This window comes from Puntigrus tetrazona, chromosome 10 (assembly GCF_018831695.1).
Source record: "Puntigrus tetrazona isolate hp1 chromosome 10, ASM1883169v1, whole genome shotgun sequence".
In the NCBI taxonomy this organism is placed as follows: domain Eukaryota; kingdom Metazoa; phylum Chordata; class Actinopteri; order Cypriniformes; family Cyprinidae; genus Puntigrus; species Puntigrus tetrazona.
This window is the reverse complement of record NC_056708.1, coordinates 7,830,507-7,967,543: the sequence shown is the minus strand read 5'-3', so window position 1 is coordinate 7,967,543 and position 137,037 is coordinate 7,830,507. Positions and strand designations below refer to the sequence as shown.

Sequence of the window (137,037 nt, the reverse complement as noted above, 5' to 3'; positions counted from 1 at the left end):
GTACAATAAGGACTAGAAAAAAAAGTTATGTAAAGCAGGCAATTCTGGTAGTGTAGATATAAAAAAAATAATAATAATAATAGCTAAACCACAAACTAAACTTAAAGTTTTTTTATTAAGGTGACTCACCAGGGATTTTAATAAGCAGTGGGAGCAAAAGGTTGTGAATTCCCTCCAAAAAGAACTCCTTCCACTCAGAGTTCAGCTCGGGAGGAAGCTGTTCCTCCACGCCAGCAGGGGGCGATGTGAAAAACTCGCTCAGCCTAACAATCAGCTCACAGTTTGCACACACAAACAGCTGCACCCAAGGATTCCAGAACATGCTGCTGTTCTCACTGGCGGTCTGTGAAAAACACAATTACATGTTGCGCTGATTAAAAATGACATTCGCTTAGATCGTCGTCAGTATGCAGCGCGCTTCTCAGCGTACGCGTCATTATTTATAAGATCAGCCATATGTGTAAAGCATCTCATATCTCATTTACACTTGGTGTTAAAATAAGATCTATTCAAAATGCAGATTTGATTGTGCGCTGGGGTGGAAATTTCTGGAAAGGACGGGGAAAGTGTCGCTGTGAGCCTGTCTGCTGCATGCAAACAGTGTGAATGAAGATGGAGAGAGAAATCTCACCTCAAGCCATGCCAGCATCGAGCAGAGCAGGAGATCCCAATGAGTGTTTCCCAGGACTGTGGGAGAATGATCCACCATCCAGCACAGGAAACGGATCATTTCCACTGCCAATAAGAGCCCTGCGGCGGAGACTTTTCCAAGGTCTCTGCAAATTGACACACAGCAAAAAAAAAAAAAAAAAAAAAAAACAATATATATTTAATTTAATTAAATTTCATTTAATTAAATAATAAGCCCCTGGTTTCACAGACGAGGCTTGGGCCTAGTCCTAGAATAAAATGTAAATTGGAGCTGTTTCAACTGAAAGAAACTTGCACTGACTGACCTTAAAACATATCAGTGCCTTTGTTTTGTCTTAATATGCACACCAGTAATGTTTTTTTTCTTTTTTTCTAAGGCATCTTTATATAAATTCATTAAATGCCCTAATTGAACTATGCCCTAATCCTGGCTTAGGCCAAGAACTTTTTAAATATATTATTATTATTATTATTAGGCATAATTTGTTTTATGATAGCTATTCTTTTTTATTATTACTTGTTATTAATTTCATATGGAAAAGTTCTTTTTATTTGTTGATTTTTCTCTCTACCGCATTAATGTTTGAATATTGTTATGCATCACATTACATTTAACATTGTTCTGCTAGTCATAATTAGTTTGTATTGCTTACTGAATTTATATTTTATATATTTTCTTCCAAAATACTAAACCTTTTTTTTTTTTTTTTTTTTTTTTCAGTTTTTCTGCATTAATTAAATTTTGATATAATGTTATGTATTATTTCAAGTTGCTACACATTCTTCATGCATTTAGCATTGTTATACTAGCTATTGTTTTAAATCAAAAATATAATAATGGGATGGGAAATATTTTAGTTGATCTTTTCGATATTTGGTATATTATATTATATTATTCTTTGAAATATTTTAAATATTTAATGTGTTTTTACAATGAAGAGGGCAAACAAACACCTGCATCACCCACTTGAGCATCACGGCCACAGCTCTGGCATAAATACGACTGCCTCTGCCGCCTTCCTCATTACAGAGATACACATAGCTGAGGCACAATCTCACCTGCTGAAGAGGAACCACTCCTCTCTACTGTTCCTCCATTCGGCAATCGTGGCTACGACAGCCAACAAGATCTCATCCTCCACAGCCGTGTTGGCCTGAAGACAGCAGAGCAGCACGGCCAGACAGCCCCGCACACCTACACACACGCAACATTATACGTTTCGCATCACCTAAGTGAGGGAGATTGGTGCTGCTCGGCCTATATGACTCATCATGTGCAGTGCGTGTGTGTATATGATTTGAATCTCACTGTCGATGCAGTCCTGCTCTCCGTCCTGCCAGTTAAGGAGCTCAGCGACACACAAGGCGATGAGGGATTCTCTCTCTTCGCTGGCTAGAAATGGACACAAGACCTGCACCGTGCTCACGCTGTGTTCTGACAGGGGGAAGAAACTGACAAACACACAAAAAAGCAACAGAATCAGCAGGAACGTCAAAAGCACCTTGCGGGCTTGGCTGACATTTCTATCAGAGATTTCTATTTCAGGTAAATAAAAGAAACCTGGAAAACTAAAATATTAATCAGCAAACACTTAATCTCAACGAATCACATCCAAAGTTTTTTTGTTAAATAAATACACATATATTATGCATTTGTTTTGTGTGTTTTGGTGCGCTTTGATCAATATCTTACCTTTCTACGTTGCCATACAAGTTCTTAATGTGGCTTGGTTCCATTTTGCTGTTCTGCATGTATTTTGCCAGAGCCAGCGACCAAAGGGAGCCCTCTTCTTGTGACCTGTGATTAAAAGTAATGAAAGGGTCAACGAGATGTCTTTATTTGTAAATAAGCATATTTACACACATGCTAGGCCATTTCTAGTGAAATTGCTGAGAATAAATAGATGTCACGTGAATGAGCTGACCTTGTGAAAAGTGTGTGTGACAGAGTAGTTTGGATCAGGCTGTTGCTGTGGATTCTCTGCTCTAAGTTCCAGGACTGCAACAGCTTGTGATATTCAGACACCAAGGATGGTGAAAGCTCCATTTCTTCACACCACTGAAGTCCATAGAAAATCTCTGAAACTACATTAAAACAATTATTGATGACAATTTATTTTAACTCTATAAAGCTTGCTGTATCATATTTGATTAGGGTCCCTAAACCAACATAAAAAAAATATATTTTGCATCTTGAGATCGTCTTCAAGTCTCGAAACATTATATTTCATTGCATTATATGTTTGCCCCCGCAATAAAAACTACAGAGCTCCAATAATAAAACTAGCATTTAAATATCACTATAATAAGATTATAAGATATGGAGATATAAAGTGGCAACTGATAATTGTATGCATTTCATGAAAATACTACTGTTATTAAGACTGATTCACGATATATCATCCTCTAGTGTTTTATTATCCTTTCAGAACATGTAATGCATGAGCAAAAAATTGTGCAAGTCTCACCTATGTGTTTGAGATCAGGAATTTCAGAGAAGTCTGCCTCCACCTGCTGGTCGTCAGGTGAAGCTGCAGTGAAGATGATTCTGCCCAGTAATGCACTTACACACAGGTGTGCGGGCAGCTGGTTAGTCGAAAAAAAGCCCATGCAGGGGTATTCACCGGTGACTCTGAGACGACCGCACAGTAGAGGGCGTTTCACCCACTGCAGAGATGCACAAAGGTAATTAATTAAAATGAAATGATATTTTTGCCATATTAAATCGCCATGGCCAAGAAAGGCAGTAAAGACATCAATAAATTAGTCCATGTGACATCAGTGCAATTAATGACAGAATTTTCATTTTTGGGTGAACTATTTCTTTAAGGAAGTACCTTCTTTTTACCACTGTATAAACACATTAAGCCAGTATTTAGCCATTTTGTCAGCTTGTTTTGCTTTTATGAATGTCATTTGTGACTGGCTGAGTACCTGAGGGGGCAGGGCCCGCCTAATGCAACTCCATTCCTCTTCAGTAGGAGTAAGACAGCAGATAAACTGAGACAGGAGACAGCTGGTGTTCTGGGCTGAGGCGATGGTCTGAGCCAGACTTTCGACAGCCTGCACCAGAACCTGCAGACTGACATTAATAACAGAGGAGATTGAGACAAGTTCCCAAACAATACTTTTAGCTATCCAAACTTTACAAAAACAACAGTATTCAGAGAAAGCAGATGAGAGATGAGTCCTTCTGAGACCTTTTGACTGTCAGTGGCATGGTGAGTAGCTGACTTTTAACCCAGAGTGCAATGTTGTGGAGGAGAGTGCCCTTTGTGAACCCTGCACCCAGGTGAGTGATCAGTGATTGAACGCCAGCAGTGTAGGCCTGCTGCAGCTTTAGGAGAAGAGCATCTGCAGGGAAAAAACAGACACGCATGTAAAACCGATACACGCAATTGTGCAATATTGAAAGAAACAACTATTTAAAAGTCTAGTTCTTGAGTCTATACCTGAGAGGTGAGCGGAGATTTGGTCCTGTGCGCAAAGTTGAAAAACGGTCATAAGCAGGTCCTCGGCAGACGCAAGCAGCAGGCAGCCTTTCACCGAAGAAAAGAAGGTCGCAGCCACATCAGAGATGAAAGTGACCAGAGGCTCAATGTTCCCGGCGTCTGACATGCCCTTTGCTTCTGACAAGGTGGCGTGAAGCTTGTCAATGATCTGCTTGACATAGGCCTTGCCAATGAGAGGCGCTGCAGAAAGAAGAAAGAGCAAAACAGCATTATTTCCTTTAAGCCAACCATCAAGTCATTTGCAACACATAAAAATAGTCCCATAACGAGACATTGAGTGTCATACAAAAGTATAGGGTCAGTAAGATTTTATTTATTTTGTTTTGTTGGAATAAATTCATACTTTTTCAGCAAAAACGCATTAAACTGATATACAGTAGATTTAAAATAAATGCTGTTCTTTTGAACTTTCTGCTAATTAAAATCATTTCTAATGGGTCATGTGTCACTGAAGACTGGAGATATATATATAAAAATAAAATAAAACTTATTTTAAATTGCAATAGCATTTCACAATATTACTGCATTAAATAAATACAGCCTTGGTAAAAGTTTTTTGGAAGAAGTCAAGCATTTCATTGGATTCTTCACTGTAAAATTTGTTGGCTAAGCCATTAATGCCGTCACTCATTTTTGCGCACAATGTTTCTACCAACGACTTCTTGCCAGGAAATTCTGGTATTTAATTCCTTCAAATGCGTTATCCAAGAGCTTGTATTATAAAAGTAAAAAAAGTGAGTTTTAACTGCAATATGCAAGACATCAGGTGGTAGTTTTTGGGTAGCGATGAGATGTAGACTTACCATTATTGTGCTGCTGTGACAGAGCCAGGCTGATGAGAGGCCAGCCGTGTACATGATGATGGGATGATGAAGAAGGTGATCCTCGCAGACCCATCACACACAGCTCTCCAGCCAGACCCACCAACCTCTCTCCCAACACTGGACCCCTCAGCCAGCCGACACACACCTCCAAACGGACAGGATCTGAACACGCCTGTCATGAACGGGAACAAAAGATTTAGTTATCCCTATGTTTCTTCAATACAAAACATTGAGAAAAAGCTAAATGTAATGGAAGTGATAAGGTTAATTAAAACAGATACCTTTTCGATAAGCTGAAGAGTCACACTCCAATTCAAATCCCTCTGTGTTAAAAAAGACAAACAACTGATTATTGATATTACATGCTTGTATATTAGAGGAAATATTTTTTAATAAACAAATGTGATGTAAAAAAAGTTGAAAAATGTAAACCTTTTATACTGGAAATATAAAGACTCTTTAATGAATATGTTTACATTTATCTTTATTTTCACGTTTATTTACTTATGTTTATACTTAAAAGTATATTTCGATTTGTAAAGACATTTATAATGTTACAAAAAGGGTTTTTTTTAGTTTTGGTCAATATAGCATCGTTGGTGAATAAAAGTATTAATTTCTACCTCAAAAGTATTAATAATCCTACCATTCCCAAAAATAATAATAATAATAATAATAATAATAATAATAATAATATTAAAATAGTTGGCAAAGAAAGAAAATTTTAATACTGAGAGCCCTTTCTATAAATATTTTATTGTATAAATTATTAAATATATTATATTATATTATCGTATTAACAAATTATCATTATATTATCAAGGCGTTTGCAAAAATGTCAGAAAAAAAATCTAATTACTATAATAACTTTATTGTTTTTTAATAAATATAATTCTTTTCTGAAGACCGGTGTCTGTTATTACGCTGGTGCTGTTACTTTGTGCCATGTCTAATGATACCCTTTAAAAGGTTAGAGCATTAATATATCCCTGTAGCATCCCAATCTCCCGAGCCATGTGGGTCTCTTACACTGATGTGGTTGAGGATCAGCGTCTTGTCATCACTGGAGCTGCAGCACTGCAGCGAACTGAAAACCATGTCTACCAGGAAGTCAGTGTCCTTCCTGTTGTCTTGTTTTAACCACACAGTCACTCTTTGTAGAAGAAAGTGGACAGCTGCGTTCTCAGCGAGCGGCCTGAGCTCCGGCCCCATTTCAGGCTTCATTTCCTCCGGCCTCAGCAGCACCTGGAACACCTGAGGACTCGGGAACACCCCAAGCAGCTGAGACAAAAAGCGCAGGTGCCTTTCCGACTCCCGTTCACTCACGTACACCATGTTGAGCTCCGCCAGCTGGCACACCAAATCCAGCAGGTGTCCGTTTCTCAAGGGACAGTGCTGCTCCTCGACCGCTGGAGCTTCCCTGGGAGGTTCCTCTCCTTGGCCTCTTTCTTCCATGTCCGTGAAGCAAATTTTCACAGTTTTCTTCTTCTTAGCCTTTTTACTGGCACTGTTCGGGTTATGCATAATCTGCAGGAGCGAGGCAATGCCCTCCAGGGCTGTTTGCTTGGCTTCTTCACAGTCTACGTATGCTGTGCACAGACGACCCAGACCCTCCCAGAAGTCTGACAGCAGTCTTTGAAAGGTGGGAGCCTCTTTCCCAGCCACCCGCTTTTCCCAGGACAGCAGCATATCAGAGACCTGAGGGAACAGAGGACCCGTCTGCAGCGATGGGTGTCCCAGAGCTCTGTCAATCAACGGCAGGAGCTGTGAAGAGAGAGTTTAATCTATGAGATATTAGCAGACTTCGAGGGAGACCTTTTCATTGTAACCCACAGACCTGTTCTGAGATCAGCATGTTCTGGATGTTTCTTTGCTCCTGCTCGTCTCCAGCATTCTGTAGGATGATGAACCGAAGGCACTCCATTGTGGCAAAAATAATGGCTGCACTCTCTGAGGGACTGGACGTGGCACGATCGCTCGACAGCCTGGACCAAACAGAACAGTCTCATATGCTCACCAAATATATTATTACAATATACAATAACAATTTTCTATCGTAATAAATTCTGAAATGTAATTATATACAGTTGTACTGTATCATCACTGGTGTATAGATAGTATAGATCACTGAATCTGATTAGACCATTAGCATCACTTTTCAACTGGCAAAAAGTTTCTATATTTTTCCTATTTAAAACTTGACTCTTCTGTAGTTACATTGTGTACTAAGGCACAATGTACATATAGTTTCTAAACCGATATGGCTAGAAATTATACTCTCATTCCGGTGTAATAATCAAGAAAGTTTGCATGGCTGCAGCAGGGGCAAGGATATTACTCAGCGCCTGAAAATAGTCCCCATCATTTTCAGGTGCTGCGCAAGAAATTTAGATCAGACCAGAGATCAGAGATCGACTGAATGTATTCAAAAATGGCAAAACTGTAGGGAAGTTGAAAATTTGCCTATTTTATGAAACGCATGAAAACAGAATGATGACTATATGAATAATGACAGGACATCATTTACCCCTCTATGACAGATGTGAGGAATGCCCTGGAGAACTCCAAGTTGGGCTGTGTGATCTCAGCCGGCAGTTTGCTTATAAACGGAAGCAGGTTTGGATGCAGAGATGTTGCAAGACCACGACCTCCTTCTTTAAGAAGCACCCAGAGCTTCGGCATCACACCTTTCCTGGCATTGACATGCGCCCAGCAGTTCTGCACACGACAGCGGTTCACACGATAACTGATTCTGAATTAGCGGCGACAACATACAGCTATAAGGCGCAACAACATTTCTAGAATGGATACGGGTTACGACAGGTTAACTACTTTTTAAAAGGTTGGGCTTAGTAGTATTTACTGAACTATTAAACAGTAAGGTATTTTTCTGCGTAAAAAAAAAACATCAGTCTCACATCAACGCAGGACAGAATATGGAGGACCGCCTCCCACAGAGGGGGCAGCACCACCGGGTCTGTGTCATCGATTGACAGCAGCACAGAAGAACACGCTCGGGCCGCTTCTGCCTGGATCAGCTGGGGTGTGTGCGCACACATGGTAGCAATCAGCTCAAAGAACGCCCCTCGAATCTAAAAAAATAAAAATCTTCAAATAAACAGCTAACAAACAGTACAGTACAAAACACAGTGTGAATAATTCAACGGCACCTTTACATGTAACATTTTTTTTAATAACACTGCATATCTCAGTGACATCTTACACAAAACCTAGTCATTTTTCTGGTTGTAAATTATCTTAAGAGCTAGAAAGGTTAGGATACAGGTTAGGCTCACCTGTGGGGTCTTGTGTTTGCTGTACTTCCAGAATTTTCCCTGTGCGAGGAGTTGGGTCAGTCGCTCCTTCAGCAGCTCTCTGTCCTGCTCGGGTAAAACGCTCAGCAGTCTCTTTAGAGCCAGCAAAGAGCAGGTCAACAGACGGATGTACTTCGCCTCTCGCTCCTCCTCTGGAACACTCCTGTACAAAAATAAAACTAAATAAAAATATTCTATACATAAACGACATATATCATCAACATGACCAACAAATCAAAACCAATATCACTATCAGGTTATTCTTGCGCATATCCTACACTCACTGAGGATCACTGAGAGTGTCAGCCGTTTCTTTCAGCAAGTTGTCTTGGAGAACCTGAGAATCACAGAAAATGTTTTTTGAACTTTCGCTGAGCGATGTCAACCCGCATCAAACATTCTGCAGTGTGTCATTTTTCCTCAATGCGAGCTTAAGATAAGCTTTTTCTTACATTCACAACCTCATCTTTACAGAAGCTGATGGCCTCTGCTTGTTTATTCAGGGGAAATGCGGCCTGGAAAGCAGAGCTGGCAGCCGAGGCAGCAGGAGAGTACGTGTCACACTGAGAGATGAGCCAGTGCCCCATGATGCTCTTCAGGTAGGGGGCCAAATTCCTCTTCACTTTTAAAACCAGCTGCTCAAAGGCCAGCTGCGTGGCCTCTCGCACGCGGCGGTCGTGGTCCTGATGAAAACATATTATGCATTAAGCTAACCTTTTATTTACACAAATAGACTATTAAATGATATGTTTAAATCTGACATAATTAAACAACTTGCTGCTTCAATAGAAACTGGGGTTCACATATCTGAGACCACCCAGTTTTGCCCAATTCTTATTTAACACAAAATCTTTAAAATGAAAAAATGAAATAAAACTACATACAAGATAAAATTATAAATATCAATAAATAATATACAAATAATGCTAGGGTTGTCGTTCTTCCTTACCACTGATATTCGGCAGTATATCCGAGGCCAGTATGGGAGAACACCTTTTACAACATCAGGCTCTCGCTCTTGACACATTGCTCCAAACTCTTGCACTGCCTGAAATACACATTAACCAGGATTTATGTGTCATTCAATTACTGAGTCAGTTAAATGAAGTGTTTTATGAATTGAATGGTTTATATATAAGTAATGGGATTAGATTACGCAGTTTATTTACTGACATTGCAGTTCAAATAAATGGTTAAATTTTCAATATACCCTATATAGTTTTTGGATTTTAGATCTAGATTTTAACCACACTATTACATGCTGTATCGTGTTAGATGTTAAGAACTAATATTTCCAATATATTAAATGGCAAATTTGTGTTTAGTTTACTTTTGTGCTTTTTAAAAAAATGTATAACCTACATGAATGTACCTTTTTTTTCTTACATCTATTTACATGTAAGAATCACTTACACTTACACACACATATCTGGTACTTGGAATATCAACAGAAGCAAGAAGAAAATAGAAAATACTAGCATTCAGGAACTCCATGTAGTCCTACCTCTACAACAATTACAGTCTTCAACACTTAAGAAAATAAGCGTGGAGATCAAGAATGACCTTGATGTTGCTTAGTGATCGACATTTTAATACTTCAATACTCATCTCTTTTCAAACATTTGCCTGGTAGGCAACGCAGAACTCCTAACAATCACAACAAATAATACCTTCAATTTTGTGACTGCATCTCTCTTGGAAAGCTTCCGCAGAACCATGCGGAAGTCTGCATCCACTAGGTTGTCTATCTCCTCTGCTCCCTGTACTGCAGGTACGTATCCTGGGTCACTGGAGGTGGAAACACCAAATCCCACAAACCCCGGGACAATGCCACTTTCCCTGGCCAACAGATCAGCGGCTCTGCCACTGCTGGATGGCTGAAAGACAGAAATGACAGGGCTGTCATTACACATTCATCACCATTTCCTGTCTAGATGATCACGGTCTTATGGTATAGTCAGTTTAGCCCACTATCATAAATGGTTGCTCAACTTATGCACTTTTTATCTGATTACACTACAAACACGTGACGTCAGGACCCTAAGAACACAGGTTTATATAACAGACACGATTATGAATGTCACATCAAACGTTTCATAAATCACTTTACTTTAATAAAAGACAGACGTGAACAAGAAGTACACAATATCAACAATGTGTTGTAGTGAGCTATCCATGTGTGCTGTCATAGTTTACAACACTGACCAGTTGTAGATTCTTTTGCCATTATTTTACCGCTTTAGATTGTAGGGAGAAAATGTTAATAATATAACAGCTCTTGCTTTTCTTACCCGAACATTTCCTTTCGTTCTCTGTTTATTTTTGCCACCCATTCTCTCGTCGGCTGAGCTTCTGCTTCTTTTCCGACTTGAGTCACACTAGGCGCGCGGTTATGATGTCACGCACACGTACTTTGCGCGCGCCCAAAACACATAAAGTTGCACGCGTGGAGTGTGCCGTTATCAACAACCACAGGTATTTCTGTTTTTACTATCCGGATACTGGCGTATTCTGTATACCCATGGAATTCTTGTTTATCTTTTTACATGTATAATAGCTTACTGACAATAAGCTTGATTTAAAAAAGGCTGTTCTGCCATTTGCTGGCTCACGTGCTGGTAGTGAATAACTATTTCAGCGTGTTTCTCGTCGGAAGAGAAAGATGAGCGTGGACGGGGAGCGTGTGTTGATCCAGCTCCAGAATGAGAGCGGTGAGGTACTAGGATCCCCCTTCGATGTGCCGCTGGACATCAGTCCGGAAAAACTGCAGCTGGTCTGCAACGCGCTGTTACAGAAGGTAGGGATGAAGGACTGAAGTATGTACTTCCTCCAGTTGTCAGAGCCCATGATGTATTGGAGTATAGTGCGTATGATCTATTCTTTTAGAACCATACTGTCTTCAGTGTCACATGATCTTTTAAAAATCATTCTCATATTTTGATTTTGTGCTCAAGAAACCTTTCGTATTTTATCAATGATGGAAACAGTTGTTATATTTTGCAACAATGAAAATGTCTCAACTGTCAGTTTTGATGTACGTAATGCACCTGTTATAAATAAAGTAATACATTCTCAAAGTATCTCAGTGACCCCAAACAGTAACGTATACATAGTTTATTGCGATCTATAAAGTACAAAATCGTGTGTTGTTTATATATATGGGTACTTGACATGATGTGACAGCAGTGTGACATACTATATAAAAAAACACCAAATATTACAATAAAAAAATATAATATATAAAAATAATAATAATTCTGTGGTTATTAATACAATGCTTTGTAAATAATGAAGTAAAAATAATGTAATTGAGCTTTTATTACGTGCTACATTATTACTTGGAGTTTAGTTTCTTAGAACTGAGTAAATGGCAAAAAATATAAATAATTTAGTGGTTGAAAACTTAACCTTCCGTCTGGATTAATTCTATCTTGAAGTTTCTTGTATTGTAATTCATCCTGTTGTGTAATGATTTGCTTTTGTGAAGCTGCTTTGGAACAATAGCCATTGTAAAAAGCGCTATACAAATAAACTTGAATTGAATTGAATTGAATTGAAACCCACAAAAGAAATGATGACCATGTTTTTCTGTTTCCATATTTACACCAATAGTCTTTATGTTGAAAAAAAAGCTAACAACATCAGCAAGCCTTGTTCAATAACAGCTTTGCTTAAAACATGTATTACCTTTCCTTTATGATTTTCTACAGATCGTATAGTTTCATAACCATGATCTTTTCTGTCTGTGTGCAGGAGGAGCCTGTGCCGTTCCTGTTCTTTGTGAAGGATGCCGAGGTGGTGTCAAACCTGGGTTCCTGTGTGCAGACGCTGGGCCTGGAGACTGAGCAGGTGCTGCCGGTTGTTTACCAGCCGCAGGCCGTGTTTCGCGTGCGGGCCGTGGCTCGGTGCACCAGCTCTTTGGAGGGCCACACGGAGGCCGTCATCTCTGTGGCCTTCAGCCCTACAGGAAAGTAAGTGGATTAAACAGTGACGTTACATATTCAGTTATATAAATACAGAAAAAACATGTAACAAATCAGGCTGCATGCATTCTAATAAAGCTTTTGGGGATGTTCCTCAGATATCTTGCCAGCGGATCAGGGGACACGACAGTGAGGTTTTGGGATCTGAGCACAGAAACGCCTCACCACACTGCTAGGGGTCAGCTTTTTTGCTCAAAGATATAAAAAACAGGGTGTATGTACGTTTAACCGTGCGTCTGACATTTTTCCATCATGTTTTCTAAGGACACACACATTGGGTTTTATCCATTGCCTGGTCTCCAGATGGCAAGAAACTAGCATCAGGGTGCAAAAACAGTCAGGTCAGCATGTCGCTCTTATTACAAGTCACCGATATTCCAGTGTACTAGACGTTCTTAAGGTGTAACATGTTGTTTTATATCTCCTGGGATCTTTGCAGATCTTTTTGTGGGATCCAATCACAGGAAGTCAGATTGGAAAGCCTTTGACGGGACATACGAAGTGGATCACCTGGCTGTGCTGGGAACCTCTTCACCTGTGAGTTTGGAACAATCTATCTGGCCTTGTATTTAAATTATGTTTTATATCTGCTAATTTTCATGAGCTCATTTAAATTTACAATGAATTGACTATCGAATTTATCATAAATTATAATAATTAGATTATTTTTTTAGTTTTGTATTTAACATTAATATACTTTTTATAATAATTTAATATAATTTAGTAATATTAAAATGTTATTATTTAATAATTGTTTAATTATGTAACACAAAGTTATTTAGTTATTGTTAGTTAATGCGTTAACTAAAATTAACTTACCATCAGCAGTGCATTTATTACAGTATTAATCTTTTGTAATGAATTTTTAATAAATGCTTTTTAATTTATTTTTTAATTGTTAGTTTAACTGATAGAACCTTGTTAAAAAGTATAAACTTTAATACAATTATAATTCTGAACATTTTAAAATAATAAATAACATAATTAATCAGCAATTTTTATTCCATCACAGGAACCCAGAGTGTCGATATTTGGCTAGCACCAGTAAAGACTGTTCGATTCGGATCTGGGATACGGTTTTGGGCCGCTATGATAAGATCCTGACCGGACACACGCAGTCTGTGACGTGTGTAAAATGGGGAGGTGATGGTCTCCTGTACACCTCATCTCAGGACAGGACCATTAAAGTCTGGAGAGCCAAAGATGTAAGAGGTGCCCACTCTTAATGGATTAAATATTGCTATATTTACTAGGGTTTGACTGAAAGATCTGTTCTGGTCTGTCCTGAAGGGGGTTCAGTGTCGTACACTGCAGGGTCACGCTCACTGGGTCAACACGCTGGCCCTCAGCACTGACTACGTTCTGCGCACAGGAGCGTTTGAGCCTGCTACCGCAACCATTAACCCTCAGGACCTCTCTGGATCATGTATGTTTCAACACCTGAGCTTGATTCATTATTATACACTACTGTTTTAAGGTTTGCGGTTAACAAGGCTGCATTTATTTGATCAAAAATACAGTAATATTGTGAAATATAATTGCAATCTAATATAATCATTTAACTTAATGAAATGAAGATATAATATAAAAAAAAATATTAGTGTGGCTTGAGCACTGACCCCAAAACTTACGTGATAACTTAAGTAATATGAATCTTTTATAGATTATAAATGTATTTATAACTACTTTCCACAGTGGAAGAGATCAAGGAAAAGGCTTTGAAGCGCTACAACAGCGTCAGAGTGAGTGAGACCAGTCCATATACAGTACTGACCTGTAAGAGAAAGAGTTTATGTATAAACCTGAACATTTGGTCTTTTTTAAGGGTGACAGTCATGAGAGGCTGGTATCAGGATCAGATGATTTCACAATGTTTTTATGGAACCCAGCGGAGGAGAAGAAGCCAGTGGCCCGTTTGACAGGTCACCAGGCGCTGGTCAATGAGGTGCTGTTCTCACCGGACACACGGCTGATCGCCAGCGCTTCCTTCGATAAGTCTATAAAGATCTGGGACGGAAAGACGGGAAAGTAAGCATGACAGTCACGAATCCTGCATTGATTTGGTTATCTTCAGAATAGCATATTATTTCTATAATATGTGTGTGGTGCTGTATTAATATTAGCATATAGTACGTATGTGCATGTATGAAAATACGCTATGAATACGCAGATTCTACATTTAATTCTACATTAATGTTCATAGCGACAGGCCCATAGTGTACTTCATGCAGTGTACACTAGAGGGCGCTCAAATCACATTAGCTCCGGCATATTTTGCTCGTCTGCTCATGGCAACAACCCAGGGAGTTTCTTGAAATATAATGTTAAAAACAGCATGTTTTCTCCGGCTTTGTGTAAGTGTTTTTATAGAACTCTGTTTTGTGTTTCAGGTACCTGACCTCACTCCGTGGTCATGTGGGGCCAGTGTACCAGGTGGCGTGGTCTGCAGACAGCCGTCTGTTGGTCAGTGGCAGTAGTGACAGCACTCTGAAGGTGTGGGACATCAAGAAGGGCAAACTGAGCGCAGATCTGCCTGGCCACGCTGATGAGGTGAGAGACACACACATATATATACACACACAAAAATATAAAATATATATATATATATATATATATATATATGTGTGTGTGTGTGTGTGTGTGTGTGAAGAGTTATACATATGTTCACCATGTCTTTATAAAATGACTTTTGATGGGCCAAACTAGAAACTAATAAAATGCTAAAAAAAAAAAAATACATTCCAGAAACATTAACAACAGCATAGCAGTGATTTTAGCCTGATCGAACACCGCCAATCGAATTTTCTTTCATTGCTCAGGTTTTTGCAGTTGACTGGAGTCCCGACGGACAGAGAGTGGCCAGCGGTGGAAAAGACAAGTGTTTAAGAATGTAAGTGACCCTACACCCTGTGCAAATTTATTTCCACACGCGCGCAACGCAGTGCGCCACACCACCCAGCAGGAACACCTGGCACCTTATCTTCTGTTTCCTTTTTAGATGGAGGAAGTAACCCGGAGAAACCAGCAGCCCTCGGCTCCGCACCCAACAGCCAATCGGACGTCTCGAAGCGTCGCCCCACAGCATGGTGGACAGCAGTGTCGGAGCATTAAGCCTTAGCCTGTTCAACGAAACCGCTTCGACAGCATCACAATAGCTGACATATAATGCTCTCAGATGGTGTCGGGCCAGATAGCGGGAAGATAAAACGCTGCCGCCTTTTTTTCCTTTTTTTTTTGCCCCACTCAAATGAGCGATTGCCCTGTGGAAGTGCTGGGCGAACTGACCCAGCCTAATCTGTGTAATCTTTCTCACACAGTCTTTGTAATTAACTTAATCCCTAATGCTGCGATACCGGCGGAATTAACTGGGTCTGCTCCAGCGCAGAGAGATAACCAGCATCGTCACAGCGGACCGTACTACGTCAGCAGAGACGTTTTCTCATTTAACAATCAGTAAAAGGATTTTTATGGAACCCGTATCGTGTGGCTTTCTTATCTTGAACGAACAACTGTAGAGCATCAAAAGCGGTTTGTTGTTATCGCACGGCACATATAATACGTGAAGTCTTAAGATGGAATTCAAAGAGTTGGGATCGATATTTGCCGCTCAATAAGGTCACGGAGACGGGAAACTGAACCTATTTGGTTTATTGAATGCGGGTTGAATTGTTAATGAAGAAGCACTACTATCAGACGCGAACACAAAAAGTAGCGTAGCTAGTACAGAATAAACAAGCTTTCGGGGAAATGCTTGTGTTAATGACAAAGAAGCTTATGAACAAATTGTGCAACTAAAAAAAAAAAAAAAAAAAAAAAGCTGCCGTTTACGTTGTATAAAAAAACATAAAACATCAAGCTGGTCTTCATGATTGCACTCGACATGCAAGCTATTTTTTATCGAGTAATGTCTGAGCCTCTACCGGTTTTGAGACTTAGGACAACATCACGATACATTTGACTTCTTAGAAAAGCGCATTTTCAGAGCTGTACATGTAAACTAGGACAAAAGAACATGTGCGTTACATTGATATTTCTGCGTACTTGGTTGTGCTATTACATTTCATGCCACATGTCTCACGACAACCTCTATAAAAGCATGGTGGTGAGAAGACACTTGCATGATTTTACCGAAGGGCAAACTGATGAAACGCTTGCTCATGTATCAATATTTTTTGTGCGGCAATAAATGTACCGTAAGCTACAGGTTCTTTCTCGCGGCTCAAGCTCCTGGCTTCAACTATACAGACACAGATGGATGGTTTAAATCCTCTAGGCCAGAGGTCACGGTTCAAGTCTGGATCTTTAGACTTGACTGACGTGGCCAACTGTGTTTGGATAGTTCAGTCTGTCTCGATCAGTTCGGCACTCTGGTTCGTCTTCAGTCTGTTCTCCAGACGTTGTTCAGTAGTTTTACAACCTCCTCGTAGAGAACAAAGACAATGGCCACGTCTAGACACACTCTGCCCAGTCGGGGGACTGTGCCTTTATAAAACCTGTGATCAAAAGTGAAAAAAGGAGAGATCATTTTTTGCCATTGTTCAGCTGATTTTCATCTCAATAAGAATTCATGTGATCAAGAAAATCATCATTTACTCACTTTTAAGTATTTTGAAGAATGTGGGTGACCAGACAGTCACTGGTCTCCATTAACTTGTGTATTTTTTATTTTTTTTTCCCCTAATACGCAAGTCAATGGAGACCAGAAACTCTTTAGTTAGAAATACAGATTTGGAACCGCTCAAGAGTGAATAAATGATAAAATCTTAATTTTTGGGTAACTATCCCTTTAAATGGTTACTCCACCCCAAAATGAAAATGTAATTAATGAATCACTTACATTTTTATCCAAAATATCTTTAACAAACGTAGCTTTTTCGAACGACATGTGGATAAGTGATTAAGTGTAGTAATCCTTTAAGGCATGCAAAAACAAAAGGATGTGAGGAAATAATGATTATGAAGAAAAACATACGCTTGAGGTCCTTCATTCTTCAAAATCTGGAATGCACAATCTAAAGTGCTCTTGTAGCGATGAGCCTCTAATCCCTAAAAAAAAAAAAAAAAATTTTTATATATATATATAAAATAAGTGGCATCTAATGACATTTTCTTTAAAAAAGTGAATGAATACATTCAGTTTAATCCATTATTTAATAAAAATAATTGACCTGCATTCGGGTCTTCACCACATCAAGCGGCGTGTTCCCAAAGACACTCGCCGCTCCGGCTGTTGCTCCGAACAACGCTGTAACCAGCGGGTGCATGTCGCGTCTGGGGTCATCGCCTGAAGGAAAAGCCAACATGATCATTTTACTTGAACAGCAATATTGAAATAAAATCATTTTAATGTATCACTGTTAAATGAAGGATAGTGGTCTCGTCCACACCTTTGTACCAGTTGCGCAACAAGTTCATTACATAAAAGCGTATCGCCTGGTTGCTACCCTGCTTCAGAAGTGTAGCAGTCAGTCCTTGATACGTCCCTCGGACACCTACAAACACAGAAGAAAGATAGTATTAGGCGCACTATAAATTTTTCACTTTTTATGACTTTTTTATATCAATTTTATGTTTTTAAAAACTTTTTTTTTTCTACCAATAAATCTTAGATTTTATTTTTCACAACTTTTTTTTGTATTTTCTTCATTTAGCTACCCACATGTTGATCGATGCTATTACTTCCATTACATTTTCTATGAGTGGTCCATGTCCTACCGTTTCTATGAATAAGTTGAAGTGATTTCCTTATAATACCTTGATCTCTAATTATTTCCCGTACACCGTGGAAGAACCCTCGATAGCGTGGCCTCAGAGAGCACTGGTCATGAATGAATTTCACCTTAAAACAGTGCAAACAGGACATATGTTGTGTGAGCATGTAAAAACACTAAAGAGATGGTTTAGCTTCAGTTGCTGATCCGCACTGACATCCATAAAATCAAGAATAAAAACACAATGCAATTCAATGGGGACCGACTTGTGGTGAGCTATACCTTTAAGGTGATGTGTTCTTTTGATGTACAAAAAAAAACGGTAATAGTCCTACCTTGACTGTCTCCATTGGACAGACCACCAACACCGCCTCTGCAATTCCCGCTCCGAGCCCACACAGCAAACTTCCTTTATTGTCAAGCCTCCCCGTGGCATCCCTCATCGGGTTACTAAGAACCTCAAATGTCCCGAACCTGCCATAATGTCAGGTCATGTGTCGGGTCAATGTCATGTGTCAGCAGTGGAGACACTATTTAAGCTTCAACGCATAAAGACCAGCGTTTCTCACCGTACTGCAGATTTCGGGATGGATCCATAAAGCAGTGAACTAAGTCCTCTGTATAGCCCTCTCAACCCATGATCCTGCACTGTCAGCTTAACACAGTCGCCTGCGCAAAAATCCATTTTCTCCATTTTCACATTTCAGAAATTATTCAATCAAAAATAACATTACTCCGAGATGCAGATGAGTTTGTTTCTTCGTCGGAACAGATTTGGAGAAATTTAGTATTACATCACTCGCTCGCCAATGAATCCTCTAAAGTGAATGGGTGCCGTCAGAATGAGAGTTTAAACAGCTGATAAAAACATAACAATAATCCAACACAGCCCATGATACAACTTCCTCCAATAAAATTGTCGTCTTCTCGCATCAAAATCCTCCAATGCATTGTTTGCACTTGTAAACAGTGCTTTATCTGTGCATGTTTCTCTCCTGATTCGCCCAAGATGAGTTTTTTTTACTGGACGAAGCAGTTATATACATTCAGAAGCCATATTTTAAGTTTACAACTTCTTAATAATTATTTACAATTCTGCTCTGACAAAGACATCGCCTCATCTATATCTCAGATCGTCTGAAGGCGAGTACATTTTCAGAATATCGTCATTTTAGGGCGAGGTATTAATTTCACAATGGTGGTCTTCCTCACCTATGCCTCGGTACCGTGGAGGATTTGCTCTTTCATCTAACTGTAGCTGAGTCTTCACATACTCTGTTGGAAATGTGATGCAGATCTCAATGCCCCCTGCAATGCCACCTGGGTAAAAAAAAAATATAATCAGTAAATAAAGCGAGTCTAAATTACATTCACTGTCATCAGAGGCAATCTCTGTTTCAGCTGTTTAACTTCAATCAAAGACAAGTCACTTTCATGCAAGGTCATTTTGTTTTTGTACCCACTCGTTGTTTAACACACAAATACTATGCAACGTTTGTAGTTAAAGTAACGATGTCGGAATACGATAAAGTAGTTATACTGACATTTATATTAGTTTGTGTTAGTATCGGAACGCTCTTTTAAGTGTCCAACCCTGTATAAACTGATATCAGCATGCACGAACTGCTATCAAGTCAATGCATGAGACTTCTGGAAGCTACTATTTAGTTGACCAAGCAAAGACAAGCGGGTCACGGACTGACAGTGAGTTTAACAGTAATGGCAGACCGGAGGGGTTATAAACGGGAGACATCTGATCCGTAATCACGCATGACTGTTGTTGTGGTCTCGCGCATAACAACGTTAGCGTGATCCACCAAAACATTGGCGCCTGTTTGCTTCTAACGCAAACACAACGCGCACTTACCCGCGAGAATAGCCTTCCACGGATGGGTGATTTTTCTCCCTCCGATCGCCGCGGCCGCTAGATTCCTCTGGCCTGGATAAACGTTAGGAATTGGGGTAAAAGTGCGCGTCGAGCCCCCGCCAGCGGAGGGAATCCGGGTCAGCCCCGAAGGATGCTGTAGCGGCGTGCATCCTCGTCTCAGTATCGCATCTTTGCACGGCCCGTCCGAAACAGAAAACGGTTTATACAAAGACGACATGTTGTAACAATATTTAACGCGTTAGGTGAAATTTGTAACGTGCGACGACGCGCAAGACGCGCCTGCCCAATAGGACGCAGACAACACAATCACAGGAAGACCACTGCGGGGCGTGGCGGCGAAGAGCTCATGAATATTAATATAAAGGTCACGCAGCGCGCTCAGCCATTGGTCTGTTTTAAATGTATGATTAATTTATTGCGTTACTCATCTTATGTAATATTAATAAGGCGCGTTCGCCGATCCAATTGGTCCAATGGTATTACCACACCCGGGTTTGTTTTAAAAACATAATTAATGTTTGATCAGAGAAGGCTTGAGTTTAATTTAGCAAATTTAATTTAATTTAATTTAATTTAGCAAATAGATTTGATGTAGAGATGTTTGATAAACTGTTTTCTAAGATTCTTGATTTTTCTAAATTTAAATTAAAATCGTACTGCGCAATACTATATAAATCACACACATTCACTGTATAAAATACTTTAAGGCGTTTTATAATTTAAGTACTAAAATTTACGTCAAGCTCGGCTATTCAGCTCTGTTATGCAAAGTATAGTTATTTTAAATATACCAAATAAATGTTTTCGCTGTTGTCGTTCATTTATTTCAAGTCTGTCTTTTAACTGAACATTTGATTTCAAGCTAGTCCCTACCTTATTTTCCTATTTAAGCTAAAACTGCAAACTTGTTGGTATTTTTATTACTTTATTTTTATTACTAACATTTTTAATTTCTATTTGAATTTCTGTTAATGTTTATAGTTTACGCAGTTGTTTGTTTATTTATTTATTTAGCTTGTTAGCTAGAAAAATTGCACATGGAAGGAAGCTTGTTTGTTGGGTAACAGCTAGGTGTACTGGTGTACTTTGTTTTTTTTTTACACACACACACACATGCAACTCTAACTCAGTTTAGTATTCAGATATAGACACTGTTTTTAAAAGGTACCCTACTAAGTTATCTGTGCTGCTCCCTGCAGGATTCCAAGAATGCTTTCGAGTTTGCACAGACCAGGGAATCTGAATATGGCTCCAGTGATGAAGCACAGATGTGTCCCACAATGCTGCCAACAGTTTCCCAGTTTCGCACCCCACCTCTTGGCCACACATTCCTATTGAGAGCCAAACCAGGACCGGCGATAAGAGCAGCAGCATGACAATGATTGCACCACACTCTAAGTGAAAAGACATTTTTCCACTAGTATATTTTAGCATCTGAAAAGAACCTTAAATCACCAAGAAGCAGGAGTGGGGCCTGAATTGTATTTGTCCAGTCAAGCATTTTACGGTTCCTAATTTAAAGGTGACTTTCTTCAAAGTGTTTGCATTAGGCTAATTAACAAAAGCCCTTTTGTAAAAAGCACATGTACGCAAACCCACCGAACAATTTGTTATCTTCAAAGGTTTCATTAACAAATCCATGCATTTTGAAATCCTTTTTGTCCTTCTCTAAGTGATAACCTTACCTATTTAGATAGTGATGTCCTTAGAATGGATAATTTAACATATGTGAGACATTGCTGTTGCACCCTTACTGTATTACTGGATCATTTGAACACAGTATTAGTCATTTAATCATACCTGCTGAGGACATCAGTGGTTCAACCATATTTAAAAAAAAAAAAAGCTATGCAAATACTTTTTGTGCTCAGAGAAAACAATAATAACATAATTTATTCTTATTCCTTAATCGCCAGAGTTACCATATTCCACCACTTTAGAGAGTGCACTGCAACGCAAGTAGCCTAATTAAGTAGCCAGAATATTCATTTTTGTGTGAAGTTGACTATTCTTTGAACAGTTCATATTGCAATATTGGTATGTAAATTTGAAGATACTTGCAGAATTGCTGATACCAGGAAAAAACATCAGGTGAGGGGCCAAGGTTGATGGCTGGACTTAACATGTATAGTCTAACTCATAGTGTAAATCAGTCTGATTGCTTTTAGATGGAAACCTGCCCATAACTGTCTAGTGTCTGTTTTCTTCGTAATAATAGCATAACGAAATAAATTCGGGCAACAACCCGGTGCTTCGAAAAGTGTCAAACGATTTTACCGTGCATTTTCACAGAAGGGAGCAAAGTAACCAATCACAGACATGTTTGTTGATTTTTAAAACGCGATGGCCAATCAGAGATGTTTAGGTTGGAATCCACTCACTCACCGTTTTTTTGTCAAGCGCTGAGGTCCATCGCTTTCGTAAATTAAAAAAAAAAAAAAAGTTTCATTTTGATGTCACATTCATTAGTTAAAACAGACCTAGATCGTGATGAACGAGATAGCTAGCCACTACACTATATAGATTAAGATAATAATTTGAAAATGTGATTCTGCAGCTGAGCCTGGTCCAAACGCAGGATTTAGGTAAGGAGATGGTTATTAAGTACTTGTGTTGGCTGCCATGCCAAATAATGCACCTGCTTGCTTTTCTGTTTTATTTAAGTGTTTTTGTAAACGTATATGTTCTAATAACAAATAATTGCATCATTTGACTATAAGGTTCCATTAATGTATTAAGTGTTTTAAAGTGTTAGCTAATTAAAGCGCTACCTAAATCGGGCCCCCCAAGAAGTATAAAAGCGTCTAAAAGGTTTTTTAAATGCTGTAAAGTGAGGATGCTGTTAAAAATAATGTCCTATTAACAGATTTAGGATATCAAGTCAACAGTTGGTGTGACCATCCTGGCTTTTGCTATATACACTTGCACATAGTTTTTCAGGTAGATATGCAGGTAGGTTATGTTTCATGTACATCCACAGAGACTGGGTGATGATCAGATCTCTGTGTGGAGCTCTGGCTGCTATCAGACTGCTTGTGCAAGCAAAAAATCTCTATGTATGTTATTACAGTTAATGGCAAAATGAATGTTTGAAAATGTGACACACTACATCAAAAGAGACTTAACTGACTTGGTGTGTGTGTGAGTGTGAGTGAGTGTGTGTGTGTGTGTGTGTGTGTGTGAAAAATACTAATGTATAATACTAAGAGTATAGCATAATTTGTACAGTTGTACAGTGCATTATGATATTAAACAATTACAAAATACATAATTCCTGTTCTGAAGTGGAAAACCAGTGAAGATCATTTTGGCATCCCGTCCTGCCTCATAAGCCAGTGGTGTACGGACACTTCCGGCTTTAGGATGTTGCTAGATTCAACCTTGTCGACCATTGATGTGTGAACTCTCAGCTTGAGGCACCTTTGAGTCACCCAGGTTTCGGCTGCCTCAGATAACACTCGAAACGTGAGGTTTGTGCTCGAGAAATGCAGCTTTTGGCCTCTGCTCATTCCTCCTTGCAACGCAGAAGTTGTCTACAGGAGATCAATGTAGCTAAACACCAGGCGGTATACATTTTTATTCGAAACCATTTTTAACGTACACGTGTACACAGTTTTAACATTCGCGTTTTTCATACTGCTAGCAAACTTTGGGCATTTCGATACATTTTTGACATTCCTGATTCATCCTTAGTAAAAGCTTTTTGACAACATTGCACATAATAAAGCATTAGCATCCCTTCCAGCGCATAATAGTACGAATAAAACAAGCACCAGAGTAGTAAAGACAAGAAATCCATAATTCTTGAAAGATTCAATTTCCTCACGGCTGACAAATGAAAAAGCATGTAATATAATGCCGAAAATAAATAATTGGATTTTTTGCTTGGAAACAGTGAAGCGGTTGAGTGCTGTTCTTGACCTCAAAGAACAGTAATACTGTATTATTGAAAAACAGACAAACAGTCAAGTCCTTAAATTGTTCACAATACATTACTGAACAAATATGTTAAAACTCGAGCGGGTAAAACGAGACAGAACAAAAATATGAACAATATCTTAGCTTATTTTAGGTAGCGATCGGAGCGACGGTTGCTGAGTTTTATCAAGACGAGCCGTTTCTCTGTCCATCAAACAACAGACACTTTGTCTGCACAAAGAAAAAACAACAGAAATCAGTAAAAGCTAATTCTGAGAAATGTACAATCCTTCAGTAAATCAATTTATTTTACACTATTTTTATGTTTTATGTCTTTAATAACCAACTGGGTGAGCGGTATGACTAAAATCTTACATCTAAATACGTTTCATTTTATTTCACAACTGATACATATCATAATAAATGCTGCATTGCATTGTAGCATTTAAATATTGAATGCATAAAATACATTTCGTATCGAAACGTATAAAAACACTGCATATTTTTCACAGTAAATGTAATATATATTTCTTCTTATTAAAGTCACAAAAGTGATTTAGTCAACAGCTATTTTTTTTGTTTGATTAAGGTGAATGACTTAATCAAATCACTTTTTGCCCGGACCAAATGTTAAACATGTTTTCTTTCTCAGCTGTTTGCTTTCACGTTGCTAAGTTTATGAGTGTGCTTGCAAAGAAAGGCATTCTGACACATACAAGTGCGTGCATTTAACTGGCAAAAATAACTTTATGTGCGCGCCTCTCAAACAGGATGCATAGCGAAATGAGTTCCTTTCACAGCTGGCGTAAAATCACTGTTTTTTAAACACATAACACAGCAATGTAACTGATAAAGAAGTTTGGTCCAAAATCTCTGCAGGATGACGCATTTCTAGTGGTTAATCTACGTGCATTTTATTAATTGCATTATTTATTATATTATAAAAACACTAAAATAAACTAAAAATGTAATTATTTTATGCTATAATTAGCCTGTACATTTATGATTATGATATACACGCACATACACACACTCACACATATACAACAAACACCTAAGTTTATTTTTGCGATATCCAGTGCAGAATACTAATATTGCATCTTGAAAATAACTCGTGTGGCGTGTCTACTTACCTCATGCCAGCGTAATGTATCACGTGGCAGCCAAAGGCGGCAGTGAGGACAACAGCTGTCAGATTCCACGGCCTCATCCTCCTCTTCCTCCTCTTCTCTCTTCATCTCCCTCGGCCTGTCGCTGTCCCACAGGGGGAAAGACACAGAACGAGAGGAGTGGGCTATTCCAAAATGAGGCCTGGGGTCTCGCTGGTAGTGCAGACGCTCGCCACTGGGGGGCAGTGTCAGATCCTCACTGTCCGCCTGCGACTGCAACGAAACATTTACTGAACTCCTCCATCTAGCGCACATGCACGGCAACGACACGTTATATTTTACAAAGCTAACTCAGCTACATAATTTACAAGCAGCTGAAATGGTCGCAACAAGATACTGAATGCACGCCAGGTCAATGAAAGCCGACCCCGGAGTCTATCTAGTGCTAAAAAGGCAGACAACCCAGATGTATTGATGTATCACAGCACGCCTTATGTTTGATGCAGTTGCACGTTAAACATGAGTTTCTCACTGTACCTTAGGTATGTTTTGTTCTTCGATCGGGAGGGATTTCAAGCAGTACCAACAGAGTTCAAGGGCGACTCCTATAGCTGTTGAAGCACACACTCATTATAAATTAATTACTTCACATGGCCTACTCCACTTTGTCAACAAGATCCGTCAGCACGCACCAGGCGCATTTCACTCTGTGCACACATGTTATTTCTACAGTGTTTTAGTTTTTTACCAGAGAACAAACAGCTCAAAATAGCCAAGAGCAAATTTAGGCCTGTGCGCCGGCCATTGTTTCCCATCATCCACCTGATTAAACAGCATTAGCATTTTCAGTGCTGAACGTTTGCACAAGGACGAACTGTTCAGCATTTTTAATGTACCTTATCCATATCATCAGTGTAAGCATTTATCAGCTGGCTAACAGTGACAGGTTTAGACGTACTCTGTGTGTCTACAGGAGCCGCCGCCAAGGCCTGAGCAATGTTTGGGATCTGGTCGGATTCAGATTTCTCTTGTGTAACACAACAGCTCCCCTCCTCGCACGAAACGGCCTGTTAAGCAGCCCATAATGAAATAGAAGAGAGTGAGTAACAGGGTTTAGGGACCGTGCAAACAGAGCACATTTTTGCTTGTGCTGTTTTATATGTAGATACGAGCGCTGCCTCGCGTTGCTCTTTCAGTCGTTTTTAATTATAAAAAGTATAAATTAATAAAGTTTAATAAAACTTTATAACATGTCTTAAGAGACTGCAATGTTCACCATTTTCTCTGTGCAGCGTTTCACTTTAATTTTTTAACGCAAACATTCAAAACGCAAGGTTAAAGTAAAAATAATTAATTACCTACATAGAAGCACACCTGCTTTAAAGAAACATTGCGTTGCTTGTAATTTAATACACCGATTCTTGAGTTTTCGCTACTTTTTTTAATCGCGTTTTGCTTTTGCTGTGCAGAATAAATAAATAAATAAATCAAAGTATAGCTTTTTGACAATGAGTCTGGAGACATTTCATTTAAACGTCTTTCGTATGATCCGTTTCTTCTGACCAATAAGAATCAAGTATTCTAGAGCGCCGTCTAATCACAAATCTCCACGTAGGAGCAATAATGTCAAATCTCATAGGCACGGTAGAATGACAAACAATGTAAGAGCAGTTATATATTATAGAACTTAACTGTGCTACAAAAAACAGCTTGTCCATTGAAATAAAAAGAAGAGCCCTGACCTCTTCCTCTTGGTCCAGTAGAGAGATTTCTTCCTTGTCGCTTTGGTCAGTCGTAATCATCCTGTATTTTTAAAAGAAAGAGTGACGTGTAAAAATGCATGTTTATATTTGTTTATTTGTTTCCACACGTGGCTCGGCTTTTCCTAAGACAGTGCCACGACAGTCCGTCTCAATTACTGCTGTTTACTCCTCAACGGGAGGTTATCAATTAATCCATCCGCCTACGAGTTACACTCAGAGCTAGAGTTTCCCCAGCCGAGACCTTTTAACTCACCCCGATGCTAGGAAAACATCAGCAGTTAAGCGTCGTACTCGTGGAGAGCTCACTTACCCCTCTTGGGCTGCTTGGCCGTCGTCAACCGTCCCCGCCATCTCACTGACCTCCCGTTTCCGTGGGAGCAACCTCTTTTTGTTTATCCGCTCTCTCGTTCTCTCTCTCCCTAACCCCTTCTTCTCACGGCACGGAAACTGTGGCCTTTCAATATTTGATGAATCTCAATGGCTCACAAGCAGATTTGCTGTAAAGAGTGACAGCAGCGGAGCTCAGGTGTCAGACCTCGTCTGCTTCAGTCAGTCAGCAGTCTGGACTCCCAGCTGAGGATAAACACCCCTGAGGGACATTTTACCCCATCTGCCACAATAGCACTTGATGTAAACATCAAATGGATTACGCCCTCGAGACAAGAGGGCTGTTTGCACACACAGTGTGGACCTAATATAGTACCAAAGAGTGAGTGTGAGTGCATGTGGAGCAATATCTATGAGTGTGTGTTCAAGTGTTGTCCCTGTGGGCTTTTAGAAAATAGACCCTCTTAAAACACACTTCTAACTCTCTCGTGTAATTTGTCTGTTGACGATTTCTAACAGTGTATACACGCACTTAATCAAAGTCCTTTTTTGTCTGCAGTGTTATTTTCCTCATATCCTACATGATTAAACATATTTTAATACAAACATTAGGCTATTTTACAGTGTCTTTGTACACGCACTTATTAATAACAGTAGATTTTGCAACTGTACATCACATGCAACAAAACCAAACCTTGATCCAATTAATATTATTCCGATACGAATACAATGTCCACCTTCGGACGTATTTAAATCATATTTAAGAACTTGGTGTTTAATAGCATTGTGTGACGGAAATTACATTTTAAATGTTTAATTAATAACTCATATGATTTATTAAAATTGCTTAACTGAAACAGGTTAACCAAAAACATTCAGCTCAGACATAACTTATGTCTTGTGTCATCACTTATGTCACATATTTCACCTCTGGCTTTTAACTTACACTGTTGAGTAAAAATATTAATTAAAAAATGTAATAATTTAAAAAGTATACTAAAAGGTTATATGTTACTCTTTGAAAACTGTAAAAATAGTATGTAAAAGGTAACGTAAAACATTTAAATTCATAATGAAGTGTGTGTTTGTGTATATATCAAGCATATTTTGTAAACTATATATATATATAGAGAGAGAGTAAATACAAATATAATGTAACAATAAGAAATTAAATAAACATTAAGGACTTATAAATAATTATGAAATTATATACACACACAAAATTTAATGACCACTTTTTGTAGCTATTTTAAGATTGAAAATCTGAGTCAATTAAGATTTATGTATAAATGGACCAAAAACATGATGAAGGTATGGCAAAACGCAAACAACAAAAAGAAAACCATTGAAATCTACAATCTTTAATAATAAAAAAATCAACCCCTGGAACAAAAAAGTGCCCACAGTTGCAGAAACACCCATATATATATATATATTTCTATATATATGAGAGTGTTCAGTGCTATAGAAGCCAGGCAATGAGCTTGTTACTCTGAAGGTGGTCGGCCACTTTACAGAGCTGCTGGATAAGTACTTATAGAGAGTGAGTCACTCAGACCTTCACCTTTATTCTCTCGGTTTCACTCGCTCCCTCCATTCTCTCTGAATCTATCAGCTCCTCAACCCTCTTCACCTCCTCCTTTTCTTTTTTTTAAATGCGGCACCGACCCAACCGGCGGATGAATGAAATGTTGATGTTGTTTTTCCACTCGCTGTTAACCTTCTGCAGGTGTTTCTGCAGCGCCAATCGTGATCAACGCTTTTTAGTTTGCGTGTCATAACACGCCGTCTCCATACTTCCATTTACACCAATACACCTCAGTAAAGATACCGAGCCGCATTAATCAGACGTTATAACGTGATAGACGGCGTTCCTCTTGTTTCACTGTCAGAGCGCACAAAGCTCTTTAATGGAAACATGACTGCCGGTGCATGCTGGGAACCTCCCCTGCCAGTGCTGTCAAAGATCATTCTCCCCCCGGCGGGTGAAATGGAACATTTCGAATTGATTCCGAAAAGAAAATCATTTCACACAGTCTTTAAAATGAAACCTCTAGAACGTGACATATTAAAGCTGTATATCCACCGGGCGTACGTTACAACATGGCAACGCAGGTACATCAGAAATCGACGGACGCTCGCGAAATGCACATCCTGTGAGACACAACGGCAATCAGCTCTTAACGGACACACTGACAGCTCTTACGGCGAGAGCAGAGGGTATAATTGAATGGTAATTACATGGTAATTATCATCATGCATAAAGGTTTGGCATACAGAAAAGGATCGGGGGGAAGAGGATTTTTATTTTATTTAATTTTTTTTTTTTATCATTTTTTTAACAACCTCTCCGAGATTTAAATGATTCTGTTCAATTATGGCTAATCACTGAAATCCAGGAAGGGCATAAATGGGGGCTGTCTATCTACAAAGGCAGCAGAGAGCTTCAAGGCACTTTGAAGCACCTTAGAGAAAGTTTTATCCGAGAGTGTTTTTTCCCGTGCTGTGTTGGTCGGTCGGCTCGGCAGAATGCATCATTAGAGCTGCTGTCTGAGTCACAGTCATTATCAGCCACTTTTTACCTCTGAAGTACTGGCGCCACTGTCATCAGGCTGTGTTTATGCCTGATTTTTTTTCGCGTGCGTACGTGCGATCACGTGCCCGAGCAACAGATGGAGCCCCGGCATACATTAATGACTCGTGCGCGAAGGTTTTGAAGAGTCAGGCGTCCATTTACAGTAATTACCGCCGTAACTTAACAGACTCTTTGCATAACGCGACGGATCTGTTCGAGGACGGAGGTTGAGGCAGAACGTAAGTGGCCGTGACTCACCAGCCTTCCGACAGCAGCGCCGCGAGACTTCGCCGCACTTATGCTCATTCCCGGCCCTCTGCGGCCCTCCACACAAAAGCTGAAAGAAAAGGAATGAGAGAAACACATCAGAGCCTCATAAACAACTGTCCCCCCACACCACCCCCCCGGTAGCAGCTGCACTCTGGTCACTAATGGAAAATTTTCTGCCGCCGCAATGGTTAATTTGCAGCGGGATCCTCCACTAAGGGCTCTTGGATGGGAAGCAGTGGATGTTTAGAGTGCTTCGGCACGGACGCGAGCGGTCTGTTTGGGGTTAAACCTCGCTATTATCCGTCTTGGTGGTGTTTTAACCAAACGCTGTGTAGTTCGAATTAAGGCCTTCTGGCGATAGGTGTGATTGCGTCTTGCCTAATGCAGGTGTTTTTGAGCATAATTGAGTTCTGCATTGTGTCCAAAGTCAGGGTGTGGGGGAGTGGGCTGGTGTTTGTGCCTCTGCGTGTGTGTGTGTGTGTGTGTGTATATGAGAAAGAGAGAGAGAGAGAGAGAGAGGGAGAGGGTATAAGTGCTTGAGGTTCTGCAGTGGTGCATGGCAGTAGATGACTCACCCGTCAATCATGTGACTCATTAATCACTGCAGCTTTCTCTCTCCCCACCCCTCTCTTTCATTTGGTCTCAGTGTGTCTCCATGTCTATTCCCTTCACATTACTCGCCTTTTATTATTCTAAGTTCTTTTTATTAGCGAATGACTTTCATCTAGTGGCGTCTCATTGAACGGCATCATCCTCAGGAGGTCGAAAACCCGGATTCGGCTTTTTGTTAGTTAAAGATGCTTGCGTTCAGATGCACTTACATCTTCTTTCACGTAATTCAGCACGTGTTTTGCTCTGATGTTTGGCAAACATGTTCCATCGTAATAATCACAACATGTTCCGATGGATGTTCGTCGAGGAACGGGATGCCACGAGTAATGCGGTCGTGACTCGTAAAGGTTTTTTTTTAAGAATCATAGAGCTGCATATCTAGCCGTTTCATTAGAGATCTTCGGGAGGTACGCGAGGAGCTGGAGAATAAATTGTCTCGGTAGTCAGTCGGTTTGTGTTTTCGGCGTTCTGCTGTAATATGGCATGAGAAAAAGCTTGTGGAAAATAGAGATAAAATTCAAAGATGTACTGGGCATGCTGGTTCAAACTCTCTGTGACGTCAAATGCAATTTCTGCTACAGGTGAGATAAGAACGGCATATATATCGTCCTGGCAAGAACCCTCTGCGGTACAGAAATTAATTAATTTCTGCTCAGGATCTGATCAAAGACGTTCCAATAAGACATTTGTTAAAAAAACTGACTTTAATAAAATAATTGCTTTTATTTTCGTCAAATAGCAAAACTAGTAATCAACATGCTGTTATTTACACATTGCACACACACTTGTTTATTTGACACTGTACAACTTACAATCGGGAAGTTGACAACAACAAATTCCTTTCACAAGACAGTTCACTGATGAAAACACTTGCTATAGTAATTAGAGTTGTCTTTCTTTGTGTTTTTTTTTTTTTCTTTTTATTAATTTTTAAAATAATCACAGTTTGATCAAGGAAATTTTCCCCAAATTTGTCTTTTTTTTTTTTTTTTTGTTTTTTTGTTCTTTTTTTTAAAGATGCAAATACAGATAGACGTGCAAACTGTTCACCCTTAGAGTATTCCTCACAAACTTCAGACATTTGAAAACTTTTTTTTAGGAACAAACATCACTATACAGCGTTCTGTTGGCTCTCGAGACAAAAAATCCTGTACCCAGTGGTTGAACATTGGAGGCAACCCATAGCAACAGGGGCATTTTTGAAATTTGTTCGAAATTTTGGCGAGATGTTAAGTTTACAGTAAATCACATGTGTACAGGTATTCCACCAAGCAGATTGACAGGGCACCGACCTAGCAAAGATGTTCATCGTTTTGCATTTCTGTGAATAAAATGGAAGATTTCGTTTCAAGCATTGTTTACAGCGTGCGTGACAGAATTTTTTTTTTTTTGTAGTGGTGCAAGACCTGCATGCACATGGATGAGCTAAAACAGTGATCAGTATTAAGGCAATAGGAACATTGATCAAAACAATCAAACAGACCCTCAGGAAAAGCCTGTAATAATTTGACAGTTACTTGGTTGTGTAACTAGTGCCATAGCAATTATTACTGTGCCCTGCAGTATCAAGAATTCAACCCCAAGCTTTGCTCTTCAATTAATCAAGTGTTTCCTAAAGAAAATAAATCTTTGTATAAACATGGGTCTCTTGCAATTGGCACCAAAATGTTTTTTTGTCTGCTCGTTTTTGGTTTCTTTTTGTTTCATCTTTTGTATTTTTTTTTTTCCACATGCAAGAGAATCAAAAACATACCTGAATGAAACCTTACAAATTCACCTGTGTATTCTCTCACCAAATTAAAATGTAAACTGCGAGAGAAACCAAATGAGAGCACGCAGAGAGGTTCTGATGTAGCAGCACCATCTCTTCCGTTCCTGATTTGGAATGTATCAAAACACAAAGAGTGGAGAAGAAACACCTAACTGTCTTTTCCCAGCCCTGTCGTTCAAACTCCCTGTCAGCTTTTTCTCCTCACTCTTTCATCGCTTGTTTCATCGCTTTAGAATATCCTGAACTCCCGGCTGACTAAAATAACCTACGGTTGTAATAAATCTTCTCAATGAAGTTCTCCAGTTCTTCGTCGCTCTCCTGTGGAGACTCCGGCTCATCGTACACATAGTCTGGTGGGTAGATGTAAGAAGGTGCTCTCCCGGTCTGAGGAGAACGTGGTTTGGGCATGGGGAGAGCCTGGTAAGTTCGGGGATGGGGGAGAATGTAATTAGATATGACAGTGTCCGGTTGTGGGTAGGGGCTCTGGGAGCGTTGCGGGGCTTGCGCCCATTTCCAGTCCCTGGGCTTGGGCCTGTCCCTGTACCTACGGCTCGGAGGCTTCAGACCATACCCCATGGAGCCCCCAAAGTTGTAGTCAAATGACAGAGCGGGATTTGTATAGAACCGCTGCTTGGGGGCCGGGAAGAAGACCGGGTAGTAGGCTCGATATGGCTTCTGATAATAGGGGAACGAGGGATAGGCCAGAAACTGCTTCTGCGGCTTAAACCAGTAGTCCTGCTTGCTGAGCTTGCCTTTGTTTTTCTCCTTGTACCATTTCTTATATGGATCGACTGTATAAGAGGATTTCTTAGGTGACTTAGGATATTGATAAGCCTGAGGCCTCGGCTTGGCTTTGAGAGGAACTAGGGGGCGGAAACGAGGGGTGTTGCTCTGGGGTAAATCCTTCCTTTTTTTCTTCTTCTCCTGAACGTCGCTGATGATTTCGACCACGTCGTCAGCAGGCAAGTGCAGCTTGCTGGAAATCTCGATCAACTTGTCGATGGTCTGGGGATCCATCTCATCGTCGTCGTCATTATCCTCCACCTCGTTTGAGCGCTTGTCCTCGGCCACATTGTTTAGAAGAGCCGCCGCCTTCATGTCTCGCATGTAGGACGATGCTTTCTGCTTTCTGCCCATGTACTCCAGAAGCATGTCTGAGGCGATGTCTGCCAATCTCTGCTCCTCTTCACGTGCCTCCTGTGCCTCGGCCTCCTGCCGCCTCACCTCCTCCTGCTCTGCCCGCGCCCGTGCCTCCTCCTCCTTGCGGGTCAGAATCTCCTCCTCCTCTTCTTCCACAAAATCAAAATCATCCATGAAGTTTCTCTCAAGCTGGGATGGGTTTCTCGTTCGCTCCTCCTGCCACTTAAGCTTCTTTGTCGCCTGGGCCAGTTGCTGGTTATAGGCTTTATAGCCTTTTAGAGGCGGGAGGATCTCATTGTCTTGCAGCCCGAGGTCAATGTTTTGGAAGTAGCCCCTGGTTTTGCGCTGGAGGGGGTTGGCCACGTTAGACAGACTGTGCCCGGCCGTATTCACTCCATCCTCCTTCGCACTCTCACTTTCATCTTTTGACTGTTCTTGTCCCCAATTTTCCTCCCCTTGCTGTACTACCTCTGCCGATTTCTCTGTGCCCTGCTCAAGGTCTCCCTGATTCCTCATTGCCTCTATCACTAGTCCTTCTTCAGAATCCCCCTGGGTCATCTTCTCTCTAACTGGGTGGTCCAGAGCCTCAAGCAGAACCGAGGCTAGAGAACTGGCAGAGTCCATATCTGAGACATGTTCCTGTCCCAAGGGATTCTGGAGCAGGCTGTCCACTTTCCTATGTGTCCGAGCAGCTTCTTCTGCTGCCCCCGGGTCCTCTTTTGCCAAGTTGAGAGCCTCATTGATGCTGCTGCTGACTGAAGATCTCTGCTGAAGTGCAGGGGCAGCCAGGGCCAGCAGGGGGGTGAGGCTGAGGAGGACTAACAGGAGAGCTGAGGTGCTGGAGGGGTAGCAACAGCAGAACATGACCATGCAGAGAGGACAGGATGGGGGAGAGGGGAGCACCTGACAAAGACAAAGAAAGAAAATGGTGATTAATGTGTGTTTTTTTTTTTCTGAGCAGTAACATTTTATTGGCATTACTATTTTAACATTTTGTCTCTAAGGCATTATAACGTGCTTGAGCTGAAATCTGTTTAACTAAATTAATATGATAGTATATTACAACGTGCGTTTGTTTTACAGCAGTACGTCAACACAGTACATTAGCACTTTTTAAATCTAATTTATTGTGCTGCTTTAATTAAAGGGAGTCCACACGGGAGACGTATAAAAGCAATATCGAGCGAATTCCCTGGTCGCCTCTTCACCTATCATTTCTCGAGTCGGATTAGCGAAACGCCAAAGCAAGGCGACATATGGTTAATGACTATTAAAGTGTAAATTGTCTTCCTCGACTTGCGAGGGAATCGAAAGCATGCCTGAATAAAAACCTTAGAAATCCACATGTGCTTTTTCCCACTCTCTCCTAAAATGCAAACTACGAGGAAAAACCCTTCTATGTCAGTCAACGTATTTTTCTTTTTATCCATTCATTCATTCATATAAAAGCAATTCGATCGTTCATTCATCAATTTCTTCTTTCGATTTTCAAAGAAAGAACACCCATCCAACCGGTCTTAAGATTTATTCAAATCCTCCATTCCTATGAACACGATCCCGAAATATTAGTGATATTTATTGCTTTCGCAAAGAAAAAACATAGACATCGCATATGAAGATTACCCTTGTCGGAAAGATACCGATGCGGATCGTGTAAAAAAAAAAAAAAAAAAAAAAAAAAGGCGTTGAGAAATTTATGAATGAAACGCTTGTTGATCGGTCGACCAGTATTTCTTTGAATGACTCGCACTGAGATTCAACATCATCTCAAGGTAGGTATCAGCGGAAAACTTATCTCTAGTCCTTCTCTTTGTTTTTATAGGGAACTATAAACTATTTATCGAGTGCGTGTAGGAATGGAAGTGCACTTACTCACCTGATTTCCCGAACAAATTAGCTGGAACTCAAAACCCGGTGCTTCTCGGATGAGGTTTGGAAACAACCGCTATCCTTAAGTTCATTTAAAACTTGAGTTAAAGTAAGTTTGCTTCCCGCAAGAATGATTTGAAACGCACTTCGATCTGTCTTGTTGAGAGATGAATGCGGAGCGTGATTTTTTTCAGGACCACGGACAGCGCAACTCCCATTTGTATAGACGCGTCTGGACACGTGACGCGCGAGTCATCGCGCCGCTGTTGACGTCAGAACTCTCCATTGATAAGAATTTCGTGTCTCGTTTGAACTCGGAGGGTACGCTACGGTGCTCTGATGAATGAACAGAGATTGCATGAATGAAACAGTCTCTCCATTAAGAACGGAGCACCGCGGTACGCGGTGAAAGCGCCGCTGCTAAATGAACTCGCACAGAAGCCGAATCTAATTGCAGCTGAGTTGGTTGAACACTGGCGATTTGCTGTTTTGAACACTGTGCATTTAAGTTGAAATGTCCGTTTATTCGCAAAGCGCGGGATGCGTTTAAAGGGCGCGCGTGAACCTGTAGCGTAATTTGACACTGTCGCTTACTTAGCAGACCCTTTTGGCCTGTTGATCGTTTGCGAGGTGGCCTTAATCAGAGCTGGAGAGAGACCGAACCGCTGCACCCACCGTGACGCAGGCGGTTCAGCTTCACTGCTCCACTTCCGCTCAATTTCCCGAGCTCGTTCAATTTTCCGCTCTTTGTCTCCTGCCGCCCCTGACTTTCATCCATCTGTCTCCAACGTCATTCTCATGTAATGTTTTCACATTAACGCGTATTTTCGTTTAATTACGTGCACGCACAGGTCGCTTCGGCCGGCTCGGCTGACCCGCAAAACGGTCCAGAAACGGTCAAGACGTTCCGCGGAAAGCGCGGCCGCGCTTTCGGCGTTCTTGCAATTACGCTTTTCGAGGGTTTAGAACCTCCACACGAGCACCGCAGGTTTTAGGAATAGGCCTAATTGGAAAACGCGCGCGCGGCATCGGAGCCAACAGCAATCCCGCCAATCACAGTTTATGATTCGTGTAATTGGATTAGTTGCAGCGCGGATATTGAAGTCCCACGAGCCACACTCGAAATGGCAGCATCAAAGCCGTCTCATTATAGAGTGGGAACCTTATTTCAATATTTTCAAAGGTTGCATCCAATAGACTCGTGTTCTTGAATTGGCATGAAACTTTGAGATCCGTCCTAACCCTATTATCGCGCGCGTTCGCTTTTTATTTGTCCTTTATTATTACTGTTATTTCCAGGTATAGCCTGCTTAATCAGATTGAACAAAACGGGTTCGAATACGGAAACGTGAAGTCAAAACATTTGCAAGAACCTTCGTAGCCTAATAGGTGTTTTAGAGAAGCCGTGACCAAAATGGTGATCTAACAAATCCATAACAACACATTGAAAAATAAAAATAAAAACACTTATCCTAATTAATACAAATAAATGGGCTAAATAAAAATATTTTTTAAAGAACCATATACAACCCAAATGAACAAAAACTAAAATGATGCAAAGATTAACTGCGATTCATTCATTTTAAGGCTTTTGTTAAAAAAAAAAAAAAAAAAAAAAAAAGCTCCAGGGATGTATACGTGCGAGGACGGGTTGTATCCATATTTTCCATCAGCTATACGGTGCCAAGAAATAAGTTATTTAAGTTGACGGGGAAATGACCTTTTATTCTGAAAAATGCGAGATGCAACAAAGGGGTTCACAGGAAAGCGCGTACAGCTGTGAGTGTGAACGCGTGTCCTTTTCTACCTTGGTGGCGAATAATTTAAGAGCTCCGGGGGCCAAGGGTCAGATTTTGATACGGCTTGGCATTATCGACTGCCACTCAGCATTAGCGCAGTCGCGACCCTTAACCAGCGCTCTCCATCCCCCGCGCTGACTCACCTCCTCCTAACTGCCCATGCACTTCACGCAGGACCCAAAATGCCCACTCAAGAAGAGAACGAATACATTACGCGTTAAAAAAACCGAGGCAAAACAAAGGGAACTGGGCAAAATAGCAGATAAAAGCGCTTTTGAAGTTCTTCCTGGGTACACGGGGATGATGAGAGTTATTGTTCACACCTACACAAGGAAAAGATTCGTCAAGTTTTTTGAGGGCTCTGCGGACACATCGGCCGCAATTATGAAAATGCATGTTCAGATACACTCAACAAAAAAAAAAAAAAACGTCCACCGCCTAATGGAAGTGACATAACACGCTCATGAATAAAAGAATTCGTACTCCCACGAGACTGGAAAAAAAAGCATCGTCCTGGGATCGATTAATTCTCCCATTTCACATTTTACTCAGCTGCAGCTCGAGCTTAATGGTGTGTAGCCCGAGCCTTGCGCCCACACACGAGCACCGCGTCTGTTTTGATGGCAAATTCTCGTGAGCGACCGCTCTCTTGAGGCGATAGGCTCTGATTTGTCGAAAATGTCTGACCGAAAGGTGCCTCGGTCCGGAACGAGCCCCGTGACACGTTTAGGCGCTCGAGGCTGACGATTCAAACCCGACTCGCGCGAGCTAATTTCCACGTGAATATTGACAAAGAAGGAGCAGACGCGAGACAGTTCATTGTGTGTCAGCACGCGCTCTTTGACCGTTGCCACTGGACTAACTTGCGGCTAGCGGCGATCTGTTTGTTTTATTTATCCCACGGCGTCGTCCCAATTTCAACGACGCCGAACCGGGGGAGCGTTTGACCTCGGAATATGTCAATATTTACAGTTTGAACAGTTCGTTACGCTGCGAATGAAGCGTGGTCGGTCCTCTCTCGCGCGCGCGTCGTCATCCGCACAGCTGTTCCGCGCGCCTCCCGTTCACCAAAAAGAGTTTACCTGTATCGTCGCGTTTTTAATTGACGACCTCCGTCAGCAAAAAAATATTTTATGCATAAACGGACCGACGGTCACAACGCCGACGTGATCTTTGCGTTCTGTCGCAGAAAGCGACATTTCGCGCTGTAATAAATAAGCCCGCAAGCAGTTGTTGCGGGGACAATAATGATCATTGTAAAATTAATTTCGTTTCCAAATATATTTGCGTTGAGCATTTCACGCGTTTTTGTTTGGGGAACAGAGCAAAGCGCCTTTTCGCCGAAATATGCGATGAAACCCTTCGGTCAGTGACATATTACGTCGGAGGTTGGCTTCGTATTTGGAGTTAATGAGCCGATTGATATCAGCGAGAGTCATCGGTTCCCTGCCATCAATCTCTCTTTCTTTCACGGGGAGAGAGGATGGATCAGCTCGCCCATAACATTTGGACTTGGTGCAAGCGATGTTAAAATAAAACACGCATTTAGGTTTGTTCAGATAATACGATTGTGAAAAATAAAAAAAAACAAAACAAAAACAAAACAGTGATGTCTCGGCATTTCAAGAGAGCAAAAAGACCAAGACAACGCTTTTTAAATATTGTCGTGTTTTGTGCAGTCACCCTTTTTACACGACATTGTAAATAAATAGCCTGTGCGCTGACCTGTGGTCAGCCTATTATTGATAATAGCCTATGTTGTAAATATTAATGCAGACTTGGATTTCGAAAGGAATGACAGAAAAAAATGGGCTAAGCTTATTATTGTGATACTTAAAGTTTTAATGTATTTCGCAATGGCTTTTAAATCCTGTAAACAAATCCCGTGATATGCAGGCTGGTGGATAATATGGAGCACACATCACCAATTAGTTCACACATGTGTGAAAATCAACTTTTAAATGAAGGCGAAAAAATGTGGAAATTATTTCTAAGCGTATATTGGCTAAAATCTCAAATGTGTTTTTTTTATAAATAATATTTATATATAAGTGGGCGCGTAAGTGGATCACATGAAGTCGGAAAGACAATAATGGCTATATAATGATTGTGTTTTGTCATAATGAATGCAAAACACGTGTTTAGACATGTGCAGTTTCGTCGTACATTTGTTTACAACCTAAATTCATTGCATTTTTTTCATTGTTTCTCTTTATTTTTTCGAGACAAAGGAATGCTGGCGTTTTAATGAAAGGTTACAAGAAAATGTACTAACGGAAGTGTACAGATTAAATTAATTTTACCTCTATTTTCACGTGGGTAGCTTTAAATACTACATTAAGACTTCAGTATGTTGTCAATACACAGTAAAGAGGATTTAATAAACTGCTTTGTCTGAATATATATATATATATATAGCTCCTGGAAATAAATCCAGGAGAGGGCGCTATCATTACGCGATTCCAAGCGTTGTGACTTATGGTTTCTCTGTGATGTTGCCCATTTCACATTTAAAGTTGGCATCAAGGCAAATATTAGGGAGAGAGAGAGAGAGAGAGAGAGGGGGGGCTATCAAACTGTTTTTATCGCTGACAGATTTTAAAAAGATATGGTAGGCTATGCGTCTTCTGAAAAGCCTTTTGAAGATTAAAGTCGACGAAATACACAAACGAGCGAATTAAGTGTCGTAAAAATAAAGATGAAACAAAAGAAGATAAACTGCAGAATAAAACGTAAACAAGAAAAAAAGTGAGGCCATTTAGGAGTTACAGCCTTAAAAAGTAAAAACGAATGATACAAAATATAATTTCTTTGTTTCGTCACATTCAATTATTATAGAGCCGACGGTGTCAAGTGGAGCAATCCATTTATGAACCTGCAGGGCAGGGTATCGTCTTCATCATCCTTGTTTTCATCCACATGTTCCGTGACTTTCTGTTTACGGAACACGCGACGCGCGCATGCGCACCTCAGCGGAACACACATACGCGGTTACGCGCCATAAACGCGCGCCCGACAACACCAGCACACAAGTGTCCTCCAAATCTCCTTGTAGGAACGAAAACTGTTATCGGTTATCAGCACGGAACCCGACTGGAAGGGAAGTAATTTGAAAGATGCTTTAAACTGGGTAAATTGCTGATATGACTCATCCAAGACACCCACAAGCCTCTGATCAATCGAATGGGAGGGAGGGGAACGAATTTGTGTGTGTGAGAGAGAGAGTGTGAGACAGGGAGGGAGAGGCAGATAGAAAACGCAAAAAGATGAATGGAAGCACACCATCAGTATGCGATACATTCCCCGAGCCAAAAAAGAGAAACAAATGTTTATAACTGCGTGAAATGTAGAGTCACGTTTTCTTAAAATGCCATGAGAGGAAAGAGGAGCTCTAGACAGACGGTCCCCCTCGGTTTTCGTCACATTGACACCTTCAACACCCGAGATGTCTGATAATCCAGATGTCAGGAGACCCTGGTGTGACATCAACGTGTGCACATGACCACTGGTTTCAATTAAAATACGTCAAACATCTCGCTACTTACGGTTAAGTATAAAAATGAGTATTGCAGCACTTTTTACTGAATGTTCTTATTCATCAAATATCTTCAAATATTGCAACCCCCCTTTATGCTATTCGTGCATGCTCTAAGTCATTATTTTGTGTAAACATTTATGTATACATGTACCCTATATATATTCCACAAAACCATATTTGAATGATGAAATATGTAGGATTAATGCAAGTGTTTTAAGTTTATTAAATTAACTGAATTGTTGTAGGTTGCATATGCATATGCATTTTAATATTTAACATCTATCTCAATTGTAATATCATAATCCACTGTTATATACCGGCAATGGCCCTGCCACCTGAAAATGTAGATGAGTTGGTTTCATCTGACCAGATTTGAGGAAATTTTACATTACATCACTTGCTTACAAATGTATCCTCTGCAGTGAATGGGTGTCGTCAGAGAAAGTTCAGACAGCTGAAATTTTTTAGCAGCTCCAAATCAGTTTCAGTGAAGAACCAAACACATTAATTTAACAGATGCTTTTATCCAAAGCAACTTAAAATTTGGGCAATTCATCAAGCAGTTCATCTTAAAGAGGCAAATAAACGAAGAAAGTGCTCATAATACCAAGTTCCAGGCATTGTTCAGATAAGTACAATCTAGACTGGGATTAAGTAAAGAGAAACATTTTTTTTCAGCTGTCACAAAATTGTCAGGGAATCAGCATTCAAGATAGGGCTGGGAAGATCAGTCCACCATCCAGGAACGGTAAACAAAACTGTTCTTGAAAGTGATTTTTTGCTTCTCTGTGATGGTACCACAAGGCGTCACTCGTAGATTTGTAATAGTGAGTGGACGTAGGCAGGTTCTGAGCCTGTGGCTTGTCTATGTAAGCATCAATGTCTTGAACTTGATAATGAGAGGTGTGACGTGTGCGTTTTTGGGCTTGTTGAAGACCAGTTTTGATACTGCATTCTGAATCATTTGTAGAGCTTTGATTGTGCATGACGTAAGTCCAGCCAGAAGAGCATTGCAGTAGTCCAGCCTAGAAATGACAAGGGCCTGGACAAAAAGTATGTCCTATTAGAAAGAGCCTGATCTTTCTGATCTTGTACACTGAAAATTTCGAGTTTGACCAGTTTTTGCGATGTAATCTTTGAAAGTCAGCTGGTCATCGAAGATTACAGCAAGATTTCTGACAGAACTTGATGTGAAATCATGCTAGAGTTGGAGCAGCAGAGGAGACCAGGTGCCCAGTCTTTGCCAGGTTGAGCTGTAGGTGATGTTCTTTCACCCATGCTGAGATGTCCACTAAACAGCCCGAGATCTTTGCAGCTACCATTGGATGATCTGGTTGAAATGAAAGGTAGAGCTGTTTGTCATCAGCATAGCAATTGTAAAAGAAGCCATGTGCCTGTATAATAGGTCCCAGTGACAATGTATGTGGAGAACAGGAGCGGTCTAAGAGCTGATCCCTGAAGAACCCCAGTGACCAGGTGATGCCTCAGGGTATTTAAACTTTCTGCTTTTCATGAGAACTGTTTAGGGACTGTTAAGAACCCCAAAATGGTTCTTCTGTCATTATTGATGAGAAAAAAAAAGTGTGGCTAAAAAACATTGATAAATCAATGTAAAAATGGACTGAAAGAACAGTATCTGTGGCTAAAAGCAGCTCTTTAAAGTCAAGATGAAACAGTATTCACAATCCATTTTACCTTCATAATCAAAACTATTTGGAAAAAAGAGCTGGAGCAAGTTATAATATTAATGAAAAGTGGCAAAGACATTCTTTTCTAAATGATAGTATATTAAATATACTAATCATTAACAAACAGATAACGGTGTAGCCTAAATAGAGTCAATGATTATGTCATAGTCCCGTACTGATTTGTAAATGAGTTGATTTGAAAATTGAAAGGGAGATGCATTTATGAATGGACGCTGATTTGTGAACAATACTGATATTTCCTAATGCCCCCCGGTTATGATGGTTACAATGAGCCAGTAGAGAATAGTGTGAGGAAAATGTTTGTTGCCTAACTTGCCTTTAGACTTTGTGAAACAGGAGATGACTTGATCAGATAATGAGGACAGCGCCGCATTAACATCACCATTATCTGTTTTTGTGTCATTTGACATTGGTATGGCGTACGAAGGTACGTGAGCGAGCCTCCGCACCAAACGCTGATTGCGTGTCTGTCTACAGGCGAGGAGAGCGATAACATCTGTGTAATTTCAACATGATGACGGGCCCCACGGGAGCCAGCGCAGGAGATGATCTGAGTTGAGCTAAGTACTATTAATCGTTTAATTACCACTGGCTGATTCAGTCCATCAAAGCCCTCTCCGCATCGCCTCATACAAATTCATCCATTATGAGGTCATTCATGGCCTCGTCAATCAAACCGCACCACCCCCAACCCCCAACCAGCCGTCGTACCAGCTTGTGTTTTTACAGTGTGCAATGACTAGGTGACATGAAAGGAACAGTAGCTCTTGTCCTATTCAGTGCTACACTCGGCGAGCCAGATGGCTGTGTTGGTTTACAGCAATATGTTTAATAATGAGGCCTATTATGACTGGAGATTAGCGCATAAGCCTCGGCACAAGGACGGAAGATTCATTGAGGATATTCGGATGAAACAGACGGAGGCCATCGTCTGCGAAGATGAAAGAATGTAGTTGCTGTCGCCTTTGTCTCTCATCTGTTGACTGAATATCACCCATCACTGTGCAAGAGCTGCATTACAAAACACGTCGTTCCATCTGCATTCATTGTAGCAATATCGCCTCTCAGTTCATAATGGCTTTCTTCTCCACACTCCAAAGGTATTATAACCGCTTTTATTTTATGCGAACAGGAGAGCGTTCGCTCTTTGGATTTGTAAACATGTGTCCAGAGAAATGCTCTCTACGCTTCGCTCACTGGCTTCTCTCGATTGATGTTAGTTTGCAGATCGCCGACTTCTTAACTTTCCTTGCAGGTTCCCCAGATGTGATTCATTGGTTTATGCAAATGCCGTCATAGAACGTAGGACTTTTGGGTAAGCAAATAAGAAATAGCAGACAGAATAACTGTGGCTCACATAAGCGATTTAACCGGTGCTTATCAATGAACCGTATCGTGGATGTCACATATGACTCAGACACAAAGCAAACTGTGAGGGACAGAATTCAGTGAGTTGGACTTAATGTAACTTGGTTTTTATCTTGCAGCCAACAAAAATGCTTCCAATACTCTTGTCAAAAAACTTTAAAAGCGTGGGTTGTGAAAATAGTATTTAGCGAATATATATTTATTATATTCCTTTATTTAGCAGAGATGCTTTAAACGGATGAAAAGTGACAGATGGGACATTTATGTTTCAAAAGATTTCTATTCTGTTTTTTTGAACTTTATGTTAATCAAAAATATCACTGTTTCTGCAAATACATTAAGCAGCACAACATCTTCAAAATAATAAGAAACTATCAGCATTTTAGAATAGTGCCACATGATCATTCAAAACCAAAGACTGAAAATATAGCTTTGCATGACGGAAATAAATTACATTTTAAAATATATTCAAATAAAAAACAGTTATTTTAAATTATAAAAGCAGTTTTTATTGTCTTTTTTTATCATGTTTGATAGTTACCACGTAATGCATTTGTGTTCTCTTACCCGAATTAACTAGGCTGTCGGATTATTTCTTTAAGCTGTATCTTAGTGGGTGGTTTTAACAGCGTTTTCTAAGTACAGAAAGGTGTCCTCTGGCAAGCAACGACCTTGTTGTCCCAGATAATGTTTTGATAAGGACATACCTGCTCCACTACATCCCACCATCGCCTCCACTAGCTCGCCCACACTACCTCTCCATTCTGAACCTCTATTGAGGATAAGGAGACCAGATTTCAAAACCACACAATATTTAAATTAAAATGTGCCTGTTTTCATCCAAAATATCTTAAATTGTGTTTCCGAGGACGAACAAAGCTTTTACGGGTTTGGTATGACATGGAGATAATTGATTAATGACAACATTTTCATTTTGGGGTGGAATAACCCTTTAAGTATTTTTTAAAATGAAAACTATTTTTAAACATTATTCATGGAAAAGGAGAGGAAAATATGTCTAGATTACTTTTACTTGACTACTTTACCACCAACTATTAAAACATTCAAAGCAAAAACAAAACACACAGTACGAATGGAACCAAAATATAACAACGTAGAGTTAATGCACGCATAAACTCATGTATGAAACAATCTGATATGCATTACTGAGAGTAGAGACAATCTGAGAAGTCAAAAGTTTTGTTGTGACTCTTTAGCTAGTCACGGCACAGCTGCAATGGCTGAGCAAACCGAATGAGTCAGAGCTGTAACCACTTTGAGAATTCGAAAAGTTACATTTCCGGTTTCTTTTTCATTTACATGGGTAGCCAGCTCCCCGCTCAGCCATTATTCTACAGCCACTTTCATTTTAATAAAAGAATAGATTCCATTTGATTGTGTTTCAGCAGAAGTCTTTGAGAGCGTTTAAATGGCGACATCAGTATGTTGCTCCCCATGCATATCCGCGTTTTAGATGACGCTAATTGGATAACCACGGCAAGTTAGGTGCTAAATTGCTTTTTTCAGGCGATGAACTTCTTTTTTTAGTCAAAGCCAACCAGGGCAGTGCTCACAATTACATGACTCACGGATGTGATCGGCCTTCTTCCCACTTCTTCCAAAAATTCTTGAAGGACAGAATAGTAGCATATGACCTCAAAATTCACACAATACTGTAATTTAAGCAGCGTCTAAGCATTGAAGCAACACTTCTGATCGATTCATAGCCGCCATGTGACCAGTTACTGTTTTTGCAATTACTCGTGCACTTTGTCAGCTTTGAACAACGTAGTGATTCAAAATTTGTCATATATTTCAGAGAATTAGTCAGTTATCTCTCTTACATACGTGCATAAGCCCGCTGATAAATCACTTCATGTAAGGTGTAACTTGTCAGCATACTTAATCACCTGTATAAAGTCTTTAGTTGTGATTGTGACGCATCTTTGACGTTTGACATACCAGACAAACATCCACTTTTGACTTCTTTTTCATTTTTATGTTACTTTTTATCTTTTTATCTAACGCATCCGTTTTTATTGATCCGAAATGAATGGAAAAAAGTTGAACAGAGACCGCGAGAATGATAAAGCGACGGAAGGATACTGAAAAAGTAGTCATATTTTGTGGGAGAGAGACAAAAAGACAAACGCAGAGAGACTTGTACTGGGGGATTCGGTCAATAAGTGAAAAACAACATGTGACTAGAAAAATCAGGGGGGACAGTGGGGAAAGGAGACGAGGGATGGAGTGGCAGGGACTGAATGGAGGAGGGTAAGAGAGAAAGAGGTACAAGGGGGGACTGGGGAAGAGGGGGATATAGAGATAGAGGGAGGGCTGGTGATCCTCAGGGCTGGATGACTCACTTTGCTGCAGCCGTTTGTGCGTCACTGGCGCAGGGCTGGAGGAGGAGATAGTAGAGAGGTCTGCACATTTAATTACAACCTGCCAATTTATATACAGTGTACACACACATATTCTCTCTCGCGTGTGCACGCGCTCTCTACCCTCGCCGTCCCCCCTATAATGCCAACATATGATAAGATGAACGTTCAAAGACCCCCACATCTATACACACGGCAGCATTTCAGGCCACAGAATCTCTACATTCAGGCCGACGTGCACGCAAAACCACTCATCAATGCAAATGTAGATTTCCGGCAGCTTGGCATTTTGTCAAAAGCGATGCAGATGCAGAGAGAGAGAGAGCGTTTACGAGGACGTAAACATTCACAATGCCAGGTGTCACACTATAAATTAAACGAAATGGATGGGGAAAAAGCCAGGCAAACACATCCCGGCTCTGGCTTCAAAGGCAAATGTATCTTGGCAGATAGCACAAAACAACATCTGACAAAAGTCGTACTTCAAGTGGAATGAAACCTCAAAGATCATCACCATCGCATTAACAGATAACGTCTTTTAAAAATCATGATGGCTCCGGGGCTCTGAGGGAGCAGACTGTTCTCCGAACATTTCCGTCTCGCTGACATCGCCTTCAAGCTAGGCGAAGACACATATCACGGTGAAAGATGGGACTTCAGGTTACAAGCTGCAGAGTTGTCTTGGCAGACAATAGACTGGTTGGTATAAAAGCCATTACAATTGTTTTTCCCCCATTTCCCACTCGCCCTTCACGAAGTACCCGGTGTCTTTGGTGAAACAATGGGAGCGTGTGTTAGTGCAGCTTAGTTTGAGAGTCCCTCTGGTTTTTTTTTTTTTTTTTTTTTTTACTAACCGGAGAGCGTTGTTGGTAAAATTATCATAAATTATCAATCGAAAACCTCCGTCCCCGTCCTCCTTGCGAACACACAACACACCGGCTCCCGCAAACATACGGTCTCTCCCTTTGGAGCACGCCTCAGCCTCCTTGAGCGGCAATTACCCCGTGAGTGCCCATGAGCCACACTCGCTAGACAATAGCCGCAATCAGCCGCCCTTTCTCGAGCCGCGCGCTGTGTTCCGGCTTTCTTGTGCAAGAAGAGAGCAATTTAAGCAAACAACAGCATTCCAAAGAAATCACAAAGACGGAAGAGACTGCACGCTGCGCCCATGATTGGCCAATGCGGCAGCGTGCTCTCAAAGAACACGAGAGCACAACATAAAACACCGCCATTACATTTCTGCTCTAATATGGCAGCTGCTGATTGGATTGAAGGGATCGTCGCGCGTTAGTATAAATACCCCAAAGGAGCAACCTCCGAAAGTGAGACTCCGGTCATTGTTCAGCGAGAAACCGGGTGAGCCGAGTGCGAAGCCATTGGCCCCGTCGCTCAAAACATGGCGAACAAATGTCAGCCAGATTTCGCTAGGAATTATGGGGGAGCTGGGGGGGGTAAGAAAACGACTTTTTAATTGCGAAAACAAGCTGGCTGCTATCTCCAAAGAGATCTGCGCTAGCGGGCCGATGTGCAATTTCAGAAAACACAGAATAGGAACCTACGGAGTGAGTCAGGGTTTAGGTGACATCATAAACAGCTTGCCATTTCCACGCTTGAGCTGCACTCATTTTCAGTCAAATGGCTTTGAAACGCTTCAGCAATCACCCCTGGCTGTGAAATAAAGGCATTTTCTGTCCTTTTAAAATAATTTTTGATAGACCACCGAAAGGACGAGCAGCACACAAGTATAATGAAGCTGATTACAGACCCGCACGCAGCAGCTCTGGCACACGCTCCGTACCCGTCTGACAGTTTAATTCCCGTGTACGGCGTTTATGATGTGTGTTCGGTTTTTTTTTTTTTGTGCACTTCCACGCCGTTTTAGGCACCGGCGTTTCGGTGAGACGAAACGGCACAGCAAGCTGTTTTGAGCCTGAGGTGTTTTAATACTGCCAGAGTGCAAATAACAATCATGTAGACGTGATAAATGGAAAATGGAGGACGAACAGACTGACGCGGCGAGAAGAAATCGCGACGGAGGAGACAGAGAGATGGATGAGGGGGGCAAGAGGAAAGTGATGATTGATGCCAATGTGACGTTAAATGGGAGGGGGTGTTGGGGGTGGAAGGGCGGAGTGGGAAAGAAAATCAAAAAAAAAAAAAAAAAAAAAAAAAAAAAAAGAGAGAACTGGGCGACACTCACAATAAATCTCAGATTTGAGCCGATGCTCCGCACTGCCGCGTGCCCACACTCGCTACGCAACACACTTACACGCTCTACACACCCCGTGACATCACGATGACAGAGCGAGGGGTGATGTGTATTGTCCAGTGATTGGATAGCGGGTTATTCAGATGCCAAACACGCATGTGAATTTGTGTCTTTTCACTTTAGTAAAGTGACCTGTCGGGGGCGGGCTCTCATTTTACATTTAGAGAGAGAAACAGACAGACAAAACAGATACAGAAAGAGAGAGACGGAGGGGGGGGGCACAAAGAGACAAAGAAATATGCATGAAGCAGGTGAGTCACCATCAAACATCGGTCAAAAGCAACAAAGTGGGGATTTGTTTTTTTGATGACAAACATTCGCTGTCGTCCTTCTGGTTGTTGTACGACAGTACTCAAGACACTTTGGGGCGGAGGCTAACGGATCTAACGAATTAATATTTCTTGCGGAGTTCAGAAAAAAACAACAACAACAAAAATGGTATGCACGCATGTTGATGAATAAAAATACACAGACGGACGTTTTTTTCCCTTTCGTCTGAGCCTCTTTGATCAATAATGGGGAGGTTAAATAGGTTCAGAGAATGAAAAGAGATGAAAAAGAGCAACGTCTTAGTCCCCCCCAACACACACATATATATATATATACACATGAACTGTTTATATAGATGGGCTATCATCCTAAGCTTTGAGGTATAGCATTAGAACGAGGATTAAAGCACACAAAACCATTACTATAGCACACACACACACACACACACACACACACACACACACACACACACACACACACACACACACACACACACACACAGGCTTCTGTGAGAATAACACACACAAATGGTCTCCTATCAGGCACAGCACATAAAAGGGACAGATGTCAAAGGAGCGTGATGGGAGAAAATTGTCTATCAGAAAAGACCACAATAAAGGAATAATTGTACCCGCCAATCTAACCGTCATGGGCCCAAAGATAATGTAACGCACACAAAAACATGACAAATAAAAGAGAGCAATTTATATTAGAGTTTAGATCAAAGTATAAACTAAGATGTACAGCCGTAAGCAGTCAGCCATTTGGTAAATCCTGGTATTCACAGAGGTTTTATTCTCTTCTCCTCTCCCCCTCGGTGAATGGCTAATGTGTGGTGTTCATGGTGGCGTGACACAGCTGCAGTGCGCTGGTCTGTCATCTCTGCTGGTTATTGTGTCTGAGATTAGCCTCTCCCATTCTCCCTAAAACCCTAAGGGCACTAGAGCCAAGACGATGGCCGTTATCACAGCGCGCACAGTCTTTATCTGGGAAGCCGAGATGACACATGCGTGTTTGGCTGCTCAGGTGCCCGTCTGTGACGAGTCCATGTAAGAAACGTGTGTTTGTATGTGAAAGTGTGCGGTTTGGATTTGAGCTTGAGGCTTGTATTCTTTTCTCTTTTATCATTTTAAGGTATAATATAACAATGTAATAATTAATTATATAATTATGCATGAGTTAATTTATGGAGTCATGACTTGTCATATTTTTATAAAAATAAATTATATATATATATATATATATATATATATATTATATTGTTCCTATTATGATATTATGTTATTATTAATAAAAATGTTAGAATAATTTAAATTTAAACTTAATATATAATATATATATATATATATATATATATATATATATATATATATATATATATATATAATTTATTGGTTAGTATTTTTATTTTATTATTTTGTTTACATTTAAGTATTATTATGATTACAAATAGAATTACAAATACAAAAATTTGAAACTTGAAAAATAATAATGCTAATGAATAAACAATATAAAAAAATTAAATTACACTTCATTTTATTAGCTTTTATTCATTATTCATTATTATATATTATATATATATATATATATATATATATATATATATATATATATATATATATATATATATATATATATATATATATAATAAGCATTGTAAGTAATATAATAACATATTATTTGATTATTTTGAAGTATTTAAAAAAGGCCATAAATCACTATAAATGACTTGGTTTTGAGTGTTTGTTGCAATAAAATGTTACTGTAATGTTCTGATAAAATTGTCTGTGGTTTTATTAGTGGAGCAGGGTGTACATAATCCTCCAGCATTTTCAAAAATAGCACAGGAAAGCAGTAATCCTTCAGAACAAAGGTGCATAAATTAGAATTGTCCCACTGAGCAGATGTTTATCATTAGACGGGACGATGTGACTCCGTCAAGACAGGCCTGTAATGAAACACTGGCACATGTTTAAAAGATGCTTAAAGGCAGCTGAAAGCAGAGCAGTCATGATAAACATCTTTAATTTACAGAACATCTAATTCCTAAATGTTTGACTCATACACTTAATTTGGCTGCGGATTCATTACTCACCGTTTCCAAACTGATGGAGCCCCCGGCCCCCATCCGAAGCCCATCTTTCTCTCCTACTCCCCCTTTCTCCGTCTTCCTTTTTCCCTCTCCATCACACACAGCCTTTACTGAAAATTAGCCCAATTTAGCCCATCACTAATGGCCCCGGTGCCCATCGCCCTACAACTAATGGCACTGGGTCTTTTCCTTCATTTATGACCAGTAATTAAGTCTCTGTTGTTTCAAGGCAAATTTGCACACTAAGAGCCCCAATTTTTAACAATTATTTCTGTCGTGCTCATACAACGTGGCTTTTAATTACTGTATAAAAAAAGCAAGCACCTGGGACTGCAGCCTCACGAGTGATTCATGATGATGTGGAGGCAGATTCAGAAATTCACAAATATTTCGCAATGCGCTTTGCGTCTTTTATCGGGACTCGAGATGATTTTCAATGTCACGTCTTAAAATAGGCATTCCGGGAATTAAATGAAAAATGCAAACAAACATCGTATGTGCTAAAATTAACCTTAGGAATTATTACTTGTCAGCTTTCATTGGAAGTGATTTAGTGTTGCAGCAGCAGTCCCCCTGGACTGAAGGAACCCGAGGTTAAATGCTTTTATGATACAATTATCCTCTTGAGACCCAGCTATTCATTTTTATGTCTAGAGCACTTTTATGTATCTTGAAATTGTTTTACATCCTATATAATATAATATAACAGTATGTAATATAATAGAATATAAAATCATATAATAAAAATCAATAATAAAAACATTTTGACTCCTTGAAATAAACTAAACCTTTACCAAAAGAAATACTTTTTTGCCAAGAGAATGTGATGCAAATGACTAAAACTAAAATAAAAATGAATACAAAAGACGTAGAAAAGTTAAAACTACATGAAACGGTAAAGCTAAAACCCAACTGGCTCAAAATAGCAATAAAAGATTAATCTTGATCATACTAAAAATAACATGCAATTCTAATTACATAAACATTGTAGAATAATTTGGGTGTACATTTTATTTTGTGAAATATAAAAACGCGGGGTGACATGAAGCAGGAGCCTTGCGCAATTATTGAAATTAGTGAATATGATATACTGATTTGAATGATGTAAAAATAGCGTAAAATGTAAATAAGTGTAAAGAAAAAATCTAATAAGTATAAAAACAAAAATCACTTTGAAGTGTCACTTTCTGTTTCACTGTGAAATTAACAGACTTCTGAGTGAAAGTTGTTTCTATGCTGAAAAATATGCAAAAAAATATATAACGCACACAATATGATACAACAACTGTGTATATATATATTGCTTTTAATTTTATATGAACATCATAAAAGCAAATAACCTTAAAACTAAACACTTTATGTATACCCAAATGCTGAAACCTTTTTTTTTTTGTTGGGCCTCAGAGAGGGTTATAATGGAGCTGGATTGAGATCAAATTAACTCTCCGATTTCTGGATTACACCTGTTTGCGAATCTTGGCAGCTACCTACCAAGTAAAAGTAACATCTGCTTATTTACATATCCAAAGACGGCTAATTACGAAAGCAACAGCCATCCTCAATACGAAATGCCAACGAGCGACTTGCGTTCGCGTGTCGTTTCGCCGGCAACATTTTTAGACACTATTCTTAGAATTCAATAGAAGCTTAACTTCCAGCTAATTGACTTAATTGCTTATCCTCGTACCTCAAAATTAGTACGATCTCAGACCAGAAGTCCTTTCTGTGCATTTGTGCGAGTACAAATCGAGCGTGTCATTTTTAGTTACTGAGTCAGAGCGTCATAGTCATCAGCATATGAGACATGACAGGAATACCTGAAAATGTGTAGCGAGGCAAAAGTGTATCCATGAGTCAGACTCTAAACACGGATGCTACGACACCAACAGTTCTCTAACAAGCGTTATATTATAAAATTACATTTAAGATAAAGCTGCAATGCTTTCACCACAATGCACACTCTTAAAAATGGTTCTTTTTCAGCAATGTTGTCGTAAACAGTCAACCGGGTGAGACGCGGGGCCCAAGACTGAGCTGAATTATCCAGAAGGAAACCCGTTCTCAATTGAGAAGTGCCCGAGCAACATTGCTCAAAAAAAAAAAGGTTTTTCCGCGAAATTGCTCAAAACGGTGTATCGTCAGCATGTTGCTTTGCTAAAACATCTGCATTTACGATGGTATCGTAGACGTGGGTTAGCAATATAAAACGGCAAACTATGAAACGTCTGTCCTACACGTCCTTTAGATACGCGTGTCTAATAGAGGGGGGGGGGTGGAAAGGGCGAGTGGGTAACCGTCCACTCCTGAGCGCCATCAGAACAGGACTTACAGCTGAATGGGCCACCAGCCTCAGGCGAGAGTGTAATCTGCAGGAAATAAAGGCAAGAGGGACAGATTTGAGGGCATCGCCACGTAAACACACACGTGCAGGCACGCGCATATGCACAAATGCACACCGAAAAGCGCACGCGTTCGCGCGCCCCGGGGTACCGCAGCGTCTCCACTGCAGTGTGTCAGAGCGGCTGATAATCCTAACACGTAAGCAGCTGGCAGGACGAGAGCGACATGGGAAGTTGGTTATTACTGTTATCATCATAACTATTATCATTATCAGCCCGAGCAGCAGCAGGTCCCCTTCATCTGGGAGCGGTGCGTCATACGGCTGGGTCGAAACCATGAAGTGCCAGGAAGCAACCTGCGCTGAATGTAAAATACAAAGACTGGGGGAAAATAGGGTTGATTCACTCCATTCTTTCGATTTCTCTGCCTCTCCCTATTTCCCCCTCCTCCTCTCGTCGCTCTTGCCCTTCTTCTCAATTTTATGTTTTTCTTGAACTAGCGCAGATCCATTTCTCTGCTTTTTAAGGATTTGCACTACTCCGTTGGGGACACTGTGACATAATGAAAGCACCTACATGTCTTCTCATGCATCGATTTTCTTTGCCGCTCACACGCTCGCGCCCCCTCGCCATGTATACCGCGGTAAGGCCGTGCCACTGTACACTGGTGGGCTGAATGCTCATGCCTGTCACAGACAAAGAACCACCAGCTGTCTTGTCTCTCTCAAACACTGTCTTTCTCCGTTCCTCCCCCACTGGACGACATTCGAACCCCCGCAAGAGTTTATTCGCGTTCTTCGGAGACTAGCATCTCTTCTCTTATCTCCGATTGGCACGTATCGGAGGGCGAAAGGAATCGTCATATTTCGTTTTTTTTGGACGTCACCCACTCCGACAACCCACAGCTTGCCGCTGCAAACACAGCACACAATGCCCGCCATCACGCTTAAGGCCGCCGAACCGAGAGGGTGACTTACTGCTGCCATCAAGTGGTCTTTGGGGAAACTGCAACCTGTTGCTCTTAAGGATTCACGGTAAACCTGTAGTGTAAGGCCTAAACCCGTAGAAATTTAAATGAAATAAAATAAGATTAAAAAAGTGAAAGAAACTTAATATTTAAATAGTTTTAAGCAAAGTAACTACAAAGTAAATAAATAGCATCTGCATGAACTAAGATCTAATACCCGATTCATTTAGGGTGCTTTCACACCTTATGCAGTTCAGTTGAATCAGCATCCCTTCAGCATCCCTCTTGGTGCGGTTCGTTCGGGGCAGGTGAGAACACAGCAATTGTGCTCCGGTACGCACCAAAAGCAGACCGAACAAGCGCTACCGAGACCTCTTCGAAGAGGACCACACCACAGCAAGGAACTAAAACGGCTGAAAAAGCTACAACGTATGATTTTTGGACTTTGTTTCCGGGCCAAATGAACCAAACTACAGGTGTGAAAGCACCCTTAGATAAGATGGCTGTACTAAAACTCATTTTAAACAATACATAAACTCGCCTTCTCACCTTTAGGGTGTTTACGAAGGTTTTTTTTTATAGCAATAAAGACTTACCGGTTCGAGCCGTCTTAGCATTGTCACTTGCTTTCTCAGAAGTAAAGTAAAAAAATAAAATATGTCAGTAACCTGGTCTTGCATGGTTTGAAGTAAAAACACTTTCCGACAGTGTGCTAGGCTGTCTGTAAATAACATTAATGATTATGGATGTCAAGTACATAATTGACTGAGGAGGTGGACGCAGGAGGTTTATCTTTCCCGGTGGGGTTAATCAGGTTAAGTACAATGTTGTCATGTGTGCTTGACGCTAATCCTGTCTAATCTAAGGACATTATCTTGATACATATCCGAAAGGTGGAAAGATTAATGCTTCAGAAACAAAATGCAAACCAGAGATGTGACAAGAATATGTTATCTGGATTAAAACTGATTATATGTTCCCGGCCCACGTGCCTGTGGGACAGAACTCTTCATCCTCCGGAGGGTTTTTAATACTCCATCGGATGTGACTGATCAACAACCCCTTGAACAAAGCTCTAAGGCGAATGCAAATTTCATGGTGCCTTCTAAAATAAACATGTTATAAATAAATGTGTACTGTAATGCTACTACATATGTTTCTCTCTCTCTTTCTCTCTCCATCTTTCGTTATGCATTGCTCTCATTCACTCAAGAATGACCTGGTTTGTTTGTTTGTTTTTGTTTTTTGATGTTTTGTTGTTGTGGTGGCTGAATGGTTAAGGGTGTGGGCTGTTTACACCAGTGTGGGATGATCATTACTTACAGTAGAAGTCCATGAACTGAATCATTAACACTATCACAATATTAAGATGTTATAGCAATACAATCAGGAGAGGAGATGCCTAAAGTGGTCACACTGATTTTATAATTGTCTTTATGTGACGGTAAGGAACGAGTTTCTCTCAAATGTAGAGCTCTCTCGCCGGTTGGTTATAGAAACCAGCCAGCAAGTCAATCCTCTAAAAAATTTTTCCACTAGGGCCATTTTCCTGGTTGCCATTCACACCAGCAGTAGAAAGTGAGTGTGCCATTCACTCTCTACAAACATCTGTACATATAAGAGGACATGTTAACATATAAACACTCTTGAAAGTTGTGCGAAATCTGCCAATCAGATAAAAGCTCGCCTTATCAAGTGCTAACCCTTTTTTTTTATAGGCATCAGATAAGCAATGATTTAAAGGTGCTTTATGTACGTTTATGACTCTAATAAGCATACAAATCCCCTAATATGTTTGCAGTTAAGAAAGATGCTAAGTTTGTTTATCTGAAGAAGAAAAAAATGCTGCAGTCAGGTATTCTGGCAACCTGCATATGCATCAAGTCTGAGGAGGAGGGGCGGGTGAAAAAAAAAAGCTCCATCTAGTTCAACCGTTGGGTGCACAGCGACATACATCTAAATGAACAAATTATTGCAAGCAAAACTTTAAACTTTGGACTGAAGCTTTACAGATCTTCTTTACGCACCGAGAGCTTGTAACACTCTAAAACGAAAGAAAGATTTTAAATTGCATCATATGACCTCTTTAAATAAACAAGAAAAGCCATAAAAAGTAGAATATGAAACACCCATTCATTTCAGCCAACTCAAAGGCTTTCTGTGATAAAAGCAAAGCGACTGGTGTCGGTAACTAAGCATTTCACTACACAACTTTGAAAGGTAATATCTAAAACTGAACGGCCTTGAAGCCTCTACAGCATAAGCGTACACTGGTGTATTTTGACCCAGGTATTTGAGATACACCGCCAGTTAGTAAATGTCCTCTAGTATAACCGTATCCGTGATCTGTAGAATGAAGCTCATCATCTTTATCTGTGTCCATCCTGCTCTGTAGACATTCAGACCAGAGAAGCTGTGATAAAATGCCACCATCGGATCAGTGAGCCTGATAAATGTCAGTAAACTCAAGTTTACTTGAGTCAAAGACACAACTTTGGGGAGAAAAACAGGATGGTATTTAGAGGCAGAAAACAGAAGCACTCTGATGGAAAAGATAATCCATAAAGTATATACAAAAACTAGTGACTGATGTTGCATCTTTAACTTTCTTACTAGAATTTATAGCCAGTAAAGTTTCACATCGCTAATCTCAATACTAACACAATAAATGTAGAAATAGGTTTATGGGATTTCTCCTATGTTTCCTACAATTGTTTTAATAAAGGCCTTGCGTAATATAGACTTAATGTACTCAAATAGAAAAAAAAAAGAGTCTTAACTGCACGCAGTGAATTATGCATAATTATAATCATGCAATTTAAACTTAATTAAATCTAATTAACTTGAGTATAATCTTTATGGTGATTTGCGATGTAATGTAACATCAATTCTCTATACTTCAGCCTCAAGCATTTCTGCTCCACTCAGCGCTTGTCTGGCATCATCCAATTCAATAATAACGGTTGTCAACTATGGGGACTTCTAATATAAAGTACCGAAATTAGTATTATGAATGCCAAAGTACATTTAAGTACAAAGTTTACAGTCTCTGATGCAATATTTTAATTGGGCTTTCATGGAAAACGATTCTTAAGTCAGTATGCGGTATGCTGTCCATTGTCAGACAATGATTTATTAGTAATATACTGTAATATACTCAGTGATGGTCTGTTGTGATCATTTCCTTGGTGAACTGACACACACAAAAAAAAACAACTAGCTGTACAACACTTAACTGGGCGCATATAATTGTAACTATATACTTAAAGTAAGAACTCGAAATTTGACATGAAGTAGTTTTAAAATGTCTGACTGAGAGACGATTTGTGCCTTTATTTTGAATTCATTGCGCGAGCTTTATATCATCCGCCCCCTTTACAGCCAGTCAGATCAATCCTTGGGGAAAAATAAACGAGGGAAATGTGTTGGGAACGGTATCGTGAAACTTTTAAAGAATTGGCAGCGGCGTATACAGTGAGAGTGTGTGTCTCGTTACTGATAAGAACTGACAGTTATAAAGTGAGCTTGCGGAAGATTTTCCTTTCAGCCAATGCAGCCGCCCCACAGCGAACAACAGAGGAGAAATCCATATTGATTGGTGGCAGCTGACTCAAAGACACGACCGAAGTTCACATTAGTGACACATTATTCAACTGTTGTGGTGACCAAGCATTTCTTTTCGAAAGGCCTTCAAAAATTGGGGATTATGCTCGCTAAATCTCCGCAGTAAACAGCTTTGTGTGTAGTGTGTGTGAGTGATTACCGGCGGTGAGTTTTCCGATCCAGAACAGGTAATTGCTTCTGACTCATATGAGACCTGTGGGTATGCTGATAAAGAGCGGCAGTGCGCATGCGCGTGTTTGTCAGGAAAAATAAAATCGCTCTGTATTTACATAACTTACGAGGAATTATATAACATCGGAATGGAAAGTACTTTTTGCCTTTTCACTCTGAAACTTTATTTATTGTTGTCTGCGCATTTACGCGTTGGGTTGATTTTTCTTGTAGCTCCGGAGAATGGAGCGTAGGAGTGGAGCTCGTGTAGCGGTGATAGGAGGCGGGCCGGCGGGGCTTTGCGCTGCGCGACACATCCTGTCCAGGCCCGAGGTCTTTGATCCCCCCGTGGTGTATGAAATGACCGATCATTTGGGTGGGACGTGGTTCTATGAGGAACGAGTGGGGACATATGACAATGGCTGTCCCATCCACAGCAGTATGTATAGGGACCTCAGGTACAGAGCAATGTGTTATTCCTGTCCCTGCTGAGAAAACCCCCCCCAAAACATCTTAAACTTGCCTAAGATGATTTTGTGACTTCGTTCAGACCACTCCGGCGGGTCAGATCTCCCAAACTGACAAGCAGAAGTAACCCCAAACCCCATGTTGAAACTAGCAGAATTGACCAAGTCAGGAGAGCAGAACAGCAAACGAGTCTAGATTTTATTTTATTCTCAGCAGGGAGTGCATTTATTTCTTTATTTCAATTTTTCTGCATTTTATGCACTATAAAATCTGTTTTAAGGACCAATTTGCCAAAGGAGATTATGATGTTCCCTGATTTTTCCTTCGACGACCACCTGCCTTCTTTCTTGCACCATACGTCGGTTCAGCAGTATTTGGAAAAATACTGTGAGAAACACGACATCGCTCGTCATATCAAGGTACGTGTTTTTCTTTATTCTAAATTCTGTGCGCAATAGAAAATTAAGCATCACTTCACTACATCAGCGGACCCTCTGCATTGAATGGGCGCCATCAAGAGTCCACACAGCTAATAAAAAGCGTAACAGCAATCAAACACGACCTGTCCATCAATTAATGTTCTAGAAAGTGCAACTGTGCATCTAAATAAACAAGTCCATAATTAAGAAGCTTTTAACATCAGATTTCTTCTGTTCTCAGGCCATAATATTGTGGTGAAAATTGAATCGGGAGAGAAACGTGCACAGATCGAGTTACTCGGCTTACAAGCAAAACACATTTTAATCGACAAGCCATTATAGACTGGAGTCGTGTTGATTGCTTATGGATTATTGTGATGTTTTTAGCAGCTGTTTGAACTCTCGTTCTGATGGCACCCATTCTCAGCGGAGGACCCATTTTGTGAGCAAGCGATGCAATGGTAATTTATTTTTTCCAAATCGGTTCCAAATGAAGAAATGAACAAATTTAGTATGGCCTGAGGGTGAGTAGATTTAAAGGTTTTTTTATAAATCCCCTAGTAAATTGCTCTCTTAGTGCTAGAAACGCAGACTGGCATTGCAGGTTTTTTCAAGTTTAATAAAGCCCTAAAAAAGGACAGAGGAAACCACCTGTGACTTTGTATTTCGCAAAGCCTAAACATAATGTCTCTACATATTTGAGAATTGAAGCAGAAAAAAATCCATATCAAAGAGGGAAACTGATAGTACTAGACATCGTGAATGCATGAGAGGTAGAAACAAAATTAATATTGACCGACATTATGGATCAATCATCACGTGACAAATGCTATTCAGAATGTGTTTATTTTAAATCTGAGAAAGCAATGCATGACTCTCCTAGTCCTTCTAAATAAGACTCTAATTAAACTGTATTAGTCAAGTAAAAAGAGCTGTTAGGGAAATATTGTTATAGACCCACTCGTGGCCAGAAAGTTGAGATCAGGCATGTTGGGGTCACTGACCCCCTGCTTGTCAAAGACATCAGCGTCACCACACAATCGAAGGACGCGTCCAGTGTATTTCAAGAGCGCATTAGAAATGTTCTCAGTGTTACTAAGTATTTTTCTTACCAACGGAAGCAAGAATATTGCTTATGACAGACCGCTTTGTCCCTCACAGTTCAACACCGTGGTGGAAAAGGTGAAGCCCGTCTCCATGGAGACGGAGACGGGGGGAGCTGTGACGTGGGAGGTAATTTCGCGCAGCACACGTGGAGACCAGAACACGCAGACGTTCGATTCAGTGTTCATCTGCAACGGGTGAGGGATGCCATCTTAAAGAGCCCTTTTATCTCCCAGACATGCTCAAATGGACACAACTGCATCTAATCTCCGATTGCAGCTTCGCCGTGATGTTCTAAATGCATAGCATTATTCAAATAGTGGCATGTTCATTTATCCCATAATATACCCGGAGGCTTTTATCTGGCTGAATTCTCGCAGAGGTGATGTGAATGGGTATTATGTTATGCATTCATGTGGCATTTCTGTGAGGGAATTCAGAAGACCACAGGAGCCCTTTAGCGTCTCTGCGCTGACTCATATTTCCTTCCTCTTTCTGCAGGCATTACTCCGACCCCCACCTGCCCTACATTCCTGGAATAGAGCATTTTAAAGGTACAACAAATGATCACTGATCACTACAAATGCATAACCCTGAAAGCCCTGACCATTAGTCTCATTACACCCCTGCATCTCCCCTTTTATCTCTCTGTCTCTCATCTTCTTGCATTTATCTTTGCCTTCTTTCACTGCTGTTTTGCAGGGAAAGTCTTGCACAGCCACTCGTACCGCTGTCCAGAGCCCTTTGCCAACAAGTCCGTCGTGGTCTTGGGGGCCAAGGCATCTGGTGTGGATATTTCCATCGAGTTAGCCCAAGTTAATGCTCAGGTTTGTGACTTGGCTTCCTTCTTTAAAAAGGTCGCATACCATTTTAAGTGCCACAGCTTTGTTTGGTGGTAAATTAAAGGGTTGGTCACCTGAAAACAAAAATGTCTATCATTATTTACTCACCCTTCACGTTGTACCCGGAGCTGAATAACTTTCTTTTCGCTGCGGAACACAAAAGATGTTAGTTCATGCTGCTTGGAGTCATGACGGACACTGACAAGCTCCGAAAAATGACCAAAAGCACCATAAAAGCGGTCTGTTAAGGAAATGTAGAATGTTCAAATCTGTAAAGGTTATTCACATTCAATTCATTTGGTTAGATTTTTATATTTCTTAATTTTTTTTAAAAATTATATTTGTATAGTTTGTATAATTATATTTGTATAGTATTACCTTTTTCAAAAAAAACCCCAAATATTTCAGTTGTAGTTATTTTATTAAACTAAATAAAAATGAGAAATGTTGCAATGGCTTTAAGTTTAAGGTTTTTTAGTATTTCATTTAAGGTAATTTTTTAAGTATAAAAAAGGTTTTTTGGTTTTAATTTTAGTTAACTACAATAACTATAAATACACTTATTTAAGGTTATCTGAAGTCATTATTTAAAGTTGACAAAGTGAAAATTCTATTAAATAATGCATATTATAGCTACTGTATTCTAACAGTTCAGCTGTGCTTGTTTTCTTTCTTTTTTTTAACTGTTTGCCCTATTTTTTTTCTATATTGTGTTGCACTAGGATGAACCCTCCAATGTGGAAGAAAAGATCTTTTGCTACTTCTGTTTCTGTTGTGAATTTAATCCTTTCCCGTGCATTTTTATTGTATTGAAAATATCAGTATAGACCTATTTAAGTTTCACAAAAGAAAGTCATATGGGTTTAAAACAAACTGAGGGGGAATACGTACATTTTTAATTCCATGCATCCCATTCCATGCATTTTTTTTCAATTTCTTATCCACAAATGTTTTTCTCATTCTAGGTGATTTTAAGTCATAACACATCACCCACGTCCTTACCTCCACCTCTGGGTATCCGACAGGCTAGCGCTGTTGTTGGGGTTTTAGAGGATGGGTCTTTACGGTTCCAGGATGGATCGGTGACCCAGGCTGATATTCTTCTGTTCTGTACAGGATACAACTTTAGCTTCCCTTTCCTTTGTCCATCAGACCTGGGACTGGATGTACAGGATCTTTTTGTAACTCCGCTCTACAAATACATGCTGCCCCCTGGCTTCCCTTCCATTTTCTTTATTGGCATTTGCAAAATTATCTGCCCTTTCATACATTTTGACTGTCAGGTGAGCGGAGAGGAAACACTTTGTGATCTGAAAACTTAATGGGACTGATTCTCTCTCTAATGTTGTTGTTGTTGTTTTTTACATAGGTTAAGTTTGCTCTTGCTGTCCTGGAGGGCTCAGTAGAGCTACCCACCCAGAAAGAGATGGAGAAGGAAGTGCAGAGAGAGATGCAACAAAAACAAGACACGGGTGTGCAGGTGAAGCACATCCTCAATTTGGACAAGGATCAGTGGGATTATTACCTGGATCTGGCCAGGGTGGGCCGATTCACACCCCCTCAGCCAGTGCTGGAGAGTCTGTATGAAGAGGTGCGCAGACAGAGGCAGAAAGACCCACAGAAATACAAACGGATCAACTATAGGCTCGTTGATGCCACACAGTGGGAGCTTTTGGAAGCTCCACCAGAACAGATGAGTTTAGCCACAGTCTGAAGACAAATTAGTGATACACTGTATTGCTTTTTTTTTATAGGAAAAAAAAGTCCTGAAAAAGAAATGAATGTGTATGTAATTTAAACATTTACATGATTGTCATAATTAATTACTATTAATGTTATTTTATGTTGCTTGACTGACAGCAATATATTACATATTTAAAAAAATGCTTTGCATCAATGACCCATACAGCCTATATATATATATATATATATATATATATATATATATATATATATATATATATATATATATATATATATATATATTTAATACACTTAAAACTCATGCAGTAATAACTTTTTTTAGAAGATGTCTTATTTATTTACTTGATGTTTTATAGTCATTAAAATATATATATATATATATATATATATATATATATATATATATATATATATATATATATATTTCTTTTGTTGGATAATCCTGCATAATAAAATTATTTCCCTTTTAAACGTGTTCCGTCTTCATTTTAGTGAGCACTTTTGTTGCTAAATATTTTCAGTCCACTTTCAAAACCGCATCAGCAACCTCGAGCTCTCCCAGAAATATTCAAATATTTACACAGAGATGCCACGTGAAGTTTACGCTGGGGTTTAAGGGGATGCGATTTTCTACATTATTGGAGCATTGCATCACGCCTTTCATCAGCAGTGTGAACAACACGCCACAGTCCCGCAGACTCTCCCATCTGCTCGCAGTCCTCATCTCCCAACATGTGAAATCGGACACCTACTTTCTCAACCCTTCCCAAACAGTCTTATCTACACTTCCAGCTGTCACTATAACGCTACACGAAACATTAACGCGCAATTCAGACTTGAACAGCGGCAATCGACTCCAAGAGTTCAGACGATCGACAGCGATAAAAAAAAAGTCGCCGTGAACTTGCGGTTCAAGAAAACATACTTGAAGAAACAAGGACGGAGGGCGGGAGGAAAGGGAAAGCCAGAGGGGTGTTTCCTCTCCAGCAGAGGAAGGATTGAAGTAGTGAGAAACAATTCATTAAACGGCGTGAAATGTTGAAATGCGCTGAATTTTAGCTAACAGTCGCGATGTCGACGTCAGTTTTACGATAAAAGGTGAGTGAATTCATGTCATGTACTGCTAGAAAAGAAAACAGGAACCGGAGGCTCTGACTGCCACGATACGATCCAACTTTGTCACGTCTAAAATTGAGTATCACATTTATGATATATATTAAAAAAAAAAAGATTTTAGTGGTTTCTTTTTTAAGATTGAAGTATTAGTCATGCGCCATGAAGCGGACAGAAACGCTACTTCTTTTTAATGTGGCTTGAGTTGTTTTCTCTGGAAACGGGAATTTTAATGTAGCATGTCTTTCTGTGAGGGACTGGGATGAAAATAAATGCCATAGTGTCTTACTGCGGGGTCATTTAATTTCATTTTGCCCCTCTTGAGCATGTAAACAATGAAATTAGCAGCAAAAAAAAAAAAAAAAACATGCCAACTTTTTTTCTACAGGCATTTTTTTATGTAGCCCATGCTTCTGTATACAGAAACAAAAATGTGGTGAATGCGAGAATGTCTTTTGGCCTGTTCCCAGCCGTTTCCAAATTCTCCTGAAGTATGTTATGAAATATGCCCTTTGTGATTGCTACACTTGCTATAAAACTGTCAACTGTCGCTTATTCAACTACATCCCAACATACACTGCTGCTTTGGGGTCAAGTGGGCCATTTTATAGACATTTCTACTCTGCAAAATATTGTGCAAATTAACCAGACGTGACTCTAAGATGTTAATAATGTTGCAAAATATTCATATTTCAAAATAAACACTGTTTCTTTTACACAATATTAATAAGCGCAACTGTTTTCAATATTGATGCTGACAGAAATATTTCTTGTACAGCGAGAAAACGGCATATCAGTATGACTTAAATTGTAATAATACATCACAATGCTACTGTTGATATATCAAATAAATGTATGCTTGGTGAGCACTTTCAAAGAATTTCAAAAACATTAAAAAAATACAACCACCTCAAGCTTTTCAAAATTATTTTGCCACAACAAACGTATCACTTAAAAGCGTTTCTTAAAGAACATTTGCTTTTAAAAAACGCCTTTTGAGTCTTGAAAACACTCATTTTGTTGAGTCACCCCGGACGATTTTCCTCCCTTAAAATAACTTTTTAGTTTAGCTTCATGAAAGGTTTTGAAAATTCTTTATATTTTATGAGACAGCTGTGCATATGCTTTTAGCCTGTCTGTGCTGGACTAGCATCACCTCTCCAACGGATGGAGGAGGATCCAGACAGCGGCAGGCATTATGAGCGGACCGCTGATGACCCCTCACCCTCGGGCCAGGGGACCGAAGAGCGAAGTGAGGAGTCCCCTCTGGGTGATCACGACCTACCCATCATGCATTGGGAAGATTTAAGTTTGCGGATCGCAGAGTTAGAAAAGCAGGAAGAGGAAAGAAGGAAAAAAGCAGAGGTGACGTTTTACCAGGACTTTTATATATATATATATATATATATATATATATATATATATATATATATATATATATATATATATATATATATATTCTGATGTATTATTATTAAAGACCTCATTATGCTTCAGAGTCTAGGTTTATCAGAGCGAGACAGAATACTTGGATGCTGGACAGAATCAAAACACCACTCACTCCATCGAGAGCCATGGGCGGATGAGAACGACTACAGTCCCTGCCGCGTCCCCGTCATAACGTCCCGGTAATTCACACGTGCCTGTTTATAATCTTTAGCTGCCTTGTTCTGCTTAATGTATGCTGTATGTTACCATCCTTCAGGTTTAATAGCCCTAAAAACCTTCAGCTGTGTTTCATCAACAACAGCGAGAGCGAGGAGGAGGATGACGAAGGAGCGTTCGGCAAAGAGGTGGGTGCAGGGAGTCGTGATGGTAGTTTCCCCGAGTTGTATCTCAGGTCATGATTTATGAGGTTGCGAAAAGCATTAGGTTTTTGTTATCCTCAGAGCTCGTGTGAGGCAGAGGTACGTGGGAGTTGTTCTCGGGGGCTAAAACAGGAAGTGAAAGCAGCGCTCAGGACTCTCAGAGACAAGCTATGGGCCGAACAGAAGGAGAAAGAGGTGAGAGGTTTCAGAGACGTACTTCACTCAGCGGTCTCGCACGACTTTCTTTCGTGAAACACAAAAGGAGAATGCGTTGGGGGGTTTCTGCATGCAGTTACGAAACAAAATGGGGATGGAAGCATCGAAATGGATTCGGAAACGCCATAAAAGTGTCATTCAAGATATCTACTTTTGTGTTCCACAGAATATAGTTACACAGGATCACGTAAGGGTGAGTAAATGATGGCGGTATTTTTTTCCTTTCATTTTCAAAAAATCTTTCAACAAAATGTTCCTGTAATGAACCAAACCAGCCATCTCTGGGATGATTCACAACATTACAAACTTTAATTTGAAGCATAAATATATATAAATATATATATATATATATATATATATATATATATATATATATATATATATATATATATATATATATATATATATATAATATATTATATATATATATATATATATATGTGTAATAGTAAAAGGCTGTATTTATTTGATGAAAATTACTGTAAAAACAGGGATGTTGTCGAAAAAGGCTAGTTTCCATTTTAATATATTTGATGTAATTTTATTGTATTGTGATGATGGCAAAGCTACATTTTCAGCATCATTACTACAGTCTTCAGTGTCACGGGATCCTTCTGAAATTATTGTATTGCTGATTTGGTAGTTTCTTGTTATTATCAATGTTGAAAAAATGCTGCTTAATATTTTTGTGGAAGTGGTGATAATTTTTTTTCACGAATTAAAAGTTCCAACAGAACAGCATTTACTGATACAGCATCTTTTGTATCGCTGATAAACATTCATTTACTTATAATTAATCACATTCTGAAAAGTTTTTGTTTGCATAATATATTTATGTGAACTGTGAATATTTATTACGTGTTTATAAATACACCAAACAGTATATACTTTAAAATATTTGCATGTGATATATATATATATATATATATATATATATATATATATATATATATATATATATATATATATATATAGATAGATAGATAGATAGATAGATAGATAGATATAGGTATATATCAAGAGAATGTTACTGTTGTACTCTGTGCCTTTAAGGCAAATGAGTGTAAGATTTCAGTTTTTTATCTGAACATAATTGTTGGTCATTTCACTGGTATTTATTTTTTACATGTATGTTTTATTTTCAGCAAGCCACCCACAGTAGCATGAACATAAGAAGAAAAATCCTTAGCCTTAATGATCTGCAGACATGCTCTTTGCTGCAGCTGAATGCTCTCAGGGCCTCGCTGAATGAGGACATTCAAGGTATCTTTTTCCCCAGTCGTACAAATTGCTGTCACTGAACTGCAGCAGCAACATTTTCAATCAATAATACTTTTAAAATGCCAATAATGTTTTTACTCGTGCACTAATTTTATTCATGCTTTTAGATTTGAGCTCAGAACTGGTGAAACATCTCGTAGTACGGGACCACCTTCGGACTAAGCAAGATGCTTTGCTCCTGGATGTACAGGATATGACATCGTTATGAAAAATCTTTTTCGTTTGGAGCACTGCATAGCTGCAGATTAACGTTGGCACTTTCTGAAAGCAGTAATTTACTGTTACTCATCCTGTGGACTAACAAAGGCCAGAATATCCTGTTTATTCTTGAAGAAATGTAGCCCTCACAGAAACTTTTGTTAAAATGTGAGTCACATTTATTATAGTCACAAGTTTTATTGTGGAAAAAGTGCCTTATAACAAACTCTAATGGCTCTGATTCATATGTCACTTACGGTTTGATTTCGCTTTCATAAATAGAGAATATATTAAGCTGCCGTCCAAGCCATATGTGATCAATAACTGTGATGTATTAATCATCAGTTACTTAAAGCATTCCATTCAAATACATTATATGTAATCGTCATGAAAATATACAGTAAATGTGCCTTTTGCTGTTATATGAATGTGCCTTACAACTTTCCTGTGTATCAGACTTAATACATAAGAATGAAGTATACATCAGTGCTAGATATTCACAATAATTTAATAAATCAGTTATTTTATACAGTCTTTAGCCTTTTTTGTGGAACTGGAAAGGCAGTTATGCCTTGAATACCCTTATGAAGGTACCTCAAATACCCCAGAAATAAAAGAAATAATAGATTCAATGCAAAATTCATGCTATTTTTTTCAATTTCCTTTTAATTAAAAAGCAATAAATAAATAAAATACACAATTTATGCGTTTGTATGAATGACACTTGTAGCAGAATAAATATAAAATACAAATAAAAATAGCTACAAATGTACTCATCCTTTTTATATGAACAGATTTTGAGAAATGCAGCATTATATCACTAATGGACCCTCTGTAATAAATGGGTGCCATCAGAATAGGAGTCTAAATAGCTAATAAATGCATCGCAGTAATACACACAAACTTCACACTGTTGTTTTTGGCTAATATAAGTTCTTAAATATAAGTTGCCTCATCTGAATATGCACATATCAAGCACTGTTTACAAGTGAAAGGAGTCTAAAATGTAGATTTATTTTAACGTGAAATGACCACAGGGGATGAACTTTTTCATGGGAAGAGAAGCGCTATTATGGATTATGGATTTGTATTTTAGTCAGATGTGAAAGTTTAACGTTAAATCACCTTTAGGATGGATTTGTTACGCTTCACTGAAAGTTAATAACGGACTGCAATGGATCCTCTGCAGTGAATGGGTGCCATTAGAATAAAAGCAATAATAAAAACAACAATAATACAGAAGTGATGGTATAAAGTTAATATGATTTTTGTGATGGTGATGGGCTGGAGTTTATTGGAGATTATTGATGATGATTTAATCACCTGTTTGGACTCTAATTCCGACGGCACCCACCCGCTGCAGGTGATTAAAAATTTCTCCATATCTGTTTCAATGAACTAATCAAATCTAAATTTCCTTAATAGCAATGCAACATTATGAACAGCGTAATGTGTTTTAATAGAAAACATATTTGGTTTGATATTGATGAATGACTAACTAATAGTGTTACTGGTGAGGGTTTTAGGGGTTCATAAGATAAAACATGTTTAGCCCTGGTATTTTTTACGGCCTGTGTATTTCCGTTAGTTTGCTGTACATAAATGTACTCAACTGCATGTAGCTCAGCTGACTGACCATTCATGCACGGTGAGCAGCGAGGGAGCGAGAGAGGGCGCAGACACCAGAGAGAAAAGAAGAAAGCACACAGAATTACTGATTGAGAACTGATTAGTAAAACCTAGCAGATCTGGATCTGGAAAGTCATTTTACTGGAGAAAGTCATTTATACACAGAGGCTGTAGTTCAAGAAGTGCAGCAAAAAGTACTGAACTTTTTGTCCTGACCTTTTATCAAATGCGTGAAGAAATGAATGCATTTTGGCTGCGCATTCAAGTTACCTTTTTTCTTGACCTTTAAGCAGGTAAGATATTTCATTTAGATCTACTTTCACTGGTCTACGTGTATCGGAACAAACTGTGCTTTAACGCTATAAAAAGAAAATGGCTTTAAATGAGTAAGAATGACCTATCCAGTCATTTCAACGCGTGTGATACCATCACAGTATTTCTACTTTACATTTTCTGACTTTTAATAATCAAATCAAGGTGTTTATAATCGATATGCACGGTTTTGTGTTGAACTGCACGCTGGATTGGGTTTCCACTCAGCATTTCTTGTCTGAATGAATGGGAATTAATTATTTACTGGAACATACCTGCAAGGACACATGATATTGTAATACCAAAACTGCCTCTGTAGTACACAAGCATATTCATTAAGAAACGAACTTAAGGATTTCACGAACCAAAAAATGGAGACTTTGTCATTACCGCTCCATGCTATGTAGGCACTATGCATATAGATGAATGCATCAGCCATGTCCAGTCATAAATTAGCCATCTTAATGCACACGCTTCCCCGTTTTCATTGCAAGCGGGGTCAGTCGGGCCAGGAAGTGGCGCGTGTTGATACCTCTTAATTTGTGTGAAGAAAAACCGCAATGCGAAAGAATACATGGGACTCAAAAAATTGGGGATGGAAAGATGAATGAAGGGTTTACGGAATAGTTTGTTACTGATTGATGGGGTAATAGACCAGAAGAGGCCGATTCAGCACTATAGACAGATAAAGTTGAAGGACTGAGTCATTGGTCAACCTGCAGTTTGCTTGGAAATAAACTATAGGACAGACTACGAGAGTTCACAATCACAGTAAAAATCTAAACGTTCCTCTGTTTTCTCTACCTTCGAGCCATGTCCTCGCAGGATATCCTGAATGTTGAAGAACGTGGAGCTTCTAGATTGAACTGAAGGGCTCTCGAGAAGACAGTGATGTGGCTCGGTGGTAACGAGATCGAGGACAGCTGATCATGAAGACCACGACTTCAATCTCCAACGCATCGCTGCAGCCGGATGCTTATAACCACAGCGCACCGCACAGCTGCAGCATCGACGAGTCCTACAAGTACGTCATCTTGCCTCTGTGCTACTCCTTGACCTTCTTGCTCAGCCTCGTCCTGAACTCCACTGTGCTCCTTCGGTCCTACCGGTGCAGGAGCGGCCGTCAGTGGAACACCTCTCTGATCTACATGGTCAATCTGGCCTCCACGGATCTGATGTACAGCTTCTCGCTGCCGTTCCTCGTGGCCAGCTATGTGATGCGTGACCATTGGGTTTTTGGAGACTTCATGTGCAGACTGGTGCGTTTCTTGTTTTACTTCAACTTGTACTGCAGCATCTTTTTCCTCACCTGCATATCTGTCCATCGCTACATGGGAATCTGTCATCCGATCAGGAACATCGCTTTGGAGAGCAAGCGGGCGGTTAGGGGCATCTGCGCAACGGTTTGGGTCATAGTCTTCATCCTTACGTGTCCAATCGTCCGGTTTGCCAAAACAGGGGATGTTTTGAAGAAAATCGGAGGCGGGGTGAACGAAGCAACCGATTCTTGGTCGGAGAGTGGCGGAGATCCTGGAAAAGTCGAGGTCTATAGGAACTGCTGGGATGACGCAATCGACAGTGAGTTTTCCGAATACGTGCCTTATGGAATCGTACTACACCTTCTGGGCTTCTTCTTCCCTTTTACCGTAATCGCTTGGTGCTACTCGCAGGTGGTAAAGACGATCTTCCAAACGCTTCACTCCCAGCCTCAGGTGCAAGAAGAAGGGGGGATGTGCGGCGGGGTCGAAGGGGTCAAAGACAGGACGTCCGTATCCATCTCTGGCTCCCAACATGCCCCGTACCTCAACAGGCGGCGCAAGTCCATTAAAACCATCATCACCATCACCATCCTGTTCGCGCTGTGTTTCCTGCCCTTCCACATCACCCGCACGCTCTTCCTCGTCCTCAAGGAAACCAAAGCCGTCGAGTGCCAAACCATGCGGATGGTTTCCATTTGCTACAAGATCACTCGGCCGCTAGCTTCCTGCAATTCCTGGCTCAATGCACTCCTTTATTACTTAACAGGAGACAAAAGCTTAGCCTGCTGTGGACGGACCAGCGCTGGGCACAACACCCACCTGCTCTGGCCTTTACAGATTCTCGGAGGACAGAAAGAAGCTGAGGAACAAGAGCAAGGCAATTCACATAAAGCAGAGGAAGCTCACGAAAGTGACTCGAAATCTTCAGGAATAACATAGATGAGGTCGGGAATGCACAGTCTCTATGGGACAGACCTACTTTTAACGCTCTAGATTTCATATTATTTATTATTCATTTATGTTACTGAGCAATTTCACACAATCTTGAGTACTGCCGTATGTTTTATGCTAGTACCGAGCATCTCTTTTAAATGATGTTTTTGGAGTAATTGAATCAACAAATAACATTAAAATAATAATTCTTCAAAGCATCAAAATGGCATTTCTTATGCACAAAATAAAGTTATTAAATGCTGACTGGCTAGAAGTAAAGTACAGTCAACAGGCTGAAATGATACACAAAAGAAACAGGAAGCAAAAAGTTACTAATTGACATCTTGTGACAATTACACCCATTGGCTCACACTATTAGCAAGACTAATATGACCTGTATGCTGTCGAGATCCTGAAACTGCCGAGCTGCATATACTTTTCTAGTCTAATAAAAATCCTGTAGTGAATAAAAACATTTTTCACTGTATCTCGGAAACCTTTTTCCAAATTAATCTTAAAAACAGCTCATTGTCAACAATCGTGCTTCATCTGAGCTTGAACTGTAAATCCTACGCATTCACTAATTAATAAGCAAGATTAGTTTTTATAAATATAGTTCACGTCGATAGAACAATTGTTTTTATATATAATAACATTTTATTTGGTTTAATTAGATGTTTACGCATACACTATGACACCACCTTTGTGATTAAGCTTAAATGTGTTAGTTTAAAATTCATAAAAATGAATCTAGCGGATATTTGTTTTATGAATGTTATCATAGCATTCGCTTATTAATTAGAATTTTATATCGTTAAACATGTTTACCTTAAATATATACATATTCAGTCTACGATTGTGGTAAATGGTTACTTAAATGGTCATTTTTAAGTGTAAATGTCATTTTTATCATTTGTTACAATGTAATCCATTATAATGTAATTAATTGTCAGAATTTCGCTTTATAGTGAGGTTTCATGCATTACAATTAGTTAATATATTAGGAATCACGAATACACACTACATTAACAGACATCAAAAGCTTAATCAAACTTCATATACACGTTTGTTCAAATAGTTGTGTAGCGCTTCACTGATGTCTAATGGTTTAGTGTGACTGTCGTGCGTCCCAAGGTGACTCTTGTGCCTTAATCCTCAGCGAAAATAACCTTAAACATTTGCGTTTTTTCTTTCATTAATCGCATTACCTTTTCTTTTAATCCGATTAATCTGAAAAGCATACACTATATACCTTGCATTACGGCCAGGATAATTGGCAAGAGAATACGCAGTAAATAGTTGCACGCCACATATTCACTTCTCTGAAGCGCAGTACTTTATCTCTGCGTGCTATTCCCCGGTCTGCCAGAGCGAGGCGCTGTTGTACAGGGGGATGCACAATCTCTATTTGGTTGCGGGAAATATGTTTTATTTTCTAAATTAAGAAATGACCGAAAACTTTTAATGTATCCCGTGCTTCATGCTATATCAGCAGACACTTTCAGCTGAGGATGCCTTCACCGACAGGGCCGACGATCACATGTTTGATCGGGATGGTGTTATGTCATTTTTCCGACTGCTTTACAAACTAGCAGGTAAACTTGAAAAAATAAGCCGTGGCAGAAAGCTTCACCTTTATCGCGACATTTGACCGAAAAGACCCGAGAGCTTGTTTTCCGACCACTTTGATCCGTGTTAATTCGCTTATGTGCTGTTTTTGCTTTTCGATGTTTTATTTGCTCTGTTCGGATAAGTTGGATTGGATTAAAAAGCCAAAGGACCTTGTCGAGTTGGTGGCTTTGCCTTGGAAATAGTGCTGAATATACCTAACTCGTGGACTGAATACGAAAAATCTGTTTAATGCACGTAAATAACTGTATTTGCTTCATGTTTACGCCGACGAAATCAACCTGAGGAGTTTGGACTAAGTTTGTATGCGATCCGATAAACCAGCTGTGCCTCGAGCTCACAGCTGTTCTTTAAATTAGTGTAGCGAGCTGACACCGTTTCGTTTAAACGATTCGACAAAATGCGATAGACACGGGAAAGCAGTCCGCTCAGTTAAATTGGATCGGGTATTTTGGCGTGAGGCCTGCTGGTCGGGCTTTTGCCGGGCGCGATTTAGGGGTAAGGCCGCGTCAGGTCGCGTTCAGGCCGGCCGTGAGTGACGCGCAGTCCCGGCGCCAGAGGACGAGCTATGGAGAGGATGGAGGTGGACCAGTGCGCAGGCGCAGGAGGAGCCCTCCGAAGGTCCAACAGCGCCCCCATGATCACGAACGTCAGGTGAGGGAACTGCACCCACTGCTGAGTGACTGCCTTGTGAAATAATTTAAAACAGTAATATACACTACTGAATCGTGTAGATAAATAATTGAATCCCAGAACATTGTTTTAAACTCTCAACTCTTGCTCGCTGGCTCTGCAGTGATGGGACAACAGTATTCAACTCTAATAGTTCGGCTCGGTATCGTCGGAGCAGTGTTTCTGTGAACCCAAGCTGTCCCTCACGGGTAAGAGTTCAGATGGTCTGTGAATATCAGTTTTGAGCATTTAGTTAATTAAAATGAAGAAACTTCAATAACTCTGTAATAACTCTGTATTACAGACCCTTCCTCTGTCCCCATTCTCGCTGTCTTGTGAAAGATCCGAGCACAAGAGACAGGTGAGAACTAAAAAAAATCCTTTCGCTGATGCTTTTAAAACAGCAACGAGTTCAGGAGGATGTCGATTTACTTTTTGCCTGCTTATTTGTATCTGAAGAAACTTTCATTAAGTCAAGTGATGTTCTATTGCGCGTTGTTTGTCGTCCAGATTGACAATATGGAGCTCACTTTGAGAGGAAGTTTACAGAGACTAAGGTAACCAAACACAAAATTGTGCGTAAATGAAAGGGTTATGTCATCAAAATATTATATCTGAACTACTTTCACTTTAGTGCCTCGTCTGCTGTTCCCTTCCCTCCTGCGAGTCATTGGCACGACCATCTGTCTCCAGTGAGTATTTATCTCTCTTCAGGTTTCAGGTCATCATCAGTTTCAATCTGTTGGCGTTCTTGTTATTCACCTCACTCTGTACGTCCCACGCAGGGATTCCATTCCCAGGACAGCGGTGTCACTCCTAATTCCTCACCCAGTCCAACTCGGAGATTTCGAGGGTACATTCATGAATAAATCTACAGCATTAGAACGTATATCCTTCAAATGTCAATACTAGCAGGCATTTGGTCTCGTATTTATTTGTTTCAAAATGCAAAAGACACGAGTATCATTTCTGAAAAGTTTTTTTTGATGTGGTTTTGACTAACAGAGGATCAGTGAGCTCTGGAGTGAGATGGCCATCGGTTGCGCCTTTGAAAAGGAAAGGTAATGATTCGTAGCCTGTTGTTTCTCTTAAATGCAAAAGAACACCAGAAACTTATCAGAAAGGATGGTAAACCTGATGAATACGTTGAAAGAATTATTATTACAAGCAATTTATATTTTATCATTTATATTTAATTGATGGTATCTTTTTTTCCTCAGGACTATTTTGATGAATAGAAAGTTGAAAAGAAACGGCATTAATCTAAAATAGTTTTAAAATGATTCGTTTTTACTATCATTTTTTATGAATTCAATGCATTGTGGCTGAATAGAAAAATCAATGATCTCAAACTTTTATGCGTTTCATAAGTTCATAGTAAGCAGTGAGTAGGTTGGCTCCTAAAACTTAAACTCAAAATTGGCTATATTTATTTTGTTAGCTCACGTTGCTTTTGTTTGCCTATATTATCTTTAATCCAAATCTGAAAATGCTCCTCCCCTCTAGAACAACGGGCCTTCTCTGGTGACATCCGTTTGACGGCTTAGGCATGAGCGTAACATCATTAACCACGCCCCTCCAACGACTTCATTCAATCCGTTTAGACGACCTATATTTAACTATGATATTCTGTTTCTCTGAGAAGTATGTAACAGTACGGAAGTAAAATCAGTCGCAAACCTCCAGTTCACGCAGACTTTAACTGATCAGCTACTTTGCGAATCAAGCTGCACAAGTGATGCTGTTTGTTTGTCGCAGGCAGCATCATTCAGTTTCAGTTCCTCCAGTGATTTTGTTGTCATGTTACATTGTTTGTTATTTCCCATTTCCTCTACTCAGGCGGAGTGGAATCGGACGGCCCGCCCAAAAAGCTCTTCGTCGCTGGAGTCACAGACCCCGCTCACATAACCAGTTACACAGTCAGGTGAGCCTTGCAGCGATGTTTAAATAATAAACCGAACAGAATCTCACGCCTCACTTAACAAATCTCTTCATGCATACAGTGTTTCCCAGTCAGTGGACTCTTCCTCCGGGACCGCTCCCGTCGGTTCAAACACCCAGGCCACCCCTGTCCTCTCCCCTCCGCCCCCCTTCACCTCTCACCACCCCAGCATCTAAAGCCCAGTATTCATCACACCATCACCTTGTAGAGCTTTGGATTCAAGGTGTCGTAAAATGAAGACCAAACTTCGGCCTAATCTCGGTCCTGTCCCTTTTTGTTTTCCTGCTTTTAATTTGAATAGCGTTTCACCTCGGTCGCTTCTGAAGGAAATTCGAACTAGTCGTTACTTCGATTTCAAGATGCAGTATAAGAAGACAGAATCTTCTGGATGTATCTGACATGGCAACATAGATGCTACAGGCTATGATGTAATTTGTGAATAATTATGGAACTTCGGTGCCTACAGAATAGTTGGCTGTACATACGAAATAGTATCTGCAATAACACATTTGCAATGAAAGTGTTCAGGTTATTGAAACCTGGCGAATGCTGACACAAAGACCCTCTCCTTAGTGTACAGACTCAAAAGAAAGACCAGTTTTGCTCCTTTTCGTTTTCCTCGGGTTGTGACAAAACATTTTTGTATTTTGGTACATCTTCAGCTTCCATGAACAGGGTCCAACGGTCTGGTAAAATGTCCAGAATGCATAGAAAAAGGACTGAGGAATAGGGAGTATTAAAATCTGTTGGCCATAGATGTCAACTTTTTGTATAAATGTGTATAAATATGTGAATAATCGAATATTATTTTGGTAGGTATTAATCTCGTGTTTCTCTCCCGTGTTTATCCGAGGGGTCTAATGTCTGTAAATATGTTTATTTTTCCATATGGCTTTTAGCTTGGGCTGAACTTTTTGAGTTTGAAAACCGTTCTTTAAATCTTTGGAAACGATACCAGCGCATTCAGGCAACTCCCATATTTTGATTTAGCTTACGTAAAGAAATAGTTCACCCAAAAAAAATTGTATTTGCTGACAGTTTATTTACCCTCCAGTTTGTTTCTTCATCAGAACAGATATGGGCAAGTTTGACATTGCATCACTTACTTACCAACAAATCCTCTGCAGTGAATGGGTGCCGTCAGAAAGAGAGTCCACACAGCTGATAAAAAAAAACATCACAATAATCCAGAAGAGCTGGTATAATGTTTTATAAGGTACATTTGTTTCTTACAAACAAGCAGATTTTTTAAAAGATGCATACTGGAGTTTTGTGGATTATTGTAATGTTTTTTTATCAGCTGTTTTAACTCTCATCCAGACGGCACCCATTCAGTGCAGTGGACACACTGGTGAGTAAGCTATGCAAGGCTGAACTTCTCCAAATCTGATCCAGTGAACAAACTTTCCACATCTTGGACGGCCTGAGAATGAGGAAGAAAAACTATCAGCAAATCTCAATTTTTGGTTGGACTGTTCCTTTAAAACATGTACTGTAAAGACTAGATGTCTCGCCTCTCGTCTACAATCCGTTGTTGTATACGCTAAGCACTTTCAGTTAAAAGTCCACATCGAAAACTGACCTAGAACCTTAGAACGTGTCCTGTCTGAGGTAAGATGCTTTTCGGTAATGACACCGTGTCAAAATCATTAGTCAAACAGTTTTTCCCTCCTAAACAAGACTTTTGCGTTATGAATTATGTGCAGAAACCGAGGACTTAAGATACTTGCAAGGGACGAGCTGTTGCGTTACAAAACACGACAAACCGTTTCTACAGAAATACAATCACGGTTTCGGTGGATATCATACTCTTCCTCTTGTACTATTTGCACAGTGTTAGATATCAACGTCGCTGTTACACGAGTGGGATCATATTGACTTCATTGTAATGGGTCTTGTTTTGCAATGTTTTAATTGTTCGAAACCTTTCGCTTGGGAAATATTCTGATTTTTATGTAAAAGCAGCAGTTCTGGATCGTGGCTTCAATCGCGCTTGTTGGAGCCGGGTGGGTTTTATTAAGAAAACGCATCCTCCAAAAAGCGACACGCTGCAGTTAATTGAACTGGAAGCCCTTCTAAAGCAAATCTACCACGACACTTCACAGCATTATGCAAATGTCAATTGCGGCGCATGTTACATTGTTATTTATGAACGTGTAAAGGCTCTGGTAGCAGTATGTACTTCATTGTCACAATTTTTGATTCCCAAAGTCTTTATTGTATGGACACCGGCAGCTCGTCGGTCTCCGGAGTTGCACATCAGACATTTGAAGCCGTTCCTCTGTTTTCCATATTCATATATCAGGAGGGATACAGCTCATTCTTCGATACGATGTCATTGCCTTTACTTTTAACTATTTAGTTTTTAATTCAGTGATAATGCCTTACAGGTTTTGAGTCTTGAAGTTTTAATTCCAAAGTTACTTTGCACTGTCATTTTGCAATTTCCAGTTGTTGGGGTCCTTGAGATTTCAAAGTTTGATACCAATGTTTATGGGTCTTTTAAAAGCGATTTACAAATGTGCAATATGCATTAAAGTTGCTGGAATTAGCATGTCAAGTTCATTGGGATAATCAGTTCTAGGTATTTATCAAGAACCTGAATGAAAGACTTGACAAAGATGTTTTGTTTTCAATCGTTTGTGTAATCTAGAATAAGTACCACGTCGTTTATTTTTCGGTTTTTGCCATACACTTACTATGACGGGTTCTATTGTGTCATGTGTGAGAGAGAGAGAGGATCGTGATTTGTCCATTTTTCGTTCTCCTTAAATGATCGAGTGGTGTTTTGAAGAAATTGTGAAAGCACGAAAAAAAAAAACATCGCGAAGAAATGCCAAAGCCGATATCAGTTAAGTTGTAAATATATTCTGGAAGCCAGAAAAATTAATTGAAAGATGGATATTTTTTTGACATTGGTAGCAAAAGTACATTTTATTCCCTCTCGGTCACCCAAGATGAATGTCCAGTTGTCAGAGAAAAAAAAAATATCATTTACCATAAAATGTATAATTTACCATATATTCTTATGAAAAAGATCATAATAAAAACTCATTTTATTGATTCGTATGCTGTCTGTTTATGCCGAGCCAAGAACATGTATGACAGGATGATTTGTTCATATAAAATTTAAGCAGGCATGTGTTATGATTGCTGTTGATATGACCTGTTTAATTATTCTGTAATGGTAAAAAATAATATATATACATACAATAGAAGCTGCACCTAACATACAGTGGCAGTGAAAGTGAACTATTTTTGATGCTCTGCTGCCACATTTTCATTACAAACAGCATCTCATTTCACAAAGCTTTACTTCGGCCTAATATTTAAAAAAGAAAGAAAGTATTTTTACAAGTACTTTGACCGCTGTCCTGCAAACCCCTTTTCTGCCGTGGGCAAATCAGATCATACAACACGAACCACTAAAAACATAAATCCACTATCTATTTTTGACGCGTAATAAGAGCTAAGGATGCAGTCGATTTATTTCAACTTCACTGACGTGGCTAGAGAATGTGTCGGCGATGTTGCACAGATCCGGTGCTGCAGAAAAGGTGTTAGAGGTGTACTGCAGCGATCAGACTTAATCATCTCCGCTCCCTGACTGTTTGACTGACAAGTGAAGGTCAGCGGGACAGCAGAGGCAGATCACTGGAGTTCATTATAAGACTGGAGTCCAGGTTCAAGCTCTCTGACAGAAAAAAGAAAGAAAGAAAGTTTAACACACTTTTAACTTTTTTCCTGTGCGTTAATTTTCCCCAAAATGTAAATTCTGTCACTTTATTTGTGATATCGGTATCTGCAGAAAAAAAAAATCACTTTACGCAAACTTTTTTTTAGGGTTCCGCAGGTTTTATGAAAGTATATTTAAGAGTTTTTGGGGTTTTTTTTTTAAGACCAGTTAAAGAAAATGCATGGAATAAATTGAAGGGAACCTTAAGTCAATTTGCAGAACACAACGAGTATTTATCAGCATACAACAATATGAAAATATAACTTTCAACAGATTTCCATTAATAAGTAGCCGAGCTGCAATACTGTATCTTCTGATCACTGAACCAATTTGTAAAATACAGTAGTCAACATTTGAAGTGGATCAAAAAAATTCTAAGTTGTCCCAACAAGAACGCATTTTGATTTTAGGCCTTGGATGAAGTTTTGATTCCCTTCGAATGTTGGCTACTGTATATTTTCCAGAGAAAATATATAGTTTCTTAAATGAAAATACACTGATAGGAAATATCACATATGCGTGTAAGTTTAAATGTTTTCTGACACAACTTGTTTTAAGCATGAACTTATTTTTCATTTATTTTTTAGAAAACAGAGCTTCACCTATCTTCATTTTGCATCTGAAGTAATTGCATCAGACGTAGACATTGATTTTTTTGCAGTGCATGCAAGATATAATGCCATCACTTTATAAATGTAAGACTTTCTGCACCAATTTAAGACCTTAATTTGCCAAATTGTGAATTTAAACTTCTTGAAAACCCTGTTTTCCATCTCCATAATGAAAGCAGGCGGCATACTTTTCTTTCAGTTCATTTCAAATGTGACTCACCTTGGTCAAAGTTTGGTTTTTTAGTGGATCCCTCTCCAAGCCCCTCGATATCCACCAGATCACTGTTCACATCCGAGTCGTTCAGCGCACTCAGGGTCACATCTGATAATAGACAGCCAATCTGTGTAAGCGCACTGACAGACATAGAACAACATTTTCGAAAACAAAGGGTAAATAATAAAACTAAGTCCAAGCACTGAGTCACCTGACGGTTTAGGGTTCTTTATTGCTGGTTGTAAAGATGAAGAGCTCTGCAGTCCGGCTGTCACAACAACCTGCGAGGTGGGCACAGCGATGACGGGGGGGGCGACTGATGCAGGAGGCGGTGGTAGCGACACTGCGGTCTTCTTCATGGTTTTTTTAGGCGACTCTGCGGTGAGAGGTACCCTGCTGTCCTCATACAGCTTCCTTTTTACTGTGGTCTTAATCTGGGCACTACAAGGCGATGAGGAAAAAGATTATTTGTTTTTTTGCGGTGCATTAGGGTAAGATGGAGAGAGATGTGAACATTTCCGTGATCGTTTATGTACCTGTATATGTTTATTTCTTATTACATGTTGTACACAGGGATATTTTGAAGAACTATATAGTTGTTGGCACCCACTGACATCCATGGTAGGAAAATAAATACAATGGAAGTCAATGTTGACCATCAATTGTTTGATTACCAGCATTCTTCTAAATATATTTTGTGCTCTACATAAGGAAAAAAACATATACAGGTATGGAATGACATGAGAGTGAGCATACAATGACAAAATAGTCATTTTTGGATGAATTATTCCTTTAAGAACAATAAATTATAATCTTTAAATTGTAAAATTTATTGTTAATTTGATTGATATTTAGTTTATCATTTGATTATGCATCAGCTAATGTGTTATTACATGAAATTAATAGAAGCATTTGCAAATTTTAGTTGTTAAATTAAATGATTTAATTACTGGTGTAAGACGGCACCATACCCGAATAAACGTTCAATGGATCATTCTTGTTCATATTTCTATATGGATCATATTTATATATTTTGGTGTCTGCATCCATTTAATTTTACATTTTAAAATAAATATTTTTACGAAAATAAAATGGCAAAATATGCGTGAAATATTGTTCCATCGTTATTCGGCATAACGAATATATTAATGTACAAACTTACTTATTCTAAACTGTACCCATTGTAAGAAAAAGTTAACATGCAAAATGTTATATATTGCAAACACTTCTTGCTGATAAAGAGTTAAAATGTAGTGTTCTGAAAGAAAAGACTGGTTAAAAAAATGTGTAGTTAAATTTATCTGACAAGATGTTGTGGTATGTAAGCTATTGTTACACAGAATGACAATGTAAAATAGAAATATATATATATATATATATATATATATATATATATATATATATATATATATATATATATATATATATACACACATAAACGCTTACACTGTCCGCTCTTTTATGACTGAACTGATGCTGTTCAGATCTTCACCGAAGCGGCGAACTGCAGAACGCAGCATCTCGATCTCCGTGTCGGTCCACTTGGCTCTGAGAGAAGCAAAAAGAGTCAACTACACTACATCAACTACACTTAAACCACAACGGTACATCTGAAACACTGCAGAAGATGGAGCTCGAGTAGAAAGGAGGTCATGAACCACATCTCACCCTGCAGGAGAGGAGTCTGCCACTGGATGCAGCTGCATGGTCAGTTCACCCAGTTTAGAGAAAGCAGCGCCCGCAGCCGAGAAGATCTCGCCCACCTGATTAACACCGGTACGTGCTTTTGATTTATCATTTACCTAACAACATCTGCAATGCAAAATAACGCGAACGTTTACCTTTGTGGAAGCTGAAGTCATGCTGGGGTGATGAGCTGAAATAAACAGAGCTGACACAAATACAACAATCCAGTCGCGTCTCGGTCAGCTGCTCTGAATGACTAAAACGATCGAATAGGTTTAAAACGACGGCTGCGTTCATCCAGCGACCTTTCGTGGGGAGTTATCCTTATATTTATTATATATATCTCATAAGAAATCAGCACGAACGGAACATAATAGTTCGAACTGAAAATTCCCAGAGTACAACGCGCTCCGAAATTCAGGCGCGTGATTGGTCAGCGCGTAGCCAATCAAACGATTGGACACGATCTGCGCAACATCCATACGAAAATAGCCGAAGAAGCTCACGGAACTAGCCGAACAAACCCGAGCGCGTCCGAAACACATCTCGTCGATTGGATCGAGAGAAGGGTGCAGGAGACATCATCCCGACTGGATGTAGCGTCCTTTTCCCAGTTTTGAGAGGAAGAATCAGTGGGCAATTTTGGGTAAAATGCCGTCGCTTTTATTCTGTGGGCCTAAATTGGCCGCCTGTGGGATCGTGTTAAGCATCTGGGGTGTCATTATGCTGGTAAGGATTATTATCATCGTGACATTGCTTGCTAGCTGTACGTTAGCTAATGGGATTCACCCACGAAGACGGGGATGTTTTACCTATACAATATTAATGGATATTGCTGTACTTAAATCTTTTTTATATATATAAAAGGCATACGTTTATAATAGATATGCATAGATAGATCTGTTCAGTCATGTAACATTATTTGTCTGCTGAATACACCAGAGCTTGATGTGAGGAATATAACAGCAGGTGTTGGGATCATAGGATGTGGCCCGAAAAGCTATTCTTTACCGCCTTGACATCACTTTTTAAAAACAGTTTTGTTTCTTTTGTTCGTGTGTATTTTAATAGATGTGTATCGGGCTCTAATATATGTAATTAATTCCAATGTCGTAATATTAAATATTAATAAAACTCAATTTTTATGCTTTTTTTCCAGTCAATGTTGGGAATTTTCTTCAGTGCAAAATCTGCTGTGCTGATCGAAGATGTTCCTTTTACTGAGGAAGACATCCGTGATGAGTAAGTTATCCCATCTTTAAATATTATTGCTGACATGTTGCAGAGCTATCTGATATTTTAAATATATTTTGGGGATCAGCAAAAGACATTTATAATGTGATTAAAAAATATTTAATTAAATAATTAAATGATTATAATATTTCATATAAATTCATACATTTTGTGCTTTTGAACTTTTTTTCATAACTATATATATAAAATCAAATAAGAATTATCAGCCGAATCAGCATATTAAAATGTGACACTGAAGACTGGAGAAATGATGCTTCAGTTTTGCCATCACATGAATAAATTTAAATATAAAAGTTATAAATATTACTGTATATTTAATCAAATAAATGCAGCCTCATTGATAATAAGATACTAATTTCAACAACATTAGCAAATTACCAATCCCACATTTTTGAACGGTGATATATGCTGTATATCTATGCACAACAGCTGAACAGATTGAATGAGAACTGCCAAATATGACATTTCTACATGAACTTTCTCATCTCCAACAGCAAGAATCCACCGGGGAACATTTACGGACTCTACAACCAGGTTGGCATCAACTGCTTCATTGCTGCCGCCATCTACGTCGGTGTTGGCGCGGTCTCTCTGTGTCAGGTTCGCCTTAACAAGCGCCAGGAGTACATGGTCACATAAACCCAAACTATTTTGAATTCAACAGCAATTATTCCTAATTATTTATTTTTATTATTTTCTTCTCAATGATTTCGGGAGGACAGTCTGTTCTGTTACGTTTTCTGAAAGGGATATATTTGGCAGTTCATCTTCAGGTCAAAATCTAAACACTAGACATGTTGATAGTGTAATGCATATAAAGTGAAATGATAATGTAAAACAGCATATATGCATAGATACATGTGGTGAGCATATATATATATATATATATATATATATATATATATATATATATATATATATATATATATATATATATATATATATATGCAAGTAATGTGTTATATTTTCCAGAAATATTTAGATCTTTGGCTCCACATTCCCTATCATATAAATAAACAAAAATCTTAATAGTTTGCTTCTGATGAATAACCTAAAAGACACTGAGTCCTTATGATAGTTGAGTTGATGGTGTTTGTTTGACATTTTTTGGTATTTACAGATGTGTGTGGTAATATAAATGTTTTATTATTTTATTGAAGTACACCCTGCAACCCTCGTGCTGTATACTTGATATCACATTTGTGATGAATATGTGAATGGAGAGTCTTATGTACCCTTCAATAAAATGCTAGTGAAAAAATGTTTTTATTTTGCCATAACTATTTAAAAAGTGATAACAGAACATAAGAAAACATGTGACATTTCTTAATAAGACAAACGTTTTAGTGATATTACGATGGGAAAAATATGTAATTAAACAAAACGTCTGTGGATTATGAAAAATAAAAATTGTTGTTGACTTGTAGATGGTATTCAGAAAGGTTTTGATGCATGTAAATACTTAAGAAGTCAGCTGGCAGATATTACAATGCGACAGTCCATTAAATATTTCTTTACGTCTGTGGATCAAGCATTATCTCACAGGTGCGTCCCAGCTCTCCCAGTTTGACCCGGGCATATTCGGCACGGTTTAGGGCCATCTGACAGTCCTTTCTGGCTGAATATGTCGATCCCTCATGAGGCTGACCTGTTGCCACCTTAAAACACGAAGAGGAAAAGAAAAAAGGTTCATCACTGCGCGTCACATCACAGTCAAAGCTTTCCTGATTCTGTATGTTTTATACATATATACAGCATTAGACTGATAAAATGACTGCTAGATAGATAAATGTGAACACACACACACACCTGTGTCAGATATCGGATCTGTGCACTTAGTTCATTCTCAACTCTGTTGATGGAGGTCTGAAACTGGTTCAGCTGTCGGTCTAATAAACTGGCATTGGCCTTCTCTTTAGAAAGCTCCAGCACAATCGTTCCTGTAAAGACAGATTGCTACTATTCAATCTGTGTACTTGAATACAGAAAATGCTGAATATTATCATCGCTTTAAAGCTGTAAATATCAGATTTAAATATGTATATTTGTAATTTCAGTCACAAAATCCCTAATTCAAAGTAAAACAACATGAATTTGACCCATAAACACACACACACACACATATATACATATCTATATCTATCTATATATATATATATACACACACACACATACATACATACATACATACTAATGATTTTTGGCATTAAATAAAAATTGCCACAAATATATCCAGGGTCAAATATTCTGAAAATAAAGAGAGAAACCTGCGCTCTGAAGCACTAAAGCTATCTCCTTCTCCACATCTTCTAACGCCCTGAGTCTGTCATTAGCCATTCCGAACACACAACCTACAGGGAAAAGAGAAAGTATATCTGTAAACATACAAAATACAAGCGCTCAACTCTTACAAATAAACAAAACGATCAACAACAGACAAACGCGCGCGCGCTTTAACTATACAAGCGATTAGCGTTCGTTGCTGAAAAATAACCAACGCACTTCATTCGTCTTTACGTTTGAGAACTAAATCGCTTACATCTATACTGATGCACCGTGAACCAAATTCGACGAGATATTCGGTCACTAGCACACAAAGCGCTTTCATTTAGCGAACTACGGAAGCCGCAGAAGAACAAAATATTTAGAACGCGAAACTCTTAAGACTGTGTCGGAGAAAACCAAAATAGGGAGGATGTTTAACTAGTAATTAAAACTACTTGCGCGACATTGTGAGGAAATATGCAGAAGAATGTACTGACCGTAATATTTAATGTGAGAACGCTGTAATAATACATTAGACAAGAGTCTAAAAAAGGTGAATAGTCCAGCTGAACTCGCCACAGATCATGGAGCCCTGGAAGAGTCACGTGCGGGCAGAGCTGTTTCACAGAGACTGCAGGCAGAAAGATCCTTTCTCTGGCCTGTTTGACAAGGGTGAGCTTTATTACAGATACAGTCAAACGCACAGTAACAAGTTATTAGTGTTTCAGTAATGACTGGATGTTCTGCCAGTGTCCAGGCTGGAGGAGATGCTGACTTTTCACGCGAAACCCAGGCAAGGCACGGACACATGCAGGTAAGACACAATGCCCGACATCTATTTTAGTGCTCTTTCGATTTCTTGGCTCGTTGCAATAGTTACAACCTGATACATGCACTTGCCATACGTTTAATTGTTTTATTTGCTGTCATATTTGACCCAGATCCAGAGATAATGGAAGCTCTGGATGCCCAGATGAAGGTGGCACCCTTTATTTGAGAGTGAACGAGCTGGAATTTCTTAATCAGCAGGTGCAAGTAACTTTAATAACAACAAACATAATATAATATTTTATTTCCAACCAGATCTTGAGATTTGGGTATAGCATGGTCGTGTTTCAGTTACGCTTAATCTATATGAAATTAGTTTTTACCTTATTTTGTTTATGAGCATATTAGGCCATTAAATGGGACTTCTAATATATTTATTCCAACATTTGTTTTCAGTATATTCCGTAATTATTTTTAAAAATGTTTTTGAATAAGTCTCTAATGCATATCAAGGCTGCATTTATTTGATCATAAATACAGTAAAGAACGGTAATATTGTGCAATATCAATACAGTAACTTTTATATTTAAATATCTTTACTCCTTCAGTGTCACATGATCCTTCAGAACTTGTTCTAATAGGCTGATTTCCTACTTTCTCAGTATTCTCAAATGTTAAAAACCGTTGTGATGCTTAGCTTAATATTTTACTGTTCAGTAGTTTAAAATAACACTTTTATTCAGCGGGGTATGCATTAAATTAATCGTTTATAAGATCACGGTCTTGTTTTGAACGATATTCCTCAAAGAATCCCGAAATAACGCATCGGTGTCCACAGTCTGTCATTGCTACTAACAATACAATGTCCTTCCTCTTCCGTTTATTCTAGCTCAAGCAGAAAATCTCAGATCTGACCAGCAATATATACCTAAAGGATGCCGAGTTACAATACTGTCACTCACAGTAGGTCAAACGTCCAGTTTTTAATCTTGGAAAAAGATGACAAAATCATCAAGACAAGCATTCCTAATAGGCCTCTATTTGCCGTAGAGTTGCCCGCTACAGGACCGAAGCGGTTGTATTGGCCCAGGGGGCTCACTGTCTGAAGGCGGACCTACAGGAACACGAGTATCAGCTGGAGTGTCAATCAAAAGACCTGACTGCTCTGAGACTGGATCACGGCTCGCTGAGAGAGCAGTTGATGGCCGCCAACCTCCAGAACGAGCGGCTCCTCGACCGCTGGTTAGAGGAGAAGAAAGAGGAGGCTGAGAGGATTAATAAATACAATGCAACGCAAGAAAGGTGAACGCAGTTCCGTTAAATGTTTTATACTGCCGTTTCAATGACTTTGCACGTCGTTTTGCAACTCATTTATCGCCCGCTAGGTGGCAACGTTTGGCAGGTCGCCTGAAGAAGCGGCATCGAGTCAGAGCTCGCGCGGAGTGCGCGGCAGACAAACCGACGGACTACAAAACCCAGCGACCTCTTTCTTAGGACTTCATCGTCCGTGAATGTCTGTTTTTGTGCACTTTCTAGTTTCTTTTACACACGATAGTATATAAGTACACTGGATTTCCTTAGAGGTTAGTACGTTAAAAAGCTAATCCATATTTAATAACACAGTAACACAGCCATGTTTTTCTATTCGTTTTATTAAAAAAATTAAATAAAAATTCAAGTTTAAAAGAAAAAATAAAATGGCAAACAGTGTATTCTGTATGTATGAAAGTTGTAATAACGCAACACCTTTCCTTTCTCCTGAGGGATGTTAAATTGCTATACATGAACTTTTTTTTTTTAAACCAATGCAGCGGTCAAATTAAAAGCAGCACTTTCATATATTTACATCTCGCATTAAAACAATATATTCGATCACATATGATCCTCACAGTAGCTCTGAGAAACATGCACAGCCCGTGTCAATGAAAACATCCGTCTGTCCATACCGCACACAGAACACATAACCTTCTCGGTAAAAAGTAATAAATATGGATCAAATTTCACCACCTTCACAAATTGGATTTCTGTTCATAACATAAGAGCTGGCACAGTATAAGAGATATAATTTTCACATGCCTATGCAAAAATGTATGAAATTCCCTGGAATCCCTTCCTTCGTTAGCTTTTCATATGCATATTAAGTCTTTCTGTCTTTTCTCCAGTTTTCAGTAAAATATCCCAATACTGCTTCTTTCATAATGAGATGATCGTTCACTGTTACACCCGTTAGGAGTCAAGATGCAATTTGATGAAAAGCACTTCTGCTCTTGATGAACGAGATGATAAAAATTCAGCAGTCCTCTTCCTTGTCGATTATTCCTTTTAACCGTAAGCGAGCAAAGTCCTCAAACACAATGTCGTCATCTGGAGTTAAACTTCTGTTAGAAAGAATAACATGGAAAACTGCTCAAGACTAGAGAAATACATACGTGATCACTGAGCTTTGTTTCTATGTTTGTTTCGTTTTGTTTTTTTATCTTGCTTACTTTGTGTCGAACTCTATCAAGTTGGTGTCAATTGGTGGATCCAACATTGGAGCAGCTGTTGAGACAAAAACAAAGTATGAAGTGACTTAAGGAGATGTTGTACACTTCCATGTAGCCTCTTTAATGCAATTAATGAGCTTTTATTTCTTGGCACAAACCTGAGGTTGAATGTAGAAGGGTGGAATCTGTAGGTTTTGGATGCATTAAGACAAAAGGCAGTTCCACTGAGACGTCCCTGAATGAAAGAAAAGGAAAAAAACAACACAAACCCAACACTGCCATCATTTGAAATACATGAGGTGTGCAAGAGCTTATAAGGACGAATCTCTCATGAACTGACTAGGTCATATTTCACTCAATATTGCTCTTCTTTTGAACTTTTTATTTTGGCATATAAAAATTATAATGGATCATGGACACTGAAGACTGAATTAATGGCTGCTGAAAATTGCACTAATACGTTATAGCACATTTTAAAATATCAAAATAAATTGTAATAATTCAAAGTATAAATTTTACTGTAATTTAAATGAAATAAATAGGGCCTTGATTGACATAAAAAAAAAAAAAAAAAAAATATATATATATATATATATATATATATATATATAAATAAAATTCTAAAAATATAATCTGCCCATTATCATTTGTCAATCCTTATGTTTCACCTGGTTCTTTAAAATATATACATATTTTAAATTGAAAATTGTGAAAAAAACTCCAAAACAAATCTTGTATAAAAGAGTACAACTGCAAATATACTTCGTTGTAGCAGTATTTGTTTTACATACATAATTTTATCATTTAAAATAAAATTTATACAGGATAATTTGTGTAATAAAGAGGCCCAAAACAGGCAATATTTACATTATAAAATGTCTTTCTTCAGATACAGAGTTAAAATTATGACTAAGACATTTCTTAGTGAGATTCATCCATACATGCGGTTTCACGTGTGTTAAGGTTAGTGCTCTAACACTATAAATATCAGTCAGGAAATGTCAGGATAGAGTTGAGCAGAGCATTGAACACCATGCAGATCTCCTTTGTAGGGCAAACCAAGAGACGCTACAGCAAACACCAGAATGCACAATGGATGTATTTACCTCTCCAGCAAGCTGCTTAAAAGCCTGACGCAAGAGACAGATGGAAGGGAAGGAAACACACAGAAAGAGAGAGAGACATAAAACAATGGGAGAATGGCAAAATGATTTGATAACCAGAACGAAGCAGCACAGAGAGGCGAGGGTTCAGGGAGGGAATATAAAACACAAAGCTCAGCATCCTGCAATATTTTAACAGCTAAAGTACAGCACTCTAACTGAAGCACCACCACAAAAAAAAAAAAAAAAAAAAAAAAAGAGAAGAAAATAAGGTCAACCTCCCAAAATGACTATTGTGAACATCCACAGAGAACTGACATGGTGTCTATAGGACAGCTGAATCGTATCGTGAATCTTGTGCACATACACACACGTGTGACAATCTCTAAACCGACAGCAACATCTAAAAGTCCTTAATATTTGTAGACAGTTACAGACCAATCAAAACTGCTTGCCAGTGTGTGACTGACTGTAGAGGAGAAGCAGGTGACTCACCCTCCACGGGACACCACCAGCTTGATTTTGACCCGATAGGACACCAGGACACCCAGAACTTCCTTATTACTCACGTCCTTCACACTGCGGCCAAACACACAAACAGAATCAAGTCAGTCCTTAGAAGGATTAAAATCAACACAAAACACTTCTGCAATGTGAAATACTGTGAAAGAGAAAATGCATCTGTTTTGCACTGATGAGCCACATACAACAAGACAATGAAAGTCTATTAAAAATGAATGATGAATAATTTTTTTTTGTACACTGTCATTCCAAAGTTTGGGGTCAGTAAGGTTTTTTCTTCCTTTATTATTGAAAATATAATCACTGTTTCTACAAAAGCATCAAGCAGCAAAAATGTTTAATACATTGAAAACAATGCATCACGTGACACTGAATACTGGAGCAATAATGATGCTTAAAATTAAACCTTGATGCAGCAGGAATGCATTTTATTTATTCATAGTTTTTTAATATATAAAAACTATTTCAAACCACAATGTTTTCAATGTAAAGCAGAATGGCAGCATCAGTGAAATTCAAAGTATGAATCTTGCATTTTGTTAACATTTTAACTTCTTAACCATCCCATTTTTTTGCACATAAGCCTGTATGTTTTAAAGTGCCCCCTATTACGCATTTTCCAATACTGCCTTTCATACAGTGTCTAACATAGCTGTATGTGAATGTAAATCTGAAAGTGAAATCAACTGAATCGCAAACTGTAAGTATGATTAAAAAAAAAATAGATGTTTATATTTTCCATTGCGCAAAATCCATAACTATGGCAATGGGCCTATCATTTCCGAAACGCTGTGCACTGTAGACCAATCACAACAGACTGGGCCATCTGATCAATCAGAGTAGAGTAAGCTGACTGAAAGGAAGAGTTTAGAGAGACTTTAAAGTGCTTCAAACGAATCGTCTGAGAATCACTGCAAAATGAGGTGATATGAAATGCATATTTTGAGGAAACAAAAGCATTTTTTCACCTTGCCTAAATCTGGCTCTAAGTTTCATTTTACAAATTCCAGTTGTATAAAATGAAATATATAGGGTGTTTTGCGCGGTACACAATTAGCATATGGGTCAATTTGTGGTGATGAAGTACAGCAGCGCTCACATAGTACTGGACGCCAGGTTGGTGTCCTCATGCTTGAGTTTTCCGTCCAGCGCCAGTCCTCTCTTCTCTCGGTTGTTGTTGAGAGTGGGTGTGAGTGTGTATACTTTACAAAAAGTAGAGCTGGAGGCCACCTGATCACTGCAGGATGCAAAGACGGAACGAATACATATCATTGCTCATGTACACATCATTACAAAGTCAGCAAACACACTAAAGACGACAACGTGTTTTTTTTAATGTCCTTTTTGAGAAGGTTTGTTCTCTCAGTGACGTCAACGATAAATCTTGAATAACAGACAACTAAAAGTTCAGATAAAGAATGACACTTACTCTGCCTCGATCTGAGCCACTGGACATTTGTACTGTGCTGTACTGAAGAGACAGATATCAGCATACTGTCGTACTGTAGAGACACAAATGTAAACAGTACAGTAAAAATATGTACACAGATCACAGATATTAATATAATGTCAAACTACAAACATCAATTGGAAGACTGACGGCTGTAACTCGCCTGATATTTTAACCCTTTTGACAGTCTTGGTTGAGTTGTTGGTAACATGGACGTTAACACTGATGGGTTCCCCATGGTAATACAGCTGTGTGAGAAAATAGATTCATCATAGGTTAACTATTTCTTACTAGCACTGATCTGTGTTAACCTTCATAATGTATTGAAAGTCTTTCTATAATTTTTGCATTCCAAGTGGGTTTGGTCCCAAAGAACAGTCAAAACTGAAACCATAAAGTATCTGATCAGCAACTTTTCTCAATAAACAAATGTGAAAAATGTAAAATGATTTGAACGTTACATTGTTATTAGCTTTTTAATCATTTAAAAAAAAAATTAAATTACACATGAGCAAAAAATAATATTATTAAGAAATCATATTTGGATATACGATTATATGCTATTTATAAGTGCATATAATCTGAGAATTACCATTATTAACTCCAATAGAAGTGAACTAAATTCTTTTGTCTTCATAACTCATGACTGCTCGAAAACAGTCCACATTTATGTAACCTACATATTTATTCCGAACAAAGAACAGCAAAACAACATGACTTGCATAAATGTTCACTTTCAGAAAAAAAAAAAAAAAAAAAAAGTGATTAATTTTTCATGCTGCAATGGTCTGTCAGTAGTCATACTATTCACGTCCAGCAACAAAACTAAGTTCTAAAAGTGTTTGGGTTATGGGGAAAACAGTATAAATATTTTTAAATTACACCCAAAGATAATCCATACATATCCAGGTCCAAAACGATCATCTTTTAAATGTTTACCTGTAAAAAATAATTGTAAGAAATCTGAAATACAAATAAACTATTAGTATTTTGAGAGTCTTAAAGAAGTAGTTTCATTCGCTCACTATTGAAATGTTTATGTACTGTATCTCTTCTGGGTTAAACAGTCATTAATGAGTTATGAAGATTAAACGGTATGATACCTCTTTATCTAGTGAAGCCTCTAGGTGTAAGGACCGGTCTGACATGAGGAAACTCCTCGTCGTCTCCACCATCGGCTGTGGGCCGGGTTTCTCAGGAGCATACTGGACTTTGCGTATCACTAGTCGCACAGAGTTCCTGTAGCGGAAGAAAATAAGGTCTAAACTTTCTTTTCTAATCTCTTGTAGGCTGAAACGAACGATCGTGGGCAGGAGAACGTAAATAATCAAACCTTTTGTGGTTCTTCTCTTCCATCGTTTTGGCGCAGAAAGCCCTGATCTCAAAATCCACACCACATGCCTGGAGTGACGAAGACACCGAGGTGAATAAAGCACAAGTTAGCCAAAGCTTCACAAACAGGATGTGTGCAAAATTGGGTGAAAAATCTAATTATACGGTGTTTGGTGTGTTAAAATGAGCCTTTTATGAGTGATAATACTTTTCCTGTGTCCTCAGGCCCAGGCTGCAGAGTAACAGAACATGGCAAGTTTTGCGGTATCTGAAAAACAGAAGAATGTACATTAAAGTTAAAGTATGCTTGCATACTGATATTTAATGCATCCCTATAACTGATAAATGGCCAGTATTATAAATTGAAATTATTCTGTTTTAAAGCAGTTAAAATAAAAAAATCATGTAATGTAATGACTATTTTTTTTAAATCTGACACCATTTAAATCACAAAAACAAATAAATAAAATAATATTTAGAAAACAAATGCTAAAAAAAAGAATGAAGTAAAATAATTTAACATCATTTAAAACATGTAAAAAAAAATAAAGCGTTAAAAACTCACAGTGAAATGAAAAGGATAGGCATTCTGTCCTAGTTTCTTCAAAAGCCTCTCCTGCAGACGACTGTGGGGCTTGGATTCCTCTGGAATGGGAGGATAGGCCTGAAAAGTATAGATGTAGAGATCTTTTCGGAAGGAGAGGCCTAGAACGTCAAGGTCCTCACGGCCATACCGGAAAGCACAGGTTAAGGTCACAAATACTGGAGGAAAAACGAATAAGGTTTTAGAGAATATCACAGACGCATATGATGTGAAGTAAGTTGTTATACAGTATGGAAAAACACTCTATACGAGATGAGCTTCAATTCATCAACTGGAAAACCAAACAGCAGGGACGTGCAATATATCAGTGTCATATAATTTAATTATGTACACTCATTTTCTTATTTATATTTAGATTACCTTTGTCCTATTGCTTACTTGTCCTATTATCTATTGCTTACTTGTATCTTTAAAAGTAGTAATGTAATAATACTGCTGTAATTTTTAGATAAATTTCAATAAACATACATTTTAATGTTGAAACGCAGAAATTCTATCATCTAATTTACTGGTTTTAATTTTTAGTGTTTTTTTAATTACTATTATTATTATCATCATCATCATTCAGGTATTTTTTTCTTCCACTGGTTACCAGCCCATACATGACAATTATTATTGCCTTAAAACATATTGTCCAGAATTGCAATCTCAACGCATTAATACCAAATAACAAAGATGCTTTCCGGCTCACCTTTCCTATCTTTGAGATATTCAGGTTCGACCAGAATCACGCCATCTGTAGCAGGAGTATACATGATTTATCTCAGTGACCTTTTACCGGTAGATTTTCACTTCTCCATTTAAATTCAATTGAACTGTTGATCTGAAAACGCTTACCAACAGGGTCCACATGATCTAGATGATCCACAAAATCTCTTTTTCCCAAATATACCGTAAGCTGTGAAAACAGACAGGCTTTTAACTACAACTTGTGAAGAACCAAAACCGTGAGATAACCTGTGAGATACAAAAAAATCTTACCTTGCAATTTGGACTGGATTTCTTAAAGACCCTTTAGAATAAGAGATATGAGTCCGTAAGCAATCACAGACGTTATCAAAGCTGATCTTTTGCAAATGTAGGTGGGAGCATTTTAAAGTGAAGCAGATGGCAAGAGCAAACAAATGGTGGAGAGCAACAAATGGCATGCTGGGAGAACTAGTTTGCCTGCAAAGCCCGGTTTTGCCACAAACATGCTGACGACAATAATAATACTATGTTTCAGGAATTAACCAGAAAGAGCTGTATGAGAATGTTGCATAGACCCTAAATGGGCAGCTGTTGTTAGCTGCCAGGCTATGCGACATGCATGCTAAAGGATGGACTGACTCCTAGTGAAACCTTTGGAAATGCCTAATAGTCATTTCTAACAAAATTATCTAGACAAATCATCTTTAATATAATAAACGTGCACATTAAATGGTGCACGTTCAGTCAGGTTATCCATCCACGTCCATTTACAATCCAGCTGGTATTAGCGTTCCTACTGTTACGCTTTGTAATTTCAACAGTTACTGATACCAGACAAAATTAATTTGAGGTCTGAAGCTTTAAAAACACTCACCGGGTGCCTGCCTTGTCCCCCATAATGAGGGAGAATTTGGCCGTGGGAATTTGTGGAGGAAAACACACTGCTACGGCGCACAAGAGTGTAAACAGCAGCAGCTCCTGTAGCTGGAGGTGGGCGGAGCTACCGTACGGTCACGTGATCTGACACCCACAAAAAAGCGGCGGTTCAGCGCGTGCACAAGCAAAGAAATACACGATTTATTTAAATAATTTAATTAATTTATTTTATATTTATTTAATAATCGCTTCTAATCGATTTCATTAATTATATTAAATTAAGATTATTTTAATTATATTATGCCGTCAATTATATATACTATGTATAGTGTATTATTATAGCATAATAATATATATTATTTATGCTATATATTAAATGTACCGCATAGTACAATAATGAGGCAACAGGGGGTCAAACATGCCATTTTCTGATGTATTTCTACCCCGGCGGCAGCGCGGGATGATATCAAAGCAAAACTTTTTCTCTGAGAGGTTTTCATTATCCGTCAGTGTAATATCTCCACAATCATTGTTTGGTCGGGTCATTTGTGTGGTACACTGTTGTTCTTCTTTATAATTATAGCTTAAAGGGAGTTGCTTCCCAGAACACTGGTGCTGTCACATATGCTGGTATAAAACGATGAGGCCATTTCTTTTTGCTCTTGCTGTCGGACTCAGCTGCATTATATGCCTATGATCTAAAAGGAGAAATAAACCACCCCCTGTTTCATCATGGTAAATCATAATTATGAGATGAAACAATTCTACATTGTGAGATTGTAAGTTATAAAGACAACGTGAAGATGAAATTGTGGCATACTAACGCATAATAATGACAATTATAACAAAAGATATGATTTTTAAATGAAAAAGTCATGTATTTTATATTTACACACTAATGAGCTTATTTGAGGGCAGAAATGGACATAATCTCTCAAAATTATGAGCTGACAAGTTAACATGAAAAAAAATTAAATTATTGCATGACTTACAATGCATATTTGTAACATTGTAATTGTAACGTTTTGTATATTACAATTATACTTTTTAGTGTTTTAATTTCATAATGTACATTTTGTCAATTATTTTACCTTCTTTGTAGCTTCTATACATCTAAATCATAAATACACTATTATAACTGCTTGTCTGTTTAGTTTAACTGTAATATATATATGCATATGTGTGTGTGTGTGTGTATATTAATAAGCAATTTTATACATATACAATATTTATACACCTCTGGGCTTATTTTATTTTAAATAAAGAAACACTATTTTGACAGTCATACTTGACACAATATTTTTATATCTCCAAAAATCTCTGGATTCAGTATATTTCAAATAAAAAAAAATGAAAGGAGCAAAACTGCAAATTTGTTCATATGCATAGATTATTACAGACGTCCCAACAAAATAAAATATAAAAATAAAACTGAAATTGTGGCTGGAAGAGGCACACAGCAGTTTGATCACTGTTCTTTCCGTCTGGTTAGGTCAGATCCGTATGGTGTAGGAGTCAGAATGAGTGACATATCGAACCCAGCGTTGTGATAGTCCTGTCTGAGTTGGAGAGAGCCGGAGGAAGCGGATCTGAAGGCCGGTGCAGGTTTGTTTGGGCAGTTCGAATGACATGCTGACAGGGCCGACCTCCAGCAAAGAGGCGGAGCTTAGACCAGGAACATCCACCTGCGGGATCAGAATATGCATCATCAGTGATGAATGACATGACATGCGTCAAGCAAATGGTCATATAATAACATCACCTTAAACAATGCTGACAGCTGCGCTCCTCCTGGGAAACGTGGGATCTCCCAGAGCAGGGCTTTGTTCTTCGGCTGAAGTTCAGCGGTCTGGTCAGGACTACTGAGCTCCTGAGACATACTGTAGAGGATAGAGAGGGGAACAGGGGTTAAAGGTGGTCCACAAGACTAAATAACACCAATAACTATGCCGTTACATAAAATCTGACCTTATAGAGCCTTTTGGCACAGGAACAGTGATGGAAACATTAAGAGCCGTACTGCAGAAAAAAAAAAAAACAATAATGATATTACTGTGTAATCACGTTTTTGATGTATTATGTAAAATATGACATCTTCAACACTGTACAGTGTGTACACTGACCTTTTAGGAGGAAGATCACATCTAAGTTTAAGAAAAATCAACACCCTGCAAAGGAACATTTATTAAAGCAATAAGCCACAAGATGATGAGCATTACAGTGATTGTATTATGATCAAGAGGTGCGCGTGCTTTATTCATCCTCGGAACACAATTTAAGATATTTTGGATGAAAACCAGGAGGCTTGTCCAGAGAAGTATGAAAGACATCGTCAGATTACTCCATCCGCCGTCAGTGGTTCAACCGTAATATGGAGCTATGATAACTTGCAGACACAGAGGAGACGAATTGTTGAATATGTTGAAGTTGTTATTTTGGTTGTCTTTTCATACAAAAAGTATTCTCGTCGCTTCATAATGTTAAGGTTGAACCACTGATGACAGACTATTTTGACGATGTCTTCAATCATTTTCTAGACCCTGACAGTGTTATTTACTTGGCAGTCAATGAGACAAAAGCTTCCCGGTTTTTATCCAAAATATCTTAAATTGTGTTCGAAAGACGAACTAAGCTTTTATGGGTTTGGAACGGCATAGGGTCAAGTGATTAATGACAAAATTTTCATTTTGGCCTGGAGTAACCCTTTAATAATTATTTAGCATTTAAGTATTACATTTAAACAAATAACAAAGTACAATGATTATTCATTTAACCATTTATATACTCATTTTACGGATTCATTTAATATCAAATGTATGCATTACATAGAAAATCGACCCAAATGATGAATAGGTTTACAGACCTGTTTACATAGTCTTTCTCTACAGAGGGGAATAACTGAAATGGTGGCGCACACGGCAGCTCATCACACAGCTGATACTGCATCACTGTTTGCTGAAGAAAACATCAACAATTACCAATGCAGAAATGATTCAGAAGTGCATTTCTGTGTCTGTGTCAGCAGTTTACCTCTCCTTGACTCGGACAAACTTTCAAAATTCTGAAAGTATCAAATTCATCCAATTTGACAGCTTGATGGAATCTGCATTCATCCACACGCACAGCTGAACTATAGCCTGAAGAACAGAAGCATGCAAACTTAATCTCAGCTGTAATTAAAAATACACATCCTCTAGAGAGATACTGATCGCATACTAAACCTTTCAGCTGGGACTTTCCAATACTGAGCTCTTCATTCAGTCCAATCCGCATCTCTACGGGGTGAGCAAAAGAAATGTACAATCATAAAAGGGAAAATAATTTCGCTGTCTGATTTAACATGAGCTGCAGCCAACGCACCTGAACAGGTCGGGAGAAAACATTTTATTCGTATCTCTCCCTGAATATCTGCTTTCATTAAAACTCCCTTAAAAGAAGAATAGCATATAAAAGATGTAAAAACATTAGCTATATTATTTCAAAAAACGGTTCTCTGAGTTGTACTCACCTTGGAGCCAATAACAACAGACAGCCTTTCTATCACATCCACAAAGATCTCATTCTTTCCACCCTGCGGCCAGACAGAAGGCCAGTTTATATTAACTCATAATACTTTTTAAGATCATCAAAGATGCCGTGTAAGAATAATAAATCAAAGACAACCCACCTGCTCTCCTCGACTGGACATTATAGGACGGCTGGCTGCAACACTAGGGGCCACTTTGCTCTGCTGTGTCTCAGCTCCAAACTACAAAATATGAAAATTAAAATCTCATCATTAAGATTTATTTTAGTGTTTCTCAAAAGGGGGCCTCAGCAAACTTCCAAAAGGAGGTGCAAAATTACTTACATTAAAGCAAAACAAGATTTAAAATCGTACAATAATTGCAGCTGATTTGACCTGAAATTATATTTCTTGTTTTAATTTGCCACAGCTTCTCCTGATCTCAGACAGATACTAAATGTGGTTTCTAGACCAGGAAAAGTGATGGCAATGAATAAAATGGTATACATATATATAAAATTACTCAACTGTATGCATTTCCTCAAGCTTTAAAATACTTATTAGGCAGAAATTGATATTTGTGTACAACAATAATCTGAAAATATACAATCAAATCAAACTGATAATCAAAAGTCGACGTGTAGATCATGAAGACCGTTAAATTATTTTAATTACTCATAATTAATAATTGTATTCATTATTTTCTTATACTGCCAGCATCTAAATAAAAGCAAGCAAACAGAAAATTAGCAGCTTTGTCATTACAGCAGAAATTATCTCGGAAGACTTATAAATACTGAAATATTCAAATAAGTCTGAGAGTGGCGAAACTGTCAAAATGTTTGAGAACCACTGCTTTAAGTAAAATCAATTATTATAATGCAGACCACCATTGTCTATTTGTTAAAAAAAAAGGTAATATAATTAGAAATATTTTTTGATAGGTAGTTAAAAAAAGATTACTTACCAAACCAACATTACTTAGGTCAAAAAGACTGAAAGGTTTGGATGAAACAGCTTCTGTCTGAATGAAGTTTTTCAGGATGTCGGTTGAGGTCGTCTGTATATAACCAAAGTCCTGGTGATCAGAAACACAGAGTTATTATATATAGAGAGTTGCGTGCTTTTAAGACTCATCTGTTCGGTGTGACAAATGAAAAATAAGAAACATTTACCACCATCTCATCCAGCAGCTCATAAATTAGAGCGAAATTCATTCGCACAGATTTCTCTGACAAACTGCCACAGTAGTCCTTCGTGAGAGCTGCTAACCTGCGAGACATAAAACTGCTGCTTACTATCAAGACATCTACAAAGATGATAAAGAGTATTCTTAAACAATAAAATACAACATTACTGATCAAGTTAAGATGTGTTAACCTGTTGAGGAACTCAACGATGGTGAAGGGGGATGGGTTTGTTTTGGTGGACGCCACCCAGTAAAGCCCGCCCTGCCTTACGTGGATAAAATGAAGATCTTTGTGTGACTGCAACAAGATCAACAAATGTAAACATACAAGACAAAAACCGAAACAACTTATCAGTTAAAAAAGCATGAATTTACCATGACGACCGGAGGCTGATCTCCACTAAGAGCTGTGACCATCTCGTAGAAGACATTGATGGAGTCTTTGCTCTCCTCTCCTCGGACTGAGACGCAGAATTAAGAAAAGCTAATAAGCAGAAAGCATACACATTCACGTCTCTTGTGTTACCTTTGTACCAACAGGACATGTATAAGCAAATAACAGTTGGAAGGATACAGTCTTTATATATGAGGTGATCTCCCTTTGATGACAGGATGAAAATTTGACTGATCATTTTGCTCAGCACACACGATTCTTTTTCATAATATTAAAAATCAATCCGCTTCTTTATCCGCCGTCATTTGTATTCTTCCGTGTGAACGACGTTAACCCGTTTAGCTGCTCAAATGTTTCATTACTGTTACTGTCATGACTGTAAACAGCCGGTTTGTTCTTCTTCGCGAGCACTCAGGCATCAACCGTCACGTTTACCGCCATCTACTGAGCTGGAATACGAACGGCCGCTTAGCGACGACGACGGGCAAAGCGACTCTCAAAACATTATACACATTAATTTTTTCATTATGATTTAACATGTGCAAATCTTTTATACAAAAGAAACGTATATAACTGTACTTATTCATGCAGAAGTAATAACAAGTCTAGGTGGAGAAGGACGCCAAGCATAGGTGGATGAAGCATTCTGAGGTAAAACATGAAACACATGCCTGAGGCATGAACTGAAATCTCTGACAACTCTGCTTGCCTTTAACAAACATTGGTCATAGCTGAAGGACTGCACTAAAGGGGGAATGGTTATTTAACTGTAAAAAACATGCTATAGTTAAAAAAAAAAAAAAATACTGTAGGCCACTGTTAATTCAGGGAAAAACTATATATCTATTGAGATCTAACTGTTACTGTTAAATGTACATTTAAAGCTAGCCTGCGTTATTAAAAGTAAAATAGATCATGTCGTCTTATAACTTTTATCTTAAGTTACGTTTTATGCTTTTATGATGATGTCTGTATTTGTGTGTGACACCATGCACTTTTTATTCATATCAGTACGTGGAAAAAAGACGTTTGTGACAACTTATTGTTCTTATGGTATGTTTTCTTTACCGTGTTGTTAAAGTGCTCGTCGTAAATGTAGAAAAGAGATTTTGTATTGGTATTAACACTACCTGTGTTTTATTACCGTGAGTGAAACTTTAATGTATAAAGCCAAAGTCTGTTTAAGGTCTAATGGTAAAACATTGTACAGGTCTCGCAGCCATAGCTCTGTGTGTGTGTGTGTGTGTGTGTGTGTGTGTGTGTGTGTGTGTGTGTGTGTGTTTTCACAGGTTGTAATCATGATGGGATTATTTTCCATTATTTAGAGCGAAGAAGACTGCACAGAGGACACTTCTTTTTCTTCTTCCTTCTGTTATTTAATCACTATCAGCAGAAACCCTCTGTTTTCCTGCATATCTCAGATTCCAGCTCTGCTCGATCACACCTGTTTAACAAACCGCTCTCTAGTTTTCTCCGCCTTAAAGTGTTCCGATCCCTTCGCCCTTCCTGCTGCCACACGGGCTGTGATATGCAACTAAAAAATAGAACAAAAATACAATCGCCCCGCACAGACCCCTTCCACGATTAACATTCAAAACCTTTTGTTTTGAATATTTATATCGAAAACAAAAGTTCAGAAGATTTGGTTCAAAAGGCATTTTATGTCCTCGAGTCCAAAATTGTAGCTCCAGCTGTTTCTGGGATTAAAGGTTTAATTTTGTGCGGCGTCTCTAAACACAGGGGTGCTTACGTTAACACCACCTGAGCGCACACACCTGAGCCATTTTTCAAACTAGACAGCGGAGATGTAAAATTATGCAGCACTTCTCGACCCTGTACCGATAACATGCCCGAGGGACCATATTTACAATGTCACATACACGATAGAGCCCTTAATGGTGTGATTTATGCCAAAAGATCAATCAAATGAAGTCGTATCTGTCCTGACTAGTTTTCATAATACCTTACTGGTAAAGTCTATTTAGCACACCGAGACTGTAAAAGAATAATGCTAGTCATAAGCTAACATATTCAATATTCATACAAGCAATGCACGTTAAAGGTTTTTGGCCTCTTATTTTAAATAAACTTTTTATTATCATTTAGTCCAAAAAGTAGGCAACGTGTTTTTTTAAAGCAGCCTAATTTTAAAATGTCTGTAAAAATGAACGTGGGTACAAGCGGGAGGGGAGGCTTCTTGATCTTCACAACCAATGAAAAGCAAGAATGCAATTGCTGGTATTGAGTCCCGTATTTAAATGCTTCGCCATCTGAAATTCTCTGAAGAGAGAGCAAAGATGAGGCAGAAGGTGAGTGATTTTATTCAGTCCGAATGTTAAGTTAACATATCTTAACGTTTTATAAAACAAAATGCTTGAAATAATAACATCTCATTTAGATATATAAACATATGTAAAGTGTATAACAAAACTCTATAATTAGAGCTCTACAACAAAAATCTGTTGTCAGGTGACGTCTGTGCTGTGCCTTTATGGGGCTCTGCACTGCTTGCTGTTTCTGCCAGGTATGATTATGATCATGATCGCACAATTTGATTTTCTTTAAGAAATCAATATCCTGCTAAACGTGGCTTAACTGTTTTTAAAATTTCTGCAGTGTCGCGGGCAACGTCGTTAGCAAAAGTCTCCAAAGACAAAGGTAAGATTAAATATATATTAAAAAAAAGCATGACAACACTTTTGCCAGAGCAAAGCCATTCACGTGTAGTACTTGTCCTGTAGACTATTCCATCGTAAATGTTGTTTTACTCGTACATTAAGTACTAATTTCTCTTGCAGCATCTAATCCAGCTGTCAGCATCGACTCTGAACATGCCCATGGTTTTCTGGCACACGCACGTTCGAGAAGAACAGCTGACCCCAACTGGTATCGCAGTAATCCAGACTTCCAGTCCTACTACCGTTATTACAACAGTATTGGGCACACTGAGGGGGTAAGAAGAAAAATATTAGCTTTTTTTTTCTAAAAAACGCCTAAATAGCACCAATATAGGTCATGAATGATGACTATTATTAAAGAAATTGTTAGTCTAATCAATAAATGCTAAAATATTGTTTTTATTATTATTATTATTACTGAAGGGCTAGTTTACACAAAATGTTTTGTCATTAATTACTCATCTTTATGTGGTTCCAAACAAGTCGGCCGTCGACTTTTTTGTCGATTTTTGCTCTTTACAGCCCGATAGCAATCACTTTAGTGGTCCCGTGTATTTATGTATACGCACACGAACCGTCCGTCCAATCACATCTCTAGATCCTAATGCTACTGATAGTAGGTTGTATTACTAGCCTGTCAGTGTATGTCTATCACAAGCTGTTTATATCAATTACATGAAGCGATGGTGTCACTTGGATTAAACCGTTCAATTCATATAAACTTGTTGAATCTTTTGGGGTTTTTTTTTTTAAGTTGTGTTTGTTTGGAGCAACATGAGGGTGAGTAAATTATGACAGAATTTATATTTTCGGGCGGACTGTCCTTTTAATTCAGTTTAATTTAGCACTAAAAGAACACATTAAACGAGTATTTAAACAGTTAAAAAAATTGAAATAAGTCTGCTTTTCAAACAAACTCCACATGAGATATCATGGACGCTAACTACCGAACTGATACGCATTCAAAGATCTTTTTTAACCAATCAACAGAAGCTCAGATAAGATTCGTAAAGAGGTTGCAAGACTCTAAACGAACACGAGAGTTAATCACGTATTCATTGAATCCAATCATCATGTTCTGAAACCTTATTTCTAAGGTAACAGGTAAGGTTGTACCTCACTGATGCCAAACTAATGCTCTCGAAAAGCTTTTGTAAACCATGCATGCTTTTTCAATCATGGTTGCGATTCTAATTTGTTGAAAAGAATTCAAAGTACACGTCACGTATGTAATCATGCAATTAATGACTAGTGCTCGTCACTTTAATGAACCGTCCGTCCAATCACATCTCTAGATCCTAATGCTACAAATAGTAGGTTATATTACTATATTACTGTCAGTGTATGTATATCACACGCCATTTATATCAATTGCATGAAGCGGTGGTGTCACTTGGATTAAACCGTTCAATTCATATAACCTTAAATCGTGTTTGTTTGGAGCAACATGGTATTCCGTCTCTCTTTCAGCTCTACGAGATAGACAGAATTCGAATGCTTTACCAGCAGATGCGACACCTGGAGCTCGCGTACGGACCTGAGGCGTCCAAATTCCAGAACACCCTCGGTCTCCAGCTAAAACCCACGCCTCCACCCACAACCCAGCCTCCACCCCCCACTTTACCTCCCGTCTCCAAGATGGACGTTATGTACCTGTGTAATTTAAAAGACCCCCAATGCAAGCCACATATAGTGTACCTGCCCGCCGGTGGTGTACCTGTCCTTTGCGATCCACGGTACCACCCAAACTGCAACCTCAGCCCTGTCCAGAAGCCGCTTTCTCCACCCGTAACTCCCTCAGAGCCGGTGACGTCAGACCCTCCTCCACCACCACCACCACCACAAAAAAACAAGCCCCCTCCACCACCCCCTCCTCCAATGATTATGAAAGGAATGGAGTATGACTGTGATCCTTACTGGGACCCCGACTGCTTGATCGACAACCCTCCCAGGCCAGTTAAGATGATCGAACCACCACCAGCGCTGCCGGCTGAAAAGGGGAAAAAGGAAACGGACAGCAAAGTCATCCTAAACGCTCCAGTTCCAACCTACGACCCATATGACTTCAATCAAGATCTATATGATCCTTTCCGCCATGCAGCTCCCTGATATCAAATCAGTGAAAAAACGCATCTTCATAATTTACTCCTACATTTACGTTTTCTTATCAAAACCATGTAGCCTATAATTTATAAGATTATGTAGACGTCGCATATTAAATATATTAAACCGTGGGCTTTTAATAATAATTGTGTTGCTAGATTTGTATTCTTTAGACAAAAATCTTGAGGCCAGAATAAAGGATATGGTCACGTGAAAAAGTACTTTGGTTTGTTTGTCTGATTTATAACGTTGTTTCGTGCGTATTTCACCCCAGAAGAAAGCAAGCGGGAACACTGACTCCGTCAGGTCATAGGAAGAAAACGGTTTCCGAAAAGATTATTTCTTCCGTTAATTCACATTAGCCGTCGAAGAATGAATCGCGACGGATGTGGGCGGATGTATCCATTTGTAGAGCAGATTTTAGCTTGCAGGACAGGGTAGCGTGGCCGAGCGGTCTAAGGCGCTGGATTTAGGCTCCAGTCTCTCTGGAGGCGTGGGTTCGAATCCCACCGCTGCCAAGAAATGTTTTCGAATTCTTTTATATTAAGAGTCTATCACGTCACTAAAACATTCTTTTAAAATTACAGATGTATCAAAGAGCACAGAAATTCAACTTTGCTGTAATCTGTAGATCTATGGTAAAAATAAACCTTACAGTTTGTAAATTGCAACTTTATTCTCACAAAATTCATAAAAAACATTATTGAGTTTCTAATTTAGATTCTTTTTAGTGATACTTTTACAAGAAACACGACATGCGAATTTCAAAAGGCACCGCTGGGATTCGAACCCAGGATCTCCTGTTTACTAGACAGGCGCTTTAACCAACTAAGCCACGGCGCCAGCGAGCACTTCCTTAAAAGGTTATTTTTTTGAATATACGTAATGATCGCAACTAAGTTAGCATACTAAACGCAACTAAGTTAGCGTAAGGACATGAGCAGTTTGTGTGTGTGTAGAATACAATGTAGAATACATTGAGCTTCAAAATAATAGCCACTATCGCTACATCATTAGCAAGCATGGATGCTACACATAGGATGGCTTGGAAGTGCCGTTAAATATGCTGTAATTTTCGCTTTTGGGTGAGTTATTGCTCTAACCTTTGCCAACTTCATGAAAAGAGCTCGACGATGATGGGATTCGAACCCACGCGTGCAGAGCACAATGGATTAGCAGTCCATCGCCTTAACCACTCGGCCACCTCGTCTGAAAGTCAGCGTGCCGTAAAACAACACATTAAATGAGAAGTGACAAACCGTTCTGACAAAACAGATGACACATTCTGCTTTTCACATGCACACATGCGATGTAAAACTGAAACACCACAAGTCTCAGTTGTTACACTCTATGTGGGAGAACTCAAACATTCAACACAGTATTCTAAAATGATCAAATGTTTTTTTAAACCTATCAACAGAAGCTCAGATAAGATTCGTAAAGAGGTTGCAAGACTCTAAACGAATACGGGAATTAATCACGTATTCATTGAATCCAATCATCATGTTCTGAAACCTTATTTCTAAGGTAACAGGTAAGGTTGTACCTAACTGATGCCAAACCAATGCTCTCGAAAAGCTTTTGTAAACCATGCATGCTTTTTCAATCATGGTTACGATTCTAACTTGTTGAAAAGAATTCAAAGTACACGTCACGTATGTAATCATACAATTAATGACTAGTGCGAGAGAAGCGTTGTAATGTTTTTTAAACGGTAAACTATAGTTTTTAAATTCTTTTAGACTTCTTTTTACCGTGCTAGCTTTTTCGGCGATCCCATTGGTGGATTTTGAAACCGATGGCATTTTCCGCTATTTATTCGTGCAAGCGTAGAATTAACGCATATATAGGTCAGATTTCATTTATTCAAAAAATATATTCCACGAAAAACACAAACTATGCGTTCATTTATTTAAAATAACACTAATCTGAGTCGGGGGGAGGAGTTAAGTGTTTCCTCACAGAGGCAGGCTGAGCGCATTTACTCGCAAGAAGTGTGTAACACAATTACATCGAATTGTTAGGAATTCACGTTCAATTCCATTTCGACTAATATTGGATTACTGTACTAGAAATATTGTATAGCAACCGACCAGTAAATCCTTTGAAATGAGTGTATGAAGCAGTTATGCTCCATGGCATTTTGTAAGTTATATATAGAGAGAGGGAGAGAGAGAGAGGTTTAAACATCGTCACTTGCATGCGTGATTTTTATTATATATTAAGGTCAAGTTTTTCTTGTTGACAGAAATAGGCATATCTGATTCAATCCATATGCGACATTTTCGGAACGGTTGTAGCGACATTTTCGGAACGGTTTACCTTCGATTAGTTGTCATGTCGTGATTATAAAATATGTGATTAATAAAACTTCAGTATCTTAATAAAGAAACGAAACCAAACGTTCTTTATATGCAACCTAAATATTACCTATTGACAAATGACAAACGTATCGCAACCGATATTTTTTAAAACACTGGGAGTCCGTTTAATCTTAACGGTAGCGTGGCCGAGCGGTCTAAGGCGCTGGATTAAGGCTCCAGTCTCTTCGGGGGCGTGGGTTCGAATCCCACCGCTGCCAAACACTTTTTAGAGTTGTAGTTTTAACTTTTGACATGTTATAGAGAATACCGCGTAAAACAACACGGATAGACGCACAATACTTACTAATTGTAATGCTAAATATATTTAAGAAATTGTATCGCACGCGTTATCAGGACGCGTTACGGTAACACTGCTCCAGAAACCTACATGGTTTCAGATTTCCCATTAAGACAACTAACTAACTAACCAGCTAGCTAGGTGAGCATACGCAGCCTGAGAAGCCCATTCATCCTTTCACAGACCGCCATTTTGTTTGTTTCAGCAATCCTTCCTTATAAATAAATGAACCAAAAGGCATTTCCTGCAAATACGACCCGTGAACCCCATCCCGCGTCCTCTTACACACCCTGCTGAAACCGCTCCACACGGATAGCCTAAATGTGCCCTGTCCTGTCCTGTCACACTGTCAACAAGCAACGCATCCTCCATCTCCTGTCTCTCATGGTCACTGCTTCCAACCTGCAGCTTCCCGGATGACGAGTGACGTCAGCGAGCCATCTTTGTTCGCTTAATCCGAGCATCTATTTTTTATGTGTACATAGTGACAGAAGAGAGTAGCGGTAGAGCGCCCTTATTATAAACGAAATAATAGCGAGGCGCGGCACACCGCTGGAGAGGAGTAAATAAAAACCTTTAAGGAATACCGCTTTACTGGAATAACCTGGAGAGTGCATTATTTATCCCGGAGACGGGGAGAAACGCCTGAAGCAGCGCGTTCATCCGCACACTTCTTGTAGACGCACACAAAACCCGGTTCAAAATGTGAGTACGGTTTAATTTCAAATTAATTTTCGTCATAGTTCTGAATGACGTTTTGGAACCCATTTTCCTTGTTTGTGACGATGCTACCGCCACTTGTTAATATAACGTTTTTCAACGTATAATAACATTTACGCGCAAAATAATCGCGTTCCATATTATCGTATGTTTACGTTTGATTGTATGTACTTATTATTCCACACCTTTTGAGCATTTCGCGAGAGCCGCTGAATTCTGACGGGCGCACTTGCTATATAATAGTCTATAAATAGGCTTCTAATGGCCAATGTTTTTCCATTTCAGATGCTATCGCCGACATACTAAATTTGCCACTATACAGTAAATCGCTGTACAGGAACTAGTTTATTTATAAAATAGACGTTTTTGGCTTATTCTCGTGTTCGGTACGAGCAACGGCGATAGAATCACGCCTAGACACCGGATTGGACTGGTTTGGCTGGAAGTGGTCGCGCGCTTTTAGAATGAAAATAATTCATGAACTGGCATTATGCAGGCTACTGTAATTAATATACCGGTCCACCCAAATGCCTGCCTTTTTGATCATTTCGATGTCATTTCAAAAGCCTACTGGGATTCGTCTCAAATAGCCCAAGGCCCGCTGTATTACAAACCTGGCCTGATATCAATTCGAACAAATGACATTTACGTAACGATAATGAAAAATATACCTCGCACGGTATAAAGAAAAAGGCTGTAAACCAGAGGCGTGATGTTCCACGCGAGTCGTGGGGGTTGGTAAACGGACCGTCGTCTGCTCGCGCTCAGGCGAAGGGGCGATGCTGTTTGTTACATTTTAGAATGATATTATTCTCTAACCCGTTTAAACGTGTTTTTCATGGAACCAAGCTTTGATATTCACTGATACTTGGTTAGAGCGAAGCCAAATGACTGGCACAAAGGACGCAGGTGTTCCTCCGCAGGAAAGATGGCCGTGTATACTAGTATTTTCCAGACGCGCTCGTTTAACTGGTTTAAATAATCGAGGCTGTAAATGGCGCGCAGCTTCAATAATATGTTCACGTTACCTCTTCTACCGTATACCTCTAATAAAGCATCGCTAGGCCCGTGTAATATTTACCACGGTCATCCTTATGTTTTATAAGGCTCGAGCTTACATTAAAAAAATATCAAGTAGTAACAAACGTAAATATCTTTTGCAGTTATTTACTCTAATGCATGTTGATTGTGACGCAACAATGACAGAGACTCACACATGCTTAATGAAGGCCTTGTGTGGGGGTGGGGATGTTGTCCCTATCATTCATATGACCCTGCCTTTACCAGCCGACTGTAAGGAACAGTACAGAAAGAATTTATTTAACCTCATGTTATTGTAAAATGCAGTGAATGTACATTGTCTTCCCCCCCTTTCATTTATTCATTTGGATTTTGTCAGTTGGCCTCAGAAAAATAGCCTTGCATAACCAGGCCACGAGAGCATAGGACAAATGTTTGGTGTGTCACTTAATCATATTCAATTTGATGGAATGACACACATTTTGCTTTAAATTAGATATATAGCGTCAGGCATTAGTCTTGATGAAAATAAAACTACTTGGAGATTGGCTACACCCACATTTGAATTCGGTTTGATTTAGAATCGAATCTCGCGCTTCACCTTAAAGCCCTGTTTCTGCTTCTTATGCCTGGATGAGGGCTAGATAGATAGGTTTAGATGTGAAAATAAAAACCTTGAGTTGCAAGAATGTTACTATTATGTTCTGACTATAAGGACTATTAAAATGATACACATCACTTAATGTGAAGTGCAAATCAATCTTTTTCATGTCAGTGAAGGTGAGACGAGCCAAGACTTAATGTCTAAATATAGGCTGTTGTAAATGAGAAGGAACGGAAGTAAGTGAGAATGAAAAAAAGCCGGTAAATAAAAATAAAAATATGGTAAGCCTTTACCATCGTAGCTCATTTACTACATTTAAATATATAAAAAAGATTCCAGTAGGAAAAAAAAGTATTTTCTTTCTTAGTAAACAGGGATTATATCCAGGGATCCTTCAGAGGTGACCTTTATACAGAGTTTTGTCTTCCTCTGGTGGCTGAGATTGGCATTAGCAAGGAGCCTTTTTCAGAAATCCCCGTTTACTTATCATTTCTGTCCGTTTCATTCAAATATATTTAATTTGGTATTTAGAAAAAGACGAAACAGCACGAAAAGCTACAGTACATTTTACTGCATAATGCAATTTATTTTCGTGCAACCACTAGTTTGCATCAGATAGCGGTACGTAATCGTGCTGCCGTGATAATTATGACAAATCAAATAGGTTCGTGATCTAACTAATTTAGCAGCGGATTTGTATCGCGATCACAATTTGAAAACAAGCAACATTTATCGTATATAGCTGAAAGTCATTGCGGTAATAATGAAGTTGTGTGTTGGTTTGCAGGTCTGCCCCTGCCGGTGCCCCCGCCCCAGAAGGAGGTAACCAGCCTCCTAACCTCACCAGCAACCGTCGCTTACAGCAGACACAGGCTCAGGTGGATGAGGTGAGCAAATAAGTTCCTCTTTCTTCTATATATTCCATCGTCTTCAGAACAGAAGTTTATGACACAGTTTACTGAGAGTCACCTTCATCGTTTCTCAGGTGGTGGACATTATGCGTGTGAACGTAGACAAGGTCCTGGAGAGGGACCAGAAGCTGTCAGAACTGGATGATCGGGCTGATGCCCTGCAGGCTGGAGCCTCACAATTCGAGACCAGCGCCGCCAAGCTCAAGAATAAATACTGGTGGAAGAATGCCAAGGTAAATGACATAAAATGTGCCTCGAGTAAGGCTGAAAAAGGCAATGGATTTTCATAAACAACAATATCTAAAATCTCTAAATCAAGCGAACAGCTTACAGTAAATCTCAAATCAGTATACCGCTTTGAAATTAAAGTCCTTTATCGTTCTAACATTTTTAGCTGGCATTATAAGTACATGGTGTTAGTTGTGTTCACTGCTTAAAATCATATATATTTGAAATAATATGAGAAACAGTACCGTAAAACAAAAAGCATCAAATTTTTTTGATCAAATGTCTTCATAGTCTACTTTTTACTGCTTTTCAACTGTCTCTTTTTGTCTCCTTTCTTTAGATGATGATTATCCTGGGGGTGATATGCGTGATTGTCCTCATTATAATCATTGGTAAGCAATTGCAATATTATTACTGATTTTTGAAAGGAATATTCAGGGTACGAATGGGATTTTAAAAAAGTCTTAAATGCAAAAGTTATTCGTTTGTAAAAGGATAATTTGCCAATGGTAAGATCGAATCTGGCTGTCTTTGTAGTAGAAAGGCATTTTATAATCAGTGATGCATGACTAACAAAAACATAGAAAGAGGGCTGTGTGCTAAAAAGGTAGGGAGCTTCAACACTCATGCTTCACTGGGCTCAATCTGACCGTCTGTAGGTGGGAATATAAAAATGTATAAATACAATCTGTAGTTTTAACAAAAGCCCTGGAGCTTTCGAAAGAGCATGCAGCAGACTAAAGCTGAGAAATAAAATGCACTGTAACAATACAAAGCCGCTTGAAAATATGCAGACCTGTCCTTTAAGCGCTCTTTACGGTCAACTTGGAATTTGTGTTTGATTTCACAGATTGAGGTACAAAATTCTGAGCGAAAATTGCATGTTAAACACAGCATATTGCGTTAAAATTAAAACCTTTCCAGTTTCTCCGATATTCTCTTACAGTCGACACGTCTCGCCCCTAGTGCCAGTCACATGGAACTTTAAAAAAATCTGCCGATTTCAATTAACCATCGTAAAATGAATAAATAAATTACACCCAATATGTCTGAATGAAAAGTAGGTTTGTAACTCAATGTAAATTAACAATTATTATTTATTTTCTTATTTCTTATTTATTAGTTATTTTCTGACTCCATAACTGCGTATTTTTCACATTTTACTGGGAAATGCATTTCACTTGAATCGTTACTAATCTGATGCTGTGGCTGGTGCATATGGTCTAGCTGGAAAACATCAAATATTTTAATACTTTCAAAGCTCAAATGACATCAGAAAATTTGCCATACAGATATAATCAAACTCCACACTTCTCCCATACTATATTCTCCATTAGAAACGTATGGTTTCCAGTCTGTCCTTTGTCTTGGATACTGAAAAGATGGTAGAAGTTTTAAGGTTATGCATACTATTTCTCAAACGTTGACGATCTGCTTCTCTTCACAGTGTACTTCAGCACCTAAAGCGCGACGCTCCTACCCCACTCTGAGCTCAAGAACGCCCAATTCCAAGCCACAGAAAAATCCCTCCCAAAAAAGATGAGAAAATCGACTTCTCACAACACTCGATTTATTTGCCCTCAAAGAGTCTAAATCCGCCCCTTTCCCGAGCCCCCTTGCCCCCCCGCCTCCACTGCCTCACAGCTGGGCCCCTGTCACTCCTCGTCCGTCCTGTCCGTGAGTGTGTGGCCATGTCTCCTCTGTAAATACCTCCGGCTTTTCTGAAATACTGTTCATACTCCAAACTCCTGATTACTTGTGACAACGATAAAAAAGAAAAATCGCAAATCTTAGAATACGATAAGATTATACAGTATATATATATTCCAAATGTTCTTTGTAGAGTTTTATTCTGATATAATGGTTTTTGTAGTTTGTGTGTGAGTGTGCATTTGTATATTTTTTTAAGTTTTGTAAGACTTATTTTGCTTCAGGTTTAAACTACTGCCTCTTAATCTGGGTGTTTGTATCTTGCACGCTCTATTTCATTCTATCTTGCTCACTGAGTATTGGTGTATTTTTGCACAAGCGATAGACTCCCTTAACTGAGGTACTCAGTCAATATCCCCAATTTGTTTTTTGTCACATGCACTCTATCTCAGACCTACACATTGCCCCCTCAACCCTTTCTTTCTTTCTTTCTTTCTCTCTTTCTTTCTTTCTCACCAACAGTACTTACTCTTTTAGTGAACTGCCACAACAGACTGGACCAATGACTGTAGATGTTTATCTTGATTTAATGCTTTTAGTGTCTTATCTCTTAAACATTCCTTAATAGCAGTGTAGAACTATGCTGTCTATCAAATAAAGTAAGTGTATTTATCTTAAAGAATTCCAAAATAGGTCTTAAACAACCTCGAGTACTTGTAACACAGTCGAACGACCCAGCAGGCACAAAACGTCAATATAAAGTAAACGTCGCTTTGGCTAAGAATCAAAATCGGGTTGGCGTCAACATTCGACGTTGATCAGATGTTGGATTTTGATTACAAAACCTAAAAACAATATATATATTAACATCAGCTGACGTCGGGAGTAGGCATTGAATTGACTGAATTTTGGACACCTGACGTCGCAACCAAAATTGAACCAAATATCAACGTCTTACGATGTTGTGTGCCTGCTGAGAAGGTTTTGACAGGGATGGCGAAGCACTGTAAAGGCGAAAAGATTTGAAAGTTATAGTGCTATTTGAACCGATCCATTCTGCTGGTGAAGATTTTGAAGCCCAGAGAGATTCAAGGCCGAAAAAGGGGAAATAGTATCATGCACAAAAAGCTTGTTTTCGATGGCGCTTTTTAACTGGTTAGACTGCAGGTGTGAATGGGAGAGATCCGCGCGCTGGGTTACGTCCTCGCAGCAGAACTTACTGCCAAACCGACACACGAGTTCATCCGTCTGAAAGCACACAGTTCGATCTTAACAACACGTCAACGTGAGGTAGTTTCCACAGCTGCGGTTCTCTCTCTCAAATCTAGATACTGCCTTTAATTTAGTCTCTCTTTTAATTTTAGCTATGGATTCTATTCTTTTTTTCGTGTGCGAAGCAGGCAGGAAAGGGAGCGCGTCGTTTCAGGACTTGACGCCGCTGCCATGTGCACAGCGAGCACCTTTGTGTCCCTCGCTATTATCCACCTCTCCGTGTGCCTGTTTGTTGAGTTCAGCTGTAGTTTACACACTGCCAAGCACCTGAGGGGACTTTTTTTTTTCTTGTTGTCTTTTGTTTTGTTTTTTTCATCGCACTCTTCCTGGTTCTCTCTTGTGCATGTATACGCCTCCGTCAGCATCACTCTTCAGTCTCATCCGCCCAATCTGTCGACAAAATGCGAGCCAGGCGTGAAGTGTGCGTCTGCACGTGAACACCCCCCCCCTCCCCTTCACGTTTCCAACTTAGTGCCATTAGCGTTTCTTCTTTCACACATGATTTGGTTTCTAGCCGCCCGTCGTAGTGTGTGTGTGGAGTATTTCGGCTTCATCCTCACAGATTAGGCCGCTTAGAACTATGCAGGTAAAGAAAGGCTGTTCCCGTGGCAACCTTGCATAAACGGGGGGGAGGGCATAGATTAGCTGATTGACTGTGACAAGGGGCGGAGCCTGTAATGGGGCGGGGCTAGAGAAATGATTCCACTGGTGTGTTTTTGGATTGCACATAAAGCTTAATGTTTGGAGCAGAATGAACTGTAATACTTTGGACTCACAATCATTTTAATTTCATTCATTTTTTTCTTCTTTAAAAGGAGACAGCCTTAGTTCATTTCATTTTTTTTACATCCCTGCATGCTCATTCACTCCTTCGTCCCACTCACGTTGAGCTATTTTAATGAAAAATGACCAAAGACCATATTATATCTTGCTTATACTGCCAACTGCCATCAAAAACAGGTTAAGGGACAACATTTCCCCAAATCTCTGGTTTTTAAAAGCTCTCATCCAGCAAAAGGAAACAAGAAATTGCCCATCTCTCTTCAGGTCTATTTTTATTTTACTTGAATATTTAGCGGAGGTGCTTGCTAACAGGATAACGAATTTGAAACCGCAATCTGACGGACGCATCCCCAGGCCTGATATCTAAAAACAATAATAGCACAATTTCTCCTTTTGGTCTGTATCTGTAATGCTGAATATAAAAATGGAACTATTTCTTTGTAGCTGTTTAAAGAAGAAAAAAGACAAAAAAAATCTGTATTGTTTCGTGTCGTAGTGTGGGCTTCATCTGGGGGAAGGGGGTCCTTTTTTTTGGATTTTACATTTAAGGCATAAACAATCTGGAATTAGAATAAGATGTAAAATAGATCAACTATTTATTATATTAGGCAAATATAAGAATCTCCTGGGAGTTGTCAACATTTTAAAGGGGTCTATGACTAATTAAACAACACGCATTGGGGTAGGACTCAAACACGACCGATTAATCAGAGCATTCAAGATGCTTCACTAATTGAAAGGATTCTAATAGGGGACTATTACAAATAATGTATGTGCTTTTCTGTTTTTCTTTGTGTAAGTGTATGAAGACATTTTCTTTTGTCTTGGCACTTACTCTACGTTTTGTTCAAAACCGCGTGGGTCGAGAGGGACGGTGGGAGTAGTTTTGTCATGCGGCCTGTTAAAGACGCTGCGTCTTCTTTATTGGGAGGGAACCAATGAAGACACAGAACTTTACTGGCTCAGAGCCACAGTGATTCGTCCATTGCTCACGTCATACAGTTGTTTAGTCTTCAGTTGTTTACTTTATTTTAAGCAGAAATTAGTTAAGGCTTCACAGTGGTGCTCTGTGGCACAGCTTCATTGTGCTTAGTTAGGAGAGGGTGATTTTTTTTAAATATATATAAATATAATTTTAGTTTTAAATATAAGAACGGTGACCTAAGATTCTAAAGTAATACTGGAAAATGAACCCTGCCTTATTAAAAGGTTAGAGCGTCAAACGTTTTTTCAGAAAGCTTGTACAGACTGGGATATCAACTTCAGTTGGTTGCTATTCATTCAGAGATGCTTTGAATGAAATGTTACGGCGTTTTACAACAGTTCGATTCGTTGTTGAAGGTTTTTGAGACCGAGTAAAGTGTAAAAACAAGCAGAATTTAAGGAGCTGATACCATAGAGCTTCATGGAGGTCTAGAAATGCATCGATCCAAGAGCCAAGTTGCTGTATTAATAACAATTTGTGTTTCATTTGTGTATTTATTTGATTTACGGAAGTTTGTTTGGGAAGGAAAGCTGGAGGATTAGCATTACCCCTGTTCGTCTGGCCTTTTTGGAGGGACTAGGTTGGAGGATCATGGGTAATTCGGCCCTCACAGATTTATTTTATGTTGTTATTTTTTGGAATTTTTTTTATTTATTTGTGTCATAAGTTATAGTGTACTACATATTAAACAGAACGAAGTACATGGTAACAGGGAACCTTTTGGCAACCAGACATACATGAAATCAATTGTAGAGTAAATCTGTCAATGTCTATTATATGGATGACCATCTTGGGAAAATATATATATATATATAAATATACTTATATATATATTGCAAAAAAATGACAGTTATGATGACCTGTGTTTATTGTTCCGAGTTAGAAATTAAAATGTGTGTGTGTTTGAAAACAATGACAACATAAAAATAAATATATAATAAAAATGGGTCTTTGTGTATTTTTTTAATTAATATAAAATATCTATTTATTTCTTAATTTTATGTAAAACGCTCCAGCATAAAACAAGGCCAGCTTCAGCATTAGGATTTTTACACAGTACGAATCATATGGTAAAATGTTTATACTGTAAAAATATATTTTTCTTTTGCTATTAGATTCACTATTGCATTAACTATTAATTTTAAAAAAATGTATCAATGAGAATCATTTTACCTGCAATATCATGGTTACCTAAACATTAGGTTATGTGAATATGCATACAGAAAATAATTACTGTATGATGTTTTTATGAAACACAATAAGTTATTGTTGAGCATTAACTTTACATTAATGTTTTATATATATATATATACACACACACACACACACACACATATATATATATATATATATATATATATATATATATATATATATATATATACATATATATATATATATATATATATATATATATATATATATATATATATATATATATATATACATATATATATATATATATATATATACATATATATATATATATATATATATATATATATATATATATATATATATATATATATATACATATATATATATATATATATATATATATATATATATATATATATATATATATATATATATATATATATATATATATATATATATATATATATATATATATATATATATATATATATATATATATATATATATATATCCATACAAATATATATATACATACATATATATATGATGACATAAACAGCTACAAATATGACAAAAGTAATAAAAAACAAGTTGAAATTACAAGACAAAGAATAATAAAAAAGTGTTTATTATGCATTTTTATGGCATACTCGACTTTTTAATGCCATAATCTCAACTTTTATTTGCTTTAAAACAGACATCACATATTGGTGCAAACCTGCATATATATAGTTAACTGTTTATTATCATAAGATACCATCTTCAGGGTGATGTAAAAAGTTAGCACTCAGTCAGGGACAGGGTTTATGACCGCTGACTAGTCTATTATCTTGTGCTATTGCCATCTGATGCCACATTTATAAAAAAAAAAAAATACGGCACCGCCCTACATTTTTGAAAGCGATGTCCAAAGTCTTTTAAGTCAGCCTAAACACTGGTCAAATGTGAAATCATAGTTAAAAATAATATTGTATTTTTCTAAATAATAACGTCTTGTCATGCAGCCTACGGTGGCCGTGCGCTCAACGCGATCAAACGACAAACACACATCGTCCACAGATGTGTCCAGCTGTGATCTACTCACACACCGCGAGCACAGAACGGAGGGAGGCGGTCATGAGACGGAGATTACACGCCCTCATGTGTCAACGGCAGGTGGACGGACACGCTTTGTGTTCAAAACACGAGGAACGGGGCGACTCCCACCGAGTGCGCTGAACGTGTAACCGCCGAAAAAGACTCGCAGGTTACAAACGGTAGCATTTTAACGATGCACGCCTAATCATTCTCAGAATCGCAGCCTTGTTTATTTGACTTTGATTAAAAAACCCAGCGGATTAAGTCTCGTATGGTATAAGCAAAATTAACTATGCGTCTCTATAGCAAGTAATACGGTTGGGTTAAGGGTAAATTAGGTCTCGTCGTTCTCTCACGTCCACACGGTTTAGATGCAGGCTTCCCTTCAACGTGACAAAGGAGCGTAGAGCAGTCGTAGCCCTGCCCACGTGTCCAATAGCAGCGCGAGTTTCTCGTTGACGGGCGTGGTTTACGCGCGGTGGGCGGGGCGAAGGCGGGTTAGGAGCCAATGAGAGACGGTTTCGGGAGTTGCTGGATACACGTGAAATTTGTTCCCAAAGCAAGAATGATGGTGTGCGTACACGGGTTAGTGTCAGACAAGACCCGAGATTCAGTACTGAACTACAGTGTTGCACACGCGTCTATCCGTATGCAAGCTCGGAAAAGAAAACTTCACTTCGGAGCAGCCGGGAGGCTTTTGTAAGGTAAGAAAAGCTGCATTTTGTCCTAATAGTTGGATCAGTGCTGTCGTAGTCTTCGTAGGTGTGAATGACATTTGAGTCTGTAGTTGTCAAATGAAATGCGTGAAACTTTTAAACATGTAGCTTTTCGTCGATTTTGTTGTTATTTCCTCATGATCTTTAATCATAGGTTAAAAAAAAAAAAAAACATTTTATGGAAATACAGATTCAATACAGGGGTGAGCTGTTGGGATGGCCATTGTATATAAGGCACTTTGCGTGGTCCCTTGACTGTATTATATTAGAGTATATTTGATAACAATTTGACTGTTGTAAATATGTAATGCGGATGGCTGTATGAAAATACTTCTCATTTTCAGTGTTTGTGTGACGTCAGTAATTGCGCAGGTCTACAGATAGAGGGCTCGCGTTCAACTCAAACCTGTTCTGTTATTCACATGAATTACAGTCAGATCATAGGTAAAGGACTGGACGACAGAGTCTCCAGCATGATGATTATGTTAAAAAAAAACAGGATTTAATAGATTTAAAACTTTCTTTTTTAACTTATAAATGAATAGTGTTATTCTATAAAGCATACTGCTTAATGCAAGATGCACTGAAGTGGTATATGCAATAAAACCGAAACTAGTCAGGCTAAGAAAAACAGATAAAAAAACAACAATACATCAGGAGGGGAAATCCTACCAATTTTTTCAGATCATGTTCAGATCTTTTTGGTCGTTATTTTTCTTTTGTATCCTATAGTATCATATGTGTGTGTGTGTGTGTGTGTGTGTGTGTGCAAGCATGTATATATATATATATATATATATATATATATATATATATATATATATATATATATATATATATATGTGTGTGTGTGTGTGTATTTTAGGAATGTCAAAATTAACACGTTAATGCACATTTATTTTAAGGGTTTTAATTTCTTTTTCAACTTAGTGATCTCTTTAGCAAGTTTTTTTTTTAATATGTGATCTAAGCTGCCCAAAACATGACAATTATTTACTTAACATAAAAAAATGTGCAATCATATCCATGTCTGTAAGCGTGACAATTTTGCGCAAGCATTTCCATTTCCATCATACCTGATAGTAAATCTTTATTGAGTGCACGCAATTGTATCAGATGGATGAACAACACAGAAGAAACAATTAAGACTGAGCGCAAAAACATTTATTGTGCTGAAATATCTTTTGTTAAATCTTCAATTAAGATTTGGTCATTCTCTAGTGCACATATTTTATGAGAGTAGGAACTGTAAAGGCGTATAATTCTGAATTACAGAATAGAATTACAAATAGAATTGCATTTATTATTATTATTTTAATGTAGAGATTTGAACTATATTCATTACAGTGTTTTACAAATTTACGAAAAAAAATGATTTACATTTTATTAATAATTTATATAAATTATGTAAGGTTTTGGCCACTGTGACTAAACCAGCAGTATTTGGTGATTTAGCCTTGTTGTATTTTTTTAGTCCTCCAATATGTGTAAGCTCTTTAGGAACAGTATTTAAGAAAGAAGGCAGAAAAGATAGTCAAACACTTTATCACGTTTTTTCAGATACCCAGTTACAATCAAAAATCTGCCTACCCAAACAATGTAAGATGTTATGAAAGGCATGGAAGGTCATTGTTATTATGTGAATAAATACTAGCCAACCTAGTTTGTTATTTGCCCAGTAAATTACAATAAAATTGTTAGAATTAAATAATTATTTTAACAGATTCCTAGAATATTTGTGTTTTCTTATATATTAATCAATTAATCAAAAAAAATTACTAATAATCTGCCAACTAATTGATTATCAAAATAAAACAACATATTTTTCGTAAAGACTATATGTTTTTCGTTATAATAGATCTATGCTGCGTTATGTGAGTGTGAGCTTTATTGAGTTTTATTGAGAATTTAGCCGCATGAAAATACAGCATATGAGCAAAGAGAGCCATACAAATGTAATAAAAAATAATAAATGTTCAGAAGAAGTGTAGTGTGAAAATGTAAACAGGCCTGTCTAAGTCAATTGCTCTGGGCAAATAAAGAGAAGTAAAGGGAACCTGCTACTTCTATGTTCTCTTTTATGTGTGTAATAAACATGAACAAGTTCTTTGAAAAACATCTATGACCTTTGAAACATGTCCAGTCTCCATGCTCTGTGTTAACTATGGTTTCACTAATAATAAACATAAAGCATCCGTATCTGTCCATGTCCATATATGTAACTATACATATATACATCTCTTTATATCAAGTGTGCCACACAAGTCTTATAAAGTGAAGCCATCATGTCTTGAACACCCTGAAGTGACTGGCTGCAGTGTAGGTCATAAACCCTGCCCTCTTCATGTAATTTAATGGGACGTGAGACAAACTAAAATCAAATTACACAATTTCTACTGCGCAGACTCTGTCTTCAAATTACGTAATTTTAACAAGATGTCAGAGGCAATACTGAAAATATTTTGACTTTCTATAGTGGAAGAAAGTAGAGTTGCGTCGTCCATCTGTTTTTACAGTCTATGACACACACACACTTATATATGTGTGTGGCCCTGGGCTGCATTTCCCAAAAGCATTGTAAACGTAAGTAAATATTTAGTTAAAATGTTAAAAGGTATCAAGAGTATATTTATCTTAGTTGCGTATGTTGCGTACTTCGTCTGAGCAGCACAAAATTCAACATGCTCTGTTATGCCAAAAATGCTTCAAAGCAACATCCCATAAACCTTGGGCTTCCATAAACATTCCCCATATCTCTTATTCATACAGACAGAATGAATGGTTAATGAAAGCATGAGATTGAGCAATGACGAAGCGTGATACGAAATCTAAAATATAGAAACGTAATAAATGAACAAATAAACAAAGCTTAAATGATAAAAAGTAATCAAATGATAAAAATGATCAAATAATAAATCATATGAATGACTAATAATTATAAAATGATCATGTCAATTGATTATAAAATAATTAAAAAAACATGAAATAAAAAATTTACATACAAATATATGTGTGTGTGTGTGTGTGTGTGTGTGTGTGTGTGTGTGTGTGTGTGTGTCTGTATGTAAATGCATATACACAAAATATGGTAAAAAAGCTATATAATGTCATGTATAGCACATTTTAAAGTTAAAGTTTAGTTCAATTGCAAAATTTGCTGTTTATCAGTGTGGTCTTTAATGTCCTCATAGGCCAGGATATAAACTCAGCACTAAATTTCAGAACTGCTCTTCACTGTTCTCTGTGTGCAGATCCTTAGAGTCTCTTCATATTTCCAGTTCCTGTTGCTCATCCAGTTTTCATTATTGTTTCCCACCAGACGGCTTTCAACTTTAAGGACTATTAATCAGATACATCCAGGTCAAACGGACAACGAAAAATGTTTTAGCGCGACAGATATTCAGGATAACCGAGAACATCCCATGCCCTGCTGTGTCAGAAGCTCCTTTACAGATGCACAAGACAGATGTGATATATACGCTTATTCTCCTTAATTATGAGTAATGACAACTTCCAAACACCGTTGACCTGCGGCACTCTTACTGGGAAGGGAACATCACATAAAGATGAGGGGGAAACCCACAGTAACGCTTCTCCCAGAATGACCGACAGCCAGGCCGTTTGTCCCGGGCTGGACATCTCCACGGCGGCCCGGCCGACGCACTCGGATGACACGGATGCCCACTCCAGCGGGAATGACTCGGCCGAGAGAGAGAGTGAAGGACACATGGGACGGGAAGCGTCCACCTGCAGCTCCCACCATGGAAAGGGATCAACCACAGAGACTACGGAAAGCAAGAGGTATGTGATTATCTATTTACCGTGACTTTTAAACCACCATAAGTTGAATATGTATACACTGCCATTCAAGAAGTTTGATTCAAGCAAATTATACGTTTATTCAGCAAGCTTTAAATGTTATAAATGTACTTTTGAACTGTTTATCAGAGAATCTGGAAAATTATGCTAAAATAGCATAACAAAAATAATAATAAAACAAAGGTTTCTTGAGCAATAATCAGCTTATTACAATGATTTCTGGAGGCTCATGTGACACTGAAGACTGGAGTAATGACTAGAATAATTCAGCTTTGGATGACAGCAATATATTGTATTTTAAAGCTTAATAGAAAAAAGGTCATTTTTTAAAATGTAATATTATTTCACAGCCTTGGTGAACATAAGAGGTTTAAAAAAAAACTGTGGGTATACATATTTACAGAACAAATCTTGCCCAAATGTATATGTGTAAACCTGTGTTACTTCTCTTTGAACCACTTTGATCAGCAAAAAGATGAACAATGTCTGCCCGAGGAGTTTTGACCTAAAAATAGCTTTCACGTTCAATTTAATAAACCAGTTATGGGAGTTTGGGCTAGCTTGGTACATTTTGTTTTATTTTGTACCGGTTGAGGCGTTAGCATGATGATGCCTTGCTTGGTGGAGATGTTAAATTACATGTAATTGTAAATGCAGCACTGTTTAGTAACATGACTGATTTTTGTTCAAGCTTATTTTGAGATTATCGGACAATAACTGTGCCATTTTGGCTGATATAAGCGGTCGGAATCGGTATCAGCTCCCAAATCATATAGACATTTTAAAAGTTTGATTTTAAAATCTCAAATAGTAATTCAAGTATATCAGAAATACTGGCTTATATCAACCTTTAAAATGTCTCTCCTCAGCTCAAACGGAAACAGTCCCTCTCCGCCTAGCAGCTCTGTATCGTACAGTCTTTTGAGTGGCAGCTCGGAGCAGGATCAGGCCACGTCTCAAGTGTCCAGCGGTGACCAGCCGGCCCGACTGCAGACCCAGCGGGAGCTGCTGAAGGCTCTGCGTGAGCTAAAGACCCGCATGCCGCCAGATTGGCGCAGGAAAGGCCGATCAAGCACCCTCGCGTCCTTGCAGTATGCACTTAGCTGTGTCAAACAAGTGAGGGGTGAGTAGAAAAATCTAAACTTACAGGATTAAAGGGTTAATTTATCCCATGTTGTTCCAAACTTATAAAAAGATTTCTTTGTCTTAAACCAAGAGGCTTGTGACCGTCCCATTGACTGCCAGGTAAATAACACTGTCTAGGTCCAGAAAAGTATAAAAGGGATCCTCGGAGTAGTTCATCTGCCATCAGTGGTTCAACCCTTATGAAGCAAAGAGAATTTTTTTTGTACTCAAAGACAACAAAAATACAGACTTCATTCAACAAATTGGGCACTTTAGCGACACTCTATTGCTAGAATATCGCTGCGTGCAAATCGCGTACACTCTTCTGTGTCAGCTTTGACGCAAAGATACATTTTCGACATGTAATTACACTTTGATTTGAATGAAAACAGTGCCAACAGTGTAACGACTGACAGAGAAGAGCGTACGGATGCTCTCCATAATGACGTCACAGTGCCAAATTAGTTGAATAAACTCGTTATTTAGTTTTTTTTGCTATGCAACAATTATTCTCGTCACTTCATAACATTACGGTTGATTCACTGATGGCAGATGGACTATTCTGATAATGTCAGATAATGTAAACTTTTCTGGTCCTTGACAGTGTTATTTATTTGGGACAGTCACAAACCTCCCGTGTATCAAAGACCAAAGAAAGCTTTTACAGGTTTGGAACAACGTGGGGGTAAGTGATTAATGACAAAATGTTCATTATGGGGTGGAGTAATCTTTTTTAATTGCATCTCTTTGTACAAGCATGTGTGCGCGCCAATCAAAAGGTGTGTTGTGTTTTTTTGCAGCTAATCAAGAATACTACCATCAGTGGAGCGTGGAAGAAAGTCATGGGTGTTGTTTGGATTTGTCGTCGTTCACTATAGAAGAGCTGGACAACATTACATCGGAGTACACCCTTCAAAACACGGTATGACCGGACAGGTTACCGACTCTTACGCATCAGGCTATGAGTCAGAAGCATTCATTCTTTCTTTGTTTTGTTTCAGGACACGTTCTCTGTGGCAGTGTCGTTCCTCTCTGGTAAAGTGGTGTACATCTCATCCCAGGCGGCCTCTCTGCTGCGCTGTAAACCCGAGAGGCTGCAGGGAGCAGTTTTTTCGGAGCTGCTCGCACCTCAGGACGTCAGCACATTTTACAGCAGCACCGCTCCATGTCACCTGCCGCCATGGTCCTCCTGCGCAGGCACTAGTATGTGGATGTGTAAATATAGCAACAAAGCAGAAATAACTTGTAAATCAGTTACAGATAGTTTTATTCGCCATAGACGGGTATATAACTTCTGCGCACATGTCCTCAGCTGTTTATTTTGGCACATTTATAGATATTTTGATGGGTGTGTATTTTTGAGGTATAATGTTTTATAGGTGTAGTACTGAAATTCCGTTGGTCCAAAGTTGAGTCCCACAAAGATGTGTTTTATAAGTGCAATGTGTCATTTTTTTATATCATTATTGGTACCGAACTGAATCGGTAACTGATAAGAATTTTCTAAATAAAGCCCCTGTTGTATATTGCGCCAACAAAATGGTAATAAAATAAGCATTAACTACAAAGAAATTTGTAAAAAAAAAAAAAAAAAAAAAAAAAAAAAAAAAAAAAGTTTAAAATAAGGGTCTGATGGACACTGACACAGCACTGTTGCTCCAGGGCTTAAAACGTACCTTTTTCCCGAAGAGCCCATATGTTCCTACATTATAAAAATTTAGGAGTGCATTAACAAATATGTAGGGGCGTAATGCAAATTTTTCAAATTATGTGTTGTAGCTTAATTATATAGGTTTACAGAGACAGCATTTCAAGAGATAAAAGCATAAAGTAATATCTAAATACAAATTCTGCATCGCTTCCTGTCTACTGAGGTACCTTGTAGAGAGAAACCTAGAGAGAAACAGCACTATTATAGTAAATAAATATATTTATTTTGTTGTCACCAAAACTCATTAAGCCATTATGCTGCCTCCGAATACTGTCTAAAATCAGTTTCATATCTAACGTAAAGTAATGGACCAAATATAAGTAATTTGACAAACATAAACATTAGTAAATTTTGTGTCTGAAAGGGAAACTGCTACAGATGCATATTCAGTAAGGTCCGGCACAATAATGACAGTTTTCATGCCTTTTCAGGCATACATCTTCAAATTCAACTATTTAGGATGCGCTTTAATGGAAAAGAATTTAAAGAATGTAGTTTCTTAAAAGTTAGCCCAAATGTATGCTGGTTAAAAAAGTATTAAAGCCCTTATTTGTGTGCAGCCTCACAGGTGGACTGTGCAGAGGAAAAGTCAATGTTTTGTCGGATCAGCAGAGGTAGGGACAGCGATGGAGAAGTGAAGTATTACCCCTTCCGTCTTACACCATATCAGCTCACCCTGAGGGACTCCGACACGTCCCAACCTGAGCCCTGCTGCCTCCTTATCGCTGAAAGAGTTCACTCCGGCTATGAGGGTAAAACAAGACTATCTCAGTGTCAAATATTTTGCCATTCAAAAGTTTGGAATCAGTAGGATTTCACTTAAAAAGAAAGGAAAATGAATAGTTTTTTATTTAAAGTTAATGTTAATGTTTTATTTAAAGAACGTTTTTTTTTCAGGACTAGTTATAGCATGTTATATAAATGCCGTTTTTGTACAGCGCACCGTTTCTGAAATGGTCTCATGGTTATGAAACTATAATCTTAGCACAAATAATATACATGTTGACGAGAAACTGGTCGGTTTCATCTGTTAAGAATAGATTATAATTGCTTTGAAATTGTTTAATATGTCTCTTAAATTACTGAGACTACTCTTGGCGTCTGTAATTACCGGTCAAACGTGCATATAATTGAAAATTCACCCTTATGTAAGTGTAATACTAACGCTTAATTAACCACAATTTGCATTTTGTTGTTTTTTTTTGTCTGTTTATATGTGCTTCCGTGTTTTTTTTTTCCATAACAGCACCTCGCATCCCAGCAGATAAGAGAATTTTTACCACCAGTCACACCCCAAACTGTCTGTTCCAGGAAATTGATGAAAGGTTCGCAATTTTACCTAGAGCTATGTTACGCATTCATCCATGTTTTTTTGGAACGGTTGCTTAAACCTTCTTTGCTCTCAATCTTAGGGCAGTGCCATTATTAGGTTACTTGCCTCAGGACTTGGTTGGGAAGCCGGTGCTTGTTTACCTGCATCCAGAAGACAGACTTCTTATGGTGGCCATCCACAAAAAAAGTGAGTCAATCATTCTGGATATGTGCAGCGTTCAACGGTGAAAGTTTGTGTCGAAGAACTCATTGATCTAGTTTCCGTCTTCTCTTCATCAGTTCTCCAGTTTGCAGGGCAGCCGTTCGACCACTCGCCTCTGCGCATGCGTGCACGAAGCGGGGAGTACTTGACTCTTGACACCAGCTGGTCGTCCTTCATCAACCCCTGGAGCAGGAAGGTGGCTTTCATAGTGGGACGCCACAAAGTTCGAACGTAAGTGGATGCGCTTCATAAAGCAAACATATTAGCAAAAAAATGCATAGCTAAACCTTTATGTTCATGACATGCTCATGAGCTGAAACTGAAATCTACTTTAAAATAGGAATGTAACATGATGGTTCAGTATGTTGTTTGGTTTGATATCACTGTTCAGTGTTTTCGGTACAGTGACATACTTTTTTTTTATTAAATCAAACCGGTATACAGAAGAAACTGCAGTTTCTTTTAATAAATTAAAATATAATTTTATATATATATATATATTTATATATAATATATATATATATATATATTATATATATATATATATATATATATATAAAAATAAAAATGTACCTTAGCTTATGTTCTAAACTATCACATTAATATAAGATTACCATAAAAACAGCGCCCAAACTTAAATATAAGTATTATTTATTTTTTTAATATAATAATCAACACTCAACTTTAGTATGCAAACATGTAAAATGCACATAATGCATTTTTTAAATTCACTTCTAAATTATAACATTTCTATTTGTTGTTGGGATATGTTCATTTACAGAGGCTGTTATAACTTATATATTTTAAATGGCCTAATTAAGACATGATTATAGTGGTGATATAACAGTTAAAGTGAAGTATAATGAATGTATAGTTAAATATTTAGCAAAATGCTCTTCTCTAGAGTTAATTTCTCTAGTGAACTAATGAGCTTTGGACACTGATGTTAAATGAAATGCTACGTGATATTTTGTTTACAAATTGTTTTTTGACATCTTTCCTTGGTTAAAACACTGACAGAACAGTTACATGAGACATGAATTGTTCATTGCATGTCAAAACTATTAGTGAAGAGGATGAGGATGATGATAATTATCAATGATAAATATTAATGAAAAATGATTCGCCTATACAGTGATCTATTGTGCCACATCAAAGAAAATAGAATTTATTGTTTATTGAATTTCCTGAAAACAATTGACATAATTTGAAAACAGTTTCCAATCAAGTTTCACTCATGCAGTGGTTTAAACATTGCTGCATTTGTTCAATACACATGTATGCCAAACCAAAAGACTTGCAAATTTTCAGTACGAGCAAAAATTCTACACCTTCGTCTTCAATTGCTTCCTTTCTGTAGAAGTCCACTGAATGAGGATGTGTTCACAGCCCTGGAGGGCGGGGATGTGAGAACCATGTCCCCAGATGTGCCACAGCTAAATGAGCTGATCCACAAGTTCCTGGTGCAGCCCGTTCATGCCAGCAGCTCACAGGGGTACGGCAGTCTGGGCAGCAGTGGCTCACATGAGCACCAGCAAAGCGCCGCTTCCTCATCTGAGAGTAACGGACATGCTTCTGAGGACCAAATCAAGCCCAGAAAACCAGTAAGGAAGTTTTCTCTATTTTTTAGTCCAGAAACATGCAATGACTTGCAATGCATCAACCCTTATTTCCCCCTTTTATTTATTTGTAGATGACGTTTGAGCAGATTTGTCAAGACATGCACATGGTAAAGGCCAGCGGGCAGCAGGTCTTCATTGATTCCCGAAATCGTCCGCCAGCTCTCAAACAGAGTAGCTTAGGTAAACATTGTTAACATTTCATTAATTTTGACTATTTAGCCTGAGGTCACAAGTTTGTTATCACATTTTAAGTGACTAATGATTTCTGTCATATGTTAGAAGTACTGGCAAATGCAGCAGACACAGCAGAGGTCACTGCTAGAGAAGGTCTGGCAAGTTTAGCGCTGTCCAGTCCACCGAGGAAGGAGCTGCCCACCGTCTACTCATACCAGCAGATCAACTGTCTGGACAGCATCATACGGTGAGTATTTGGTAAAAAAAAACCTGTGCTGTGCACACAAAAAGTATTCTTGCAGCCTCATAAAATTGGGGTTGAACCACTGATATCACATGGACTATTTTATTTTAACTATTCCTTACCTTTTTCGAACATGTTAGTGGCGTGGCTGTCTATGCAGGGTTAACAATATCTTAATTTGTGTTTAAAAGATGAACAAAGATCAGAATTAATTTTTTGGAGAACTAACCTTTTCTTAGTCTATTTCTTATGTGCCTTTATTTTTAGTTTATTGCAATTTATGTTATTTCAAGAGACAAAAATAAATAAAGATTGAATAATTATTTATAGGTTGTATTTAGGGTATTAATATTGACTATGTTATTATTTCACTCTCGTTCAGATATCTGGAGAGCTTTAATGTCCCTGGCACAGTGAAGAGGAAATGTGGCTCATCTTCCTGTACAACCTCTTCTACCTCTGATGATGACAAACAAAGGGAAGGGGCTGGAGCAACTGAAGGTCAGTAAAGGATTGCTAAAGTATAAAGTATTCATATTCTGTGATCTTATAACTGTGTACATTGTGTTTAAATGTAAAGAACTCAAATTCACTCTTGCATTTAGACATGGCAGAGACTCTTGTGGTGACTGAGGGCTCAAAGGTTGTTCCTGCGGCACCAGCGCACCCCCTAACCCCTCTGGCTCTGCACTGTAAGGCTGAAAGTGTTGTCTCGGTCACTTCCCAATGCAGTTTCAGCAGCACCATTGTTCATGTTGGTGACAAGAAGCCACCTGAATCAGGTCTGAATGCTTTTTCCAGGCTATGTTTTGATTAACCTATATGCATGGTTTGTCTTAAATTCCATAAAATTACAGACTTTGCAAACTCAAAGCAAGCAATCTACTTTGATCTATATCCAGACATTGTTACAATGGAGGAGCCGCCAACCACCCCAACCCCTTCCACATCAGCCCCACCTGTTTCCATTACCTCTCCCATGCCGGTGAACACCCAGCAGGCCATGTCCCCTACAGCTGCTGTTCCTGAGAAAGAAAAGGAGAAAGAGAGAAGAGGTGGAGGTAATGCCGGGAAGGGCCTCACAAAGGCAGTGTTATCTGCACACACCCAGCAAGAAGAGCAAGCTTTCCTCAACCGTTTCAGAGACATCAGCCATCTGCGGCTGGTCCAACCCAGTGGGCCGCCACAGCGCAGACACTCATCTACACCTGGTGCAAAAGGTAACAGCTTTGAATAGTTGTTGATATTTTTTCTCTGACTTACTTTACCTTCGCCTCTTAATATTTGGCTTGTGTCATCTAGGAGTCAACAGCTCCCAGAACTATCCTTCTGTGGGCAACAGCAGCAGTCGTCGTCATGGTAGAGGTGGGAAAAGACGGAAACATCAAGTAGATGGCAACACACAAGACAGTCCCTCCCCCTCTGGATCTAGCCCCTATGGAGGATCCAATCCTGCAGCAGTAAGACCCAACCTCTCCTCAGTACAGCAATCTTCCATCTCTTGGCCACCATCTGTGGCATCCCAGACTAGTGGTGCTCCAATGATGGCCTCCTTTCCCCCAGGCTACATGCCTATGTTTCCCATTTCATCACCTTTCTCGATGCCCCAAATGGGAACAGATCCTTCCCTGCAGGCAGGAGTTCCTAGATTCCCCATGCAAGGCTTTCCTTCAGTGATGCCACAAGTCATGACCTTCATGTTGCCCAACTATATGTTTCCACAACCCGGTAATCCAGGACCACAGTTGAACCCAGTCAATTTGCAGCTCGGTGGGCAACTCCCTGCCCAGATGAACCCCTTGGGCCAGTTCCCTTCCACTATTGTTGGTTTACCATCATTCAATCCTGCAGTGGGACAGTTCACTCCACTGGGATCCCAAGTGAATCCTGCCATGCCTACAATGATTCCCCAACAATTCTACAACCCAAATCCACTGTACGCTTTTCCCAACTCTCCATCAGTGCCAGCAGGAAACACTAATACTGCCCCACATGGGCAGTCTCGCTCCAGCACACCCCAGTCCACTGGGCAACAGGCTGGCGATAGGGAAGGGGCGGGATCTCCTCTGTTTCAATCTCGATGCTCCTCCCCTCTCAATCTTTTACAACTTGAGGAATTGCAAAGCAACAGAACGGACACTATGCAACAGACTCCACCTCCAGGCAGTGGTGGTACACAAGTGGGCGGAACTGTGGTGCAAAATTCCACCAATCGCAGCAACCCCAAAGATGGCAAACTCAATGAGAGTGTAAGTATATGAAGGACCTTTAAAAAATTAAGCTGTTTTCCATTATCATGCTTCTTTGCTAACTATGAGTTAACTTCCTTTAGCCCGAAGTCAATGAGTCCAACCAGGATGCCATGTCGACCTCGAGTGACATGCTGGACCTACTGCTGCAGGAGGACTCCCGCTCGGGCACTGGCTCCGCCGCCTCAGGTTCTGGATCATCAGGGTCAGGGTCATTTGGATCTGGATCTGGATCCAATGGGTGTAGCACATCTGGAAGTGGCACTAGTGAGTAATTTAATCATGTATTCTTTATTCTTAAAGTTATATATGACTTTATTTGTGTGATGGAACGTAAATAGAAAAATTCTAACAAAATGTACTGGTTGTTTTTTTCCATAAATTTTTAAAAAACTTTTTCACCTCAGGGAGCAGCAATACAAGCAAGTACTTTGGAAGCATTGACTCATCAGAGAATGATCACAATCATAAACCAGGATCTAAAGATCTGGGAGGGGAACAGTTCATAAAGTTTGTGCTCCAGGACCCCATCTGGCTCCTCATGGCGAACACAGATGACAAAGTCATGATGACGTACCAGATTCCCCTCAAGTAAGACCATTTTCACCAGATTCCGTATTGTTAACCTAACCTACATGAATATCAGCATTGTTTTAACTACAACTTTTGGAAATCTATATAAGATAACTTTTTAATTCCAACCATGTTCTGACACCTTTGCCTTTTATTTACAATGAGCAAAAATCATGTTCAAAGACCTTAATTAGTTGGTTATTATTTGTGATTTTGGTGGGAATAAAACTGAGCAATTTTGTGTAACTAAAAGAAGTAGACTTATGCGTAGCGCAAATTATGCCACAAAAGTTTACTAATCAATATTTGTGTATGTGTGTACAGAGACAGAGAATCAGTACTGAAAGAAGACAGGGATGCCCTAAAAGCTGTTCAGAAGCATCAGCCTCACTTTACTGAAGAGCAGAAGAAAGAGTTAACTCAGGTCCACCCTTGGATTCAAACCGGCTGCCTACCAAAGGCCATCAATGTTACAGTAAGTAGCTTTTAACAAAAAAAAAATTAATGAGGCTCTTTAAGGAAGTAGATACATTATGTTTCTTTCTAGCTCTGCCTAGATTCTGTTGCAGTTCTCACTGCATGTATCTTTTACCCAGTATGCCTTGCTTCCACTCTAAATATATATGGGCAGCTTGGCAGGCTTACTAAACAGGGCAAATTAGTGCAATTCCATAAAAGGAAATTCGATTAGTGATTTACTGACAATTTGCATATTAGATGCAACCAAATCTTTTCCATAATGACCATCAATTACTGCCTGTTTTAAGACTTTTTTTTTTGCCGTTAATAGCACAAATACCAGTAAATTGTTGTGTAATTTATTGGTCGGGTGCAAAAATTACTCTTTTTCAGAGATAATTCTTGATTTCTTTACTGTTCTCCTAACAGTGCAACTTCAATGGCAAGTTAGTAAATCTGGCCAATAGTGGTACTGAACAATATTTAGAAAAACTGACTCAATCTTTTTATGCGGTTGTAGAGTATTGTAAGCTTTGCAACATGCTAGCATGCAGTAGTGCTATTTTATGTATCTTACGAGCAAGTTTTTTTTCTTTTCTCCATAGTCGTGCACAGGATGCGAGTCTCCCCCAGATTCCTCGGTTCTTACTCCGTTCGATTTGGACTTTCATGAGATGGATCTCAACATGGTTTTGAGAGAAGAGGCCAAACAACAAGATAAACTTATCGCTGTTGAAACATCCTTTCCCTTGAGCCCCCCTTCATCAGATAATGAACAAAGAGACAATCATGCCCCTGCTAGCACGTAGAAGTGGGCCATTGAGGAAGTGGAAATGACATCATCAGTGTGGCTGCCGGACCATCATTGGTTGCGTTTTCTTTTAGGACCAAGCTGAAGGGTTGGAAGGTTTATAATCGGTATCAATGGCTCACTTTTAAATATATTTTTTTAAATTATGAATAATTTGTAGTGTAATATACAGCCGTCTGAATAATAAAAGGAAGAAGCTTCCTTTCAGTTTGGTAGCTGAAAAGAGCACATTTTGAATGTCAAACTATTGCACTTGCTAGATGTTGTGTATGTTGTTGCACTATGTTCTGTTTCCAGGTTATTCGTGAGTCTGCGTGGCGTAATCTATCCTACGACATGTACCGTTTCATAATTATTCATTGCACCACGTTACAGGTTTATAGAATCATTGACAGCTTGACAACAAGGAATTTACTTCACATAAATTTGAAGTTAGATGTGAAATTTTTACTGACGCTCTTTCCAGTGTGGGTTTCTAGGCTGTCGGTTTTCTAACCATTCCACACAATTCGTGGAAATTTTTAATGTGAAAAATAGATTCCAGTCTGACCCTGAAACCTTGATAGCCTGTAACCCCGTGTTGGCCAAATGTTAATGTCTTTAAAAATCGTATTGAGCAATTTAAGAACAGTCGGTTGATTTTTTTAATTTTATTTCTCTTGGCCGAGAATGGCTCTGGCACCAGAGCGCAAAGTAGTTCGGTTGAACATAATTATGATAGGCCAAAAACATTTTCTAGATAAATTGCCAAAATATTGCAAGTCGTGGTCAGATTGTACATATTTGTGTATTTTTCGAGTTACTGTAAAAGTAACTAAGCTGTTCATTTCATGTTGTGGTTTTGCTGCCTTAGACATGCATTTAAGATCATATGCTAAAAGCATTTGCGTTGCACTTATGTTGAGTATGTTTCAGTCCATGGTGTCAGCATCACAAACCCAATTCTTTACTAGTAGTGTTAAAACATTATTTATTTGTCCATATTCAGCTGGATATGTTTTTTAATGTATAATATGTATTTTAACGTGTGCATTTTTGCATCCCTGCACACGGTTTAAAGAGCTTTTGATACCTTTAAGTACACAACATGGAAATAAATGACTAGCAGAGAATTTTGTTCTCTCTGTTGTTCATTTGCCCTTATTTTCAAGAGCAATAAAATATTAAATATTAAAGCCTCCCGGTTGAGCTTGAAGTTCCTTCTGATTCATTGTATTGTCCATTGAAACACAAGGATACTATTTTTAGCATCTAGTGTCTTGTTTAGGTCCACAACAAATGCAGGACTGCATTATTAACAAGGTTAATGATTTTGTTTTTTTTTATTACAAAACAAGACAAGTACTTCCCTTTTCCCATTGCCCTCAGATTTATTTGCGAGGGTTTTTCAAAAGCTTTTCTGTGAAAGCAGACAGGCCCAATCAGTTTACATGCAGTACTATTCTGTTTAAAGCTTCTGTTGAATGTGCAAGAATTGTACATTGATTTTGTACATTTGCAAAACCTTGAGTCAATCATTTTTACTTAAACATGCTTGTAAATTTTATTTTTTGCTTTGAAACTAAATAAATGTTTTTTAGTAACCTTGTTTTGTCAGTCTTTTGTGTCTTTCTTAATTAACTTGACTGAATTGTTCCGCGTAGCCACTAGAGGGTGTAGAGACATATCTGGCAACATCCACAGTTGCCTTCACATCGCTTTGAATTATGTTCACCCAAAGCAAATATTTTTCAAGGCTTCGTTTTCCAGCAAACGCAAACCGTTTTCATAACCCAAGCTGTTGATACAATTGTGCGTTTTTTGTGTCAGAGCGAGGCGACATAAGGAGAAAGACTGAGCATTCCACTTTCTCTGCCGACTTTTTTCCTTCAGCTCAAGAATGCAGTTCACAGTGTCTCATGACTCCTGTTTCCATATCTCAAACTGTCCAGAGGAGCAAAACCGTAAAATATCTCCAAACTCTTAGTTAATCTCTGAATATTTACACAGACCCCTTCGACAAACCTGAGATGTAGAAAAAGAGAAGCGAGGAGCTGTTTGTTGTTGGCGTTGTGTGATAGAGGGTTTGTTCAAACCATAATGAGACAGGAGATGACTGTAGCGGCATGTTTCTCCCAAGCTGTTTGTGTAATGAGTGATGGCACTTCTGAAGTGCAGTTCTGTTTCATTCATATCATCAGCCTTTTAAACTCTTTGTGAGTTTGGGTTTTTAATGGGTCACCCATTAAATGTTGTTTTAATGGAGATATGTTAAAGATTGTTCATGCTGCTCTTTTCCATACAGCAGTACCACTAAACACCATTGGTTCCTGAATTTTGATGCAGTTTCTGAAGAGCTTATGAAATTTGAAAGTGTCTAAATTCTCAGTGAATAATGACAACAATTGTGTGAGCCCTTCAGAAAAAGCGAATTATCATAATTTTATTGATAAAAACCTGTTTGGTTAACAGCAACAGGACATTTCAGAAATACATTCGTAGTAAAATATGGTTACATTTACCCTTTTTAAAATAAAAAAGTAATCTTAGAAACATGAAATTGACATCTCCAATTTTTTTAAATATTTTGTTGTAGATGAGGTTTTTAGTTTTAAAATATTTTTTTTTGTATTATTTTAATGTTAGTTAATGTTAAGTGTTTCTATGGTGGTTTCAGTATATTAAATGTGAAAACACATTTTTAATAATAAAGGTTACAACATCACTTAATGATTTGTATATTTGAGTTATTTTAACCCCATATGACATACTACACATTTTGACTGTGAATTTAAGTTCAATCCATAAAACCAAAAATATTACTGCAATATTTGTCATAAGTAAACATTTTTATTTATTTTATATTATTATTTTCATTATTTTACTTGATTATATATATATTTTTTGTACTTGACAGCTAAAATTTTGGACACAATCCATTCGATCTACTTTTATGATGCTTCATTTCCATTACGAAGGTCCCCCTCACCAATCTCCATTCATTTTTATTGTATAAAAACGGCAGCATGAACGTGCCTTAAAATATCTCCTTTTGCATTTCACAGAAGACGTGCAGCTTAACACGGCACCGATGGAGGATTAATGACTGCAATCTTTAATTCATTAGCAAGCCTTGTTTAACATTTCAGACCAAGCTTGCATAACTGCCTACTCCTACATTTTTCATCATTGTTTTATCTATAAAGTCATGTTTTACTGCCAAAAGTAATTGTGAAATATCTCCGAATTGCAAACCCCCAACATGAACTTCAAGACCTCAGTGTATAAATGATACGTCCCCCACTGAGTCTCATCCAGTCTCTAATTCTGTGTTGTCTCTTTGCCAAGAATACGTTTTGATGGATTGTTTTTGCAGTGATTCTCAAACTCTTGACCTTCCTCCAGGTCTTCACACCACCCTCCCCCTTCACGCTCCCTCCACCCCCCCAGCAAAGTCCCACGTCACCACATTCTTGTGTTGTTGTCTGTCATCACAAACTCCAGTCACATCCCAGGGAACACAAACGCAACCAGACGCCAAGCACAACACACAGTTAGCCCAAGATACAGTTTGGATGTATTTTCTTTAGTGCTGCTGGCTCTACTTCGCATACGATGCCTAGCTTTAGATCTTTCATTAATTAAATCGCGATGTCCTCATGCTGTCCTTCTGCTGATCTGCTGTGATCTTTTATGAGGTTTATATTTTATCTGAAGGTTTTATGTGGACGTTTCCCTGTACAGGCCCCTGCCAGAGCTACAGAACACCATAAAGGTGACTCATTCCCTTTACTCTGACCAGACACAGATAGATAGGATGAACGTGTTCATGAGACTGAGGTCGCTTATCCCAATTACAGCCAGAAGTGCATTTTAATCTTAAAAGGAATGTTCTGGGTTTAATACAAGTCAGACTCTGTGGACAGCATCTGTAGCATGTTGTTGATTTACTGCAGAAATTTGCTCAGCTCATCTTTCATGACTCAAATAACATGAAATCAGTGTTGCTATTGTTACATAAAATGAAAACGATTAAAAATGTTTTTAATTCATTACAATCAATCTGCAAATATAAATTAGATGAATGGTAATTGACTAAATATTAATGTACATAGAACTGAACAAAATTGAGCAAAAATGTATCAAAGTAACGTTGGAAAGTACAAAAATGTCTAAAACTGGAAGCAAAAATAAACAAAAGTTAAATAATA

At 38.7% G+C, this 137,037-nt stretch overlaps 17 protein-coding genes and 6 non-coding genes across 39 annotated transcripts in view; 12 read left to right on the top strand and 11 right to left on the bottom strand.

Moving 5' to 3' along the window:
- Window positions 1-10,710, bottom strand: part of ltn1 (listerin E3 ubiquitin protein ligase 1) — a 42,203-nt gene extending 31,493 nt beyond the window's left edge. For all 3 annotated transcript variants that reach the window (XM_043250160.1, XM_043250159.1, XM_043250161.1), the window contains exons 1-22: window positions 10,593-10,710; window positions 9,972-10,178; window positions 9,251-9,349; window positions 8,754-8,984; window positions 8,586-8,638; window positions 8,284-8,464; window positions 7,906-8,079; window positions 7,515-7,705; window positions 6,825-6,972; window positions 6,017-6,751; window positions 5,269-5,310; window positions 4,967-5,159; window positions 4,104-4,343; window positions 3,852-4,005; window positions 3,586-3,733; window positions 3,120-3,318; window positions 2,577-2,736; window positions 2,345-2,449; window positions 1,961-2,103; window positions 1,711-1,846; window positions 632-776; window positions 130-343 (exon numbers count right to left, since the gene is read on the bottom strand). In XM_043250160.1, the coding sequence (XP_043106095.1) occupies window positions 130-343; window positions 632-776; window positions 1,711-1,846; window positions 1,961-2,103; window positions 2,345-2,449; window positions 2,577-2,736; window positions 3,120-3,318; window positions 3,586-3,733; window positions 3,852-4,005; window positions 4,104-4,343; window positions 4,967-5,159; window positions 5,269-5,310; window positions 6,017-6,751; window positions 6,825-6,972; window positions 7,515-7,705; window positions 7,906-8,079; window positions 8,284-8,464; window positions 8,586-8,638; window positions 8,754-8,984; window positions 9,251-9,349; window positions 9,972-10,178; window positions 10,593-10,634 (3,940 nt within the window). In that variant the 5' untranslated portion in view covers window positions 10,635-10,710. The remainder of the gene's footprint in view (window positions 1-129; window positions 344-631; window positions 777-1,710; window positions 1,847-1,960; window positions 2,104-2,344; window positions 2,450-2,576; window positions 2,737-3,119; window positions 3,319-3,585; window positions 3,734-3,851; window positions 4,006-4,103; window positions 4,344-4,966; window positions 5,160-5,268; window positions 5,311-6,016; window positions 6,752-6,824; window positions 6,973-7,514; window positions 7,706-7,905; window positions 8,080-8,283; window positions 8,465-8,585; window positions 8,639-8,753; window positions 8,985-9,250; window positions 9,350-9,971; window positions 10,179-10,592) is intronic.
- Window positions 10,674-15,754, top strand: nle1 (notchless homolog 1 (Drosophila)). 4 transcript variants are annotated; one of them, XM_043250165.1, is made up of 13 exons: window positions 10,674-10,776; window positions 10,958-11,098; window positions 12,055-12,272; window positions 12,383-12,462; window positions 12,549-12,625; window positions 12,724-12,821; window positions 13,297-13,489; window positions 13,575-13,710; window positions 13,980-14,026; window positions 14,110-14,312; window positions 14,675-14,834; window positions 15,104-15,174; window positions 15,283-15,754. In XM_043250165.1, exons 2-13 carry the CDS (start codon window positions 10,964-10,966, stop codon window positions 15,293-15,295), a joined length of 1,431 nt encoding a protein of 476 aa, XP_043106100.1. In that variant the 5' UTR covers window positions 10,674-10,776; window positions 10,958-10,963; the 3' UTR covers window positions 15,296-15,754. The 4 variants fall into 4 exon arrangements, with proteins under 4 accessions (XP_043106100.1, XP_043106098.1, XP_043106097.1 ...); XM_043250163.1 differs by having other exon boundaries at window positions 10,703-10,776; window positions 10,924-11,098; XM_043250162.1 differs by having other exon boundaries at window positions 10,707-10,776; window positions 10,889-11,098.
- Window positions 15,755-15,917: 163 nt separating this feature from the next.
- slc25a1a (solute carrier family 25 member 1a) lies at window positions 15,918-20,238 on the bottom strand. The gene is made up of 9 exons (XM_043250167.1): window positions 19,863-20,238; window positions 19,208-19,315; window positions 18,565-18,664; window positions 18,331-18,469; window positions 18,039-18,123; window positions 17,672-17,776; window positions 17,453-17,568; window positions 17,257-17,330; window positions 15,918-16,777 (listed from the first exon to the last, which is right to left on the bottom strand). The coding sequence occupies exons 1-9, from the start codon at window positions 20,098-20,100 to the stop codon at window positions 16,663-16,665; spliced, it is 1,080 nt and encodes a 359-aa protein (XP_043106102.1). The 5' UTR covers window positions 20,101-20,238; the 3' UTR covers window positions 15,918-16,662.
- Window positions 20,239-31,156: 10,918 nt separating this feature from the next.
- On the bottom strand, window positions 31,157-35,461 carry si:dkey-175g6.2 (neurosecretory protein VGF). The gene is made up of 2 exons (XM_043249962.1): window positions 35,245-35,461; window positions 31,157-34,271 (listed from the first exon to the last, which is right to left on the bottom strand). The coding sequence occupies exon 2, from the start codon at window positions 34,236-34,238 to the stop codon at window positions 32,484-32,486; it is 1,755 nt and encodes a 584-aa protein (XP_043105897.1). The 5' UTR covers window positions 34,239-34,271; window positions 35,245-35,461; the 3' UTR covers window positions 31,157-32,483.
- A 21,897-nt stretch (window positions 35,462-57,358) lies between these two features.
- Window positions 57,359-62,438, top strand: LOC122352483 (flavin-containing monooxygenase FMO GS-OX-like 2). Its single transcript, XM_043249889.1, has 8 exons — window positions 57,359-57,763; window positions 57,981-58,204; window positions 58,495-58,633; window positions 59,795-59,934; window positions 60,239-60,291; window positions 60,440-60,564; window positions 61,545-61,862; window positions 61,949-62,438. The coding sequence occupies exons 2-8, from the start codon at window positions 57,990-57,992 to the stop codon at window positions 62,291-62,293; spliced, it is 1,335 nt and encodes a 444-aa protein (XP_043105824.1). The 5' UTR covers window positions 57,359-57,763; window positions 57,981-57,989; the 3' UTR covers window positions 62,294-62,438.
- A 562-nt stretch (window positions 62,439-63,000) lies between these two features.
- On the top strand, window positions 63,001-67,530 carry im:7136398 (schwannomin-interacting protein 1). Of its 3 annotated transcripts, none has more exons than XM_043249886.1 (8): window positions 63,001-63,381; window positions 64,547-64,761; window positions 64,894-65,024; window positions 65,102-65,189; window positions 65,286-65,399; window positions 65,587-65,613; window positions 66,566-66,683; window positions 66,809-67,530. In XM_043249886.1, the coding sequence occupies exons 2-8, from the start codon at window positions 64,564-64,566 to the stop codon at window positions 66,907-66,909; spliced, it is 777 nt and encodes a 258-aa protein (XP_043105821.1). In that variant the 5' UTR covers window positions 63,001-63,381; window positions 64,547-64,563; the 3' UTR covers window positions 66,910-67,530. The 3 variants fall into 3 exon arrangements, with proteins under 3 accessions (XP_043105821.1, XP_043105820.1, XP_043105823.1); XM_043249885.1 differs by having other exon boundaries at window positions 63,002-63,381; window positions 64,528-64,761; XM_043249888.1 differs by lacking the exon at window positions 65,587-65,613 and having other exon boundaries at window positions 63,003-63,381; window positions 64,528-64,761.
- A 2,143-nt stretch (window positions 67,531-69,673) lies between these two features.
- Window positions 69,674-71,449, top strand: LOC122352481 (P2Y purinoceptor 3). The gene has a single exon (XM_043249884.1). The coding sequence runs from the start codon at window positions 69,770-69,772 to the stop codon at window positions 71,036-71,038; it is 1,269 nt and encodes a 422-aa protein (XP_043105819.1). The 5' UTR covers window positions 69,674-69,769; the 3' UTR covers window positions 71,039-71,449.
- A 956-nt stretch (window positions 71,450-72,405) lies between these two features.
- Window positions 72,406-78,338, top strand: LOC122352606 (PPP2R1A-PPP2R2A-interacting phosphatase regulator 1). Its single transcript, XM_043250072.1, has 9 exons — window positions 72,406-73,315; window positions 73,458-73,542; window positions 73,638-73,694; window positions 73,844-73,890; window positions 73,968-74,025; window positions 74,119-74,186; window positions 74,339-74,394; window positions 75,173-75,257; window positions 75,337-78,338. The coding sequence occupies exons 1-9, from the start codon at window positions 73,230-73,232 to the stop codon at window positions 75,449-75,451; spliced, it is 657 nt and encodes a 218-aa protein (XP_043106007.1). The 5' UTR covers window positions 72,406-73,229; the 3' UTR covers window positions 75,452-78,338.
- Window positions 78,314-81,930, bottom strand: c10h17orf49 (chromosome 10 C17orf49 homolog). Its single transcript, XM_043250074.1, has 6 exons — window positions 81,678-81,930; window positions 81,505-81,599; window positions 81,283-81,384; window positions 80,048-80,277; window positions 79,843-79,944; window positions 78,314-78,969 (listed from the first exon to the last, which is right to left on the bottom strand). Exons 1-6 carry the CDS (start codon window positions 81,696-81,698, stop codon window positions 78,905-78,907), a joined length of 615 nt encoding a protein of 204 aa, XP_043106009.1. The 5' UTR covers window positions 81,699-81,930; the 3' UTR covers window positions 78,314-78,904.
- A 132-nt stretch (window positions 81,931-82,062) lies between these two features.
- On the top strand, window positions 82,063-84,202 carry rnasekb (ribonuclease, RNase K b). Its single transcript, XM_043250077.1, has 3 exons — window positions 82,063-82,251; window positions 82,682-82,764; window positions 83,271-84,202. The coding sequence occupies exons 1-3, from the start codon at window positions 82,174-82,176 to the stop codon at window positions 83,413-83,415; spliced, it is 306 nt and encodes a 101-aa protein (XP_043106012.1). The 5' UTR covers window positions 82,063-82,173; the 3' UTR covers window positions 83,416-84,202.
- On the bottom strand, window positions 84,019-85,659 carry med11 (mediator complex subunit 11). Of its 2 annotated transcripts, none has more exons than XM_043250076.1 (4): window positions 85,539-85,659; window positions 85,044-85,127; window positions 84,586-84,716; window positions 84,019-84,434 (listed from the first exon to the last, which is right to left on the bottom strand). In XM_043250076.1, the coding sequence occupies exons 2-4, from the start codon at window positions 85,111-85,113 to the stop codon at window positions 84,291-84,293; spliced, it is 345 nt and encodes a 114-aa protein (XP_043106011.1). In that variant the 5' UTR covers window positions 85,114-85,127; window positions 85,539-85,659; the 3' UTR covers window positions 84,019-84,290. The 2 variants fall into 2 exon arrangements, with proteins under 2 accessions (XP_043106011.1, XP_043106010.1); XM_043250075.1 differs by lacking the exon at window positions 85,539-85,659 and adding an exon at window positions 85,316-85,433.
- Window positions 85,573-87,336, top strand: si:ch1073-143l10.2 (uncharacterized protein LOC565165 homolog). Of its 2 annotated transcripts, none has more exons than XM_043250071.1 (6): window positions 85,573-85,713; window positions 85,799-85,855; window positions 85,983-86,070; window positions 86,699-86,772; window positions 86,860-87,111; window positions 87,195-87,336. In XM_043250071.1, the coding sequence occupies exons 2-6, from the start codon at window positions 85,809-85,811 to the stop codon at window positions 87,301-87,303; spliced, it is 570 nt and encodes a 189-aa protein (XP_043106006.1). In that variant the 5' UTR covers window positions 85,573-85,713; window positions 85,799-85,808; the 3' UTR covers window positions 87,304-87,336. The 2 variants fall into 2 exon arrangements, with proteins under 2 accessions (XP_043106006.1, XP_043106005.1); XM_043250070.1 differs by having other exon boundaries at window positions 85,792-85,855.
- Window positions 87,337-87,443: 107 nt separating this feature from the next.
- On the bottom strand, window positions 87,444-95,005 carry arrb2a (arrestin, beta 2a). Of its 5 annotated transcripts, XM_043250066.1 has the most exons (16): window positions 94,871-95,005; window positions 94,288-94,318; window positions 94,144-94,204; window positions 93,998-94,042; window positions 93,268-93,464; window positions 92,911-92,970; window positions 92,704-92,771; window positions 92,474-92,609; window positions 91,534-91,618; window positions 91,350-91,422; window positions 91,020-91,157; window positions 89,894-89,977; window positions 89,402-89,425; window positions 88,454-88,530; window positions 88,296-88,350; window positions 87,444-88,187 (listed from the first exon to the last, which is right to left on the bottom strand). In XM_043250066.1, exons 1-16 carry the CDS (start codon window positions 94,891-94,893, stop codon window positions 88,100-88,102), a joined length of 1,245 nt encoding a protein of 414 aa, XP_043106001.1. In that variant the 5' UTR covers window positions 94,894-95,005; the 3' UTR covers window positions 87,444-88,099. The 5 variants fall into 5 exon arrangements, 4 of the variants coding, with proteins under 4 accessions (XP_043106001.1, XP_043106002.1, XP_043106004.1 ...); XM_043250067.1 differs by lacking the exon at window positions 89,402-89,425; XR_006251892.1 differs by lacking the exon at window positions 87,444-88,187 and having other exon boundaries at window positions 88,303-88,350; window positions 89,402-89,612.
- A 1,090-nt stretch (window positions 95,006-96,095) lies between these two features.
- On the bottom strand, window positions 96,096-101,209 carry ap4m1 (adaptor related protein complex 4 subunit mu 1). Of its 2 annotated transcripts, none has more exons than XM_043249932.1 (15): window positions 100,141-101,209; window positions 99,942-100,027; window positions 99,758-99,832; window positions 99,553-99,649; window positions 99,345-99,455; window positions 98,540-98,620; window positions 98,381-98,443; window positions 98,233-98,299; window positions 98,094-98,147; window positions 97,903-98,009; window positions 97,736-97,827; window positions 96,996-97,040; window positions 96,841-96,891; window positions 96,635-96,752; window positions 96,096-96,557 (listed from the first exon to the last, which is right to left on the bottom strand). In XM_043249932.1, exons 2-15 carry the CDS (start codon window positions 99,995-99,997, stop codon window positions 96,366-96,368), a joined length of 1,209 nt encoding a protein of 402 aa, XP_043105867.1. In that variant the 5' UTR covers window positions 99,998-100,027; window positions 100,141-101,209; the 3' UTR covers window positions 96,096-96,365. The 2 variants fall into 2 exon arrangements, with proteins under 2 accessions (XP_043105867.1, XP_043105866.1); XM_043249931.1 differs by having other exon boundaries at window positions 99,758-99,864; window positions 100,141-101,206.
- A 1,048-nt stretch (window positions 101,210-102,257) lies between these two features.
- Window positions 102,258-104,934, top strand: and3 (actinodin3). Its single transcript, XM_043249830.1, has 5 exons — window positions 102,258-102,269; window positions 102,430-102,484; window positions 102,577-102,618; window positions 102,759-102,913; window positions 104,109-104,934. The coding sequence occupies exons 1-5, from the start codon at window positions 102,258-102,260 to the stop codon at window positions 104,745-104,747; spliced, it is 903 nt and encodes a 300-aa protein (XP_043105765.1). The 3' UTR covers window positions 104,748-104,934.
- On the bottom strand, window positions 103,632-103,765 carry LOC122353466. The gene has a single exon (XR_006252002.1). It is a non-coding gene; the product is annotated as a U8 small nucleolar RNA (small nucleolar RNA).
- Window positions 104,935-105,177: 243 nt separating the features above from the next.
- Window positions 105,178-105,259, top strand: trnal-uag. Its single transcript has one exon. It is a non-coding gene; the product is annotated as a tRNA-Leu (tRNA).
- A 251-nt stretch (window positions 105,260-105,510) lies between these two features.
- Window positions 105,511-105,584, bottom strand: trnat-agu. The gene has a single exon. It is a non-coding gene; the product is annotated as a tRNA-Thr (tRNA).
- Window positions 105,585-105,869: 285 nt separating this feature from the next.
- Window positions 105,870-105,951, bottom strand: trnas-gcu. The gene has a single exon. It is a non-coding gene; the product is annotated as a tRNA-Ser (tRNA).
- Window positions 105,952-106,164: 213 nt separating this feature from the next.
- LOC122353465 lies at window positions 106,165-106,298 on the bottom strand. Its single transcript, XR_006252001.1, has one exon. It is a non-coding gene; the product is annotated as a U8 small nucleolar RNA (small nucleolar RNA).
- Window positions 106,299-107,240: 942 nt separating this feature from the next.
- trnal-aag lies at window positions 107,241-107,322 on the top strand. Its single transcript has one exon. It is a non-coding gene; the product is annotated as a tRNA-Leu (tRNA).
- Window positions 107,323-107,829: 507 nt separating this feature from the next.
- On the top strand, window positions 107,830-116,519 carry vamp2 (vesicle-associated membrane protein 2). Its single transcript, XM_043250867.1, has 5 exons — window positions 107,830-108,107; window positions 110,534-110,633; window positions 110,732-110,890; window positions 111,226-111,277; window positions 112,333-116,519. Coding segments are annotated over exons 1-5 (330 nt in total). The 5' UTR covers window positions 107,830-108,105; the 3' UTR covers window positions 112,350-116,519.
- Window positions 116,520-118,356: 1,837 nt separating this feature from the next.
- On the top strand, window positions 118,357-134,435 carry per1a (period circadian clock 1a). Of its 3 annotated transcripts, none has more exons than XM_043250289.1 (20): window positions 118,357-118,514; window positions 121,846-122,327; window positions 123,215-123,468; window positions 124,271-124,392; window positions 124,472-124,673; window positions 125,742-125,933; window positions 126,428-126,506; window positions 126,594-126,700; window positions 126,793-126,946; window positions 128,076-128,319; window positions 128,409-128,517; window positions 128,620-128,758; window positions 129,138-129,256; window positions 129,361-129,537; window positions 129,658-129,975; window positions 130,058-131,004; window positions 131,088-131,271; window positions 131,412-131,595; window positions 131,902-132,052; window positions 132,642-134,435. In XM_043250289.1, exons 2-20 carry the CDS (start codon window positions 122,023-122,025, stop codon window positions 132,843-132,845), a joined length of 4,191 nt encoding a protein of 1,396 aa, XP_043106224.1. In that variant the 5' UTR covers window positions 118,357-118,514; window positions 121,846-122,022; the 3' UTR covers window positions 132,846-134,435. The 3 variants fall into 3 exon arrangements, with proteins under 3 accessions (XP_043106224.1, XP_043106222.1, XP_043106223.1); XM_043250287.1 differs by having other exon boundaries at window positions 128,617-128,758; XM_043250288.1 differs by having other exon boundaries at window positions 118,359-118,514; window positions 121,778-122,327; window positions 128,617-128,758.
- Window positions 134,436-137,037: the final 2,602 nt, after the last annotated feature.

Excerpts from the sequence above, each read along its gene's own strand:
- im:7136398 (XM_043249886.1), top strand. The coding sequence starts at position 64,564 with ATGGAGGAGGATCCAGACAGCGGCAGGCATTATGAGCGGACCGCTGAT. Across the intron at positions 65,614-66,565 it reads TTACACAGGATCACGTAAGG|CAAGCCACCCACAGTAGCAT; the intron begins GTGAGTAAATGA and ends TTTTATTTTCAG. Across the intron at positions 66,684-66,808 it reads GCTGAATGAGGACATTCAAG|ATTTGAGCTCAGAACTGGTG; the intron begins GTATCTTTTTCC and ends TCATGCTTTTAG.
- arrb2a (XM_043250066.1), bottom strand. The coding sequence starts at position 94,893 with ATGGGGGACAAGGCAGGCACCCG. Across the intron at positions 88,531-89,401 it reads TTAAGCAGCTTGCTGGAGAG|GGACGTCTCAGTGGAACTGC; the intron begins GTAAATACATCC and ends TCTTTCATTCAG. Across the intron at positions 88,351-88,453 it reads CCTTCTACATTCAACCTCAG|CTGCTCCAATGTTGGATCCA; the intron begins GTTTGTGCCAAG and ends TTGTCTCAACAG.
- LOC122352481 (XM_043249884.1), top strand. The coding sequence starts at position 69,770 with ATGAAGACCACGACTTCAATCTCCAACGCATCGCTGCAGCCGGATGCT.
- rnasekb (XM_043250077.1), top strand. The coding sequence starts at position 82,174 with ATGCCGTCGCTTTTATTCTGTGGGCCTAAATTGGCCGCCTGTGGGATC. Across the intron at positions 82,252-82,681 it reads TCTGGGGTGTCATTATGCTG|TCAATGTTGGGAATTTTCTT; the intron begins GTAAGGATTATT and ends CTTTTTTTCCAG. Across the intron at positions 82,765-83,270 it reads GAGGAAGACATCCGTGATGA|CAAGAATCCACCGGGGAACA; the intron begins GTAAGTTATCCC and ends CATCTCCAACAG.
- and3 (XM_043249830.1), top strand. Across the intron at positions 102,485-102,576 it reads CTGCTTGCTGTTTCTGCCAG|TGTCGCGGGCAACGTCGTTA; the intron begins GTATGATTATGA and ends AAATTTCTGCAG. Across the intron at positions 102,619-102,758 it reads AAAAGTCTCCAAAGACAAAG|CATCTAATCCAGCTGTCAGC; the intron begins GTAAGATTAAAT and ends TTTCTCTTGCAG.
- vamp2 (XM_043250867.1), top strand. Across the intron at positions 110,634-110,731 it reads CACAGGCTCAGGTGGATGAG|GTGGTGGACATTATGCGTGT; the intron begins GTGAGCAAATAA and ends ATCGTTTCTCAG. Across the intron at positions 110,891-111,225 it reads ACTGGTGGAAGAATGCCAAG|ATGATGATTATCCTGGGGGT; the intron begins GTAAATGACATA and ends TCCTTTCTTTAG.
- slc25a1a (XM_043250167.1), bottom strand. The coding sequence starts at position 20,100 with ATGTCGTCTTTGTATAAACCGTTTTCTGTTTCGGACGGGCCGTGCAAA. Across the intron at positions 18,665-19,207 it reads TCCACGGTACCGAGGCATAG|GCGACTGTGTTAAGCTGACA; the intron begins GTGAGGAAGACC and ends ATTTTTGCGCAG. Across the intron at positions 18,124-18,330 it reads GTCCAATGGAGACAGTCAAG|GTGAAATTCATTCATGACCA; the intron begins GTAGGACTATTA and ends CACTGTTTTAAG.
- nle1 (XM_043250165.1), top strand. The coding sequence starts at position 10,964 with ATGAGCGTGGACGGGGAGCGTGTGTTGATCCAGCTCCAGAATGAGAGC. Across the intron at positions 12,463-12,548 it reads GCCTCACCACACTGCTAGGG|GACACACACATTGGGTTTTA; the intron begins GTCAGCTTTTTT and ends ATGTTTTCTAAG. Across the intron at positions 14,027-14,109 it reads AGCGCTACAACAGCGTCAGA|GGTGACAGTCATGAGAGGCT; the intron begins GTGAGTGAGACC and ends GTCTTTTTTAAG.
- per1a (XM_043250287.1), top strand. The coding sequence starts at position 122,023 with ATGAGTAATGACAACTTCCAAACACCGTTGACCTGCGGCACTCTTACT. Across the intron at positions 126,701-126,792 it reads GGTGGCCATCCACAAAAAAA|TTCTCCAGTTTGCAGGGCAG; the intron begins GTGAGTCAATCA and ends TCTCTTCATCAG. Across the intron at positions 129,257-129,360 it reads AGGGGCTGGAGCAACTGAAG|ACATGGCAGAGACTCTTGTG; the intron begins GTCAGTAAAGGA and ends TCTTGCATTTAG.
- LOC122352606 (XM_043250072.1), top strand. The coding sequence starts at position 73,230 with ATGGAGAGGATGGAGGTGGACCAGTGCGCAGGCGCAGGAGGAGCCCTC. Across the intron at positions 73,543-73,637 it reads ACCCAAGCTGTCCCTCACGG|ACCCTTCCTCTGTCCCCATT; the intron begins GTAAGAGTTCAG and ends TCTGTATTACAG. Across the intron at positions 74,395-75,172 it reads TGCGCCTTTGAAAAGGAAAG|GCGGAGTGGAATCGGACGGC; the intron begins GTAATGATTCGT and ends TCCTCTACTCAG.
- si:dkey-175g6.2 (XM_043249962.1), bottom strand. The coding sequence starts at position 34,238 with ATGGTCATGTTCTGCTGTTGCTACCCCTCCAGCACCTCAGCTCTCCTG.
- si:ch1073-143l10.2 (XM_043250070.1), top strand. The coding sequence starts at position 85,626 with ATGGAGCCCTGGAAGAGTCACGTGCGGGCAGAGCTGTTTCACAGAGAC. Across the intron at positions 85,714-85,791 it reads CTCTGGCCTGTTTGACAAGG|TGTCCAGGCTGGAGGAGATG; the intron begins GTGAGCTTTATT and ends ATGTTCTGCCAG. Across the intron at positions 85,856-85,982 it reads CAAGGCACGGACACATGCAG|ATCCAGAGATAATGGAAGCT; the intron begins GTAAGACACAAT and ends TATTTGACCCAG.
- LOC122352483 (XM_043249889.1), top strand. The coding sequence starts at position 57,990 with ATGGAGCGTAGGAGTGGAGCTCGTGTAGCGGTGATAGGAGGCGGGCCG. Across the intron at positions 59,935-60,238 it reads TCAGTGTTCATCTGCAACGG|GCATTACTCCGACCCCCACC; the intron begins GTGAGGGATGCC and ends CTCTTTCTGCAG. Across the intron at positions 61,863-61,948 it reads TCATACATTTTGACTGTCAG|GTTAAGTTTGCTCTTGCTGT; the intron begins GTGAGCGGAGAG and ends TTTTTTACATAG.
- med11 (XM_043250076.1), bottom strand. The coding sequence starts at position 85,113 with ATGGCTAATGACAGACTCAGGGCGTTAGAAGATGTGGAGAAGGAGATA. Across the intron at positions 84,717-85,043 it reads TTTAGTGCTTCAGAGCGCAG|GAACGATTGTGCTGGAGCTT; the intron begins GTTTCTCTCTTT and ends CTGTCTTTACAG. Across the intron at positions 84,435-84,585 it reads AGATCCGATATCTGACACAG|GTGGCAACAGGTCAGCCTCA; the intron begins GTGTGTGTGTGT and ends TCGTGTTTTAAG.
- c10h17orf49 (XM_043250074.1), bottom strand. The coding sequence starts at position 81,698 with ATGACTTCAGCTTCCACAAAG. Across the intron at positions 81,385-81,504 it reads GCAGACTCCTCTCCTGCAGG|AGCCAAGTGGACCGACACGG; the intron begins GTGAGATGTGGT and ends TGCTTCTCTCAG. Across the intron at positions 79,945-80,047 it reads AAAGAACCCTAAACCGTCAG|ATGTGACCCTGAGTGCGCTG; the intron begins GTGACTCAGTGC and ends GTCTATTATCAG.
- ap4m1 (XM_043249931.1), bottom strand. The coding sequence starts at position 100,198 with ATGATCAGTCAAATTTTCATCCTGTCATCAAAGGGAGATCACCTCATA. Across the intron at positions 97,041-97,735 it reads GAGAAAGACTATGTAAACAG|GGTGTTGATTTTTCTTAAAC; the intron begins GTCTGTAAACCT and ends GTTCCTTTGCAG. Across the intron at positions 96,892-96,995 it reads TGTGATCTTCCTCCTAAAAG|TACGGCTCTTAATGTTTCCA; the intron begins GTCAGTGTACAC and ends TTTTTTCTGCAG.